The following is a 144,179-nucleotide window of genomic DNA, read 5'->3' as shown; positions in this document are numbered from 1 at the left end:
AACCTCTACCAGAATGATGGAAAGAGAAAAGTATGGTGAAGTCGTGGTACAGCTCATGATCCAAAGCATACCACATCATCTGTAAAACACGGCGGAGGCAGTGTGATGGCGCGGGCATGAATGGCTGCCAGTGGCACTGGGTCACTAGTGTTTATTGATGATGTGACACAAGACAGAAGCAGCCGAATGAATTCTGAGGTATTCAGAGCCGCCATACTGTGTGCTCAGATCCAGCCAAATGCAGCCAAACTGATTGGTCGTTGTTTCATACTACAGATGGACAATGACCCAAAACATAAAGCCAAAGCAACCCAGGAGTTTATTAAAGCAAAGAAGTTGAATATTCTTGAATGGCCAAGTCAGTCACCTGATCTCAACCCATTGAGCAGCATTTCACTTGTTAAAGACTAAACTTCAGACAGAGAGACCCACAAACAAACAGCAACTGAAAACCACCGCAGTGAAGGCCGGGCGGAGCATCAAAAAGGAGGAAACACAGCGTCTGGTGATGTCCATGAGTTCAAGACTTCAGGCAGTCATTGCCCACAAAGGGTTTTCAACCAAGTACTAAAAATGAACATTTTATTTAAAATTATTTAATCTGTCCAATTACTTTTGGTCCCTTTAAAAACAGGGTGGCACATGTTAAGGAGCTGAAACTCCGAAACCCTTCATCCAATTTTAATGTGGATACCCTCAAATGAAAGCTGAAAACCTGAACTTCAATTGCATCTGAATTGTTTTGTTTAAAATTCATTGTGGTGATGTCTATAACCAAAATTAGAAAAATGTTGTCTCTGTCCAAATATATATGGACTTAACTGTAGAAGAGGATTCTTTACTGTTAGGGCAGTGAGAATCTGGAATTGCTTGCCTGAGGAGGTGGTGATGGCGAACTCAGTCGAGGGGTTCAAGAGAGGCTTGGATGTCTTCCTGGAGCAGAACAATATTGTATCATAAAATTATTAGGTTCTGTAGAAGGACGTAGATCTGGGGATTTATTATGATGGAATATAGGCTGAACTGGATGGACAAATGTCTTTTTTCGGCCTTACTAACTATGTTATTATTATTATTATTATTATTATTTATTTATATAGCACCATTGATTCCATGGTGCTGTACATGAGAAGGGGTTACATACAAGTTACAAATATCACATACAGTAAACAAACTAACAATGACGGACTGATACAGAGGGGCGAGGACCCTGCCCTTGCGGGCTTACATTCTACAGGATTATGGGGAAGGAGACAGTAGGTTGAGGGTTGCAGGAGCTCCGGTGTACACACATACATACATAAACACTTGATTAAAGATTATGGTTCTGTGTTTTCTTCCCCGTATTCATGCATGTGGGGTGACACCATATTTTTGGTGCACCTTTTGACTGGATTTGAACAGCTCTGTTATTGATGAAACTATTTTGAGATCGGTTTTGTACTGTTTATTATGATTATTATGAATTACTGTATATACTCGAGTATAAGCAAAGATTTTCAGTCAGTGCCCCTCTCGGCTTATACTCGAGTCATGGTCAGCGGGTGAGGGGGAGCGACGACGGTCACATACTCACCTGCTCCTGGCGCGGTCCCTGCAGCTTCTTCCTTTGTTCAGCGGTCAGGTGGTACCGCTCACTAAAGTAATGACTATGGACTCCACTCCCATAGGGGTGGAACCGCATATTCATTCCTGTAATGAGCGGTACCAGTGACCGCTGAACAGAGAAAGAAGCTGCCGCGCCCGGAGACCATCTGTCCAGGAGAAGCTGCCAGGGACTGAGCAGGTGAGTATTTCATATTCACCTTCCCTCGTTCCACCGCCGCTCCGTCTTCCGCGTCCTCTGCACTGACTGTTCAGGTCAGAGGGCGCGATGACGTATTAGTGTGCACGCCGCCCTCTGCCTGAACAGTCACTGCGGAGAGACGGGACTCTGAGGAGCAGCAACAAGAGGTGAGTATGTAATTTATTTGTTTTTTTTCTTATTGCAGCAGCAGCAATACATGTGGCACATAGTAATATGGAGCATATATGGGGCCATAATGTACTTTATGGAGCATTATATGTGGCACATTGTTATACGGAGCATCTTATGGGGCAATAATGAACTGTATGGAGCATTATATGTGGCACATTGTTATATGGAGCAGCTTATGGGGCTGTAATGAACTGTATGGAGCATTATATGTGGCACATTGTTATATGGAGCATCTTATGGGGCTATAATGAACTGTATGGAGCATTATATGTGGCACATTTTTATATGGAGCATCTTATGGGGCCATACTCAGCATTTGTGCAGCATTATATGGGGCGTATTTTGTATGGAGCATCTTATGGGGCCCATCATGAACTATATGGAGCTTTATATGGGGTGTATTTTGTATGGAGCATCTTATGGGGCCCATCATGAACTGTATGGAGCATTATATGGGGCTCCTGATTTAATATGGATATCCAAAAACACTTAACCTACTGATGTCTCAATTAATTTTACTTTTATTTGTATCTATTTTTATTTTTGACATTTACCGGTAACTGCTGCATTTTCCACCCTAGGCTTATACTCGAGTCATTAAGTTTTCCCAGTTTTTTGTTGGTAAATTAGGGGGGGTCGGCTAATACTCGGGTTGGCTTATACTCGAGTATATACGGTAACTAGTCCTTAAAAATATACCTTTTTAATCATTAATCTTTTTCGGTATATATGCTCCATGTTTCTATGTTCTAATACTAATTGGGAGCTCAATAGGGCTATAGCCCACATTAGTCCTAGTAGACAACCTTAGGACTATTCCTGTACAATATGGTTTCTTATCAGAGATTTTGTATCTTAAATCCTATCAATGCAGATCTTTATCAGATGTACCTGGCTAGCTTTGTCCAAGAACCAGGACATGTTCACCTTGCTCTCAGTCAGCTGGGAAAGCGGAGCAGAGTGGGTTGTGTTGGACCCTGGAAGAGACAAAACCTGAATCTCTCTGAAAGGAGTCTGCACAGTCAGTGTGCCTCAAACAGCAAGTATCAGTGGTTGCCATGGACAAGGAGTTTTTTTTTTTATTTTTTTTACCGAAATGGGACTAGCTCAGTAATGTATGAGTAGCCAGGGTCAGTATTGTTTAGTTAGCACCTGGACAAGCCTAGGGATTTTGTGTTTATGGTTATGCTTTCGGCGCTGTGCAACCTGTGGAAATAAACGTTACATTGTTTTAAACAACCCAGTGCCTGTGTGAACGCTGCCTACTGCAGAGCATGAATAACGCGTGCTCCTCATAATGACTCAGAACTGATACTCAGATCAACATGGTTTGCAGTAGGGTAAATCTGTCCTTAGCATGAACGTAATACACTTGTCTCGTGAGCAGGACTACATATCTGTTGCCATAGGTGGTAACTTTTCTGTGGTTTATACCCTATAATTCTACCAACTCATTTTTGAAATTGAGACTATGGAGCATGGGCAAAGGGAAAAAAAACAAGTGCCTATCCCCCAAATCCTAATTATTTCCAAAGTGTGATGTACTGGCATGCACTACTAATTCATGCTATCAAATTTAAGTTCTTCAGTTAAAAACTGAACTTACTTCGGGATGTCTTGGATCTTGTGCGGATACCTTCTTGCATGTCAAATATTTCATCTCCTTTCACTTTGATATCTTGAAGTCTCTTGTCATCCATGTTAATGCCATACTGAAGAATTTTGCAAAGAGCCACTGAGCTGACTTTGCCTTCGACTGAGTTCGCCATCACCACCTCCTCAGGCAAGCAATTCCAGATTCTCACTGCCCTAACAGTAAAGAATCCTCTTCTATGTTGGTGGAAAAACCTTCTCTCCTCCAGACGCAAAGAATGCCCCCTTGTGCCCGTCACCTTCCTTGGTATAAACAGATCCTCAGCGAGATATTTGTATTGTCCCCTTATATACTTATACATGGTTATTAGATCGCCCCTCAGTCGTCTTTTTTCTAGACTAAATAATCCTAATTTCGCTAATCTATCTGGGTATTGTAGTTCTCCCATCCCCTTTATTAATTTTGTTGCCCTCCTTTGTACTCTCTCTAGTTCCATTATATCCTTCCTGAGAACCGCTGCCCAAAACTGGACACAGTACTCCATGTGCGGTCTAACTAGGGATTTGTACAGAGGCAGTATAATGCTCTCATCATGTGTATCCAGACCTCTTTTAATGCACCCCATGATCCTGTTTGCCTTGGCAGCTGCTGCCTGGCACTGGCTGCTCCAGGTAAGTTTATCATTAACTAGGATCCCCAAGTCCTTCTCCCTGTCAGATTTACCCAGTGGTTTCCCGTTCAGTGTGTAATGGTGACATTGATTCCTTCTTCCCATGTGTATAACCTTACATTTATCATTGTTAAACCTCATCTGCCACCTTTCAGCCCAATTTTCCAACTTATCCAGATCCATCTGTAGCAGAATACTATCTTCTCTTGTATTAACTGCTTTACATAGTTTTGTATCATCTGCAAATATCGATATTTTACTGTGTAAACCTTCTACCAGATCAAATGATAGCGGTGGCTACAAAAAGTGTTCAAAACAAGAAAATATCAAAACTTTAAATTATTATTTAGATTTTATACCATAAAACTTTTTTGTTTAAAAATGAAAAAATAAAATATAAATACATACATACATATATACACACACTAGATGGTGGCCCGATTCTAACGCATTGAGTATTCTAGAATATGTATGTATGTATACAGCAGCCACATAGTATCAGTGGCGGATTATAATGAGGTTAATCTGGGCGGCAGCCCAGGGCCCAGTGGCCCCGTCTCATCTGCTCACCGGGCCCCTACCGGCGCTGCGGAAGTTTAACGCTATTGACGTGTGGGCGCGTGCCTGCACGTCAATAGTTAACAGCCGCCAGTCAACTGGAGGCTGGCAGCTGACGTCAGCCGCAGCGCGCACGTCGCCGGCATCTGATGTCATTGTCAGTCACCGGCGAGTGCGGGCTGCTGGAGGAAGCATCGCCGAAGGAGCGCGGACAGATGGGGAGATCATATGGGGCAGGATGGGGAGATCATATGGGGCAGGATGGATACTCCTGAGGGCAGGATGGGAGAACATATGGCTGGAGCCAGGAATGAGATACACAGGGCCAGGATGGGGAATATTTTTACCATGGGGCTAATTAAGGGATATTATTACTGCAGTGATGTATTTATTTTGTTTTTTGAGGACACTGTTTTAAATGGGGGGTGGTCCTGTTACTGTGTAGAGTGACACTATGTTGCCTCTTTTTCTTCATGTGGTGTAATGTAGAAGTTGGGAAAAATTAAGTAATGTGTTCTGCAAGCGAAGCTCGAGATAACTGTGTTATTTCCTGCAGAAACGAGTCCTGGCTGGAAGAAATGATGGCGGTCTGTGCTGGATGAAAGATGAAGGACTTCACCTAGAGACGTCACTGGTGAGTCAGTGTTACCTATACACTATACTATATACAGGGGTCCTGTGTACAATGTCACCAGTGATCACTGTATTACCTATACACTATATACAGAGTTCCTGTGCATAATGTCACCGGTGATCACTGTATTACCTCTACACAGACACTGCATACTAAGTACAGATCTCCTGTGAATACTGGCGCTTATGGTGATAGTATTGTGTTTTTTGTTTTTTTTTTTCTTCCTAACTGAAGGGTAAATTGACTAGATCAATGGATGTTTGACAGGTATAGTTTCACACAGCAACTATTTTTCTGGAATAATCTGGTTCAGGTATATGATGACCCCGTCACATGACCGGGGGGCCCAGTGTCTAAACAGCCCGGGGCACTGGCTACCCTTAATCCACCGCTGCATAGCATATAGCACAGCCACGTAGTATATAGGAGCCACGTAGTATATAACACAGCCCACTTAGTATATAGCACAGCCACTTAGTATATAGCGCAGCCACTTAGTATATAACACTGCCCACGTAGAATATAGCACAGCCCACATAATATATAACACAGCCCACGCAGTATATAACACAGCCCACATGGTATATAGCAGTGTGGGCACCATATCCCCGTTAAAAATAAAAAAATTAGAATAAAAAAATTGTTATATACGCACCTTCCGGCGGCCCCCAGATCCAGGCGAGGCGTTTAGCGATGCTCCTCGCGAACCATTGGTCCCAAGAATGCATTGCGGTCTCGTGACATGATGACGTAGCGGTCTCGTGAGAGCGCTACGTCATCATCTCGCGAGAGCGCAATGCATGGCCCGGAACGTATGGAGGGGGCACTGAGTGCAGGGGAGTAGGGAGCGGCCATTTCGCCAATCAGCAACTTGGGATTTCCGTGACAGACAGACAGACAGAAAGACGGAAGTGACCCTTAGACAAATATATATATTTTTTTATTTGTTTTTATTCTGTTTTCCACCCAACTCCTCGACCTTTTTTTCACTTAAACGGATGTAATTCAAAGGACAAAAAAGCAATTTTTCAAATGGGTTCCATTCAAAGTTTTGCACGCTTTACCTCCTATAGCTTCAGGTTGTCATTGAGCTCACTACGAGGAGTCTGACTCCAGTCTGTCATTTTCTGAGCTCCTCAGCTGATGTATGACCACAGACCACAGCAGAGCTAGACGTGCTTGGAAACAAAGCTTGTAAAAAGGGGTTAACATTTTTAATGAAACATATGCAAAAATGATTTTTTTTTTTTTTGCCCCAAACACAGTGGGGGCAGAGGGTGCAGTCTCCCTGGGCCCTGCGCTCGGAGGGGCCCACCCGGAGCTACTGATCTAGCTAAGCTCAGCGGTAGAGCAGGGAGACATCGTTCCCACGCACCACCGCTCCCTGTGCTGTAGACCGCTGGTTGCTTTAAGCCTCAGTTTATAGAAGAGCAGGTGAGGCGCCAGCATGAGCACAGGACATCAGGGATGCCCCGGGACTCTGGTGTCCTGTGCGTGTGATGGTGCCTCACCTGCTCTTCTATAAACTGAGGCTTAAAGCAACCAGCAGTCTACAGCACAGGGAGCGGTGGTGCATGGGAACAATGTCTCCCTGCTCTACCGCTGACAGCACTGTGCGGGGTAACTAATAGCAAGTAAAGGCTAAATATACAGCTGCGGGCTGATATTAATAGCCTGGGAAGCTCCATGGGTATTAACCCCTTCCCAGGCTATAAACATCGGACCCCAGTCGCTGGCTTTCCCTCTGGTGCAGAAAGTTGTGCGGGAGCCCACGCCATTTTTGCATTTTATTTTTAAATTAAACAGATATTGCGTTTAGGTCTGGGGGTCACACTTGTAACAAACATGCACGAGTCTCTCGCCTCGATACCCGACACTGCCGCCGACACTCGGGACCGGCGTGTGAGGCTGCATGTATTTCTATGAGCTCATGGTCAGTATTGGGGTATCAGCAGGATGGTCACATTGTGCAGGTTGGGAATATATTGGGACGGTGCAGGAAACAACCCCTTCAAGTATATAGCTAAACTGGTCATGTGATTTGATGGGATGACTGACAGCGCTCTGTGCAGCTCCAGGGCAGGAGAGTGGTCTGTGGATCTGATGAATAGCTAGAATTCAGACACAGGAGATTACCACAGAATAATGGCGCAGACAGGGGAAGAGAGCAGTGCTGCAGCACCACCATGTGGTCAAAGGAGGTCTTGCAATTGAGAAAAAAAAAAATCTAAAAATCACAAGATTTTGGAAGACCCATAGGTTGCATTACTCCGCTAAGAGGTCTAGTAATCAGCCCCTCAGTAGTGCAGCACAGTGCTCCAAGACTGAACACTGGCTCTATAGAAGTCCGATAGAGTCCATGAGAGCAGATGAGCTCTAGTTAAAGGGGCTGCCCAACTTGGAAGCAATGCACGTATTCGGGGTTAAGGGTTTTTTTTGTTTGTTTTGTTTTTTTTTTAATTGGGTTGCATTAAAAATTTAGCACACAGTTTTGTTTTGTTTTTTTTATTTTATTTTACAGGCTCTTTTCCTGCACAGTTCACTTTAATGTGGTCATAAATCAGATATAGAAGAAAAAAAAATTAAACTCCCTATCATGCTGGCATAGTGGACTCACTGATGGATTCTCAGCAAGCTCATTCTTCACACCGGGCAAGACAGAGGCTATAAAAATGGCGCAAACTTCTTACTGAAACCCAAAAAAAGTGGACAACTCCATTAACTGCAGTTCCAAGAACAACCACCAGAAGGCACTTTTCTTTTCCAAGTAGTATATATAGAAAAAGTGAGTATCACATAAAAATAATACATTCCATACAAGGCTGAATACGAGTTTATCTATATAATACTAGGAGAAAAAAAAATGACATTACTTCCAAAAAAAATAAATAAATAATGATATCTAGTGGTCACTTCTGGAACTGCAGTTGAACAGCTCTTCAAGTAATGGTAGCAGCTAGAGTTGAGCGACCTTGACCTTTTTAGAGTCGAGCCGGGTTTTGCGAAACCCGACTATGTCCAAAGTCGGGTCGAGTGAAATCGGCCGATTATGACGTAAAGTCGGGATCGACCGAAACACGAAACCCAATGCAAGTCAATGGGGCAGCATAGTCGGCAGTGAGTGGGGGCCAGGAAAACACCTAGAGTGGCCATTTTAATGTCAAAACCATCCATTCTTCTTAATGAAGCTTGTCAAGCGTAATTTACCTTATAATAATTGGAAGGCATTTGAAATTGGGGGTCATTTGGCTAAAGTTGTGGGGGGTAGGGCTGGTTCAAGTAATTAGTGGGCCCAGGAAATCTGGACCACGTCACGGCAGTGGAGCAGGGAGAGGTAAGTATTTCAACTTTGCAAGTGCTGTGAACCTGAGCAAGCAGGGGGGGCCCACTCGTTGGCATTGGCACTGGCACAGGGCCCCTCAAAGTACAGCGGTGTGTTTGCACGGCGGGGGCGCCTCCCACCGGCAGCAACACTTTTGCGTACTATGAGAGGCCCTGTGCCAGTGACGTCGCCAACTAGTATTCCTCCCCCCACCTGATGAAGGAACCTGCACTTTCATCTGCACCTTCCTCTTTGTCCCCGTGTAAGGTGGTATGGTATGCGGGAAGAGCAACCTGACTTTCAGCAGGGTCACAATGTTGTTGTGTAGCGTGCACGGGGAATGTTGCGTTATGGGTCAATGTACCAGCAGACTCATCTATCACTGGCTGGGCAATGGGCACGATGAAGTGGAAACACAGATATAGGCCCAAAGAAGAAAGTGGGCTAAATGCAGTTCAAAATTGGTAACACAGGAATAACCAGGGGGCATTGCAGTGGAGGACAACTGGAATGAGAGGCTGACACAGAGAGTAGGGCCAAATCAGTAAGTAGTCGAAATGCAGTTCAAAATTGGCAACCGTAGTAAACAGGCGGCACAGCTTTGTTCAGTGGAGGAGAACAGCAAGGAGTGGCAGACACCGATAGTAGGCCCCAAACCAACTAGTACGCCAAATGCAGTTGTTCCATTTAACCACAATTTAATGAGAGCCTGAAGATAGAAGCTCAGGAAAGGCAACCTGGGGAACACCTTGGAGTGTAACACACCATCTCTCTCCACCCCATACCCATTTTGTATGGCCTAATGCAGTGTACTTTTCTACAACTACTAAACGAGAGTCGGAAGACCGAAGCAATGGCAAGGAAACCTGGGGAACACCTTAGAGTGTAACACACCCTCTCTCTACACCCCATACCCAATTTGAAGGCCTAATGCAGTGTAGTTTCCAAGAACTACTAAACGAGAGCCGGAAGATCGAAGCTCAGGAAAGGCAACCTGGGGAACACCTTGGAGTGTAACACACCCTCTCGCTACACCCCATACCCAATTTGAAGGCCTAATGCAGCGTAGTTTCCAACAACTACTAAACGAGAGCCGGAAGATCGAAGCTCAGGAAAGGCAACCTGGGGAACACCTTGGAGTGTAACAAACCCTCTCTCTACACCCCATACCCAATTTGTAGGCCTAATGCAGCGTAGTTTCCGACAACTACTAAACGAGAGCATGAAGATCGAAGCTCAGGAAAGGCAACCTGGGGAACACCTTGGAGTGTAACACACCCTCTCTCTACACCCCATACCCAATTTGTAGGCCTAATGCAGCGTAGTTTCCGACAACTACTAAACGAGAGCCGGAATATCGAAGCTCAGGAAAGGCAACCTGGGGAACACCTTGGAGTGTAACACACCCTCTCTCTACGCCCCATACCCAATTTGTAGGCCTAATGCAGCGTAGTTTCCGACAACTACTAAACGAGAGCCGGAATATCGAAGCTCAGGAAAGGCAACCTGGGGAACACCTTGGAGTGTAACACACCCTCTCTCTACACCCCATACCCAATTTGAAGGCCTAATGCAGTGTAGTTTCCAAGAACTACTAAACGAGAGCCGGAAGATCGAAGCTCAGGAAAGGCAACCTGGGGAACACCTTGGAGTGTAACACACCCTCTCGCTACACCCCATACCCAATTTGAAGGCCTAATGCAGCGTAGTTTCCAACAACTACTAAACGAGAGCCGGAAGATCGAAGCTCAGGAAAGGCAACCTGGGGAACACCTTGGAGTGGAACACACCATCTCTCTACACCCCATACCCAATTTGAAGGCCTAATGCAGAGTAGTTTCCAAGAACTACTAAACGAGAGCCGGAAGATCGAAGCTCAGGAAAGGCAACCTGGGGAACACCTTGGAGTGTAACACAACGTCTCTCTACACGACGGAAGGGCTGATTCTTAGGAAGGAAGGCTGTTGGAAATAAGCATTGCGCGTCCGAGGGTGATTATATTCTTATTAGGTATATACTCACCCTCGGACGCGCCCTGCTTCTTTATTTGGAATGAATGTTTATTTGCAATGTGGTGTTGACTTTCTCTATTATTTTGGTAATTAATGATTTTATTATTTTCATTATTTTGCATCTTCTCGGCAATAATATAAAGAAGACGCGACAGGACAACACTCGGTGGATGCCATATGTGTGTTTTCAATTTAAAAAAACTTTCAGTTAACTACTTGCAGGAGAAAGTAATTGTAGCTGGTGGCCATTTTTAGTACTGTACCAGATTAGAGTTGTGTGTTTGTTTTTAATGTTAAAATGTCTGCATTTGATATCTCACCAGTATTTTCTTTTTTATAAGCAAAATACTTATTTTTATATTTTCTGATGTTGGTTCCAGGGGTACACGGCCAGCAGTGCCCTGGTCAGTGTAGTAGTAGTTGAAAGAATGGACCGCAGACAGGCATCGAAGGCCTAAAATAATAACACATGGCTGTAGGCAATTTTAAATTGGTTCCAGGGGTACACGGACAGCAGTGGTGTGGTCAGTGGAGGCCTAGTGGAAGGAGTGACCGCAGACAGGCATCGAAGGCCTAAAATAATAACACATGGCTGTAGGCAATTTTAAATTGGTTCCAGGGGTACACGGGCAGCAGTGACCTGGTCAGTGTAGTAGTAGTTGAAAGAATGGACCGCAGACAGGCATCGAAGGCCTAAAATAAAAAAATTGGGCTGGCTGTAGGCAATTTTAAATTGGTTCCAGGGGTACACGGGCAGCAGTGGTGTGGTCAGTGGAGGCCTAGTGGAAGGAGTGACCGCAGACAGGCATCGAAGGCCTAAAATAATAACACATGGCTGTAGGCAATTTTAAATTGGTTCCAGGGGTACACGGGCAGCAGTGACCTGGTCAGTGTAGTAGTAGTTGAAAAAATGGACCGCAGACAGGCATCGAATGCCTAAAATAATAACACATGGCTGTAGGCAATTTTAAATTGGTTACAGGGGTACACGGACAGCAGTGACCTGGTCAGTGTAGTAGTAGTTGAAAGAATGGACCGCAGACAGGCATCGAAGGCCTAAAATAAAAAAATTGGGCTGGCTGTAGGCAATTTTAAATTGGTTCCAGGGGTACACGGACAGCAGTGGTGTGGTCAGTGGAGGCCTAGTGGAAGGAGTGACCGCAGACAGGCATCGAAGGCCTAAAATAATAACACATGGCTGTAGGCAATTTTAAATTGGTTCCAGGGGTACACGGGCAGCAGTGACCTGGTCAGTGTAGTAGTAGTTGAAAAAATGGACCGCAGACAGGCATCGAATGCCTAAAATAATAACACATGGCTGTAGGCAATTTTAAATTGGTTACAGGGGTACACGGACAGCAGTGACCTGGTCAGTGTAGTAGTAGTTGAAAGAATGGACCGCAGACAGGCATCGAAGGCCTAAAATAAAAAAATTGGGCTGGCTGTAGGCAATTTTAAATTGGTTCCAGGGGTACACGGACAGCAGTGGTGTGGTCAGTGGAGGCCTAGTGGAAGGAGTGACCGCAGACAGGCATCGAAGGCCTAAAATAATAACACATGGCTGTAGGCAATTTTAAATTGGTTCCAGGGGTACACGGACAGCAGTGGTGTGGTCAGTGGAGGCCTAGTGGAAGGAGTGACCGCAGACAGGCATCGAAGGCCTAAAATAATAACACATGGCTGTAGGCAATTTTAAATTGGTTCCAGGGGTACACGGACAGCAGTGACCTGGTCAGTGTAGTAGTAGTTGAAAGAATGGACCGCAGACAGGCATCGAAGGCCTAAAATAAAAAAATTGGGCTGGCTGTAGGCAATTTTAAATTGGTTCCAGGGGTACACGGGCAGCAGTGGTGTGGTCAGTGGAGGCCTAGTGGAAGGAGTGACCGCAGACAGGCATCGAAGGCCTAAAATAATAACACATGGCTGTAGGCAATTTTAAATTGGTTCCAGGGGTACACGGACAGCAGTGGTGTGGTCAGTGGAGGCCTAGTGGAAGGAGTGACCGCAGACAGGCATCGAAGGCCTAAAATAATAACACATGGCTGTAGGCAATTTTAAATTGGTTCCAGGGGTACACGGACAGCAGTGACCTGGTCAGTGTAGTAGTAGTTGAAAGAATGGACCGCAGACAGGCATCGAAGGCCTAAAATAAAAAAATTGGGCTGGCTGTAGGCAATTTTAAATTGGTTCCAGGGGTACACGGACAGCAGTGGTGTGGTCAGTGGAGGCCTAGTGGAAGGAGTGACCGCAGACAGGCATCGAAGGCCTAAAATAATAACACATGGCTGTAGGCAATTTTAAATTGGTTCCAGGGGTACACGGACAGCAGTGGTGTGGTCAGTGGAGGCCTAGTGGAAGGAGTGACCGCAGACAGGCATCGAAGGCCTAAAATAATAACACATGGCTGTAGGCAATTTTAAATTGGTTCCAGGGGTACACGGACAGCAGTGGTGTGGTCAGTGGAGGCCTAGTGGAAGGAGTGACCGCAGACAGGCATCGAAGGCCTAAAATAATAACACATGGCTGTAGGCAATTTTAAATTGGTTCCAGGGGTACACGGACAGCAGTGGTGTGGTCAGTGGAGGCCTAGTGGAAGGAGTGACCGCAGACAGGCATCGAAGGCCTAAAATAATAACACATGGCTGTAGGCAATTTTAAATTGGTTCCAGGGGTACACGGGCAGCAGTGGTCTGGTCAGTGGAAGTCTAGTGGAAGGAGTGACCGCAGACAGGCTTCCAAGGCCTAACATAACAAACTTGGGCTGGCTGTAGGCACTTTTAAATTGGTTCCAGGGGTACACGGGCAGCAGTGGTCTGGTCAGTGGAAGTCTAGTGGAAGGAGTGACCGCAGACAGGCTTCCAAGGCCTAACATAACAAACTTGGGCTGGCTGTAGGCACTTTTAAATTGGTTCCAGGGGTACACGGGCAGCAGTGGTCTGGTCAGTGGAAGTCTAGTGGAAGGAGTGACCGCAGACAGGCTTCCAAGGCCTAACATAACAAACTTGGGCTGGCTGTAGGCACTTTTAAATTGGTTCCAGGGGTACACGGGCAGCAGTGGTCTGGTCAGTGGAAGTCTAGTGGAAGGAGTGACCGCAGACAGGCTTCGAAGGCCTAACATAACAAAATTGGGCTGGCTGTAGGCACTTTAAATTGGTTCCAGGGGTACATGGGCAGCAGTGTATGGTCAGTGGAAGTCTAGTGGAAGGAGTGACGGCAGACAGTCTTCGAAGGCCTAACATAACAAAATTGGGCTGACTGTAGGCACTTTTAAATTGGTTCCAGGGTAACACGGCCAGCAGTGGCCTGGTCAGTGTAGTAGTTGTAGAAAGAAGGGACCGCAGACAGGCTTCGAAGGCCTAACATAACAAAAATGTCAAAACAATGGTATTGTCAGTGCCAGGCATTGAAGGATGTCAGCGGCTAGACTACACATTGGTGAAGCTGTGAGAGATAATTTTGCTAGTGGTAGAGCACTGTTTGAGCTGGGGGGGGGAACTGTCTTGTGGCCGGCGGTACAGGCACAGGGCCCCTCATATTACAACGGTGTGTCTGACGTTGGGTGCGCACCACCACCGCCAGAGACACTTTATTGTACTATGAGGGACCCAGTGGCAGTGCCGTCGACCAAAAGCGCCCACACCCACCTCTTCAGACAAACAGCACTCTCAAGGGTCCAAGCGCAAAGTGGCGATAGCACGGCCCCGTGTGGGGAGTTTGGCCATTTCGTGAGGTGGAAACATGTCGTATGCTGGACAATCAGGTGAAGAAAATTACGAGATTGGAAAAGTCATTCAGAATAGTCCACAGGCAAGACCTTTTCATAGGAAAGCTAGGTGTCAGCCGGGCAGGGTGGGGCAAAAGATTTTGAAATCCAGTTGTGGTTCATTTTAATGAAGGTTAGATCATCTACATTTTGGGTAGCCAGACGAGTCCTTTTTTCTGTTAGTATTGAACCTGCAGCACTGAATACTCTTTCTGATAGGACACTAGCTGCCGGGCAAGCAAGCTCCTGCAATGCATATTCTGCCAATTCTGGCCAGGTGTCTAATTTGGATGCCCAGTAATCAAATGGGAATGACGGTTGAGGGAGAACGTCGATAAGGGATGAAAAATAGTTTGTAACCATACTGGACAAATGTTGTCTCCTGTCACTTTGAATTGATGCTGCAGTACCTGTCCTGTCTGCGGTCATAGAAAAATCACTCCACAACCTGGTCAGAAAACCCCTCTGTCCAACGCCACTTCTGATTTCTGCCCCTCTAACACCTCTGGTCTGCTGGCCCCTGGAGCTCGTGTGAGAACGATCACGGGCGCTGTGTGCAGGGAATGCCAGAAGCAAACGGTCAACAAGAGTTGATTGTTTTGTTGCTAATATTAGTTCCAAGTTCTCATGTGGCATAATATTTTGCAATTTGCCTTTATAGCGAGGATCAAGGAGGCAGGCCAACCAGTAATCGTCATCGTTCATCATTTTTGTAATGCGTGTGTCCCTTTTGAGGATACGCAAGGCATAATCCGCCATGTGGGCCAAAGTTCCCGTTGTCAAATCTGCGGTTGTGCTTGGTTGAGGGGCAGTTGCAGGCAAATCTACGTCACTTGTGTCCCTCAAAAAACCAGAACCCGGCCTTGCCACGCCACCAATTTCCCGTGCCCCCGGGAAAGCTTCCTCATTAAAAATATACTCATCCCCATCATCCTCCTCATCCTCCACCTCCTCTTCGCCCGGTACCTCGTCATGTACACTGCCCTGACCAGACAATCGCTGACTGTCATCAAGGCTTTCCTCTTCCTCTGGTGCAGACGCCTGATCCTTTATGTGCGTCAAACTTTGCATCAGCAGACGCATTAGGGGGATGCTCATGCTTATTATGGCGTTGTCTGCACTAACCAGCCGTGTGCATTCCTCAAAACACTGAAGGACTTGACACATGTCTTGAATCTTCGACCACTGCACACCTGACAACTCCATGTCTGCCATCCTACTGCCTGCCCGTGTATGTGTATCCTCCCACAAAAACATAACAGCCCGCCTCTGTTCGCACAGTCTCTGAAGCATGTGCAGTGTTGAGTTCCACCTTGTTGCAACGTCTATGATTAGGCGATGCTGGGGAAGGTTCAAAGAACGCTGATAGGTCTGCATACGGCTGGAGTGTACAGGCGAACGGCGGATATGTGCGCAAAGTCCACGCACTTTGAGGAGCAGGTCGGATAACCCCGGATAACTTTTCAGGAAGCACTGCACCACCAGGTTTAAGGTGTGAGCCAGGCAAGGAATGTGTTTCAGTTGGGAAAGGGAGATGGCAGCCATGAAATTCCTTCCGTTATCACTCACTACCTTGCCTGCCTCAAGATCTACAGTGCCCAGCCACGACTGCGTTTCTTGCTGCAAGAACTCGGACAGAACTTCCGCGGTGTGTCTATTGTCGCCCAAACACTTCATAGCCAATACAGCCTGCTGACGTATGCCAGTAGCTGCCCCATAATGGGAGACCTGGTGTGCAACAGTGGCAGGTGCGGATGGAGTGTTTGTGCGACTGCGGTCTGTGGACGAGCTCTTGCTTCTGCAGGAGGACGAGGAGGAGGAGGAGGAGGGGGTGCGAACGGCTACAGACAACTGTTTACTAGACCGTGGGCTAGGCAGAACTGTCCCAAACTTGCTGTCCCCTGTGGACCCTGAATCCACCACATTTACCCAGTGTGCCGTGATGGACACGTAACGTCCCTGGCCATGCCTACTGGTCCATGCATCTGTTGTCAGGTGCACCTTTGTGCTCACAGATTGCCTGAGTGCATGGACGATGCGCTCTTTAACATGCTGGTGGAGGGCTGGGATGGCTTTTCTGGAAAAAAAGTGTCGACTGGGTAGCTCGTAGCGTGGTACAGCGTAGTCCATCAGGTCTTTGAAAGCTTCGCTTTCAACTAACCGGTAGGGCATCATCTCTAACGAGATTAGTCTAGCTATGTGGGCGTTCAAACCCTGTGTACGCGGATGCGAGGCTAAGTATTTCCTTTTTCTAACCATAGTCTCATGTAGGGTGAGCTGGACTGGAGAGCTGGAGATCGTGGAACTAGCGGGGGTGCCGGTGGACATGGCAGACTGAGAGACGGTGGGAGATGGTATTGTTGCCGCCGGTGCCCTAGATGCAGTGTTTCCTACTACGAAACTGGTGATTCCCTGACCCTGACTGCTTTGGCCTGGCAAAGATACCTGCACAGATACAGCAGGTGGTGCGCTAAATGGTGGTCCTACACTGCCGGAAGGGATGTTGCGTTGATGACTAGCTTCATTGGCCGAGGGTGCAACAACCTTAAGGGACGTTTGGTAGTTAGTCCAAGCTTTCAAATGCATGGTGGTTAAATGTCTATGCATGCAACTAGTATTGAGACTTTTCAGATTCTGACCTCTGCTTAAGGAAGTAGAACATTTTTGACAGATGACTTTGCGCTGATCAATTGGATGTTGTTTAAAAAAATGCCAGACTGCACTCTTTCTAGCATCGGATACCTTTTCAGGCATTGCAGACTGAGCTTTAACCGGATGGCCACGCTGTCCTCCACCAGGTTTTGGCTTTGCCACGCGTTTTGGGCAAGATACGGGCCCGGCAGATGGAACCTGTGGCGATGTTGATGCCTGCTGCGGCCCCTCCTCCTCCTCTGCTTCAGAACTGCTGCCGCCTGCACCCTGTTCCCCCAATGGCTGCCAATCGGGGTCAAGAACTGGGTCATCTAATAACTCTTCTTGTACCTCCTGCGCAACTTCGTCTGTGTCACCGTGTCGTTCGGTGGTATAGCGTTCGTGATGGGGCAACATAGTCTCATCAGGGTCTGATTCTTGATCAGCACCCTGCGAGGGCAATGTTGTGGTCTGAGTCAAAGGACCAGCATAGTAGTCTGGCTGTGGCTGTGCGTCAGTGCACTCCATGTCAGATTCAATTTGTAATGGGCATGGACTGTTAACTGCTTCACTTTCTAAGCCAGGGACGGTATGTGTAAAGAGCTCCATGGAGTAACCCGTTGTGTCGCCTGCTGCATTCTTCTCTGTTGTTGTTTTTGCTGAAGAGGACAAGGAAGTGACTTGTCCCTGACCGTGAACATCCACTAACGACGCGCTGCTTTTACTTTTACCAGTTTCACGAGATGAGGCAAAAGAGCTAGAGGCTGAGTCAGCAAGATAAGCCAAAACTTGCTCTTGCTGCTCCGGCTTTAAAAGCGGTTTTCCTAATCCCAGAAAAGGGAGCGTTCGAGGCCTTGTGTAGCCGGACGACGAACCTGGCTCCACAGCTCCAGACTTAGGTGCAATATTTTTTCCCCCACGACCACCTGATGCTCCACCACTACCACTACCCTCATTACCAGCTGACAATGAACGCCCCCGGCCACGACCTCTTCCACTAGACTTCCTCATTGTTTTAAAAACGTAACCAAACTAACGTTATTTGTTGCAGTCACACAACTTACACGGTGAGCTATAACTTCAGTATGATTTAGCTACCCCTTTACAGGTTGGTGAGACCACAGCGAAAATCAGGCCCAATGTTACACACTCTTTTTTTGGTGGCTGCAAATTAGAGAGATGCCCCACACGCAGGACTGTCACTGAAGCACAAATGTTAATATTAATGTCACACTATTATTTTTTTTTTATTTTTATTTTTTTCAGGAACACTTTAGAAACCCCCCAAAAAAAAAAAAATAGATTTTTGCAGGGAGAATTTAGAAAACAAATGTAACAAACTATATGCTTTCTATGGGCCACTGAGTGAGAGATGACGCACACAGGAATCAGGAGTGGCACACAAGCCCAGAGGCCAATATTTTTCTACCAATGATTGATGGAGTTATTTTCTCTGGTAGATTTTGGAACCCAAATCAAGGAAAAAAAATGTAGGCTTTCTATGGACCACAATTGGAGAGAGAGAGAGAGAGAGATGGCACACCCAGGAGTCAAGACTGGCACACAAGCAGAAAGGCCAATATTAATCTCCCACTGTTTTTTTTTTGTTTTTGTTTTTTTTTTTTTTTTTCAGGGAGACTTTAGAAAAAAAAATAATAAAAAAAATATGATTTTATCAGGAAGAATTTAGAAACCAAATAAAATAAAATGATTTTTTCAGGGAGAATTTATAAAACAAATAAAAACAAAAATAGGCGTTCTATGGCCCACTGACTGAGAGATGACGCACACAGGAGTCAGGAGTGGCACACAAACCCAGAGGCCAATATTTTTCTACCAATGATTGATGTAGTTATTTTCTCTGGTAGATTTTAGAACCCAAATCAAGGAAAAAAAATATAGGCTTTCTATGGACCACAATTGGAGAGAGAGAGAGAGAGAGAGAGAGAGAGAGAGAGAGAGAGAGAGAGAGAGAGAGAGATGGCACACCCAGGAGTCAAGACTGGCACACAAGCAGAAAGGCCAATATTAATCTCCCACTGTTTTTTTTGGTTGTTTTTTTTTTTTTTTTTTTTCAGGGAGACTTTAGAAAAAAAAATAATAAAAAAAATATGATTTTATCAGGAAGAATTTAGAAACCAAATAAAATAAAATGATTTTTTCAGGGAGAATTTATAAAACAAATAAAACCAAAAATAGGCGTTCTATGGCCCACTGACTGAGAGATGACGCACCCAGGAGTCAAGACTGGCACACAAGCAGAAAGGCCAATATTAATCTCCCACTGTTTTTTTTGGTTGTTTTTTTTTTTTTTTTTTCAGGGAGACTTTAGAAAAAAAAATAATAAAAAAAATATGATTTTATCAGGAAGAATTTAGAAACCAAATAAAATAAAATGATTTTTTCAGGGAGAATTTAGAAAACAAATAAAACCAAAAATATGCGTTCTATGGCCCACTGACTGAGAGAGAGAGAGAGATGTAACGCTTAGTACTGGCACACAAGCCCAAAGGGCAATATTAATCTCCCTTTTTTTTTCCAGGGAGAATTTCTGAAACCCAAAAAAAAAATAAAATAGGCTTTCTATGGCCCACTATTTGTGAGAGAGATGGGACGCTCAGGACTGGCACAGATGGCACGCTCAGGACTGGCACAGAAGCCCAGAGGCCAATATTAATCTCCCTTTTTTTCTGGGAGAATTTATAAAACCAAAAAAATATTTAAATAGGCTTTCTATGGCCCACTATTTGTGAGAGAGATGGCACGCTCAGGACTGGCACAGATGGCACGCTCACAACTGGCACACAAGCCCAGAGGCCAATATTAATCTCCCTTTTTTCAGGGAAAATTGATAAAACAAAAAAAAAAATTAAATAGGCTTTCTATGGCCCACTATTTGTGAGAGAGATGGCACGCTCAGGGCTGGCTGGCACAGATGGCACGCTCAGGACTGGCACACAAGCCCAGAGGCCAATATTAATCTCCCTTTTTTTCTGGGAGAATTTATAAAACCAAAAAAATATTTAAATAGGCTTTCTATGGCCCACTATTTGTGAGAGAGATGGCACGCTCAGGACTGGCACAGATGGCACGCTCACAACTGGCACACAAGCCCAGAGGCCAATATTAATCTCCCTTTTTTCAGGGAAAATTGATAAAACAAAAAAAAAAATTAAATAGGCTTTCTATGGCCCACTATTTGTGAGAGAGATGGCACGCTCAGGGCTGGCTGGCACAGATGGCACGCTCAGGACTGGCACACAAGCCCAGAGGCCAATATTAATCTCCCTTTTTTTCTGGGAGAATTTATAAAACCAAAAAAATATTTAAATAGGCTTTCTATGGCCCACTATTTGTGAGAGAGATGGCACGCTCAGGACTGGCACAGATGGCACGCTCACAACTGGCACACAAGCCCAGAGGCCAATATTAATCTCCCTTTTTTCAGGGAAAATTTATAAAACAAAAAAAAAAATTAAATAGGCTTTCTATGGCCCACTATTTGTGAGAGAGATGGCACGCTCAGGGCTGGCACAGATGGCACGCTCAGGACTGGCACACAAGCCCAGAGGCCAATATTAATCTCCCTTTTTTTCAGGGAGAATTTATAAAACCAAAAAAAAAAATAAATAGGCTTTCTATGGCCCACTATTTGTGAGAGAGATGGCACACTCAGGACTGGCACACAAGCCCAAAGGCCAATATTAATCTCCCACTGTATTTTTATCAGGGAGAATTTATACACCCCACAAAAAAAAATACAGAAAAATGAAAAGGCTTTCTATGGCCCACTATGTGAGAGAGATGGCACACACAGGGATGGCACTCTAGCAGAAATGCCAAATTGCCAATCTTAATCTCCCACCAAAAAAAAAAAAAAAAAAAAAAAAACAGGGAATGTCCTACAATTACTATCTCCCTGCCTGCAGTAATCTCAGCCAGGTATGGCAGGCAGCTACTATCTCCCTGCCTGCAGTAATCTCAGCCAGGTATGGCAGGCAGCAATAAGGAGTGGACTGATGCACAAATGAAATAAAAAGTGTGGACAAACAAAAAAGATAGCTGTGCAGAAAGGAAGGAACAAGAGGATTTGTGCTTTGAAAAAAGCAGTTGGTTTGCACAGCGGCGTACACACAGCAATGCAGCTATCAGGGAGCCTTCTAGGGCAGCCCAATGAGCTACAGCGCTGAGGGGAAAAAAAAAAAAAAAAAAACTTCCACTGTCCCTGCACACCGAGGGTGGTGTTGGACAGTGCAAATCGCTGCAGCACAAGCGGTTTTGTGGTTAATGGACCCTGCCTAACGCTATCCCTGCTTCTGACAAAGCGGCAGCAACCTCTCCCTAAGCTCAGATCAGCAGCAGTAAGATGGCGGTCGGCGGGAACGCCTCTTTATAGCCCCTGTGACGTCGCAGACAGCAAGCCAATCACTGCAATGCCCTTCTCTAAGATGGTGGGGACCAGGACCTATGTCATCACGCTGCCCACACTCTGCGTTTACCTTCATTGGCTGAGAAATGGCGCTTTTCGCGTCATTGAAACGCGACTTTGGCGCGAAAGTCGCGTACCGCATGGCCGACCCCGCACAGGGGTCGGATCGGGTTTCATGAAACCCCGACTTAGCCAAAAGTCGGCGACTTTTGAAAATGTTCGACCCGTTTCGCTCAACCCTAGTAGCAGCCAATACGTGCTGAATTAGGGTACGAAAAAAAAAAATCTGAATTTTTGGATTATAAAATATCAAAATAAAGTGAATTTTCATACAAGAAAAATATAATAAAATGTGTTTATTCCTGATGGGGGGCTGTGACCCCCCACATTTGGTCATTTAGTTACAGAGCACAAGTGAGCGGGAAGACGATCCGGACCTTCCCTCGGCCCACATTAAAAAAAAAAAAAAAAAATCATTGAAATAAAGTGACGATTTAGCAGGGACCCCCATGTGTCTCACCTCCCTTACTGAGGGCTCCGCAGGAAGCGGGCGTGCGTAGGAATATTCCTTCCCCCCAGAGACAATGATGAGGGCTGGTACCTGCCATGAAGATATTGCCCGTACTGTGGTGCATAGCCGCAGACGGCGGCCCAGGACTATGCTGCTCCGCTACCATTGGTGTGATACCGTCTACCTCGGCACTAGGCCGTCTTCCTCTACTAGCCCTGCGCCATCCTGATGGTCTGCATTATCATACAAGTCCAGCAGGGGGCACACCGGGGCTCTGAACTAACCCTGGGCTGGCAGTATTGGACTCCGTGACGATGCGAGCCATTACTGGCGGGCCGAGGGGCAGGATAGCATCGCCTGACAAAGACAAGGAACTAGACTATGGTGGTATAACGCATCCGCCCTGCTGGGGGCAGTAATCATCAGCGCACAAAATAAACAGTATCTGGAGCCCCATGTAAAGGGCCTCCCCCGCACATCTCACTGGAGGGCCGGGGTCCAGGCGTTAAAGGGGTTCTCCACTTTTCTGTAAAGTTCCGCTACTCTCCGCCATAGGCGACACCTCTAACCCGTCCCGAGCCGCTCGTACGGCCGAGGCTTCGTCACCACTCCCTAATGATGGCGCTCACCTGCACCGACACATTGCAGCGAGGCCAGCAGCCGTGTAAGCAGGACCAGGGTCCAAGCCACAGAAAGAAAAAAGGCGTCCGATAAGAAAAAGCCATTTTGGAATGTGCAAAAGTTAAAAAAAAAGACTAAAAAACTACATCAGGACGGGAGACGTCCCATTGTTGAAATTCATTATTCTAACTCCTCTAAAGGGAGCGACGTTGAAATAAAAAAAAAAAAAAAAAAAGGTTTATAAAAAATAAATTATTAGTTCTGGTCGTCGTCTGGCCGGGTCGCCAGGGGTCGGTTACAGAGGCCGTCGCTGAGGCCCCGCGTCACATACAGTCTGAGGTTTAGGGCACGGGCAGAAACCCCTCGCCGCTGCCCACCTGTCCGAGCTCCGGGGCGCCGCAGTCACATTCTTCCACAAGGACCACCTCTTCCCACGACAGGCGCCCACCGCGACAGCGCAGCGGGACCGTGATACGCCTGGAACGGGTGGGAGCGCACGACGTGCAGGGCCGAGACAGTCCGGAGGGCAAACCGGGGACGTAAAACGAATTGCACTGACCGAAGCAAAATTTATTGGGAAGCTTCAGAGGAGCACAACCTTTCCTGAAGACGTTCTGGGGAAAAAAAAAAAAAAAAGAAAAAAAATATATTAAGAAAAATGTAATATAAAAAATATAATTTTTTAATTATATAATTACTCTAAGAATAAGATTGTAATATACGGTAGATATATAACTTTTCCTTTTACTCATTTCATTAAAGGGAATATATATATATATTTTATAGATTTTTTTGCTCCCGATAATGAAATAAGAAAAAATTATACATCTATATCACAATCTTATTCTTAAAGAAATATATATATTTAATAAGATTATTAATATTTAATACATTTTTATCTATAATATTTATATACTAAAATTATAAAAATAAGATTACATAATGGTATTAAAATTTTATTAAATACTACATTTTATAATTAATATTCTTCATATTTATTATAATATTAATATGAAAAATAATATGTTTCTCATTAATCTTACTTAAATAATAAAATCGCATTTTCGGATGCCTTTTAGAGGATCACAGGAGGCCTGATTGTGTCTATGGCGCCAAACGAACGGCATTTGCATAGACCACTGGGATCGGCTCAAAACACCAACACTTGTGCTGGGACTTGTGGTCGTAATATAGATTCTTACATAAAGGAGTCTAAAATATTAGGCAAGTGCATAGTTGGCAATTCCCTAATTTTGCAGCTTTTGTGCCCAGCAATTACAATAATAGGGCACAGTAAATCCCCCATGTGGGGGATGGGTTCCACATTTCCCATCTGGATTGTGGCATGGAAATGTGCCGCTTGTTACAGCAGCAGCAAAATGGAGGAGATTCTGATAAATCTCGGTTATGTGCTGTGAAAAAAATAAAAAAAATCAGCGCAGAAATCGAGCTGCTGCGGGTAAATCCACAGCGGACCCGTAGGGGACCAGAGAATAACAGCCTCTTACCTGTATGAAGGGCAGAGCGTTGCAGCTGGATCTTTTCAGGGCATCTCGCCCGATCGGTAGCACAGTGTCAGGACGAGACGCGGGCCTCTCCCTCCGGATGGCGCTCTCCCAAACCACTTTCCTTTGGAGGGCTCCTTCGTCCATGTGGTCTTTTAGAGGAACTCTGGCCATTGCTTGGAAGGAATCCGTTTTGCTCCTTCTGTTTTCGAAGAGGAGCCTTTGTCCTTCTCCGACCGCCCTTCTATCAGACGTCTTCTGCCTTCGTCCATGATTGGGTTCCACACTGATGAAGGCCGATCCTTCATCCTCGAGGAAAGGAGCCGAGTTCACCGAGGAGGCAGCCACAATAATAAGGAGCAGGAGCATTTTCTTCAGTAGGTGTAACACTGTAAAGTCTGAGGGATCAGTCCCCTGTCGTCAGTCTTGGAGGGTCTCAGGAGACCCCAGAGTCATACGCTGATTTACCTTCTCAATCACTTCGCCACTGCCTTATATACACAATGGGGGGGGAGAAAGACTGAAAATTAGGAAATGTGGTTGGAGATCTCTTCCACGCTCATCACACCTGTCCGAACAAAGAAAAAACAAAATTTGGTTGGAGTCAAGTTGGTTTCGCCAGTTCAGACATGTTTGAGTTTCATAGACGACAGGTGATGGGGCGTCTGGTGGTAAAACTTGTGCACAGGTCAGGTCGACACTGCAGCCATTCATCATTTATGGCCAGAGGTCCACCATTGTATAGTCTTTACATCATCCATTGTCACATACATTGCCCCAAAACAGATAGGAACGGGGCAACATATGAAAACCGGGGCAATGGTGTTAATGGGGTAGTCTACTTTGCACAAACCCTAAAAATAAGCTGGGACCACCAGTGATCATCCCTCGTCTGTAGGAGGATCTAGTAAAGAGTGTTCAATTTACTTGTAGCGCCCCCGCAGGGGAAATAATGAGTTAGAAGGTATCCAGCGAAATAAATGAACAATATAGGAGGTCCTTCAGAAACTTTGCAGATGTCTCCTGTGGTGGGCAACGAGTTACATTCTGTAATGGGATTTATGAAAAGGCATTTTCTACACCCACAGACACAAACATGTTGGCTGAAGGAGGAGCACGTTGCCAGACCTATCCATCGGCTGACGGAGGAGCACGTGGCCAGACCTGTCCAACGGCTGACGGGAGGAGCACGTGGCCAAACCTGTCCATCGGCTGACGGAGGAGCACGTGGCCAGACCTGTCCAACGGCTGACGGGAGGAGCACGTTGCCAGACCTGTCCATCGGCTGACAAAGGAGCACGTGGCCAGACCTGTCCATCGGCTGAAGGAGGAGCACGTTGCCAGACCTGTCCATCGGCTGACAAAGGAGCACGTGGTCAGACCTGTCCATCGGCTGAAGGAGGAGCACGTTGCCAGACCTATCCATCGGCTGACGGAGGAGCAGGTGGCCAGACCTGTCCAACGGCTGACGGGAGGAGCACGTGGCCAAACCTGTCCATCGGCTGACGAAGGAGCACGTGGCCAGACCTGTCCATCGGCTGAAGGAGCACGTGGCCAGACCTGTCCATCGGCTGACAAAGGAGCACGTGGTCAGACCTGTCCATCGGCTGACGGAGGAGCACATGGCCAGACCTGTCCATCGGCTGACAAAGGAGCACGTGGTCAGACCTGTCCATAGGCTGACGGAGGAGCACATGGCCAGACCTGTCCATCGGCTGACAAAGGAGCACGTGGTCAGACCTGTCCATCGGCTGACGGAGGAGCACATGGCCAGACCTGTCCATCGGCTGACAAAGGAGCACGTGGTCAGACCTGTCCATAGGCTGACGGAGGAGCACGTGGCCAGACCTGTCCAACGGCTGACGGAGGAGCACGTGGCCAGACCTGTCAATCGGCTGACGGAGAAGCACGTGGCCAGACCTGTCCATCGACTGATGGAGGAGCACGTGGCCAGACCTGTCCAACGGCTGACGGAGGAGCACGTGGCCAGACCTGTCCAACGGCTGACGAGGAGCACGTGGCCAGACCTGTCCAACGGCTGACGGAGGAGCACATGGCCAAACCTGTCCATCGGCTGACGGAGGAGCACGTGGCCAGACCTGTCCATCGGCTGACGGAGGAGCACGTGGCCAGACCTGTCCATCAGCCTCCTCTTAGGTTATACAAAGTGTTTCTGTGGCCAAAACCATATTGAGTGTCCCGATCCACCACCCTACTCTCGGACAGCAGATGTCAGGGCGAAAGACAGATTGGGTAAGTCACGCTTCAACATGCCAAATTTTCTAATGTTGTCTGGCAGCACGTTTCACCCTACTCCCCAGAGATTTGTTGAGCAAGTATGTTTGGAAATTTTTTGAACTCCCATAGAAATGAATAGAGCGTTGTGGATACACGTCCTCCGCTTTACTGACAGAGTCCAGGGATGGATATTCGTCCCACCACATCTATCGTGATGGTCCATAAATATGAAGAAATGGGAATAACCCTAGTGTTTATGGCATCCTAACTTTGAGTTAAAAAAAGTAAAATTAAAATTAAAATAAAATTGAAAGTTTACAGGGCCACCAAATAATCTGCAATTTCTGATGATCCAGCATCTAGCATGTTAGCAGCGAGTCTCATTAATCCACTGAATAAAGGGCAGCGCCCTGTCCCCATCAGACGAGGACAATAGACCTCTCCAGAGCAGCGCTCATCCCAATCTCAAACCCATTGCGATGCTCGGTAACTCGTTATGTGGAGCCGATAATCGGCCCCATTACATATTAGCCACTTCCATTACCTGCCGGTGTCTGGAGAGGCGACGGCGCACTCACATTTGAATATCAATGGGATACACGAGCGATTCACAATAATTTATGCAAATTAATTCTCCCCTGAGACACCCAACGATTTACTGTATACAATGGCTGCGTATAAGCCTGTTGGGGATCATTCACATCATGCAGTTGCTGGGAGTGCTTTCCAATCCCATACATGACACGGCTATCTAACCCCTTTGGAACTACACAGAGACTTCAGGAAATCAAACAATAATCATTTTTATTTCTACAGCGCCAACATATTCCACAGCACTTAACATTACATAGGGGACTTGTACAGACATCACAGAGTAGCAACACAGATACCTGGAGGAGCGGGGGTCTATGAGGAAACAGGGAGGGACACGAAAGGTAAAAATAAAGGACGTGTTGTGAAACTGAATACTCGGAATTAGCCGGATTGCCTGGGTTAGAGCATTCCAGAAAACTGGTGCAGCACGAGAGAAGTCTTGGAGAAAGGAGTGGAAGTTTCTAATTATTGCGGATGTTAATCTTAGGACATTACTGGAACGGGGAGCATGGATAGGGTGATAGAGAGACCAGAGAGGAGATGTAGGGCGGTGCAGAACCGTGGAGCGCTTTGTGGGTGAGAGATAAGTCTATATCGGCCTCTGATGGGTAACCAGTGCAATGACTGGCACAGGGTAGAGGGATCGTTGTAACGGCTGGCGAGGAATATAATCCCGGCTGCTGCATTCAGGATGGATTAGAAAGGGGAGAGTTTAGTAAGAGGGAGACGGATCAGTAGAGAGTTACAATAATCCAGACGAAAACGAATAAGAGCAACAGTAAGTTATTGCAGAGTCAAAAGGTAAGAAACGGACGAATTCTAGAGATGTTTTTGAGGTGTAAATGACATGAGCGGGCGAGTGATTGGATGAGGGGAGTGAAGGAGGGATAGGAATCAAATAACACCAATACAGCGGGCATGTTACTGGGGAGTAGTGGTGGAACCACACACGGAAATGGCAAAATCGGGCATAGGTAGGTTAGTGGAGGGAGGAACCACAAGGAGATCAGTTTCAGATAGAGGGAGGACATGATGTTAGAGACAGCGGAGAGACAATCACTGGTGTTTTCTAAAAAGGTCGGCGTGATAAGAGAAGAAGTGTATAATTGGGTGTCATCAGCATCGAGATGGTACTGGAAACCAAATCTACTGATTGTTTGTCCAATAGGGGCAGTATACAAAGAGAAGAGGAGGGGGCCTAGGACTGATCCTTGAGGAACCCCTACAGTAAGGGGAAGGTGAGAGGAGGAGGAACCAGCAAAACATACAGTGAAGGATCGGTCAGAGAGATAGGAGGAGAACCAGGAGAGAACGGTGTCCTTGAGGCCGATGGAGCGGAGCATAGTGAGAAGGAGCTGGTGATCCACAGTGTCGAATGCTGTGGAGAGATCCAGGAGAATCAGCATGGAGTAGTGACCATTAGATTTAGCTGTTAGTAGGTCATTAGAGACTTTAGTGAGGGCAGTTTCAGTAGAGTGTAAAGAGCGGAAGCCAGATTGAAGAGGGTCGAGAAGAGAGTTATCTGAGAGATAGCGGGTAAGATGGGAGTGGACCAGGCGCTCGAGGAGTTTAGAGATGAAGGGAAGATTAGAGAGAGGACATACAAGCGAAAGACAGCAGCAGTGGTCTGTTTCCTAGGCAACGAACTGTAAGCAAAAGAAATCGTTAATATCTCAAAAGTGGCAGCAAATTGTAATAAGCTGCAAAAGTGCGTATTTTTACAAACACTAACACAAAATATTAATTCCCATAAATGCATGTACTGGAGATAAAAAAAAAAAAAAAAAATCATCTTGCAAATGCATTTCATTCTAAATGTTGCAGTTTTACTTGTGAACCTTTACACTCAACTTTGATGTGGTCTGTGGCTCTCCTCAGATCTTCATAGCCGGCTCACTGACTGATTCTCAGTTAACTCACGTTGCCTCCAGCAGTACTTGGTACAATGAAGAGCCTATAGAAGGCAAACGGTGCTACATTTTTAATGACATGTAATTGCAAAAATTATATTTAGCCAAAAATACAAGCACTTAAGAATTTAAAAAATAAAAAATAAATAAAAATAGTCCCAAAAGGAGAACAACTCCTTTAAAAAAGCGATTTTTTTTTTTTACCTTTCCCAGAGTTTAAAGATGCTAAATAGAGGAGCTATAGTGACCTCAAAATTGTACCCCAGTATAGAGCTGCCGTTCTGACAGTCTCCACGAGTGGTCAGTGACCGACTGTTGTGGCCGCCGACTGTGGGGGTCACTCCAGTAACCTCCGGACTGAGTGGAGACCCTCAGAGCGGCATCACTGGAGCGGTGCAAGGGGTGCGTTATCAGACAACGCGGCTCATCATGGCAATGGTTGTGACTGTGCCCGACACTGAATGGCAGCAGCGGGCACAGCGCAGTCTTCAGACACTGCTCCACACATAGGTTCTGTCCGAAGTGGCTGATCAGCTCCTGAGGCATGAATTCGGCTGAGCTGCAATACCACACACAACCTGCGCACGGGAGAGGCGCTGTTTTGGCTCTTTTTTTCCTTCTATAACCCCAACTTTAAAGGCTTTTTGATGTAGAATACTCTTCCTCAGCCACAATCTACAGGGGGTCCTAAAAGCCCGAGTCCTCAGCGGCTAGCCGACCACTGGGGTGGCATAGTCATCACTGCACCCCATACGATTCGGAGGTAGACATATAGACACGGCCCCATTATGCTCCGTGCCTGTTTTTGTTAAGAGAACAACCAATCACGGTGCAGCTTTCATTTCATATTCTGCTTCTGAAGAATAAAAGAAGCCTTGTGATTGGTTGCTAGGGGCAACTTGTTTTAGATGTGACATCAATCTGCCCAGATGTATTATCGGCCTTATGGAGGATTCGTGATATACGGGGCGAGACCCCCCGGGATACAGGACGAAACTGTCACCTACGTGTGTGGGGCTGTGTATACAGGGCCGGGTGTAAAGAGGACGCACACCTGTGTCTGAGCCCTGGTGTCACTCAGCTGTCGCCATCACTGCACCCATACAGGGAGATCCCACAGCGTCACATCTGATGGTCTGGAAAAGCCGATCGTCCAGAATCACCTCCTGCCATAGCAAGGAGTGTGCGTGGCAGCCATGGGCCCGCCGACGCCATCTTAGCACTTTTATTAATTGGTGATCAGGGATTTTACTAAATACTATAGCACTGTACATACTATAGCACTGTACATACTGCAGATAGCACTGGCACAAATCCCCTGAGGGAGGCCAATGAAAAAAAAAACATTTAATACAAATGATATATATATATATATACATACACACACACACATATACATACATACATACCTCCTTAGATGAACCCATTAATTTTTATTTTGGTTTTTAATTTCTTTACTTCTGAATTGGTAGGAGAAAGGTGATTTTAATATACACAAGTACACTTACAGCACCCCCTTTTCCTCAAATTTAAAAAAAAGAAAGAAAATAATAAATATAATAATTTTTATTTATATAGCGCCAACATATTCCGCAGCACTTTACAGTTAAGCGGGGACATGTACAGACAATAAATTCAGTATAAGTTAAGACAATTTAACCCCTTCAAGTCGCGGCCCTTTTTCATTTTTGCGTGTTCGTTTTTCGCTCCCCTCCTTCCCAGAGCCATAACTTTTTTATTTTTCCGTCAATTTGGCCATGTGAGGGCTTATTTTTTGCGGGACAAGTTGTACTTTTGAACGACACCATTGGTTTTACCATGTCTTTTACTAGAAAACGGGAAAAAAATTCCAAGTGCGGTGAAAATGCAAAAAAAGTGCAATCCCACACTTGTTTTTTGTTTGGCTTTTTTGCTAGGTGCACTAAATGCTAAAACTAACCTGCCATTATGATTCTCCAGGTCATTACGAGTTCATAGACACCTAACATGTCTAGATTATTTTTTATCTAAGTGGTGAAAAAAAATTCCAAACTTTGCTAAAAAAAAAAAAAAAAAAAAGTGCCATTTTCCGATACCCGTAGCGTCTCCATTTTTCGTGATCTGGGGTCGGGTGAGGGCTTATTTTTTGCGTGCCGAGCTGATGTTTTTAATGATACCATTTTTGCGCAGATACATTCTTTTGATCGCCCGTTATTGCATTTTAACCCCTTTCTGACATCGGACGTACTATCCCGTCCATGTGGGGTGGGCCCCTATGACCATGGACGGGATAGCACGTCCAGCGCGATCGGCGGCGCTCACGGGGGGAGCGCCGCCGATCGCGGCCGGGTGTCAGCTGCCTATTGCAGCTGACATCCGGCACTATGTGCCAGGAGCGGTCACGGACCGCCCCCGGCACATTAACCCCTGGCACACCGCGATCAAAGATGATCGCGATGTGCCGGCGGTGCAGGGAAGCACCGCGCAGGGAGGGGGCTCCCTGCGGGCTTCCCTGAGCCCCCCGCAGCAACGCGATGTGATCGCGTTGCTGCGAGGGTCTTACCTCCCTCCCTCCCTGCTCGAGCCCCGGATCCAAGATGGCCGCGGATCCAGGTCCTGCAGGGAGGGAGGTGGCTTCACAGAGCCTGCTCAGAGCAGGCACTGTGAAGGCTGCAGCGCTGCATGTCAGATTAGTGATCTGACAGAGTGCTGTGCAAACTGTCAGATCACTGATCTGTGATGTCCCCCCCTGGGACAAAGTAAAAAAAAAAATTTTCAAATGTGTAAAAAAAAATAAAAAAAAATAATGAAAAAAAAATATATATATATTATTCCCATAAATACATTTCTTTATCTAAACAAAAAAAAATAAATAAAAGTACACATATTTAGTATCGCCGCGTCCGTAACGGACCGACCTATAACACTGGCCCACTAGTTAACCCCTTCAGTAAACACCGTAAGAAAAAAAAAAAAACGAGGCAAAAAACGCTTTATTATCATACCGCCGAACAAAAAGTGGAATAACACGCGATCAAAAAAACAGATATAAATAACCATGGTACCGCTGAAAACGTCATCTTGTCCCGCAAAAAACGAGCCGCCATACAGCATCATCAGCAAAAAAATAAAAAAGTTATAGTCCTGAGAATAAAGCGATGCCAAAATAATTATTTTTTCTATAAAATAGTTATCGTATAAAAGCGCCAAAACATAAAAAAATGATATAAATGAGGTGTCGCTGTAATCGTACTGACCCGAAGAATAAAACTGCTTCATCAATTTTACCAAACGCGGAACGGTATAAACGCCTCCCCCAAAAGAAATTCATGAATAGCTGGTTTTTGGTCATTCTGCCTCACAAAAATCGGAATAAAAAGCGATCAAAAAATGTCACGTGCCCGAAAATGTTACCAATAAAAACGTCAACTCGTCCCGCAAAAAACAAGACCTCACATGACTCTGTGGACCAAAATATAGAAAAATTATAGCTCTCAAAATGTGGTAACGCAAAAAATATTTTTTGCAATAAAAAGCGTCTTTCAGTGTGTGACGGCTGCCAATCATAAAAATCCGCTAAAAAACCCGCTATAAAAGTAAATCAAACCCCCCTTCATTACCCCCTTAGTTAGGGAAAAATTAAAAAAATGTATTTATTTCCATTTTCCCATTAGGGCTAGGGTTAGGGTTAGGGCTAGGGTTAGGGTTAGGGCTAGGGTTAGGGCTAGGGCTACAGTTTGGGTTGGGGCTAAAGTTAGGGTTGGGGCTAAAGTTACGGTTAGGGTTTAGATTACATTTACGGTTGGGAATAGGGTTGGGATTAGGGTTAGGGGTGTGTCAGGGTTAGGGGTGTGGTTAGAGTTACTGTTGGGATTAGGGTTAGGGATGTGTTTGGATTAGGGTTTCAGTTATAATTGGGGGGTTTCCACTGTTTAGGCACATCAGGGGCTCTCCAAACGCGACATGGCGTCCGATCTCAATTCCAGCCAATTCTGCGTTGAAAAAGTAAAACAGTGCTTCTTCCCTTCCGAGCTCTCCCGTGTGCCCAAACAGGGGTTTACCCCAACATATGGGGTATCAGCGTACTCAGGACAAATAGGACAACAACTTTTGAGGTCGAATTTCTCCTCTTACCCTCGGGAAAATACAAAACTGGGGGCTAAAAAATAATTTTGGGGGGAAAGATTTTTTTTTTTTTAATTTTCACGGCTCTGCGTTACAAACTGTAGTGAAACACTTGGGGGTTCAAAGCTATCACAACACATCTAGATGAGTTCCTTAGGGGGTCTAGTTTCCAAAATGGTGTCACTTGTGGGAGGTTTCTACTGTTTAGGTACATTAGGGGCTCTGCAAATGCAATGTGACACCTGCAGACCATTCCATCTAAGTCCTCATTCCAAATGGAGCTCCTTCCCTTCTGAGCCCTCCCATGCGCCCAAACAGTGGTTCCCCCCCACATATGGGGTATCAGCGCACTCAGGACAAATTGGACAACAAATTGTGGGGTCGAATTTCTCCTGTTACCCTCAGGAAAATACAAAACTGGGGGCTAAAAAATAATTTTTGTGGGAAAAAAATTTTATTTTTACGGCTCTCCATTATAAACTTCTGTGAAGCCCTTGGTGGGTCAAAGCGCTCAGCACACATCTAGATAAGTTCCTTAGGGGGTCTACTTTCCAAACTGGTGTCACTTGTGGGGGGTTTCAATGTTTAGGCACATCAGTGGCTCTTCAAACGCAACATGGCGTCCCATCTCAATTCCTGTCAATTTTGCATTGAAAAGTCAAACGGCGCTCCTTCCCTTCAGAGCTCTCCCATCCGCCCAAACAGTGGTTTACCCCCACATATGGGCTATCAGCGTACTCAGGACAAATTGTACAACAACTTTTGGGGTCCAATTTCTTCTCTTACCCTTGGGAAAATAAAAAATTGGGGGCAGAAAGATAATTTGTGTGAAAAAATATGATTTTTTATTTTTACGGTTCTACATTATAAACTTCTGTGAAGCACTTGGTGGGTCAAAGTGCTCACCACACCTCTAGATAAGTTCCTTAGGGGGTCTACTTTCCAAAATGGTGTCACTTGTGGGGGGTTTCAATGTTTAGCCACATCAGGGGCTCTCCAAACGAAACATGGCGTCCCATCTCAATTCCTGTCAATTTTGCATTGAAAAGTCAAATGGCACTCCTTCGCTTCCGAGCTCTGCCATGCGCCCAAACAGTGGTTTACCCCCACATGTGGGGTATTGGCATACTCAGGACAAATTGTACAACAATGTTTGGGGTCCATTTTCTCCTGTTACCCTTGGTAAAATAAAACAAATTGGAGCTGAATTACATTTTTTGTGAAAAAAAGTTAAATGTTCATTTTTATTTAAACATTCAAAAAATTCCTGTGAAGCACCAGAAGGGTTAATAAACTTCTTGAATATGGTTTTGAGCACCTTGAGGGGTGCAGTTTTTAGAATGGTGTCACACTTGGGTATTTTCTATCATATAGACCCCTCAAAATGACTTCAAATGAGATGTGGTCCCTAAAATAAAATGGTGTTGTAGAAATGAGAAATTGCTGGTCAACTTTTAACCCTTATAACTCCCTAACAAAAAAAAATGTTGGTTCCAAAATTGTGCTGATGTAAAGTAGACATGTGGGAAATGTTACTTATTAAGTATTTTGTGTGACATATCTCTGTGATTTAACTGCATAAAAATTCAAAGTTGGAAAATTGCAAAATTTTCATAATTTTCGCCAAATTTCCGTTTTTTTCACAAATAAACACAGGTACTATCAAATAATTTTTACCATTGTCATGAAGTACAATATGTCACGAGAAAACATTGTCAGAATCACCAGGATCCGTTGAAGCGTTCCAGAGTTATAACCTCATAAAGGGACAGTGGTCAGAATTGTAAAAATTGGCCCGGTCATTAACGTGCAAACCACCCTGGCGTTTCGGATTTTTTTCTCGCTACGCCATTTAGCGATCAGGTTAATGCTTTTTTTTTAATTGATAGATCGGGCGATTCTGAACACGGCGATACCAAATACGTGTAGGTTTTTTTTTTTATTATTGTTTTATTTAGGATGGGGCGAAAGGGGGGTGATTTAAACTTTTATATTTTTTATATTTTTTTCATATTTTTAAAAACATTTTTTTTTTACTTGTGCCATGCTTCAATAGCCTCCATGGGAGGCTAGAAGCTGGCATAGCCTGATCGGCTCTGCTACATAGCAGCGATCATCAGATCGCTGCTATGTAGCAGAAATGCAGGTGTGCTGTGAGCGCCGACCACAGGGGGGCGCTCACAGCAGACCTGCATCAGTAACCATAGAGGTCTCAAGGACCTCTATTGTTACCGTCCTGATGCATCGCCGACCCCCGATCATGTGACGGGGTCGGCGATGACGTCATATCCGGCCGCCCGGCCGGATGCGGTAGTTAAATGCCGCTGTCTGTGTTTGACAGCGGCATTTAACAGGTTAATAGCGGGGGGTGAATAGCGATTTCACCCGCCGCTATTGCGCGCACATGTCAGCTGTACAAAACAGCTGACATGTCGCGACTTTGATGTGGGCTCACCGCCGGAGCCCACATCAAAGGGGGATTCACGGCATGCGCAGTAGATGTACGGCGCATGTCGTGAAGGGGTTAATCAGTGACATTAGGGGTGAGGTCCCTGCTCGAAAGCTTACAATCTACAAGGAAATGGGGGGGACACAATAGGTGAAAAGTGCTTGTTATTTCAGGTCTGGCAATTATAATAAATAGGGATTTTCATAAAAAGCTGCATGATGCGGTCATCAGTCCATGTGTTTAAGTGCAATAGTCAAGTATCAAGTGCAGTTATCGTGTGCATGGAGGGTGTAGAGACAGATGAATAGTAGGGTGCAGATTCACATGCAGATAATATTTGGAGGGAGGGAACAGGGCAAAGTTAGTTTGCTGAGTAGTTGATGTGGTAGGCTTGTTTGAAGAGATGGGTTTTCAAAGCGCACTTGAATAGGTCGGGGCTAGGTATCTGTCTGATCGTCTGGGGAAGTGCATTCCAGAGAGCTGGCGCAGCACGAGAGAAGTCTTGGAGACGGAGATGCGAGGTTCAGATTACGGGGGATGTTAGTCTTAGGTCATTTGTAGAATGGAGGGCACGTGTAGGGCGATAGACGGAGATGAGAGAGGAGATATAAGGCAGTGCAGAACTGTGGAGAGCTTTGTGGGTGAGAGAGATGAGTTTATACTGGACCCTGTAGTGAATGGGTAGCCAGTGTAATGACTTGCACAAGATGGAGGCATCGGTGAAGCGGCTGGATAGAAATATGAGCCTGGCTGCCGCATTCAAGATGGATTGGAGAGGAGAAAGTTTGGAAAGAGGGAGAGCGATCAGAAGAGAGTTGCAGTAGTCCAGACGGGAATGAATGAGAGCGACAGTAAGAGTCTTAGCAGTTTCAAAAGGTGAGAAAAGGTCGGATTCTGGAGATGTTTTTAAGATGCAGGTGACAGGAGCAAGTGAGTGATCGGATATAGGGAGTAAAGGAAAGTTCGGTGTTGAATATGACCCCAAGACAGCGGACATGCTGCTTGGGAGTTATGGTTGAACCCTCCAGGGTAATTTCGATGTTGGGTAGAGTGAGGTTAGTAGAAGGGAGAAACACAAGAAGTTCAGTTTTGGAGAGATTTAGTTTCAGATAGAGGGAGGACATGATGTTAGAGACAGCAGACAGACAATCCTTGGTATTTTGAATTAGGGTAGGGGTGATGTCAGGAGAAGAAGTGTATAATTGGGTGTCGTCAGCATAGAGATGGTACTGGAACCCAAATCTGCTGATTGTTTGTCCAATAGGGGCAGTGTATAGAGAGAAGAGGAGGGGGCCCAGGACTGAGCCCTGCGGAACCCCAATAGTAAGGGGACGAGGAGAGGAAGAGGAGCCGGCAAAAGATACAGTGAAGGAGCCGTCAGAGAGGTAGGAGGAGAACCAGGAATGAACCAGAAAATGAATAAAACTAAAAATAAATCTGGTTTGGTAGCAGGACATAAAATTAACTTAACTTGAAGGGCAAACACCGTGAAAAAAAAAAAAAGTTATAATTACTCTCTGGTTTTGTTTCCGCTCACATAGAAATTAAAAAACAACAAAAAACACATGATTATCACATTGTATTTACTCCAAAAGAATATCCAAAACTTCACTTCAGCGGGGAAAAAAAACAACAACAAAAAACACACAACTCTCACACAGATTTATGTATGGGAAAATAAAATCAGAAGAAAAAAAAAAAAAGTCACCATTTTCCCCTTACCACTTAAATGATACAAGTCTGATGTATACTTACCTGAAGAATGACACTATCAGGTCATTTTGACAAAAAAAAAATTATATTTTATATATATATATATATATATATATATATATATATATATATATATATATATATATATATATATATATATATTATTATTATACTATATAATTGTCTAAGGGTCACTTCCGTCTTTCTGTCTGTCTGTCACGGATATTCATTGGTCGCGGCCTCTGTCTGTCATGGAATCCAAGTCGCTGATTGGTCACGGCCAATCAGCGACGGGCGCAGTCCGGCGGCAACATGGCCGCTCCTTCCTCCCCGCAGTCAGTGCCCGCTCCGTACTCTCCTCCAGTCAGCGCTCACACAGGGTTAATGGCAGCGCTAATGGACCGTGTTATGCCGCGGTGTAACTCACACAATTAACGCTGCTATTAACCCTGTGTGACCAACTTTTTTTTTACTATTGATGCTGCCTATGCAGCCTCAATAGGAAAAGGATTTAATGTTAAAAATAATAAAAAAAAATAAAAAAATCATCATATACTCACCTTCCGGCCCCTTTCCCGCTCCTCGCGACGCTCCGGTGACCGCTCCATGCAAGCCGCAGGTTCCAGTGGCAATGATGGTATGCGACAAGGACCTGCCATGACGTCACGGTCATGTGACTGCGACATCACAGGTCCTCCGCTCATACCAACCCTGGGACCGGAAGCTGCTGCGTGCACCGCACACAGGGCCAGGACTACAAGGGCTCCTTCGGAAGGTGAGTATATGTTTATTTTTTATTTTAACTTTTTTTTAACCTGTTACATACGTGTCTGGCCAATATACTACGTGGACATGCATATTCTAGAATACCCGATGCGTCAGAATCGGGCCACCATCTAGTATATATATATTTTTTTTACATAACGGCTTATTCCCACGTCAGTATTTTTCATCAGTATTTATAAGCCAAAACCAGGCGTGGAACAATCAGAGGAAGAGTATAGTAGAAACACGTCACCACTTCTGTATCTCTCACCCACTCCTGGTTTTGGCTTATAAGGACTGATGTAAAATCCTGACCCAATACTGACCGTGTGAACGCGGGCCAATTGAGATATTGACACTCCTGTTTCTGACATAGAAATACTGACGTGTGAATAAAGCCTTTTACAGTAAAATGAATGGTGTCCTTGAAAGCTGCAGCTCTTCCGCCGATAGGAATTTGATGGGCGGGTGTCGGCATCCTCCGTCCTGGCATCTCCCCCGCTCCACCACAGTTTCTTCAGAGTCTGCATTGCAGAAAACATTTTTGCAGCTTTTTCTGGCAAAACACTTTGATGACAAAAAGGCAAAAAAAAAAAAAAAAAGCACAGAAATGAACGGTTAAAAGGGAGGGCTCCTTTTTTTTTAGAAAACCCATCTCCCGGTTACAGTGTGTTATAAATACAAAAATTTTCTTACCCACCATCCCCAGGTCCAGCACAAAGCCTCCGTCATTCGCAGGGTCTGGCATTGTCAGCAGCGCTCACGTCAGGTCAGCGGCTCTGAGAGGGGCGCTCCATTTACACGCTCTTTGATTGGCTGCAGCGCTGTTAACGTGACATCTGCACTGTGGACAATACAGGACACTGGGAGACAGGGAAAACCACGCTGGACCGGGGGAGGGTAAACAGAGCTCTTTTAGATCACAACAAAATATATATTAATAGCAGTTTCAGTGCAATATAGACCAGTGACCCCTCACCACACAACATATGTGTGTAACACTAATTGCTTACAATAATACAGCTATAAAGCAATGTAATTCCCCTTTTTTGGCCTTTTCCACTCTCCCCCGTGCAGCACAGCCTCCCACACCTGCAGCATAGCCTCCTTATCGCCCCTGACACAGTAGCAGCCCCTCCATGGCTTGTTATAAGTAATTAGCGCTCTAATTAGAGCTAATGAGACAGGCATCTCCGCGGACGCCCCCTGTCAGCGGTCTGTGCAGGCATTATCGCCGCCGGCTATGGAAGGACCCACGTAGACGCAGCGCGGTCTCCGGACTTCCGGCCCCTTCTGAGGTCAGAGTGCGGGTGTTCAAAGATGGCGCTGCCCATGCAGAGGTGTTGGGCCGGGCTGCGGGCACTGACCTTACCCTGGCCGGCGGCGGGTTACCATGCCAGGCCGAGGATTTGGGGGCTAGGGGGCATCTATAAGCCTGACCCTAATGACCCAGAGACCAAGCCCTGGCATAAAGGGCCGCAGTATGAGGCCAAGCTGTACGGCCGCCATGGCAGCGCCTCTGGGGTGAAGCCTGAGAGTCTGTGGCCGAGTCCCGAGCAGCTCCGGGCTGTGGAGGAGGAGGAGAAGGAATGGTGCCCGAGCCTGAGGGAGATGCAGGAGCGGCTGGAGGCCAAAGACCGGGAGCTGGCGCGGCAGGAGAAGGAGAGGTCAGGGCTGGTCGCCATAGCAACCCCGAACCACAAGGCCCAGCGCGCCCTGTATCATTACCAGAGTGCACCACACATGGCTGAGCACCAGGTGGCGCTGTTGTAGGCGGTGTATGAGCAGCCATGTGATGGGGCATATACTGCAGCGCCACCTAGTGCTCACTGCTGTAATCCGGCATCTGATAATCCAGACCGGCCCATATAGCAGGCATGTATTCTCATCCGTATAGGGGAGCGATTACTGGCCCGACTGCCGACCTCGCAGCCAGGACTGATGGACGGGCCAGGAATCGATGCAGTAATGTGAAGTCCTTCCCTTAAAGGGGATGTGCAGGCCCCTCATGGTACCTGCGGGTCAGATCGGACCGCAGTGAGAGGAGCGGCAATCCTCGCTGTTAACAACCGCCAGCGTTATTTATGGCGCTCATTGTTGTCCTTGTGCTCCATTAGGGCGTAGTGACACCCTATAGGAGAGAGAATTGAGGCGGCTTCATATTATAGGGACGCCTGAATGGCCGACGTGTAACATTACACTCACCTCCTGCCGTTTGGGATGTCACAAGCAGGGGGTCCCACCAGCCCTGTCCCCTCACGGATCACCCATGACTTCCTTGTGTGTCTATCTAACACGTCTTTGTTTCTTTAAGGGCTCGGCTGATAGCGGCCAACATGGCAAAAATGCCCAAGATGGTGGAGGAGTGGCGCAGGGCAAAGAAGGAAGCAAAGCAGAAAGAACGAGACGAGAAAGCCCGTAAGCAACGTCTGTTGGCCCTCGCCCGTGAGAAGTTTGGCATCCAAGTAGATTTCCGTAGTGCTAAGTTCCAGGAGATGGTGAAGGACCTGGAGAAGGAGGACAAAAAGAAAATGAAGGCTGTGAAGAAGAAGCAAAGGGAAGAAGAGAGGGCAGCAATGGCAGAGCTTTTAAGTACAGTCACTTCAGGTGCTCAGCCGGCTCCTCCGGTGTCCGATACCTCGGGGTGATGCCGGATTACGGACGGGGTGGCGTTCCTCGGTTCTCTGGTCACACGGGAGCGTGCATGGGACTATTATGTAGACACATGACTGATGAGCACAGGCGGTCGCGCTCCTGCTGTCAGCGCCACATCGTTACAACCTTTCTGTATATAACCACGATTTGTAATAAAGCAAGCACTTAGAATGTGTCTATACGTCCACTGACTGTTGGCTCGGGGGAGGGGGCGACAATTTTCGTATTTGTGTTCAGCCTGTGAGTCCTGGCCCATCTGCCGTCTAATGAGCCAAACTAATCGCCCCAAAAATCAGTGATTTCACCAATGTTTCGCGATGACATATCATCCAGGCGGGGTTGTAGCAGCAGGATATAACAGGGACTAGATCAAACCTGGGCGTGCCCCGTGTGTTGCTCCCAAGTGTAATACTGCCTTGGTAATACCCCAAAAAGAATATACAGCCCTCGCTACACGTCTTCCTCTGATAGAGGATTTCTCACCCCATTTACCTCCACAGTTAATTGACTCCCCTGATGAACTCTCTACAGAGGAAGAAACGTGTAGGGAGGGCTAGAATCGAGTGGTTTAAGGGGAAACGTAAATGTTTTGGAGCGGCCGAGTCACAGCCCGGACCTTAATCCAGTGGAGAATCTGTGGTCAGACTTGAAGATCTCTGTCCACCAGAGGAAACATCTAACCTGAAGGATCCGGAGCAGTTTTGCCTTGTCGAATGGGTAGAACTCCCAGTGGCCAGATGTGGAAAGCTCAGAGAGACTTATCCACAGTGACTTGCAGCTGGAATTTCCACCAAAGGAGGCTCTACAAAGTACCGACTTTAGGGGGGTGAATTGTTATCCTCACTGAAATTTTCAGTGATTTTGTTCTATTTGTTGTTTGCTTCACAATAAAAATAAAACCAAATGTTCACAGCTGTAGGCAAGTTCTATGTATGAACTGATACAAACCCCCAAAATAAAAAAAGGGGAATTTCAGGTTGTGATGTAGCAAAACACCAACAATTCCAAAGGGGTGAATACTTTTGCAAGCGACTGCTATGTATAGAAGAAATCATAATCTCTTATGAATGCTGACATTCAGAGGAAGATAGTAATGACAGACATGGGGGTCTTCAGCTGACTCCCAGCTGTCATGACAACCCTTCGGCGCCCTGCAATAACGTGATGGGTGCCGATGGGCGGGGTGAATGATGTGCTTCCAGTCAGCGAGTGTTAAATTCCGCTGTCAAAGATTGACAATGAGATTTAACTGGTTAACAGCCGCAGGTGGAGCACAGATCCTCCAGCGGCTGTTAAATCAACCATCATGTGCGAGTCCGCATCACAGGCAGGAACACGACCTTTGAAGTAAATGTATGTCAGAGGTCTTGAAAGGGCTAAAGTATGTTTTGTCCGAAACTGTTGCAGCCTCAAACATGCCTGGCAGATTTCATGCAGCTACATCTGGCACATGTTGCCCAATCCACGAGCCGCATCTATCCTCCCTTTCACAGCTGATTGAAAGTACTCAATGATATAGATGACCGATCCCAAAGATAGATTTGTCCATTACTTTATGACCTATCAGAGGCTTTGGACGTCTTTAACATGAGAAAATGATTTATATACAGTACAGACCAAAAGTTTGGACACACCTTCTCATTTAAAGATTTTTCTGTATTTTCATGACTATGAAAATTGTACATTCACACTGAAGGCATCAAAACTATGAAGTAACACATGTGGAATTATATACTTAACAAAAAAGTGTGAAACAACTGAAAATATGTCTTATATTCTAGGTTCTTCAAAGTAGCCACCTTTTGCTTTGATGACTGCTTTGCACACTCTTGGCATTCTCTTGATGAGCTTCAAGAGGTAGTCACCGGGAATGGTCTTCCAACAATCTTGAAGGAGTTCCCAGAGATGCTTAGCACTTGTTGGCCCTTTTGCCTTCACTGTGCGGTCCAGCTCACCCCAAACCATCTCGATTGGGTTCAGGTCTGGTGACTGTGGAGGCCAGGTCATCTGACGTAGCACCCCATCACTCTCCTTCTTGGTCAAATAACCCTTACACAGTCAGGAGGTGTGTTTGGGGTCATTGTCTTGTTGAAAAATAAATGATGGTCCAACTAAACGCAAACCAGATGGAATAGCATGCCGCTGCAAGATGCTGTGGTAGCCATGCTGGTTCAGTATTCCTTCAATTTTGAATAAATCCCCAACAGTGTCACCAGCAAAGCACCCCCACACCATCACACCTCCTTCTCCGCCATGCTTCAAGGTGGGAACCAGGCATGTAGAGTCCATCCGTTCACCTTTTCTGCGTCGCACAAAGACACGGTGGTTGGAAACAAACATCTCAAATTTGGACTCATCAGAGCAAAGCACAGATTTCCACTGGTCTAATGTCCATTCCTTGTGTTCTTTAGCCCAAACAAGTCTCTTCTGCTTGTTGCCTGTCCTTAGCAGTGGTTTCCTAGCAGCTATTTTACCATGAAGGCCTGCTGCACAAAGTCTCCTCTTAACAGTTGTTGTAGAGATGTGTCTGCTGCTAGAACTCTGTGTGGCATTGACCTGGTCCCTAATCTGAGCTGCTGTTAACCCGCGATTTCGGAGGCTGGTGACTCGGACAAACTTATCCTCAGAAGCAGAGGTGACTCTTGGTCTTCCTCTCCTGGGGCGGTCCTCATGTGAGCCAGTTTCTTTGCAGCCCTTGATGGTTTTGCCACTGCACTTGGGGACAATTTCAAAGTTTTCCCAATTTTTCGGACTGACTGACCTTCATTTCTTAAAGTAATGAGGGCCACTCGTTTTTCTTTTCTTACCTGCTTTTTTCTTGCCATAATACAAATTCTAACAGTCTATTCAGTAGGACTATCGGCTGTGTATCCACCAGACTTCTGCACAACACAACTGATGGTCCCAACCCCATTTATGAGGCAAGAAATCCCACTTATTAAACCTGACAGGGCACACCTGTGAAGTGAAAACCATTCCCGGTGACTACCTCTTGACGCTCATCAAGAGTGTGCAAAGCAGTCATCAAAGCAAAAGGTGGCTACTTTGAAGAACCTGGAATATAAGACATAATTTCAGTTGTTTCACGCTTTTTTGCGAAGAAAATAATTACACGTGTGTTAATTCATAGTTTTGATGCCTTCAGTGTGAATGTACAATTTTCATAGTCAAGAAAATACAGAAAAATCTTTAAATGAGAAGGTGTGTCCAAACTTTTGATCTGTACTTATGTTGGGGCAATTTTCAAGCTCCAGCCCCGTTCCCGTGAGCTTTCGCTGTTGCTGATTTTCTACACGTTACTTTCCAATGTGTTTTTGACTCTACAGTTTTTGTTTCTTTTCTGTGTCATTCTTTAAATAAAGCTGCTGTTTTTGATACTTTCTGCTATTTAGTTTGAAAAAACTTTGTGACCGTTGTGTTTTTTTTTACATAATGCAATTCTATGGGAAAATCCTCAAATAAAGCTCTACGTACCTTAAAAAGAAAGTGAGATGTTGCTGATCTAAAAAAATGCAGCCACCACAGGCCAGTCTCTGAAGTGTCAAAAAAATAAGCTCAGTGGGCATGCAACTTCTATAAATCCCACCCACTTTGCTGGAACTGTAAGGCCTTGTGGGAGTGTTTCTCCCTGTAATACAGGCTGAATGCGAGCGCGGTGTGTATCTATGATGCAGAGGTCTTCATGACTGAATACATCACAGCTTCTATCCTGCACTTATTTCATCTTCATGTACTTACCTCCATTATTGCAGCCCATTTTGTCTGCCTTCCCTGAGGTACTTTCACTCCTGTCCACGGTGTGGAAATCTGTGTACACCCCCTTCTCCCTCCTGAAACATCTATCGCTCGGAAAGGGAGGCGCAGGAGCTCGGATGGATATGTGACATTTTTGCAGATCACTTGATAAATGTCACGCCGTATACAGCGATAAAGGCAGGACGGGGTACTGGGACCCGCACCTGTCTCTGCCACTATAATGGGGCCCTGACTTTCCCCTATCTCAGGGGTACCAATGATGGTTAGGAGGCCTGAGCCGCCAGCGTATCCCTGTCTCCTGTGCAGGCCCTATCAATGGCCCCCTCGTCCCCCAAAAGAGGTGGACTGCACTAGTGTATAAATACAACAATAAACGGTATACAGACAAGGTAACTAAAAGTCTCAAACTCACCAAATGCTCACACAACCACAGAGGTAACACATAGAAGGAAAGAGAAGGAAAAAACTAGGAAAGAAAACAGGTTTAACATGCAATCAAAACAGCAGACACCAATCTCTCTGTAAATAAACCTCCAAGCTCCTAATACACCACGCTCCTTCAACCTCCAAGCCACGCAGCTGAACTGATCACTGACAATAGCTGAAGTCAGGACTGGGTCTATATAGAGGATCAGATAACAAAATCACAGCTGAGAGACCCAGCTCACAGCAACTCGGCAACAATATTAACTCCTGCACTGCTGGCACAAAGCAGCCAGGTCAGAATACAGGAGAAGAGCTTCTGTTCACTGTGTGTGAACGAGGCCCAGAGCGCTGTGGTTCTCTTGAACCTTTCTGTCGCGGTAGCCCCGTGACAGTACCCCCCCTTCGACGAGGGACCTCCGGAACCTCAGGACCAGGTTTCTCAGTATGAAATGCCCGAACCAACCTAAGCGCATGGACATCGGCAGCTGGTACCCACGTCCTCTCCTCAGGACCGTACCCTCTCCAGTGTACCAGATATTGTAGACACGGACAAACTAAACGAGAATCCATAACCCTGGAAATCTGGAACTTGAGATTTCCATCAACAAGGACCGGAGATGGAGGTGAAGAGGACGGATTGGATGACACCACAACCTTCTTGAGTAAGGAGCGATGAAAAACATTATGGATCTTAAATGACTGCGGCCGAAAAGCAACTGAATTCACGACGGCCATAATCCTATAAGGGCCAATGAACCTAGGGCCCAATTTCCACGAAGGAACTCTCAGCTTAATATTTTTAGAGGAGAACCAAACCCAATCACCCACAAGGTCTGGACCTTCCACACGTCTCTGATCAGCCGCATTCTTATACCTGGAACCCATCCTCTTTAATTTATCAAGAACCCCTTGCCATACGGATGTGATGGACGAAGAAAACCTCTCCTCTTCAGGCACCCCAGAGGAATCCTTCCTATTAAAAGAACTGAATTGAGGATGAAAACCATATGCTCCGAAAAACAGGGACTTACCAGTGGACCCATGAGTACGGTTGTTAATAGCAAACTCTGCCAACGGTAAGTATTTAACCCAGTCCTCCTGATTTTCAGAAATGAAATACCTGAGATAAGTTTCAAGATTTTGATTTACACGTTCTGTTTGACCATTAGATTGAGGATGAAAAGCTGAAGAAAATGACAAATGAATCCCCAACCGGCTGCAAAAAGCCCTCCAAAACTTAGAAATAAACTGCACCCCACGGTCTGAGACAATATCTGAAGGAACACCATGCAATCTCACAACCTCCATGATAAAGATCTGTGCCAGAGTCTTGGCATTAGGTAACGCGGGAAGAGCAATAAAATGTGACATTTTGCTAAATCTGTCAACTACGACTAAAATAATTGTATTACCCTCAGAAACCGGTAAGTCAGTGATGAAGTCTATTGACAAATGGGTCCAAGGTCTATTGGGAATCTCCAGAGGTTGGAGAGACCCAGACGGGCGAGTACGAGGCGTCTTGGAACGCGTGCACACACTGCAGGCAGCGACATATTCCTGTACATCATGATTTACCCCAGACCACCAAAAACGCCAAGTCAGAAGGTCCGAGGTAACCTTACTTCCAGGGTGCCGGCCAGAACCGAATCATGATGTTCATTGATGACCCTAAGACGAAGATTAGCAGGAACGTACAGTTTACCTAAAGGACAGGCTGCTGGGGCGTTCCCCTGCGCCTCTAACACCTCTCGCTCAAGTTCCAAATTAATTGCGGCGACAATTACACCCTTCTGCAGTATAGGGCCTGGCTCACAGTTATCCCCACCCCCTGGAAAACAACGGGATAACGCATCGGCCTTGACATTCTTGCTTCCCGGCCTATACGTAATGTAGAAATTTAACCTGGCGAAGAACAGAGACCACCTAGCTTGCCTAGGTGTGAGACGCTTCGTAGATTCTAAATACAACAGATTTTTGTGATCACCATGACTAGGTGAAATGCTCCCTCCACAAAATGGCGCCATTCTTCAAATGCCCATTTAATTGCCAACAGCTCCCTGTTACCAATATCATAATTCCTCTCAGTAGGAGATAATTTTTTCAAGAAAAATGCACATGGACGCCATTTACTCGGAGAAATCCCCTGAGACAATACAGCTCCCACTCCTATCTCAGAGGCATCCACCTCTACCACAAATGGCTGCGTGATGTCAGGCTCTATTAGTATGGGTGCAGTAGAAAAACACTTCTTCAAAGTCTCAAAAGCCTGGCAGGCCGCATTGGACCAGGCAGAGAAGTCTGTGCCTCTCTTGGTCATATCTGTTAAAGGTTTGGCTACTACTGAAGTCTTTAATAAATTTGCAATAGTAGTTTGCAAAACCTAAAAACCTCTGTAAGGCCTTAAGGTCCTCAGGATGATCCCTCTCCAGGACCGTCTTGACCTTAGCCGGATCCATACGAAATCCTGTGGAGGATAAGAAATAACCCAAGAATGGAATCTCTTTGACTGAGAACATGCATTTCTCAAGTTTGGCAAATAGTTTATTGTCCCTGAGTACCTGAAGGACCTGCAATACATGAAGCTGATGGGACTCGAGGTCAGGGGAATAAATTAAGATGTCATCGAGATATACCACCACAAACCTACCTATCAGATGACTAAGTATATAATTGACAAAGCGTTGGAACTCCACAGGAGCACCACACAACCCAAAAGGCATGACAAGGTTCTCGTAATGTCCATCTGGAGTATTAAACGCCGTTTTCCATTCATCCCCCTCCTTCATCCGAATGAGATTATATACCCCCCTGAGGTCTAATTTGGAGAACCACTTAGCCCCCACGATTTGATTAAAGAGGTCTGGAATAAGAGGGAGCGGGAAAGAATCCCGGACCGTAATTTGATTCAATTTACGGAAGTCTAAGCATGGGCGTAAACCCCGTCCTTCTTTACAAAGAAGAACCTGGCAGCAATGGGTGATGACGAGGGTCTGATGTGACCCTTGGCCAGACTCTCCGTAATATAGTCCTTCATGGCCTTTCTCTCTGGGGCAGAGATGTTGTATAGCCTACTCTTAGGCAGTTTAGCACCAGGAATGAGACGTATGGCGCAATCATAAGGATGGTGTGGAGGTAGCTCTTGACTCCCCTCCTCAGAGAATACATGCTCAAAATCTGAGATGAACTCTGGCAGAACCTGAGAACTCAACCCGGCCAACCGAGTGCCCAGGCAATGTTCCTGGCAAAACTCACTCCACCTAGTAATCTCCCGAGTCTGCCAGTCTAACACCGGGTTGTATAATGTGAGCCATGGTAAACCGAGTACTACAGGCGACGGCAATCCCCCCAACACATAACAATCTATTGACTCAGAGTGCAAAGCCTCTACTTGTAGGCTCACCCCACGGACGATCTGAGTGAAAGTCCCCTGGCTCAAAGGTGCAGAGTCAATAGCGATTATAGGTATGGGTCTAGACAACTCTTGAGTCTTAAAGGGACTCTGTCTCCTGAATTTGGAGGGAACAATTTTCAGCCATAGAGGCGGGGTTTTCGGGTGTTTGATTCACCCTTTCCTTACCTGCTGGCTGCATGCTGGCTGCAATATTGGATTGAAGTTCATTCTCTGTCCTCTTTAGTATACGCCTGCGCAAGGCAAGATTGCAGCGGTTCTGGCCGGGCATGTACGGAGTGGGCGAGGACTCGCTCTGCATAATTCCTGCCCTCCCCCTTTGTCTCCACTCACTGGCTGGCCGTGGCCCGCTGCCGCTAATTTAGTCCCCAGCTTTTGGGCGCAGTAGGCTTCCTCATGGCGACTCCGCCCCCTTTGTAGCACTTCTGGCCGGGCCTGTACGGAGTGGGCAGGGACTCGCTCTGCATACTTCCTGGCCTCCCTTGCCCTTTTGTCTCCGCCCACTGGCTGCCCACAACCAATGAATATCCACGACCGAAAGAAAGACGGAAGTCACCCTTAGACAATTATATAGTAGACTGCAGTCATGGCCAAAAGTATTGACCCCCCTGCAATTCTGTCAGATAATACTCATTTTCTTCCTGAAAATGATTGCAAACACAAATTATTTGGTATTATTATCAATTAATTTGTCTTAAATGAAGAAAGCACAAAAAGAGTTGTCCTAAAGCCAAATTGGATATAATTCCACACCAAACATAAAAAAGGGGGTGGACAAAAGTATTGGCACTGCTCGAAAAATCATGTGATGATTCTCTAATTAGTGTAATTAACAGCACCTGTAACTTACCTGTGGCACCTAGCAGGTGTTGGCAATAACTAAATCACACTTGCAGTCAGTTGACATGGATTAAAGTTGACTCAACCTCTGTCCTTGTGTCCTTGTGTGTACCACATTGGGCATAGAGAAAAGAAAGAAGACCAAAGAACTGTCTGAGGGCTTGAGAAACCAAGTTGTGAGGAAGCATGAGCAATCTCAAGGCTGCAAGTCCATCTCCAAAGACCTGAATGTTCCTGTGTCTACCGTGCGCAGTGTCATCAAGAAGTGTAAAGCCCATGGCACTGTGGCTAACCTCCCTAGATGTGGACGGAAAAGAAAAATTGACAAGAGATTTCAACGCAAGATTGTGCGGATGTTGGATAAAGAACCTTGACTAACATCCAAACAAGTTCAAGCTGCCCTGCAGTCCGAGGGTACAACAGTGTCAACCCGTACTATCCGTCGGCGTCTGAATGAAAAGGGACTGTATGGTAGGAGACCCAGGAAGACCCCACTTCTTACCCCGAGACATAAAAAAGCCAGGCTGGAGTTTGCCAAAACTTACCTGAAAAAGCCTAAAACGTTTTGGAAGAATGTCTGGTCAGATGAGACAAAATTAGAGCTTTTTGGGCAAAGGCATCAACATAGAGTTTACAGGAGAAAAAAAAAAGAGGCATTCAAAAGAAAAGAACACGGTCCCTACAGTCAAACATGGCAGAGGTTCCCTGATGTTTTGGGGTTGCTTTGCTGCCTCTGGCACTGGACTGCTTGACCGTGTGCATGGCATTATGAAGTCTGAAGACTACCAACAAATTTTGCAGCATAATGTAGGGCCCAGTGTGAGAAAGCTGGGTCTCCCTCAGAGGTCATGGGTCTTCCAGCAGGACAATGACCCAAAACACACTTCAAAAAGCACTAGAAAATGGTTTGAGAGAAAGCACTGGAGACTTCTAAGGTGGCCAACAATGAGTCCAGACCTGAATCCCATAGAACACCTGTGGAGAGATCTAAAAATGGCAGTTTGGAGAAGGCAGCCTTCAAATATCAGGGACCTGGAGCAGTTTGCCAAAGAAGAATGGTCTAAAATTCCAGCAGAGCATTGTAAGAAACTCATTGATGGTTACCGGAAGTGGTTGGTCGCAGTTATTTTGGCTAAAGGTTGTGCAACCAAGTATTAGGCTGAGGGTGCCAATACGTTTGTCTGGCCCATTTTTGGAGTTTTGTGTGAAATGATCAAATGTTTTGCTTTTTGCTTCATTCTCTTTTGTGTTTTTTTCATTTAAGACAAATTAAATGAAGATAATAATACCAAATAATTTGTGATTGCAATCATTTTCAGGAAGAAAATGAGTATTATCTGACAGAACTGCAGGGGTGTCAATACTTTTGGCCATGACTGCTGATGGTGGCCCGATTCTAACGCATCGGATATTCCAGAATATGCATGTCCACGTAGTATATTGCCCAGCGACGTAGTATACAGCACAGAGCCACGTAGTATATTGTCCAGTCACGTAGTATATAACACTGCCCACACAGTATATAACAGTGGCCACGTAATATCTAGCACAGCCCACGGAGTATATCACACAGCCCACATAGTATATAACACTGCCTATGTAGTATATAGCAGCCACGCGGTATCTAACAGCCTACGTAGTATACAGCAGTGTGGGCACCATATCCCTGTTAAAAAAAAAAGTAATTAAAATAAAAATTAGTTATATACTCACCCCTAGGATCCACCGAAGCTCCGGCGATATGTGCGCGGCTGCCGCCATCTTCCGTTCCCAGGATGCATTGCGAAGTTACCCACATGACTTAGCGGTCTCACAATGCATCGCTGGGAACGGAAGATGGCGGCAGGTGCGAGCGGCTCGGCGGACTACGGACAGTGAGTATAGCAGGTTTTTTTTTTGTTTTTTTTTATATTTTTAACATAACACTTTTTTACTATTGTTGCCGCATAAGCAGCATCAATAGTAAAAAGTTGGGGACACACAGGGTTAATAGCGGCGGCAACGGAGTGCGTTACCCGCCACATAACGCGGTCTGGTACTGCCGGCATTAACCCTATGTGAGCGGTGACCGGAGGGGAGTATGCGGGCGCCGGGCACTGACTGCAGGGAGTAAGGAGCGGCCATTTTCTTCCAGACTGTGCCCGTCGCTGATTGGTCGTGGTCAAAGTTCCTCACCAACAAAGTACAGTATGCTGCCACCAGTTCCTCGTTCGATACAAGCCCCATCCGACAGCAGGCTTATATCGGGTCAGAAACCAACCCGAGTAGTGTATAACAACCAGCTGAGCGTGAGGATTCGTGAATCGAGCTGAAAGTGCAATCCAAGATTAATTTTACATTCAATCGACGAAAGGCACACTAGAAAAATATATATATATATGAACAGCACAGCTTTAAAACTTATCTGCGGGTGCAAAGCCTTTAGGGAGCCTGTCCACCGGCTATCCTCAGTCCATAGATTCAAACAGAAAATAGGCAGCACTCCATAATCTTGGATATCTTGTGCAGTTTATTCAGACCCACATGTCTTAATAGCAACGTTTCGGCTCAGACTGAGCCTTTCTGCCTATTTTCTGTTTGAATATATATATATATATATATATATATATATATATATATATATATATATATATATATATATATATATATATATATATATATATATATACATATATACATACACATACATACCGTATATACTCGAGTATAAGCCAAGATTTTCAGCCCAAATTTTTGGGCTGAAAGTGCCCCTCTCGGCTTATACTCGAGTCACGGTAGCGGTGGGGTCAGCGGGTGAGGGGGAGAGGGCGCTGAGGCATACTTACCTAGTCCCAGCGATCCTGACGCTCCCCCTGCCGTCCCACGGTCTTGGTGCTGCAGTTCTTCCTCTATCAGCGGTCACGTGGGACCGCTCATTAGAGAAATGAATAGGCGGCTCCACCTCCCATAGGGGTGGAGCCGCCTATTCATTTCTCTAATCAGCGGTAACGGTGACCGCTGATAGAGGAAGAGGCTGCGGCACCGAAGACAGCTGTACGGGTGAAGGAGCCGGACGTCGGGACCAGGTAAGTATGTAATATTCACCTGTCCGCGTTCCAGCCGCCGCTCCATCTTCCCGGCGTCTCTGCGCTCTGACTGTTCAGGTCAGAGGGCGCGATGACGCACATAGTGTGCGCGGCGCCCTCTGCCTGATCAGTCAGAGCGGAGACGCCGGGACCGGACGCTGGGAGCTGCAAGCAAGAGAGGTATGTGTTTTTTTTTTTTACTGCAGCAGCAGCAGCAGCAGCGACAATGGCAGAGCTTTCTATGGGGCAATATGAATGGTGCAAGAGCACTATATGGGGCAGAGCTTTCTATGGGGCAATATGAATGGTGCAAGAGCACTATATGGGGCAGAGCTTTCTATGGGGCAATATGAATGGTGCAAGAGCACTATATGGGGCAGAGCTTTCTATGGGGCAATATGAACGGTGCAAGAGCACTATATGGGGCAGAGCTTTCTATGGGGCAATATGATCGGTGCAAGAGCACTATATGGGGCAGAGCTTTCTATGGGGCAATATGAACGGTGCAAGAGCACTATATGGGGCAGAGCTATAGGGCAATAATGAACGGTGCAGAGCACTATATGGGGCACAGCTATAGGGCAATAATGAACGGTGCAGAGCACTATATGGGGCACAGCTATAGGGCAATAATGAACGGTGCAGAGCACTATATGGGGCACAGCTATAGGGCAATAATGAACGGTGCAGAGCACTATATGGGGCACAGCTATAGGGCAATAATGAATGGCGCAGAGCACTATATGGGGCAGAGCTATAGGGCAATAATGAACGGCGCAGAGCACTATATGGCACAGCTATGGGGAAATAATGATCTATTTTTATTATTAAAATTCACCGGTAGCTGCTGCATTTCCACCCTAGGCTTATACTGGAGTCAATAAGTTCTCCCCGTTTTTTTGTGGCAAAATTAGGGGGGTCAGCTTATACTCGAGTATATATATATATATATATACATATACATATACAGTGGGGCAAAAAAGTATTTAGTCAGTCAGCAATAGTGCAAGTTCCACCACTTAAAAAGATGAGAGGCGTCTAATTTACATCGTAGGTAGACCTCAACTATGGGAGACAAACTGAGAAAAAAAAATCCAGAAAATCACATTGTCTGTTTTTTTAACATTTTATTTGCATATTATGGTGGAAAATAAGTATTTAGTCAGAAACAAACAATCAAGATTTCTGGCTCTCACAGACCTGTAACTTCTTCTTTAAGAGTCTCCTCTTTCCTCCACTCATTACCTGTAGTAATGGCACCTGTTTAAACTTGTTATCAGTATAAAAAGACACCTGTGCACACCCTCAAACAGTCTGACTCCAAACTCCACTATGGTGAAGACCAAAGAGCTGTCAAAGGACACCAGAAACAAAATTGTAGCCCTGCACCAGGCTGGGAAGACTGAATCTGCAATAGCCAACCAGCTTGGAGTGAAGAAATCAACAGTGGGAGCAATAATTAGAAAATGGAAGACATACAAGACCACTGATAATCTCCCTCGATCTGGGGCTCCACGCAAAATCCCACCCCGTGGGGTCAGAATGATCACAAGAACGGTGAGCAAAAATCCCAGAACCACGCGGGGGGACCTAGTGAATGAACTGCAGAGAGCTGGGACCAATGTAACAAGGCCTACCATAAGTAACACACTACGCCACCATGGACTCAGATCCTGCAGTGCCAGACGTGTCCCACTGCTTAAGCCAGTACATGTCCGGGCCCGTCTGAAGTTTGCTAGAGAGCATTTGGATGATCCAGAGGAGTTTTGGGAGAATGTCCTATGGTCTGATGAAACCAAACTGGAACTGTTTGGTAGAAACACAACTTGTCGTGTTTGGAGGGAAAAGAATACTGAGTTGCATCCATCAAACACCATACCTACTGTAAAACATGGTGGTGGAAACATCATGCTTTGGGGCTGTTTCTCTGCAAAGGGGCTAGGACGACTGATTCCGGGTACATGAAAGAATGAATGGGGCCATGTATCGTGAGATTTTGAGTGCAAACCTCCTTCCATCAGCAAGGGCATTGAAGATGAAACGTGGCTGGGTCTTTCAACATGACAATGATCCAAAGCACACCGCCAGGGCAACGAAGGAGTGGCTTCGTAAGAAGCATTTCGAGGTCCTGGAGTGGCCTAGCCAATCTCCAGATCTCAACCCTATAGAAAACCTTTGGAGGGAGTTGAAAGTCCGTGTTGCCAAGCGAAAAGCCAAAAACATCACTGCTCTAGAGGAGATCTGCATGGAGGAATGGGCCAACATACCAATAACAGTGTGTGGCAACCTTGTGAAGACTTACAGAAAACGTTTGACCTCTGTCATTGCCAACAAAGGATATATTACAAAGTATTGAGATGAAATTTTGTTTCTGACCAAATACTTATTTTCCACCATAATATGCAAATAAAATGTTAAAAAAACAGACAATGTGATTTTCTGGATTTTTTTTCTCAGTTTGTCTCCCATAGTTGAGGCCTACCTATGATGTAAATTACAGACGCCTCTCATCTTTTTAAGTGGTGGAACTTGCACTATTGCTGACTGACTAAATACTTTTTTGCCCCACTGTATATACACACACACACACAGAATAATATACAAGTCTACAGTCAGGAGTGTAGTACAAGGGTAGGTTACAGATTGATTCCAATTACCGTGTGATGCAGCATGTGACCACAGGGAGGCGCTGATGGATCACAGGTCCAATTCTTTGTTATGTGATTCCCTGTCCGCATCTGCTAACAGGCCTCCTGCCAGTAGAAAAACTGAGTCCAAAATGAGGAGCAGCCTCTTATCCCCTAGGCTGCCCCCTCCCACACGCTACACCCACCCCTGGGCTTGTGCAGCTTTTCTACTCCCATATCTGAGTGCATGGTTTTCGGTCCAGAACCGTGGATGTCCATAACTTTCCGCCGTAAGCGCTAAATAAGACGGCGGCGCCGCCGCTGGGTTCTGCTGGATTTTATCTGTGCAGGAAGCTGTGGTGCGTGTCAAACAAAGAAAGCCAGTTTACTGGTAACTGCACAAGAATTCACACCACTGTGATAATTGCTGGGGACACAGGGTCTATCCCCCCCCCAGAGAGCTTCAAAGGCTTATCTGACCAGCTAAATATAAAAATATTGGTGTGGGGGAATGCCAAAGGTGGGGGCTGAGTTTAGAGCAAGTATTCCTGGGCCAAGCTGCATCTGATAGATCCCATTCTACCAGATCTCACAAAGATGATTTAAAAAGCTACATTCATGAAACAAATGAACAATAAAAAAAAAAAACAGCCTTCATTAGAGTCAGTTTGTCTGAAGGCCGAGACAGTGACATCAGTGCTGATTGGGAGCCAGGGTCACATGTCACAACATCGCATCACAGCCCCAGGGAGAGCGCCGGCACAGGAGGTGAGTATAGGCTTTATTTTATTATTATTTATTAATTATTTATTTTATTTTGTAGCTCTTCCCACCTGACTCACCCTGTGGTGGGAGGAGCATCCTGCATATCTAGCTCCTCCTACCTAACTCACCCTGTGGTGGGAGGAGCAGCCTGCATATCTAGCTCCTCCCACCTGACTCACGCTGTGGTGGGAGGAGCAGACTCCATGTCACATAGTTTAGTCCTAGACACCCTGTGGATGGTCAGAATTTGCTCACTTACCGCTATAAGATGAACACCGGACAAAATGTTATAACAACTATACAATTTATTACATTCACAGCCTGTATTCTGCAGGCGCTGCGGTCACTGGGCCTCATAAAAGTACACGACAGCCAATCAGAGTCTGTGTCATTTCTCCAGCAAAGGTGAGAGAATGAATAGTAAGCTCTGATTGGCTGTGGCAGAGGGCACACTTTGGGGTAAGGCGCCCTCTGTTTTTTTTTTTAAGGCTCCTGCAGGATTAGTCTTCACTAAGTTTATTATCAGCGTTTTCACACCAATTAATGAATATAAAACATGTAACAGACAGTTCTTCAGTCACATGGGGCAGATTGTGGGCGCTGGCGACCATATTGCATCTGTGGCATCCGGCAGAGAGTGCAGCAGTCAGGAGACGCTGGCGCCATCTGTGCTGTTCTCCTCCGAGTCCGGGGCCTTCAGCTTCGAGAGGGCAGCGTGGACCCTGAACAGGGTGCGCGACTCCATGGAGTAATTCTTGTAATTGTTTCTATGGAAAAAATGGAAAAAACAAACACAAAAGGAAAACCAGGATTAGGGAAAGGACCATGAAATCTTGAAGTCTGACGTGAGGATGTCCTTCATAAATGTTCACAAAGCTCAGCACTTGTCAGGAACATGAGGTATTTGATTGTGTATTATCACGCACACTGAGCTCTGCTAAGTCCCTTAAAGCTGAGCCGACACACGCTGCGGGCCATTCCGACCCCCCCCCCCCCTTCTCTTCTGCCTGCTGGGAAGTGTGTAATTCAGAACCCTCACTAATTTATGGCTGTAGCTGCAGATAGCAGTCTCTGTGAAGGCTGCTCATTTCATCCCTCTCACCTAAGACTAGTTGGAACTGGTGTAAAGCCTTGAGTTTCTTTGTTCGATTAAAGTTATATATCGCGGCACCGATTTGGGCTAGAAAGATAAGAATTATATATTCCGGATGTCCATCGGTAGATCTAGCACCCACTGAAAGCGCGAGCATCTAAACGCAACGAGTGCAAAGTGCGGATTTCTCAGTAAACGGTTCAAGTAATTGCTCCGTATTTACACTTAAAAGAACGCCCCGACTTGGGGAACATCATGAGCATGGTGTCATACTTATGCGAGGATCACACAGCAAGTTCTGCATAAAAATAGTTAATATAGCTCTAAGCAAAGAGGAGGTTTCAGCTTCTAAGTGATGTCACCACAAGGGGAGTGCCTGGGTTTTGGGCTAAGGATATCTTAGTGATTCAGCATTCCAGCAGTGTCTTTGTGTCCACGATGTAGCTGATAGATAGATGGGTCATGCATTTTGTTGTGTGGATCCTACAAAGCCCACAAGCCAGCCATGATGATATGAAATGATCTGAACGCTTTGTAAGTGTTATTCAATTTTAATCCCATTTTATTTGTTATGTACACATGATTTTGTCTTCTTTATAGAATATTTTTATACTTTCTAAACATTGCCTACCTTTTCATGGAGTAAAATATATAATTTGCTAGCTTGTCTCTCTGTGCTCTATAGACAAAACTGTCGCTAAAGTGAATTACGCTGATTTGTGTTGGCTCCGGACCCGTTAACCTTTGGTTGAATCGGAGCTGGTGGCAGCATACTTTGTTCTGTGCAATTGGGAATCTTTGTAGCGATGGCAGCGTTGATTATTATTGTTCCCGCCTGTGTGGAAGTAGTTATAACGCCCTCGCTGCAGCGTGCCCAATCGCCAGTACATAGCAGGCAGCATTTCTGGTGACTAATTACCCTAGGTGCAGTACCTGATCTGACCTGAGGGTAAAGGGGGCGCCAGAGAGCTGCAAGTTCCAAACCGGAAGTGAGATATAGATAAATCCCCTTCAGAAGGAACCAGGGGCGACCAAACAACTCCGGTTCATGAAAAATTGGTGTGAGTAGCAAGGACGATAAAAGGTATCCTCCCAGGGATCCCTGAGATATTGGTGTGAACCGTGACAGCGCTTCATCAGGAGCTGCAGGCGGAAATAACTGTATAAAGGGGCAGCTCCCTACACAGCGAGCGCAATAACATAACAGCAATGGGGGCCAGATACAGAGCTACATACTTAGCACGTCGTAGGAATGGGATGGCGTCTTCTCCTCTGCGCTGCTGCATGTAAAGGAGACTCAGCTCCAGCAAGGAGTTGGGGACTAAATGGTGATCATACTTAATCTTCTTCTCACTGCGGAGAAAGAATCAAGATTATTATTAGTTTGTGTACAAGAGTATAACTACTATAATACTGCTCCTACGAATAAGAATATAACTACTATAATACTGCTCCTACGAATAAGAATATAACTACTATAATACTGCCCACTATGTACAAGAATATAACTACTATAATACTGCCCCCTATGTACAAGAATATAACTACTATAATACTGCCCTATGTACAAGAATATAACTACTATAATACTGCCCTATGTACAAGAATATAACTACTATAATACTGCTCCTACGAATAAGAATATAACTACTATAATACTGCTCCTACGAATAAGAATATAACTACTATAATACTGCCCACTATGTACAAGAATATAACTACTATAATACTGCCCTATGTACGTACAACAATATAACTACTATAATACTGCCCCCTATGTACAAGAATATAACTACTATAATACTGCCCTATGTACAACAATATAACTACCATAATACTGCTCCTATGAATAAGAATATAACTACTATAATACTGCCCCTATGTACAAGAATATAACTACTATAATACTGCTCCTATGTACAAGAATATAACTACTATAATACTGCCCCTATGTACAAGAATATAACTACTATAATACTGCTCCTATGTACAAGAATATAACTACTATAATACTGCTCCTATGTACAAGAATATAACTACTATAATACTGCCCCTATGTACAAGAATATAACTACTATAATACTGCTCCTATGTACAAGAATATAACTACTATAATACTACCCCTATGTATAAGAATATAACTACTATAATACTGCCCCCTATGTACAAGAATATAACTACTATAATACTGCCCCCTATGTACAAGAATATAACTACTATAATACTGCCCCCTATGTACAAGAATATAACTACTATAATACTGCCCCCTATGTACAAGAATATAACTACTATAATACTGCCCCCTATGTACAAGAATATAACTACTATAATACTGCCCCCTATGTACAAGAATATAACTACTATAATACTGCTCCTATGTACAAGAATATAACTACTATAATACTGCCCCTATGTACAAGAATATAACTACTATAATACTGCACCTATGTACAAGAATATAACTACTATAATACTGCCCCCTATGTACAAGAATATAACTACTATAATACTGCCCCCTATGTACAAGAATATAACTACTATAATACTGCCCCCTATGTAGAAGAATATAACTACTATAATACTGCCCCCTATGTACAAGAATATAACTACTATAATACTGCACCTATGTACAAGAATATAACTACTATAATACTGCCCCCTATGTACAAGAATATAACTACTATAATACTGCCCCCTATGTACAAGAATATAACTACTATAATACTGCTCCCTATGTACAAGAATATAACTACTATAATACTGCCCCCTATGTACAAGAATATAACTACTATAATACTGCTCCTATGTACAAGAATATAACTACTATAATACTGCCCCTATGTACAAGAATATAACTACTATAATACTGCCCCCTATGTACAAGAATATAACTACTATAATACTGCACCTATGTACAGGAATATAACTACTATAATACTGCCCCTATGTACAAGAATATAACTACTATAATACTGCCCCCTATGTACAAGAATATAACTACTATAATACTGCTCCCTATGTACAAGAATATAACTACTATAATACTGCCCCCTATGTACAAGAATATAACTACTATAATACTGCTCCTATGTACAAGAATATAACTACTATAATACTGCCCCTATGTACAAGAATATAACTACTATAATACTGCCCCCTATGTACAAGAATATAACTACTATAATACTGCTTCTATGTACAAGAATATAACTACTATAATACTGCCCCTATGTACAAGAATATAACTACTATAATACTGCCCCCTATGTACAAGAATATAACTACTATAATACTGCTCCTATGTACAAGAATATAACTACTATAATACTGCCCCTATGTACAAGAATATAACTACTATAATACTGCTCCTATGTACAAGAATATAACTACTATAATACTACCCCTATGTATAAGAATATAACTACTATAATACTGCCCCCTATGTACAAGAATATAACTACTATAATACTGCTCCTATGTACAAGAATATAACTACTATAATACTGCCCCTATGTACAAGAATATAACTACTATAATACTGCCCCTATGTACAAGAATATAACTGCTATAATACTGCTCCTACGTATAAGAATATCACTAGTAAAATCATCTCAGTATCACAGGAGATCACTATCCTGTCTGTGGCTGCAGCAGGAGCCTCTCCCCTCTACACCCCTTTTTTCCTGGCAGGATTTATAGGCGGTCGTATTCCCTGTGCACTACTATAATTCACTTCTACGTGTAGTTCTCCAGGAATTATTCACCTCTGGTAGATGTCGGTGAAGCACTGCTCCGCTTGCGTCAGCTTTCCCCGATGCTTCAGACATAAACCTTTCAGAAGTAATATGGAGCAGCGGTCGTCGTCCTGGTAGTCGTTGGCTGTAACGGGAAGACACGGAGTCATCTAGGATGTTGGGTCCTGATGCAGCTCACGGTTTGGCGGCGCGGCACTACAGCTGGCACATTACTCACCTGGCCCCTGTAGCAGGCGGTTCTCTGCCGCACAGATTGTAGTCAAGGCGTCTTCTGTCAGCTGGACGTCTTTACCGATCACGGAGAAGCCATTCCACAAGTACATCATCTCCTGGAGGACAGAAGAAAGCACAGGTCGCCAACGCTTAAAGGGACACACACAACATTCGTTACCACTTCCCTTTCCCAGGACGTACTGGTATGTCATGGAGAGGATACATTGGTATTGGGCTCTGGCGCCGAGCTCATGGTGGGTGCCGGCTGTGTTATACAGTTGGCACCTGCAGCGATCAGAGCCAGGTCCAATCGCTGCAGTCTGACTATTCGAACGCTGCTGTCAATCTATGTCCGACCTCGGTGGGGTCTCCTTTCTGGCGCCCATCGCCCCGTCTCTCCCACAGAGCGGTGGCGATCACAGGAGGCCTATGGGTTGCCATGTTGCCGCCACTTTGGTGCCCATGTGAAGCGCAGCCACAGGCTGGACTTCATTGAGGATTGTTATTTATTACATCTTTCTAGAATTCTGAAACGCTGCGCTATATCGTGCTAACAATCACAGATCAAATCCCGTAAGCACAAAAAAAAAAAGTTTAGAACAAAAAAATAAAAACTTTTAGTTCTCTCTCTTCTCCCACCTCTTTGCCCCTCGCCCCCAAATTCAAGAATACGAAAAGTAAACATTTGGTACTGCCGAGTCAGGAAAAGTCCGATCTATCGAAACGTAAAATGAACCTACAAAGAACCGCATTACAAAAAAAATCCAAAAATACCAAAATTCCTTTTTCATAACATTATATGGTGAAATGAATGGAGTCCACTAATACTATAACTGTAAAAAAATAAAAAATAAATCAAACATTAACAGTTATGGCTCTTGGAAGAAGGAAAAAGAAAAAAAAAAAAAAAAAGAAAGGGACGGATCTTTTATTCTCAATTAATTGGTAAAATATGTGTTCAGAGGAGACAGATCTACAAAATTTCTATCAGGAGATGACAGCTGGTGCTCATAAAATTCCATGGAGGGAAGGAGCTAGAGACCAACACAGCCCGCCAAAGGAGAGGGGAGGAGCTAGACAGAGACCGCCAGAGGAGAGGGGAAGAGCTAGAGACAGACACAACCCACCAGAAAGGGGAGGAACTAGACAGAAAGCCCACCAGAGGAGAGGGGAGGAGATAGAGACAGACAGCCCACCAGAGAGGGTAGGAGCTAGACAGTCAGGGGAGAGGGGAGGAACCAGACACAGTCAGGGGAGGAGCTAGACCCAGCCAGACAGAAGAGGGGATGAGCTAGACAGAGACCGCCAGAGGAGAGGGGAGGAGCTAGACAGACAGCCCGCCAGAGGAGAGGGGAGGAGCTAGAGACAGACAACCCGCCAGAGAGGGGAGGAGCTAGACAGAGCCCGCCAGAGAGGGGAGGAGCTAGAGACAGACAGCCCACCAGAGAGGGTAGGAGCTAGACAGACAGCCTGCCAGAGGAGAGGGGAGGAGCCAGACACAGCCATACAGAGGAGAGGAGCTATAGACAGACAGCCCACCAGAGAGGAGAGGAGCTAGACAGACAGCCAGAGGAGAGGGGAAGGAACCAGACACAGTCAGGAGAGAGGGGAGGAACTAGACCCAGCCAGAGGAGAGGAGCAAGACACAGCCAGACAGAGGAGGAGGAGGAGCTAGACGCAGCCAGACAGGAGAGGGGAGGGGCTAGACGCAGCCAGACAGGAGAGGGGAGGAGCTAGACGCAGCCAGACAGGAGAGGGGAGGAGCTAGACGCAGCCAGACAGGAGAGGGGAGGAGCTAGACGCAGCCAGACAGGAGAGGGGAGGCGCTAGACACAGCCAGACAGGAGTGGGGAGGAGCTAGACACAGCCAGACAGGAGAGGGGAGGAGCTAGACACAGCCAGACAGGAGAGGGGAGGAGCTAGACACAGCCAGACAGGAGAGGGGAGGAGCTAGACACAGCCAGACAGGAGAGGGGAGGAGCTAGACAGCCAGACAGGAGAGGGGAGGAGCTAGACGCAGCCATACAGAGGAGAGGGGAGGAGCTAGACACAGCCAGACAGGAGAGGGGAGGAGCTAGACGCAGCCATACAGAGGAGAGGGGAGGAGCTAGACCCAGACAGAAGAGAGGGGAGGAGCTAGATGCAGCCAGACAGAGAGGGGAGGAGATAGACGCAGCCATACAGAGAGGGGAGGAGCTAGACCCAGCCAGAGAGAAGGAGAGGGAAGCACCTAGACCCAGCCAGACGAGAGGGGAGGATCCAGACACAGTCAGAGGAGAGGAGCCAGACAGTCAGAGGAGTGGGGAGGAGCCAGAGACAGACAACCCGCCAGAGAGGGGAGGAGCTAGACAGAGCCCGCCAGAGAGGGGAGGAGCTAGACAGACAGCCTGCCAGAGGAGAGGGGAGGAGCCAGACACAGTCAGGGGAGAGGGGAGGAACCAGACATAGTCAGGGGAGAGGGGAGGAGCTAGACGCAGCCAGACAGGAGGGGAGGAGCTAGACACAGCCATACAGAGGAGAGGAGCTATAGACAGACAGCCCACCAGAGAGGAGAGGAGCTAGACAGACAGCCAGAGGAGAGGGGAAGGAACCAGACACAGTCAGGGGAGAGGGGAGGAACTAGACCCAGCCAGAGGAGAGGAGCAAGACACAGCCAGACAGAGGAGGAGGAGGAGCTAGACGCAGCCAGACAGGAGAGGGGAGGAGCTAGACGCAGCCAGACAGGAGAGGGGAGGAGCTAGACACAGCCAGACAGGAGAGGGGAGGAGCTAGACGCAGCCAGACAGGAGAGGGGAGGCGCTAGACACAGCCAGACAGGAGTGGGGAGGAGCTAGACACAGCCAGACAGGAGTGGGGAGGAGCTAGACACAGCCAGACAGGAGAGGGGAGGAGCTAGACACAGCCAGACAGGAGAGGGGAGGAGCTAGACACAGCCAGACAGGAGAGGGGAGGAGCTAGACAGCCAGACAGGAGAGGGGAGGAGCTAGACGCAGCCATACAGAGGAGAGGGGAGGAGCTAGACACAGCCAGACAGGAGAGGGGAGGAGCTAGACGCAGCCATACAGAGGAGAGGGGAGGAGCTAGACCCAGACAGAAGAGAGGGGAGGAGCTAGATGCAGCCAGACAGAGAGGGGAGGAGATAGACGCAGCCATACAGAGAGGGGAGGAGCTAGACCCAGCCAGAGAGAAGGAGAGGGAAGCACCTAGACCCAGCCAGACGAGAGGGGAGGATCCAGACACAGTCAGAGGAGAGGAGCCAGACAGTCAGAGGAGTGGGGAGGAGCCAGACACAGATATTCCGCTGCATGTTCACCTTAACGGTTACAGTTCTGGACAGAACTTTGAGCACCAACGGTCATCTCTCATCTCAGTGATGGGAAGGTCTCATCACTGAATACAACTTTTCTTTCACCCAGGATTTAACAGTGATTGATCGGTCCAGAAGGAGAAAGAAGCAGATTTCTCTGATAAAATATATTACATTCTTCTACTTTCACCATTTATAAAAAAATATATATATTAACACGGCGGTTACTTTGGAACACCAGGTCTATCGTGGTCGGATTTTGATCCCATTTTCCTTGTGCTGCTCCCCCTGAGTTTTCCTTTTATTTTTTAAATCCGTCATAAGGTTTCAGAGATATGGGCCTTTTTAGTTACTACTACTTTTCAGGATCTTCGCAGGGGGCGTGGCTCACATGGTGATTATGCAAATAAGCCTAAAGATACACCCCCGAGGAACCAGGTAAGCCACACCCCCTTAGTGGACAACATGAAAAATTTGCATAATTGTCTCATCATTTAGGGCCCCAATATCTCTGGAAAAGTACGAAAGAGGAAAAACTGCCCACTTTTGACTTGGTGATGGGTATTGATTAAGGGTTTAAAAAAAATATATATCTTTGTGGGCGAGCTGTCAGTGCCGACAAGTGTTGGAGTATGTGGCACAAGGACGCCCGTCCTGGCTACTTGTGAGAGGAAGGTGGTGGATCATCAGAGACGCAGCCCATTGGTCCTGCTCCGCACGATACCAGCATTGTGTATGAAGGGGGCTGGCTGATTACTTTAACAGCTAAGCCAGCCCCCTTTCGCATTTCTTATTGAGGGAAAGCAATATTCCTAAACATATCACTGACATCGGGACTAATCACAATAGCGATGTACCCACCAGAGCAGGAACCGGTAGGCAGACAGGATCCTTGGCCTGGTACCTCCTTGCCTTCCGGATCACGTACTTTTCAGTGGGGGGAGATTTTCCAGCTATTTTCTGTTTTAATGAAGGCACAAGTCTGCGGATGACAGAAGGTGAGCGGTTACTGGCTCCTCACATGTCTCTGGAGAAAGGGGGCGCTAGAGAGTCCGTACCGGAACAACTCCACCTCACTCTCATCGAAAGGCCGAGGCTCATCAGGAGGGAGCATGCTGAGAAAGGCCGCCTTCATGTACATGTACATGGCCTGGGGGAAGCAGAGAAGACCACGTCATCAGTGTCCTGAGAACAGACTAGTGAGCGCAGCTCTGGAGTATAATACAGGATCAGTAATGTGATGTATGTACACAGTGACTGCACCAGCAGAATAGTGAGTGCAGCTCTGGAGTATAATACAGGATGTAACTCAGGATCAGTAATGTAATGTATGTACACAGTGACTCCACCAGCAGAATAGTGAGTGCAGCTCTGGGGTATAATACAGGATGTAACTCACGATCAGTAATGTAATGTATGTACACAGTGACTGCACCAGCATAATAGTGAGTGCAGCTCTGGGGTATAATACAGGATGTAACTCACGATCAGTAATGTAATGTATGTACACAGTGACTCCACCAGCAGAATAGTGAGTGCAGCTCTGGGGTATAATACAGGATGTAACTCACGATCAGTAATGTAATGTATGTACACAGTGACTGCACCAGCATAATAGTGAGTGCAGCTCTGGAGTATAATGCAGGATGTAACTCAGGATCAGTAATGTAATGTATGTACACAGTGATTGCACCAGCAGAATAGTGAGTGCAGCTCTGGGGTATAATACAGGATGTAACTCAGGATCAGTAATGTAATGTATGTACACAGTGACTGCACCAGCAGAATAGTGAGTGCAGCTCTGGAGTATAATACAGGATGTAGCTCAGGATCAGTAATGTAATGTATGTACACAGACTGCACCAGCAGAATAGTGAGCGCAGCTCTGGAGTATAATACAGGATGTAACTCAGGATCAGTAATGTAATGTATGTACACAGTGACTGCACCAGCAGAATAGTGAGCGCAGCTCTGGAGTATAATACAGGGTGTAACTCAGGATCAGTAATGTAATGTATGTACACAGGGACTGCACCAGCAGAATAGTGAGCGCAGCTCTGGAGTATAATACAGGATGTAACTCAGGATCAGTAATGTAACGTATGTACACAGTGACTGCACCAGCAGAATAGTGAGCGCAGCTCTGGAGTATAATACAGGATGTAACTCAGGATCAGTAATGTAATGTATGTACACAGTGACTGCACCAGCAGAATAGTGAGTGCAGCTCTGGGGTATAATACAGGATGTAACTCAGGATCAGTAATGTAATGTATGTACACAGTGAATGCACCAGCAGAATAGTGAGCGCAGCTCTGGAGTATAATACAGGATGTAACTCAGGATCAGTAATGTATGTACACAGTGACTGCACCAGCAGAATAGTGAGTGCAGCTCTGGAGTATAATACAGGATGTAGCTCAGGATCAGTAATGTAATGTATGTACACAGTGACTGCACCAGCAGAATAGTGAGTTCAGCTCTGGAGTATAATACAGGATGTAGCTCAGGATCAGTAATGTAATGTATGTACACAGTGAGTGCACCAGCAGAATAGTGAGTTCAGCTCTGGAGTATAATACAGGATGTAACTCAGGATTAGTAATGTAATGTATGTACACAGTGACTGCACCAGCAGAATAGTGAGTGCAGCTCTGGGGTATAATACAGGATGTAACTCAGGATCAGTAATGTAATGTATGTACACAGTGAATGCACCAGCAGAATAGTGAGCGCAGCTCTGGAGTATAATACAGGATGTAACTCAGGATCAGTAATGTATGTACACAGTGACTGCACCAGCAGAATAGTGAGTGCAGCTCTGGGGTATAATACAGGATGTAGCTCAGGATCAGTAATGTAATGTATGTACACAGTGACTGCACCAGCAGAATAGTGAGTGCAGCTCTGGGGTATAATACAGGATGTAGCTCAGGATCAGTAATGTAATGTATGTACACAGTGAATGCACCAGCAGAATAGTGAGCGCAGCTCTGGAGTATAATACAGGATGTAACTCAGGATCAGTAATGTATGTACACAGTGACTGCACCAGCAGAATAGTGAGTGCAGCTCTGGGGTATAATACAGGATGTAGCTCAGGATCAGTAATGTAATGTATGTACACAGTGACTGCACCAGCAGAATAGTGAGTGCAGCTCTGGGGTATAATACAGGATGTAGCTCAGGATCAGTAATGTAATGTATGTACACAGTGACTGCACCAGCAGAATAGTGAGTTCAGCTCTGGAGTATAATACAGGATGTAGCTCAGGATCAGTAATGTAATGTATGTACACAGTGAGTGCACCAGCAGAATAGTGAGTTCAGCTCTGGAGTATAATACAGGATGTAACTCAGGATTAGTAATGTAATGTATGTACACAGTGACTGCACCAGCAGAATAGTGAGTGCAGCTCTGGGGTATAATACAGGATGTAGCTCAGGATCAGTAATGTAATGTATGTACACAGTGACTGCACCAGCAGAATAGTGAGTGCAGCTCTGGAGTATAATACAGGATGTAGCTCAGGATCACTACAGGATAAGTCCTGATTTTCTACCAGTATCTACTTATAGACATTGGCAGTTGCTCCCTTACAGTTGAGCAGCGGAAGGGAAGAGTTATATAAGCGGCAGGTGAAACAGAGGGGTGAGGATTAGAGGACGGGTCTGCGGCACCTTTGACCACCGGTTTTCTTTGCTCAGCAGATCGGCATAGAAGTACGCCATCTTCCACATCCCCTTGTAGGCGAAGCACCACATCAGCTCCCAGTAACACATGTGGTGGAACTGCTTCCAGGACTGCTGGGCCGAGCACCCGGCCTCATACCAGTGGATGGCCTGGGACGGGGCGAGAAGGAGAGAAGGAACGCTGGTGTGAGCCGGACTCATAAGCTGCAGTGAAGTCGAGGTTTCCCCTCCGGGTCTCACCTGATCAATGTTGCCTTTAATTTCCTCAATCCTTCCGGCGAAAAAAAGAAAGATGGCGCTCTGCGATGGAAGAGACGATGCCTTGGTTAATAGTCTAGTACTACAGCCTATGATAATGGTAGGATACACCGTACATCGTTACACAAGGATTGTGCAGTCCCATGTAAGAGCCAGTTGTCATACAATAACTGAACACTCAGAGCTGCTGCATCGCTGCGCTGTCCTAACGACTCAACACGGGAACAGCAGATACCGACTTTAATAGCCACTTTCTTTTGGAATTATTGCAGTTTCTATACTGACCACTAGATGTCAGTACACACATTTGTCACCAGGTCAAAAGATTTCAGGTTTTGCTCACATTTGATTCCCACTGATCCATTGACTTTTCCCGTTTTTATTTGTTTGCTTTTTTTTTTTTCTTTCTGTCATAATTCCAGAGATAGGCGCCTTTTTCTTTAATGATAGTTTTTCCGGCATTTACAATGGGGCGTGGCTCACAGGGTGATGAATGGAGCAATCTAAAGACCCACCCCCGAGGATCTGAGCCACACCCCCTTGAAAAGACCATATAAAATCAGCTCTAAACAAAAAGACCCCTACTCCGAAAGCAAATGGGGGATATAGGAGGAAAAAAAAACAGCACATCCTGGGGATTAACAGGAATAAAATAAGAGGAAACACTGGCCTCAGAGAACCTTTTACCACTTTACAAGGTTATTGTGAAGGTAGGGGGAAGGAGGTGAGCTGTGACATCACCTATTGTGAATGGTGGATCCTGTGTTATCTACTGTATATAGAGGTGATATCAGTCATTGTACAGGAGGAGGAGGTGAGCTGGGATATCACCTATTGTGAATGGTGGATCCTGTGTTATCTACTGTATATAGAGGTGTTATCAGTCATTGTACAGGAGGAGGAGGTGAGCTGTGATATCACCTATTGTGAATGGTGGATCCTGTGTTATCTACTGTATATAGAGGTGTTATCAGTCATTGTACAGGAGGAGGAGGTGAGCTGTGACATCACCTATTGTGAATGGTGGATCCTGTGTTATCTACTGTATATAGAGGTGATATCAGTCATTGTACAGGAGGAGGAGGTGAGCTGTGACATCACCTATTGTGAATGGTGGATCCTGTGCCATCTACTGTATATAGAGGTGTTATCAGTCATTGTACAGGAGGAGGAGGTGAGCTGTGACATCACCTATTGTGAATGGTGGATCCTGTGCCATCTACTGTATATAGAGGTGTTATCAGTCATTGTTATCCTGACAGTGATCATAATGAGACTAATGAAAAGTCTTTTGCAAAGATCAGGAAGGGTGAACCTAGTATTAGGTTTGGCTGCGTACTTAGTGGCCATTTCTGTATAAAAAGCCCCTGTGGCCACAGCTCAGGAATATCAATGGAGTATCTATAGGGGTGTAGAGGATGAGGTCACAAAGCCCCAAGGTCCTAAGACCTCCTGCCAGGAGACAGTGGCACCATACATGATAAGTGTAGGTTTGGAGCTGGCACTGATCCTCCAGAAGCTGAAGGACATCATGTAAGAGCTGGTGAGGACTTTATAGGTAGGACAGTGTCATATTTCTCACGATTCCTCCTCAGAACATCCGTCCTCACCTTAGGATATCGGCTGAGATACGGCTGAAGAAGGGAATCTGCTTCTCTGACGTCTTCCTCGCCGATTCCTATAAGACATGAGGAAGACCCCTAAGACGGTGCACACCACGTTCTTGGAGTGCAAATGGTGAGAGACATTCAGCTGATATCTACAGAAGATCTCCGGACTGTGAGGTGGGCTTCTTCTGGGTGCCACCTCGTACAGCCTAGTCCAAAATGGCTGTTTATGGGCTTTCATTGGCTACCCCACCCAAGCTGTGGTCACACTGGTCTCCTTTCCATCAGCCTTACACCTGTACCCACCTTACAAGGTCCACCAATTGGGGAAAGTGATCGCCAACCTGAGATTTCCCATCATTTCATTTAACTAACAATTTGGGGACAGTTTACGGCCTAAAAGTATTTTAAGGAGGCCAATTGTAAGGTCTACATTAATTTGGGGGTTCGGTCTATAGTCCACAGTTAATCTGGGAGCTCTATAACTAACTGGGGGGGAGGTGGGGCAAGCCTGGTTCTACAACTAACAAGGGGGCCCAAGCCTGGTTCTACAACTAACAAGGGGGCCCAAGCCTGGCTCTACAACTAACAAGGGGGCCCAAGCCTGGCTCTACAACTAACTGGGGGGGAGGGGGAGCAAGCCTGGTTCTACAACTAACCAGGGGGCCCAAGCCTGGTTCTACAACTAACCAGGGGGCCCAAGCCTGGTTCTACAACTAACAAGGGGGCCCAAGCCTGGTTCTACAACTAACCAGGGGGCCCAAGCCTGGCTCTACAACTAACCAGGGGGCCCAAGCCTGGTTCTACAACTAACAAGGGGGCCCAAGCCTGGTTCTACAACTAACAAGGGGGCCCAAGCCTGGCTCTACAACTAACAAGGGGGCCCAAGCCTGGCTCTACAACTAACCAGGGGCCCAAGCCTGGCTCTACAACTAACCAGGGGGCCCAAGCCTGGCTCTACAACTAACCAGGGGGCCCAAGCCTGGTTCTACAACTAACAAGGGGGCCCAAGCCTGGCTCTACAACTAACAAGGGGGCCCAAGCCTGGCTCTACAACTAACAAGGGGGCCCAAGCCTGGCTCTACAACTAACAAGGGGGCCCAAGCCTGGCTCTACAACTAACAAGGGGGCCCAAGCCTGGCTCTACAACTAACAAGGGGGCCCAAGCCTGGCTCTACAACTAACAAGGGGGCCCAAGCCTGGCTCTACAACTAACAAGGGGGCCCAAGCCTGGCTCTACAACTAACCAGGGGGCATAAGCCTGGCTCTACAACTAACGGGGGGAGAGGGTGTTGCCTGGCTCTACAACTAACAGGGGTGAAACCCTTTCTCTACAACTAACCGTTGGGGGGGGGGCATTCCTGGCTCTACAACTGACCGGGGGGGGGGTGCATGCTTGGCTCTACAACTAACGGGGGAAAAGGGGGGGCAAGCCTGGCTCTACAACTAACGGGGGAAAAGGTGGGGCAAGCCTGGCTCTACAACTTACCCGGGGGAGGGGGGGGGGGGGGGAGGATTGCGAGCCTGGCTCTAAAATTAACCAGAAGACCACATACCCGGAAGCTGCAAGGAGGAGACTCACCCAAGATGAAGCTCAGGAAGGTGTAGTAACACAGCAGGAGCATGGTGCAGAGCAGGGAGCGCAGGTTAGAAGACGTGGCCCCTTCTTGGAGCTGGGACAGGCCGTATTCCTGAGGGGTGATTGATTATTCAAGGTAAGACCACCGTAGACACTGCAGACCTCATGTGGCCACAATGTCTGTTGCCATTAGCCCAGTTCCCCCTCCATTACAGCCCTATAACATTATATAGAGACCTTATCTCCAGAGAAGCCGGCAAACTCCAGAATCTTCAGAATCCGGGGAGGGAAAAGGGACAACGTCTAAGGGGAAAGAGGTAAGTCAGTGATGGCGGCTCCTGTACACGACTACGGCTTCCCAGGCGCACCCATTATGCACAACCTGGATTACACTGCAGAGCTGCATTCACCATCATCCAAGCTTCAGAGCTGAAATCTCCCTACCTGTCCTGCTTGTTCAGAGTCTGTACAGACCTTGTCTTCACTCTCAGAAGATATCTCTTGGTCTACATAATAGGGGCAAATCTACCAGTTAGGCCGGGATCACACATGCGAGAAACACGTCCGTGTCTCGCATGTGAAATCCAAGCTCTGGCGTCGGCACGTGGGAGCGGAGCGTGCGGCTCCATGTGTTGCTATGCGGCCGCACACTCCGATCCACAGTGTCGGCGCCAGAGCTTGGATTTCACATGCGAGACACGGACGTGTTTCTCGCATGTGTGATCCCGGCCTTAGACGAGTTGCTGACACAAGCCTGCTGACTGTTTCCTACAACAAATAGCTTAATTGTGAATACAGCTCTGGAGTAAAATAGGATGTATAGAGTGTTAGTGCTTCTGTAAAAGGGTTGTCCAAGTTTGGGATGAAAGTCTGCAACCACTCTATGACTGGAGACTTCTGAGTAATGGCATCGTGCGGCGAGCACACTGTCAGGATTCTCCAGTATTGGCGGTGAGAGCGGGTGGTCACGTGACTGGGTATGCGATGTGCTCGTCCCGTCTCCGTGCACTTTTACTGACAGAGGACTAGTCTGCACATGACCGTAAAGATTAAAACTCACTGCCTTCGACCACACCGGAGAATCCGGACAGCGTGCGCACCACACACACTGTCAGGATCCAGAAGCCTGTAATCACAGAGCGTGACTGCAGACTCATCCCAAGCATGGACGACCCCTTGAAGTTGGGTCACCTATCAAATAGCCCAATATGAGCACAGTGCGTGCACCCACCCATCCCCCCTCTCACCCCAAATGTCAATTATACGTACGATAAAAACATCCATTTACCTGCGGATAAAGCTCCTCTAGCAGCAAAAGAAGAAGGAAAAGGACAATGAAGACCACAAATCCCACACAACCCGACTGACGGCACGGCGAGTGATCACACCGTTTCCAGATTATTGGACGCCTACCGCATATACCGCAGGGACAGCACTCACCAAATTAAAAGCGCCGATACCCAACGAAATTCCGCCCTGGAGGTGAGCGTGAGACTCTCCTTTTCGGAAACCGTTGGACTGTATGAAGTTATTAAGTTCTCTGGAAATAAAACATAAAAATATATATTGTAAATAAGGATGTCAGAGAATGCTGGGAGTTATAGTTCTGCAGAAGGCGAAGGCTGCTAGTATGTCACCTGGACTGATTCATGTCATTCTCACACAGATCTCACCTGTAGATGACGTAACTGCTCCGAACCTTCATCCCACCCTTTATAAAATTGATCATGTTCTCATCCTGCATAAAGAAAAAGAGTTATAGCAGATGTATTCCTGTACACAGGAGCAGTATTATAGCAGTTATATTATTATATATAGGGGCAGTATTATAGTAGTTATATTCTTGTACATAGGGGCAGTATTATAGCAGTTATATTATTATATATAGGGGCAGTATTATAGTAGTTATATTCTTGTACATAGGGGCAGTATTATAGTAGTTATATTCTTGTACATAGGGGTAGTATTATAGTAGTTATATTCTTGTATATAGGAGCAGTATTATAGTAGTTATATTCTTGTACATAGGGGGCAGTATTATAGTAGTTATATTCTTGTACATAGGGGCAGTATTATAGTAGTTATATTCTTGTACATAGGGGCAGTATTATAGTAGTTATATTCTTGTACATAGGGGTAGTATTATAGTAGTTATATTCTTGTATATAGGGGCAGTATTATAGTAGTTATATTCTTGTACATAGGGGGTAGTATTATAGTAGTTATATTCTTAAACATAGGAGGCAGTATTATAGTAGTTATATTCTTGTACATAGGAGCAGTATTATAGTAGTTATATTCTTGTACATAGGGGCAGTATTATAGTAGTTATATTCTTGTACATAGGGGCAGTATTATAGTAGTTATATTCTTGTTCATGGGAGCAGTATTATAGTAGTTATATTCTTGTACATAGGGGGCAGTATTATAGCAGTTACATTCTTGTACATAGGGATCGTATTATAGTAGTTATATTCTTGTATATAGGGGCAGTATTATAGTAGTTATATTCTTGTACATAGGGGGTAGTATTATAGTAGTTATATTCTTGTACATAGGAGCAGTATTATAGTAGTTATATTCTTGTACATAGGGGCAGTATTATAGTAGTTATATTCTTGTACATAGAAGGCAGTATTATAGTAGTTATATTCTTGTACATAGGGGCAGTATTATAGTAGTTATATTCTTGTACATAGGGGCAGTATTATAGTAGTTATATTCTTGTTCATGGGAGCAGTATTATAGTAGTTATATTCTTGTACATAGGGGGCAGTATTATAGCAGTTATATTCTTGTACATAGGGATCGTATTATAGTAGTTACATTCTTGTACATAGGGATCGTATTATAGTAGTTATATTCTTGTACATAGGGGCAGTATTATAGTAGTTAAATTCCAGTACATAGGAGCAGTATTATAGTAGTTATATTCTTGTACATAGGAGCAGTATTATAGTAGTTATATTCTTGTACATAGGAGCAGTATTATAGTAGTTATATTCTTGTACATAGGAGCAGTATTATAGTAGTTATATTCTTGTATATAGGGGGCAGTATTATAGTAGTTATATTCTTGTACATAGGGGGCAGTATTATAGTAGTTATATTCTTGTACATAGAAGGCAGTATTATAGTAGTTATATTCTTGTTCATGGGAGCAGTACTATAGCAGTTATATTCTTGTACATAGGGGGCAGTATTATAGCAGTTACATTCTTGTACATAGGGATCGTATTATAGTAGTTATATTCTTGTACATAGGGATCGTATTATAGTAGTTACATTCTTGTACATAGGGATCGTATTATAGTAGTTATATTCTTGTACATAGGGGCAGTATTATAGTAGTTAAATTCCAGTACATAGGAGCAGTATTATAGTAGTTATATTCTTGTACATAGGAGCAGTATTATAGTAGTTATATTCTTGTACATAGGAGCAGTATTATAGTAGTTATATTCTTGTACATAGGAGCAGTATTATAGTAGTTATATTCTTGTATATAGGGGGCAGTATTATAGTAGTTATATTCTTGTACATAGGGGGCAGTATTATAGTAGTTATATTCTTGTACATAGAAGGCAGTATTATAGTAGTTATATTCTTGTTCATGGGAGCAGTACTATAGCAGTTATATTCTTGTACATAGGGGGCAGTATTATAGCAGTTACATTCTTGTACATAGGGATCGTATTATAGTAGTTATATTCTTGTACATAGGGGCAGTATTATAGTAGTTATATTCTTGTATATAGGGGCAGTATTATAGCAGTTATATTCTTGTACATAGGGGGTAGTATTATAGTAGTTATATTCTTAAACATAGGAGGCAGTATTATAGTAGTTATATTCTTGTACATAGGAGCAGTATTATAGTAGTTATATTCTTGTACATAGGGGCAGTATTATAGTAGTTATATTCTTGTACATAGAAGGCAGTATTATAGTAGTTATATTCTTGTACATAGGGGCAGTATTATAGTAGTTATATTCTTGTACATAGGGGCAGTATTATAGTAGTTATATTCTTGTTCATGGGAGCAGTATTATAGTAGTTATATTCTTGTACATAGGGGGCAGTATTATAGCAGTTATATTCTTGTACATAGGGGCAGTATTATAGTAGTTAAATTCCAGTACATAGGAGCAGTATTATAGTAGTTATATTCTTGTACATAGGAGCAGTATTATAGTAGTTATATTCTTGTACGTAGGTATTTTCTTTATTAGGAGTCAGGACGTCATCAGATACCTACTTCTGTGCTTTTTATGTCAAGAGTTTACATTCAGGACTCTGATGATGTACAACAGTCCTGGGTTGGTCTAGCTGTGAGGCTTTGCAGTTTATTAGGTACCTGCAAGAAGATCAGAGCCGCCCGTTGTAGCAAACACTCAGCGAAGCAAACCTCTGCATGTGCCTCAACTGCAATGAGAAAGACACCAGTGTGACAGCTCCGCAGCCATAACTATCAGGTTACACAGACATAGTAACATAGTAACATAGTAACATAGTTAGTAAGGCCGAAAAAAGACATTGGTCCATCCAGTTCAGCCTATATTCCATCATAATAAATCCCCAGATCTACGTCCTTCTACAGAACCTAATAATTGTATGATACAATATTGTTCTGCTCCAGGAAGACATCCAGGCCTCTCTTGAACCCCTCGACTGAGTTCGCCATCACCACCTCCTCAGGCAAGCAATTCCAGATTCTCACTGCCCTAACAGTAAAGAATCCTCTTCTATGTTGGTGGAAAAACCTTCTCTCCTCCAGACGCAAAGAATGCCCCCTTGTGCCCGTCACCTTCCTTGGTATAAACAGATCCTCAGCGAGATATTTGTATTGTCCCCTTATATACTTATACATGGTTATTAGATCGCCCCTCAGTCGTCTTTTTTCTAGACTAAATAATCCTAATTTCGCTAATCTATCTGGGTATTGTAGTTCTCCCATCCCCTTTATTAATTTTGTTGCCCTCCTTTGTACTCTCTCTAGTTCCATTATATCCTTCCTGAGCACCGGTGCCCAAAACTGGACACAGTACTCCATGTGCGGTCTAACTAGGGATTTGTACAGAGGCAGTATAATGCTCTCATCATGTGTATCCAGACCTCTTTTAATGCACCCCATGATCCTGTTTGCCTTGGCAGCTGCTGCCTGGCACTGGCTGCTCCAGGTAAGTTTATCATTAACTAGGATCCCCAAGTCCTTCTCCCTGTCAGATTTACCCAGTGGTTTCCCGTTCAGTGTGTAATGGTGATATTGATTCCTTCTTCCCATGTGTATAACCTTACATTTATCATTGTTAAACCTCATCTGCCACCTTTCAGCCCAAGTTTCCAACTTATCCAGATCCATCTGTAGCAGAATACTATCTTCACTTGTATTAACTGCTTTACATAGTTTTGTATCATCTGCAAATATCGATATTTTACTGTGTAAACCTTCTACCAGATCATTAATGAATATGTTGAAGAGAACAGGTCCCAATACTGACCCCTGCGGTACCCCACTGGTCACAGCGACCCAGTTAGAGACTATACCATTTATAACCACCCTCTGCTTTCTATCACTAAGCCAGTTACTAACCCATTTACACACATTTTCCCCCAGACCAAGCATTCTCATTTTGTGTACCAACCTCTTGTGCGGCACGGTATCAAACGCTTTGGAAAAATCGAGATATACCACGTCCAATGACTGACCGTGGTCCAGTCTATAGCTTACCTCTTCATAAAAACTGATTAGATTGGTTTGACAGGAGCGATTTCTCATAAACCCATGCTGATATGGAGTTAAACAGTTATTCTCATTGAGATAATCCAGAATAACATCCCTCAGAAACCCTTCAAATATTTTACCAACAATAGAGGTTAGACTTACTGGCCTATAATTTCCAGGTTCACTTTTAGAGCCCTTTTTGAATATTGGCACCACATTTGCTATGCGCCAGTCCTGCGGAACAGACCCTGTCGCTATAGAGTCACTAAAAATAAGAAATAATGGTTTATCTATTACATTACTTAGTTCTCTTAGTACTCGTGGGTGTATGCCATCCGGACCTGGAGATTTATCTATTTTAATCTTATTTAGCCGGTTTCGCACCTCTTCTTGGGTTAGATTGGTGACCCTTAATATAGGGTTTTCATTGTTTCTTGGGATTTCACCTAGCATTTCATTTTCCACCGTGAATACCGTGGAGAAGAAGGTGTTTAATATGTTAGCTTTTTCCTCGTCATCTACAACCATTCTTTCCTCACTATTTTTTAAGGGGCCTACATTTTCAGTTTTTATTCTTTTACTATTGATATAGTTGAAGAACAGTTTGGGATTAGTTTTACTCTCCTTAGCAATGTGCTTCTCTGTTTCCTTTTTGGCAGCTTTAATTATTTTTTTAGATAAAGTATTTTTCTCCCTATAGTTTTTTAGAGCTTCAATGGTGCCATCCTGCTTTAGTAGTGCAAATGCTTTCTTTTTACTGTTAATTGCCTGTCTTACTTCTTTGTTTAGCCACATTGGGTTTTTCCTATTTCTAGTCCTTTTATTCCCACAAGGTATAAACCGCTTACACTGCCTATTTAGGATGTTCTTAAACATTTCCCATTTATTATCTGTATTCTCATTTCTGAGGATATTGTCCCAGTCTACCAGATTAAGGGCATCTCTAAGCTGTTCAAACTTTGCCTTCCTAAAGTTCAATGTTTTTGTGACTCCCTGACAAGTCCCCCTAGTGAAAGACAGGTGAAACTGCACAATATTGTGGTCGCTATTTCCTAAATGCCCAACCACCTGCAGATTTGTTATTCTGTCAGGTCTATTAGATAGTATTAGGTCTAAAAGTGCTGCTCCTCTGGTTGGATTCTGCACCAATTGTGAAAGATAATTTTTCTTGGTTATTAGCAGAAACCTGTTGCCTTTATGGGTTTCACAGGTTTCTGTTTCCCAGTTAATATCCGGGTAGTTAAAGTCCCCCATAACCAGGACCTCATTATGGGTTGCAGCTTCATCTATCTGCTTTAGAAGTAGACTTTCCATGCTTTCTGTTATATTTGGGGGTTTGTAACAGACCCCAATGAGAATTTTGTTACCATTTTTCCCTCCATGAATTTCAACCCATATGGACTCGACATCCTCATTCCCTTCGCTAATATCCTCCCTTAAAGTGGACTTTAGACAAGACTTTACATAGAGACAAACCCCTCCTCCTCTCCGATTTTTACGATCCTTTCTAAACAGACTGTAACCCTGTAAGTTAACTGCCCAGTCATAGCTTTCATCTAACCATGTCTCGGTTATTCCCACTATGTCAAAGTTACCTGTAGATATTTCTGCTTCTAGTTCTTCCATCTTGTTTGTCAGGCTTCTGGCGTTTGCGAGCATGCAGTTTAGAGGATTTTGTTTTGTTCCAATCTCCTCACTGTGGATTGTTTTAGAAATGTTCTTACCTCCCTTCTGAGTATGTTTTCCTGGGTCGTCTTTGTTCGAGTCTAATGTTTTTCTTCCCGTCCCCTCTTCTTCTAGTTTAACGCCCTCCTGATGAGTGTAGCGAGTCTTCTGGCGAATGTGTGTTTCCCAGGTTTGTTGAGGTGTAGTCCGTCTCTGGCGAGGAGTCCATCATACCAGTAATTCACACCGTGGTCCAGGAATCCAAATCCTTGTTGTCTGCACCATCGTCTTAGCCAGTTGTTTGCATCAAGGATCCTGTTCCATCTCCTGGTGCCATGCCCGTCTACTGGAAGGATAGAAGAAAAAACTACCTGTGCATCCAGTTCCTTTACTTTCTTCCCCAACTCTTCAAAGTCCTTGCAGATTGTCGGTAGGTCCTTCCTTGCCGTGTCATTGGTGCCAACATGTATCAGAAGAAATGGGTGGACGTCCTTGGAGCTGAAGAGCTTTGGTATCCTATCGGTCACATCCTTGATCATCGCACCTGGAAGGCAGCATACTTCTCTTGCGGTTATGTCCGGTCTGCAGATGGCTGCTTCTGTGCCTCTCAGTAGTGAGTCTCCCACCACCACCACTCTTCGTTGCTTCTTGGCTGTGCTTTTTGCTGTCACTTGTTGCTGTGTGCCCTTTTCTTTTTTGCTTGCTGGTATTGCTTCATTCTTAGGTGTGCCATCTTCATCCTCTACAAAGATTTGATATTGGTTCTTCAGTTGTGTGGTTGGTGATTTCTCCATGGTCTTCTTGCTTCTTTTGGTCACATGCTTCCACTCATCTGCTTTTGGAGGTTCTCTGACACTTTTTGCACCTTCTGTGACCAGTAGACGATGCTATACACTACTGCAGCCCTGTTAGTCCTGGTCAATGAGCTTAAGTGCATGTTCCCAGGCAGAGATCTGAAGACCCTCAAAACCCTGAAAACACTGCAGAAATGTTTGCCATGATGGTTTAACTTTAAAAGTCACAAAAATTTGGAGGGAGGGGGGAAATTATGTAAAATAATGTGATTGCATAGGTTTGAACACCCTTTCATAATAATTGGGGAGGTGGCTGTGTTCAGAATTAGCCAATCACATTTACCCTCATGTTACACAGCAATAAGGGCACGGCCGCTATTATTCACAGGGATTCTGATTAAACCCAAATGAAGTTTTGTTGTTCTAGGAGGATTTTCCTGACATTTTCTTAGCAGCATTTTACAGCAGAAGCCACAACAGCTGACAACACAGCAAAGGGACATCATTGCTGAAAGTTATCAGTCAGGTGAAGGGTACAAAAAAAAAAATGTCCAAGATTAGATCCATCAAGAAAAACCGTAAAAAATGTCATCAATAAGTGGCAATGACCTCACTTAGAACTGGACGTCCCTCAAAAATTATTGACAAGAAGAAAATTGGTCCAGGAGGCTGCCAAGAGGCCTACAGTAACATTAAAGGAGCTGCATAGATTTCTGGCAATTACTGGTTGTGTACTGTATGTGACAATCTCCTGTATTCTTCATTTGTTTGGACTGTGGCGAGACGGAAGCCTTCTCTTACCAAAAAAAAAAAAAAAAAAAAACACAACAACACACACACACACAAACATGCAAGCCCACTATGTTTTACCAAAGTCTGACAAAAAGCATTTGGGAAAAATGTGTTATGTCTGATGACACCAAGGTTAATTTTTTGGGAATATTTCCATTAAGAAATGTTTGGCATAAAGATAACCCTGCACATCACCAAAAGACCACCATCCCCACAGTGAAGCACAGTGGAGGCAGCATTGTGCTTTGGGACTATTTATCGGCAACTGAAGCTAGCCTCCTACCCAAAGTAACAATGCTGTCAGTGTAGGGGTGTACAGATTGATGCAACCACACTATTTTACTTCCTTATTTTTATTTTTTGTACTGATTATGGGCAACATTGTTGGAAAAAAAAGTCATGAAATCATTCTTCTTGGTATGATAGGTTTACATAACAAAAACCCAACATTGTAACAGGTGTGTGTATACTTTTTATATCTACTGTATGGAAATAGTGGTATGGCTCTATTGGCACTGGATAGTATAAGTCTGTAATGAAATATGTATAGGTTTGGATGTATGACTGGCAGTAATTACCATCTGTTCTAAGCTGCAGGTCTCACAGGGGTCACAGCATATGTTTTCCTGAGAAGGCAATCTCGCCAGGGGGCTTTACTGAGAACCACAAAGTGGAAACGTTTCACACCTTATGGCTCTTTTGAAGAGATATGCCAATTACAGCCTGACACTATCTATCTGTGAGAAAGGTTACACAAAGAGTTTCAGAGAAAAATTATGTATTCATCGGTAAAATAGAAATGGTCCTGTCACAAACCAGCAATTAGAATATTAACATGAGATGCTGGTCTAGCAATCTGATCTCTAGAGTAAGACTATAAATTAGGCCTACACACAAAGAAATATATTCACATGTGGGGGCAGCCTGGAAAGCTGATGTGAGCCATTCCATATTTCTCCCTCCCTCAGGGACAGAGTATTATCGATATGTCTGTAAGTTTTCTACCTTTATTTAATCACTGTTTTTGCATATTTGCATGTCACTTTTTATTTCCATTTTTATATCCTTTTTATTGTAAGCACTGTACCTTTTATACTAAAGCTTAAAACTTTAATAAGTCTAAACCTTGTATGCTCTAAAGAATCCATAGCCTTAGAGTGTGTGCTCCTGGTGATTGGCAGACAGTAGTAGTAATATTTCCGGGACTCATCGCCCGTATGTTCGGTGAGTGGTGGCAGCGTGTATGAGCGGGGGTGTGGACCGTGTTGGGGTGTGAATTATGCTCCCATTACAGCATGGGACAGAGGTTGAATGCTGGACTGAAAGAGAGGAGATAGATTAACCCTTGCAGGTGCAATCCCAAGTCACGCGCTGAGAAGCGGGTACGTGACAAAGTCTTATGCAGATACGGCTGGAAGTGCACTGGGGGCGTCAGTTCTTCCAAAAGCCTTGTCACGCACCAAGTAATTTTCCAGCCCGATTTGCATACGGCTTCCACACTAGATGTCTCATAACTGACACATCGGAGTGCTACAAAAAATATATATACATTTTTATTGAGGGAGAAGCACCCACACAGACATACCATTACTTCTATATGTAAAAAACATACTGATATTTTCCACTTTGCGTTAACCTAACCTTATAGTCACCATTTCAAAGCAAATTAAAACCAGTGAATGTTATTTAGCGTGCATGGCGGCATTTCACTGCCGTATTATTATACCTACTTATATAGCGTCATCATATTCCGCAACGTTTTACAGACAATCACTGTCCCCATTGGGGCTCACAATCTAAACTCCTCATCAGTGTGTGGACCCAACAGCGAGGCCCTTTCCCTGCACCCGACAGCGAGGCCCTTTCCCTGCCCCCGACAGCGAGGCCCTATCCCCGCACCCGACAGCGAGGCCCTTTCCTTGCACCCGACAGCGAGGCCTTTCCCTTGCACCCGACAGCGAGGCCCTTTCCTTGCACCCGACAGCGAGGCCCTTTCCCTGCACCCAACAGCGAGGCCCTTTCCCTGCACCCGACAGCGAGGCCCTTTCCCTGCACCCGACAGCGAGGCCCTTTCCCTGCACCCGACAGCGAGGCCCTTTCCCTGCACCCGACAGCGAGGCCCTTTCCTTGCACCCGACAGCGAGGCCCTTTCCTTGCACCCGACAGCGAGGCCCTTTCCCTGCACCCGACAGCGAGGCCCTTTCCTTGCACCCGACAGCGAGGCCCTTTCCTTGCACCCGACAGCGAGGCCCTTTCCTTGCACCCGACAGCGAGGCCCTTTCCCTGCACCCGACAGCGAGGCCCTTTCCCTGCACCCGACAGCGAGGCCCTTTCCTTGCACCCGACAGCGAGGCCCTTTCCTTGCACCCGACAGCGAGGCCTTTCCCTTGCACCCGACAGCGAGGCCTTTCCCTTGCACCCGACAGCGAGGCCCTTTCCTTGCACCCGACAGCGAGGCCCTTTCCCTGCACCCGACAGCGAGGCCCTTTCCTTGCACCCGACAGCGAGGCCCTTTCCCTGCACCCGACAGCAAGGCCCTTTCCTTGCACCCGACAGCAAGGCCCTTTCCTTGCACCCGACAGCGAGGCCTTTCCCTTGCACCCGACAGCGAGGCCTTTCCCTTGCACCCGACAGCGAGGCCCTTTCCTTGCACCCGACAGCGAGGCCCTTTCCCTGCATCCGACAGCGAGGCCCTTTCCCTGCACCCGACAGCGAGGCCCTTTCCTTGCACCCGACAGCGAGGCCCTTTCCCTGCACCCGACAGCGAGGCCCTTTCCCTGCACCCAACAGCGAGGCCCTTTCCTTGCACCCGACAGCCAGGCCCTTTCCCTGCACCCGACAGCCAGGCCCTTTCCCTGCACCCGACAGCGAGGCCCTTTCCCTGCACCCTACAACGAGGTCCTTTCCTTGCACCCGACAGCGAGGCCCTTTCTTTGCACCCGACAACGAGGTCTTTTTGTACCCACTGCAGTGGCTTCACCATCTCCAAGTCTGCTATGATGGCCTGACTATAGCAGCGTCTGCCACAGGTGATGGCGTACCCCACACTGGCCTTCCTATAAGGCTACGTTCAGACTAGCGTTGTGCGCCGATGCGTCGGCGACGCAACACGCACGCAAAAACGTGGCAAAACGCACGCAAAAACGCTGCGTTTTGCGACGCGTGCGTCATTTTTTGCCGAAAATCGGACGCAAGAAAAATGCAACTTGTTGCGTTTTCTTGGTCCGACGCTTGCGGCAAAAAAGACGCATGTGTCGCAAAACGCAACAAACAAAAACGCATGCGTCCCCCATGTTAAACATAGGGGCGCATGACGCGTGCGTCACCGCTGCGTCGCCTGACGCTAACCCGACGCACACTAGCACAACGCTAGTCTGAACGTAGCCTTACAGTGTCACCCACAGTGGACTCCCCTCTGCCGTCAGTGAGTGGAAGTGATTTTTTCTAAATCCAGAGGCTGCAAGCATGTACAGTCCTTATCCTCCTCACTGCTGAGGGTTTGCTACAATTGAACCCAGTCTAGACAATACTTACTGATCAGTAATGGTAATCTCACCTTCTGTAAACATTTCCGATCCGGATTTGTTAATGAGGGAAGTTTTCTTCCGAAACCTGAAGAAACAACATGAAATCAGGTGGATCTTATGGTGGCAGAGAGGGTGCGAGTGCGATGCGGTCTGGAGAGCATTACGGGGAGGTCTACAACACAGCTTTAGGAGTCATTAGGGCGGAGTCACAATGGAAGATTGATTTTACACCCAATCACTTCTTATAAATTATTCTAAAGCATTTCCGGTAATTAAAACATTTCTTTAATTCTTCACATTTTCTGTCCATTTTTTTTCTCTTTCCGTAAACTTGATCTCTCCCAGAAACCAGGAAATGTTACCTCTGGCAGATGTCTTGCGCCTGTTTCATCACTTGTCCAGCATTGCTGATGTCATCGGGTTCAAATGTCATCATGGCCTGCATTTCCAGGATGGTGCCATATACAAGGCTGTGGTACATGCTGTCTCTAGCCCTGAGATCAAAGACAGACAAGATTTCAATTACTAGCTAGTGATGAGCGAGCGTCCGGAGATAAGGTGCTAACCGAGTGACCTCGGCGTGATCAAAAAAGATGTTTGACAGCCACAACACATGCAAAGATTGCGAGTTTCCAGATGCTTTTGCCCGGTTTATCATTTGCAACTGTTCAAAAAGTCTCAAAATTTGTCACAAATCTACTTTAGCCCTCACACTCCACCCCCGGAGTGATTTTTGCATAATTTTGCAAAACTTTTTTTTTTTTTTTTTTTACTAACTCATGAAATAGGATTAAAGACATTGATGATTTTTTTTAACTTTGCTCAAAATTCATAAACAGAATACACCAAAAAAAAAAAAAAAAAAAAAAATACTACAAGACAAGAAAACAGAAAAATCAAAAAGTGAATTAAAAAAAGTCGCAATTGGTGAATCAGGGCCATGCTCTTGTTATCTTTTGGCAAGCTTTAGGTTTTTATATATATACTAGATTGTGGCCCGATTCTAACGCATCGGGTATTCTAGAATATGCATGTCCCCGTAGTGTATGGACAATGATGATTCCAGAATTCGCGGCAGACTGTGCCCGTCGCTGATTGGTCGAGGCAACCTTTATGACATCATCGTCGCTGTGCCCGTTGCTGATTTGTCAAAGCCTGGCGGCCTCGACCAATCAGAGACGCGGGATATCTACGTCCTTTATGACATCATCGTCGCTGTGCCCGTTGCTGATTGGTCGAGGCCTGGCGGCCTCGACCAATCAGAGACGCGGGATTTCTACGTCGATGCTGTGCCGGTCTCTGATTGGTCGAGGCCTGGCAGCCTCGACCAATCAGAGAGCCGGGATTTCCAGGACAGACAGACAGACACAGATAGACAGATAGACGGAAAAACCCTTAGACAATTATATATATAGATGTTTTTATATCTCTATCAGTTTAGTAAAACTATTATTTCATTTTGCCATAGTGTGTGAAGGCAGCGATAGGATGTATGGAAAAACAAACAAACAAACAAAAAAAAAAATGGATGCCAAGGAGGGAGACACTCGAGTTGGCCAACCTTTTTCTTTCGGGCTAATACAGATCCGGACTATCGGCGCCTATTGGATGAGAAGGTTTGTTAGGTTTTGTTTAATTCCGGACCCAAAACAGCAGGATGGAAAACTCTGGCAAATTTTTCACCGGAATATCTTCAATGTATATGTGCCAATACAAAAAAACTGTACACAGGTTTGAACCTTTGTAAGCAAGTACTATTGTCAAAAAGGATCTGTTACTTGCTCAAAACAATTGGATTAATTACCTAGTAAAAAGTATATGAGCTCCCCTGATTCAGCCCCACTTTTCAGCTTTGTACTGCGTCACTCCATTACCGAGATATTCACATTTGATGCTTTTTGAGTTCAGTATGTGAAATCTCTCCTTGCAGCCCAACTAGGAGTTTCATCAGAGTCTTCTCTTTGGCGATATGCTTCCACGCCCCTGTCAAAGAAGCTGCCAATCACAGATCAGCTGCTGAGCTGTGATTGGCAGCATCTAGCAAAGAAGGGAAAAATCACACGCCCCCAGAGAAGACTGAAGAATTCCCAGTTGGTCTGCAAGTGACGATTTCACATATTGGGTTCCAAAAGAAATAAATGAATATCTTCGCAATGGAGCGACGCATCATAAAATGGAAAAAAAAAGCAACAATCAGGGGAGCTCAGGGATTTTTACAAGATATTTAACTCTTCTGAGCAAGTGACAGGTCTTTAAAATATAAATATAAGAAAAATGATGGTAAAGAAATTAATGTCTTTTTAGAATTAGATCCAGGAGATTTATAGATCAGTAGGCTCAGGCGGATTCAGATTACCGTAGCTAAAAAGAAGAAGATGTTTGTGTTACCGCAGCATGTAATTAAGTGTAAGGAGAGAAGATCGCAAATGTTTACAGTTTCTAGCAGAGTGGAGAGTAGATAGCCGCCTGGCAAACAATGGAGCCACCGACAGCTATCTTACCCGACTCCTCTATACCCCACAGGACAAGTTGTGCCTGAAGAATTGCCAGGTCACTTTCTTTTAACCTCTTGGCATCTTTGGAAACCTGAAGCAGTTAAGAGAGACTCAAAAGACTGAGTATAGGAGCAGTAGGTGGTTTTCACATTGCAGATCATTAGTGCTTTTTCAGGTGGGCAACCACGATGAAGCCCCTGAAACAGATGTCATGTAAAAATAACACTAGAGTACAAAAGGATTGGCAGTCCAAAAATCTGACAAGCTGGATCCTTATCTTCCCCAACATCATTGGCCGGGGGCCACCATAAAGATTACACTGTCTGTCCGATCCGTGAATGGGGGGGGGGGGGGGAGGAGGGACTTAATAGAAACTCTACAGAAAGGTGGAATAGAGTGTAAAGCCCCCCATAGAGAAATGTTGGCCGCATCAGTTGATATCAGTCAATGTCAGTATGAGTGGTACATACATGCCTATAATTATGGATGATGGGTGATGAGGTCTGTCTGTGTGAGTGTTAAAGGGACTATCACCTGAATTTGGAGGGAACAATTTTCAGCCATATGGGCGAGGTTTTTGGGTGTTTGATTCACCCTTTCCTTACCCGCTGGCTGCATGCTGGCTGCAATATTGGATTGAAGTTCATTCTCTGTCCTCCATAGTACACGCCTGCGCAAGGCAAGATTGCACTGTGCAGGCGTGTACTACGGAGGACAGAGAATGAACTTCAATCCAATATTGCAGCCAGCGGGTAAGGAAAGGGTGAATCAAACACCCGAAAACCCGGCCCCTATGGCTGAAAATTGTTCCCTCCAAATTCAGGTGACAGAGTCCCTTTAAGTGAAACGTACCACAACTACACTATCTTAATATTTGAATGAGGCCTTCCAGGTTTTGCTTTCAAGGGTCTATGGATGACCCTGCTTATAATTTTTTCTGGCTTTGCACTGTGTGCAGAGCCTTTATGAGTGTAGGAGTACCCTTATTGTCGGATTTAGCAGTATGCGTGTAGTGACTGATAACCAGTAATCTTACCTCGTTATGTTTGGTATTGTGCTTGCAAAAATTATGTTTGTGATGAGTTTTCCTCCGGAATTCAAGACAATGGACCTAAAGATGATGGTTATTTACTTTATCACAAATGTTTAACTCAGACTGATTATTTGTAGGAGTGAGAAAAAAAAAAAAAAAAAAGGACTTTGCCTGATGTGACATCACTGTATATGGTACAACTTAACTACGGAGCTGACAATTCGGAACAAAAAAACGAAACAAAACGGAAACTTCGACAATGACTTGTGTTTGACTATGGAGGATGTAAGGATGTAGATACATTAGTGATTTCTTGATTTTGGTCAGGAAACTCCAATTTGAAGTTGGAAATCGGATGCTCCTCATTATGCTCTAAAGGTCTCTTCAGAATAATAAATGTAAGGAGAAAAAAAAAAATAATAATAGTACTCCCCTCACCAATCAGCTGTCCCACTGCATCAGCACCCATCCATTTGGTCCTAAGCTCAGTTTTCATTATGTGATGCCCTCTTCTGGCATCTTCACTCCCAACATTGTAGTGATGTCCGAGGCCAACTCCACACATCATGACGTCACCACGCGAGTTGCTGACTATACCTCGGGTGCGAGTATCACAATGATAGAGGCCTACTCTGCACCAGAAAACCCGGCAGAGTGAAGGTGTCGGAAAACTAAGTCGTTGGATTTTGGTTCAGATATGGAATGTTTCAGCAATGAAAAGCATCAAGGATTTCAAATACACTGCTCAAAAAAATAAAGGGAACACTCAAATAACACATCCTAGATCTGAATGAATTAAATATTATCATTGAATACCTTGTTCTGTACAAAGTTGGATGTGCTGACAACAAAATCACACAGAAATCATCAATGGAAATCAAATTTATTAACCAATGGAGGTCTGGATTTGGACCGATACTCAAAATCAAAGTGGAAAATAAAATTACAGGCTCATCCAACTTCAGTGGAGATGCCTCAAAACAAGGAAATGATGCTCAGTTGTGTGTGTGTGTGTGTGTGTGTGTGTGTGTGTGTGTGTGTGTGTGTGTGTGTGTGTGTGTGTGTGTGTGTGTGTGTGTGTGTGTGTGTGTGTGTGTGTGTGTGTGTGTGTCCTCCACGTGCCTGTATGACCTCCCTACAATGCCTGGGCATGCTCCTGCTGAGGCGGCGGACGGTCTCCTGAGGGATCTCCTCCCAGACCTGGACTAAAGCATCCGCCAACTCCTGGACAGTCTGTGGTGAAGTGTGATGTTGGTGGATGGAGTGAGACATGATGTCCCAGATGTGTTCTATCGGATTCAGGTCTGGGGAATGGGCGGGCCAGTCCATAGCTTCAATGCCTTCATCTTGCAGGAACTGCTGACACACTCCAGCCACATGGCATTGTCCTGCATTAGGAGGAACCCAGGGCCAACCGCAAAAGCATATGGTCTCACAAGGGGTCTGAGGATCTCATCCTGGCACCTAATGGCAGTCAGGCTACCTCTGGCGAGCACATGGAGGGCTGTGCGGCCCTCCAAAGAAATGCCACCCCACACTATTACTGACCCACTGCGAAACCGGTCACTGAAGGATGAAGGATGTTGCAGGCAGCAGATCACTCTCCACGGCATCTCCAGACTCTGTCACGTCTGTCACATGTGCTCAGTGTGAACCTGCTTTCATCTGTGAAGAGCACAATGCGACAGAGGCAAATTTGCCAATCCTGGTGTTCTGTGGCAAATGCCAAGCGTCCTGCACGGTGTTGGGCTGTGAGCACAACCCCCATCTGTGGACATCGGGCACTCAGACCATCCTCATGGAGTTGGTTTCTAACCATTCGTGAAGATACATGCACATTTGTGGCCTGCTGGAGGTCATTTTGCAGGGCTCTGGCAGTGCTCCTCCTGTTCCTCCTTGCACAAAGACTGAGGTAGCGGTCCTGCTGCTGGGTTCTTGCCCTCCTATGGTCCCTTCCATGTCTCCTGTTAGCACTACGCTGACAGCAAACCTTTTTGCCACAGCTCGCATTGATGTGCCATCCTGGATGAGCTGCACTACCTGAGCCACTTGTGTGGGTTGTAGAGTCCATCTCATGCTACCACGAGTGTGAAAGCACAACCAACATTCAAAAGTGACCAAAACATCAGCCAGAAAGCATTGATACTGAGATGTGGTATGTGGTCTCCACCTGCAGAACCACTCCTTTATTGAGGGGGTCTTCATAATTTCCATCTGTTGTCTATTCCAGTTGCAAAACAGCAGGTGAAATTGATTGTCAATCAGTGTTGCTTCCTAAGTGGACAGTTTGATTCCACAGAAGTTTGATTCACTTGGAGTCATATTCTGTTGTTTTTAGTGTTACCATTATTTTTTTTGAGCAGCGTATATTCCCAAAGAAAACCACAGTAACAGATTGAAAAAGAGGTTGCCACAACCAATTTATTTAACCCCAATTAATTCTTAATTTTCACTAGAGTAACAGGAGAAAATGGACCCCAAACTTTTTTGTGCAATACATAGAGTGTGAAAATGCCCCATGTGTGGTTGAAAACTACTTTTGACAAACAGTGCACAGCTCAGAAGGGAAGAGGCGCCATATTGGAGCTCAGATGTTGCTGGAATGGTTTGAGGGTACCATGTCACCTTGGAAGAGCCTCTGAGGTGCCAGAACAGCAGAACCCCCCATAAGTGACCCCATTTTACAAACTACACCCCTCAATGAATTCATCTAGGGGTGCAGTGATCATATTGACACCACAGGTGTGTCACAGAATTTTATACCATTGTCAATTAAGAAAAATAATAATATTTTTACCCCCAAAATGTTGTTTTAGCCCCATATTTAACATTTTCACACTGGGAAGTGGGTAAAAATGGCACCAAAATTTGTCCCACAATTTATGCCGAATGTAGAAATACATGTGGCTATACAGTACTTTTTAGCCATACGGAAAGACCCGGGAAGGAAGAAGCTCTATTCGCCTCCTGGAGTGCAGATTTTGCTAGAATAATTTGCGGAAGTCATATACAGAGCCCTTAAGTGCTAGAAGAGCAGAATCCCCCCATAAGCGACCCCATTTAGTTAATTATACCCCTTTGGGAATTTATCTACAGGTTTAGTGACGATTTGACTCCATGGGTGTTTTCCAGAAACAGGCAGCATCGGATTCTGCTGAGTGAAAATTGCAAACTCCTACTGTAGTGACCAGTAGGCTGTAGTCGCCAGTACAGGGTAGCCACCAGTAGGCTGTAGCCACCAGTAGGCTGTAGCCACCAGTAGGCTGTAGCCACCAGTAGGCTGTAGCCACCAGTAGGCTGTAGCCACCAGTAGGCTGTAGCCACCAGTAGGCTGTAGCCACCAGTAGGCTGTAGCCACCAGTAGGCTGTAGCCACCAGTAGGCTGTAGCCACCAGTAGGCTGTAGCCACCAGTACATGATTCTGAAGTAATTAGGCGGGCTTAATGTGATTTAAGCACATGCAGGCTCAGAAGGGAAGTGGGCATTTGGATTTGGGAGCGCAAAATATTTATTATTTTCTTACATTGTCCCAGGATGAGACATCAACTGTCTAGTGACAGATCGCAGATCTGATAATCTGCAATGCTTCTGCACTGCTGATCATTAGATCGGCATCTTTCACACTGGGAGGAGGCTTGTCAGCTCCTGAACTGAGCAGGAGCTTACAGGCCACCGCGGCCATCTTTCGACCCTCAGATGTGTGCACAGATGTATCTAATGCCTTAAATATTTTTTGTACCCTTCTCCTGACTGATACCTTTGCTGTGTTGTCAGCTGTTTATGGACATTACTGTATTATGCAACTAATATGAGTGTAAAAGTGATTGGCTAATTCTCAGCACAACCTCATCCTCAATAAGGGGGTGCTTATACTTTCAGGGCCTGGTTATTTTATAGTTTTGTTATTTTAGTTCAGCCACCACAACAAACCCATTTCAGTTTGTTTCTTAATAGATTTGGGATAATATTCAAGTTGTAAAAAAATTGTGAAATGATCTTGGTATGATTTTTTTTGTTTTTACATGACAAACTTTAAAAAGGGGTGTGTAGACTTCATATTCGCTGTAGATGAAGTTTTACAGTTTTCAGCCATTTTTCAAGTACTGTGACACTTTGGCTGTCCCCTTGAGTGAAAGCTACAAAACTTACCGGGGGTTACCGTATATACTCATGTATAAGCAGAGTTTTTAGCACATTTTTTGTGTGCTGAAAACTCCTCCCTCGGCTTATACACGAGACATTGTCCCAGAAGCTGGCAGGGGAGGGGAAGCAGCGCAGAAGCGGGTCACAGGAGGCAGGAGCCGGCGGTTGCAACTATGCACGCTGCTAAAAAGAAATGAATATTCACTACATTGGCAATAAATATTCATTTCTCTTATATCGCGCACAGTTACAGCCGCCAGCTTTCAGCAGCTGTAAAAAAATAAACAAAAAACAAGAAAACGCCTACTTACCTTCCCTGTGCGCCCTCGCAGCATCTTGTTCCGGTTTCCAACAGCCAAGCGATCACGTGCCCCCGGGTGAGTGGAGCGAAGTGAATATTCATTACCTTAATGAGCGGGGACAAGTGAACACTCGGCCGCAGGAGCTGCTTGAAGCCGAAACAAAATGCTGCAAGGGCGCGCAAGGAAGGTAAGTGGGAGGTTTTTTTTTTTTTTATTTACACATTTCTCATAGGGGTCATGCATTCAATGATAGGCATGAAGAGCCATGCCTACCAGGGCAGGGATAAGGAGCCATGCCTACCAGGGCAGGGATAAGGAGCCATGCCTACCAGGGCAGGGATAAGGAGCCATGCCTACCAGGGCAGGGATAAGGAGCCATGCCTACCAGGGCAGGGATGAGAAGCCATGCCTACCAGGACAGGGATGAGGAGCCATGCCTACCAGGACAGGGATGAGGAGCAATGCCTACCAGGACAGGGATGAGGAGCAATACATACCAGGATAGGGATAAGGAGCCATGCAGACAAGGATAGGGATGAGGAGCCATACATACCAGGGCAGGGATAAGGAGCCATGCATACCAGGGCAGGGATGAGGAGCCATGCCTACCAGGGCAGGGATGAGGAGCCATGCCTACCAGGACAGGGATGAGGAGCCATGCCTACCAGGATAGGGATGAGGAGCCATGCATACCGGGGCAGGGATGAAGAGCTATGCATACCAGGATGGAGATGAGGAGCCATACATACTAGGACAGGGATGAGGGGACAATGCTCACCAGGACAGGGGATGAGGAGCCATGCATACCAGGACAGGGATGAGGAGCCAAGCACACCAGGACGGGGATGAGGAGCCATGCATACCAGGACAGGGATGAGGAGCCAAGCACACCAGGACGGGGATGAGGAGCCATGCATACCAGGACGTGGATGAGGAGCAATGCATACGAGGACGTGGATGAGGAGCCATGCAGACCAGGATAGGGATGGGGAGCCATGCATACCAGGACAGGGATGAGGAGCCATGCATACCAGGACAGGGATGAGGAGCCATGCATACCAGGACGGGGATGAGGAGCCATGCACACCAGGACAGGGATGAGGAACCATGCACACCAGGATAGGGATGAGAAGCCATGCACACCAGGACGGGGATGAGGAGCCATGCATACCAGGACGTGGATGAAGGGACAATGCATACCAGGACAGGGAGGAGGAGCCATGCACACCAGGACAGGGATGAGGAACCATGCACACCAGGATAGGGATGAGGAGCCATGCACACCAGGATGGGGATGAGGAGCCATGCACACCAGGATGGGGATGAGGAGCCATGCACACCAGGATGGGGATGAGGAGCCATGCACACCAGGATGGGGATGAGGAGCCATGCACACCAGGATGGGGATGAGGAGCCATGCACACCAGGATGGGGATGAGGAGCCATGCACACCAGGATGGGGATGAGGGAACAATGCATAACCGGTTTATACTTACATCAATAAGTTATCCCAGTTTTTCGTGGCAAAATTCGGCGTCTTGGCTTATACTCGGGTCGACTTACACACAAGTATATACGGTAATTTAGGCTTGTGCACCCACATGATAGAGCCAAAATACCAGTGTATATTGTTATAGAAAAGGTAAATATAAAACAATATAGAAAAGGGAGGAAAAAACATCAAACATGTATAAATATAAGATCAAAAGTAGAAGAATACTTGATTTAAACAATATTTCGATTACACATTCCCTTAAGATCTCGGGAGATCTCTCACCTTGGTTGTAGGAGCTCCAAGCTTTCATTGAAGCCGTTGTTCAGAAATAGGTTCAGAGCGGCCATACAATCGCTGAGGTCCCGGGAAAGGTCCATGTTAGACCTGAAAAAACCAATCACATACTGAAGCCTAACCTTAAAGGGGAACTCTGCCAAAAACTAAAATATCCAGGATCTTATACTCCGCAAAAGATTACCTACATAAAATAGGCAAACGCAAACATAGGAACGAGATCCTCCACCGAGCCTCAAAGAAACCAAAATCAGTACCGGGAAGAGGAGCTAAGACTGACAGATTACGCCCCACGTATTCATTGCCTGCTCAGGGAACATCGGAACGTAAAAGGGAAAACTTTCAGAACGGCTGAGAAAATAAAGAGTATTGTAGATAAAGGTATTATGTTCTCAGACAAAGCTATAACCACCCTCTACCTCACTGCACTCCAGCATTAGCACTGCGGAGGGAGCCACCCTGCGGGATGTTTACTGATGGCGGAGAGAAAGCTCGGAACTGTAATCATTAATGAAAAGTCATTACATCGTCAATCCATGCCAGAGAGAAGAAATGAACGAACCGGGGGAACAGGGTAATAAGAGGATCAGGAGCCGGGTTACTGTAATAAGAGGTTACAGGGGTAATAAGAGGATCAGGAGCCGGGTTACTGTAATAAGAGGTTACAGGGTAATAAGAGGATCAGGAGCCGGGTTACTGTAATAAGAGGTTACAGGGGTAATAAGAGGATCAGGAGCCGGGTTACTGTAATAAGAGGTTACAGGGGTAATAAGAGGATCAGGAGCCGGGTTACTGTAATAAGAGGTTACAGGGGTAATAAGAGGATCAGGAGCCGGGTTACTGTAATAAGAGGTTACAGGGTAATAAGAGGATCAGGAGCCGGGTTACTGTAATAAGAGGTTACAGGGTAATAAGAGGATCAGGAGCCGGGTTACTGTAATAAGAGGTTACAGGGTAATAAGAGGATCAGGAGCCGGGTTACTGTAATAAGAGGTTACAGGGGTAATAAGAGGATCAGGAGCCGGGTTACTGTAATAAGAGGTTACAGGGTAATAAGAGGATCAGGAGCCGGGTTACTGTAATAAGAGGTTACAGGGTAATAAGAGGATCGGGAGCCGGGTTACTGTAATAAGAGGTTACAGGGGTAATAAGAGGATCAGGAGTCGGGTTACTGTAATAAGAGGTTACAGGGTAATAAGAGGATCAGGAGCCGGGTTACTGTAATAAGAGGTTACAGGGTAATAAGAGGATCAGGAGCCGGGTTACTGTAATAAGAGGTTACAGGGTAATAAGAGGATCAGTAGCCGGGTTACTGTAATAAGAGGTTACAGGGTAATAAGAGGATCAGGAGCCGGGTTACTGTAATAAGAGGTTACAGGGTAATAAGAGGATCAGGAGCCGGGTTACTGTAATAAGAGGTTACAGGGGTAATAAGAGGATCAGGAGCCGGGTTACTGTAATAAGAGGTTACAGGGTAATAAGAGGATCAGGAGCCGGGTTACTGTAATAAGAGGTTACAGGGTAATAAGAGGATCAGGAGCCGGGTTACTGTAATAAGAGGTTACAGGGTAATAAGAGGATCAGGAGCCGGGTTACTGTAATAAGAGGTTACAGGGTAATAAGAGGATGAGGAGCCGGGTTACTGTAATAAGAGGTTACAGGGGTAATAAGAGGATCAGGAGCCGGGTTACTGTAATAAGAGGTTACAGGGGTAATAAGAGGATCAGGAGCCGGGTTACTGTAATAAGAGGTTACAGGGTAATAAGAGGATCAGGAGCCGGGTTACTGTAATAAGAGGTTACAGGGGTAATAAGAGGATCAGGAGCCGGGTTACTGTAATAAGAGGTTACAGGGTAATAACAGGATCAGGAGCCGGGTTACTGTAATAAGAGGTTACAGGGGTAATAAGAGGATCAGGAGCCGGGTTACTGTAATAAGAGGTTACAGGGTAATAAGAGGATCAGGAGCCGGGTTACTGTAATAAGAGGTTACAGGGTAATAAGAGGATCAGGAGCCGGGTTACTGTAATAAGAGGTTACAGGGTAATAAGAGAATCAGGAGCCGGGTTACTGTAATAAGAGGTTACAGGGTAATAAGAGGATCAGGAGCCGGGTTACTGTAATAAGAGGTTACAGGGTAATAAGAGGATCAGGAGCCGGGTAACTGTAATAAGAGGTTACAGGGTAATAAGAGGCTCAGGAGCCGGGTTACTGTAATAAGAGGTTACAGGGTAATAAGAGGATCAGGAGCCGGGTTACTGTAATAAGAGGTTACAGGGGTAATAAGAGGATCAGGAGCCGGGTTACTGTAATAAGAGGCTACAGGGTAATAAGAGGATCAGGAGCCGGGTTACTGTAATAAGAGGGTACAGGGGTAATAAGAGGATCATGAGCCGGGTTACTGTAATAAGAGTTTACAGGGGTAATAAGAGGATCAGGAGCCGGGTCACTGTAATAAGAGTTTACAGGGGTAATAAGAGGATCAGGAGCCGGGTTACAGTAATAAGAGGTTACAGGGTAATAAGAGGATCAGGAGCCGGGGTGTTGTATATTGGGGGTCCTGTATAGTGGGGGTCTCACTACTCCCGGTTAATGACTCGCAGCCTTTCCGACCATGTGTGACCGAGGTGTAATAACAGTGCAGGGTGTGTACACTTCTACATGGGAAGGGCGGGTTGGGATCTGGGGGACGGTGTGCGGCAGATGAACAATGAGGTGAGGTTTAGGAGGATAGAAGGGTGATCACAGCTGGTGGTCACATCCCGGGGGCTGCAGGGTACGGGTCCTCCCGGGGGGCTGCTCTGCAGGGTGACGGGTCCTCCCGGGGGGCTGCTCTGCAGGGTGACGGGTCCTCCCGGGGGGCTGCTCTGCAGGGTGACGGGTCCTCCCGGGGGGCTGCTCTGCAGGGTGACGGGTCCTCCCGGGGGGCTGCTCTGCAGGGTGACGGGTCCTCCCGGGGGGCTGCTCTGCAGGGTGACGGGTCCTCCCGGGGGGCTGCTCTGCAGGGTGACGGGTCCTCCCGGGGGGCTGCTCTGCAGGGTGACGGGTCCTCCCGGGGGGCTGCTCTGCAGGGTGACGGGTCCTCCCGGGGGGCTGCTCTGCAGGGTGACGGGTCCTCCCGGGGGGCTGCTCTGCAGGGTGACGGGTCCTCCCGGGGGGCTGCTCTGCAGGGTGACGGGTCCTCCCGGGGGGCTGCTCTGCAGGGTGACGGGTCCTCCCGGGGGGCTGCTCTGCAGGGTGACGGGTCCTCCCGTGGGGGCTGCAGGGTGACGGGTCCTCCCGTGGGGGCTGCAGGGTGACGGGTCCTCCCGGGGGGCTGCTCTGCAGGGTGACGGGTCCTCCCGGGGGGCTGCTCTGCAGGGTGACGGGTCCTCCCGGGGGGCTGCTCTGCAGGGTGACGGGTCCTCCCGGGGGGCTGCTCTGCAGGGTGACGGGTCCTCCCGGGGGGCTGCTCTGCAGGGTGACGGGTCCTCCCGGGGGGCTGCTCTGCAGGGTGACGGGTCCTCCCGGGGGGCTGCTCTGCAGGGTGACGGGTCCTCCCGTGGGGGCTGCAGGGTGACGGGTCCTCCCGTGGGGGCTGCAGGGTGACGGGTCCTCCCGGGGGGCTGCTCTGCAGGGTGACGGGTCCTCCCGGGGGGCTGCTCTGCAGGGTGACGGGTCCTCCCGGGGGGCTGCTCTGCAGGGTGACGGGTCCTCCCGGGGGGCTGCTCTGCAGGGTGACGGGTCCTCCCGGGGGGCTGCTCTGCAGGGTGACGGGTCCTCCCGGGGGGCTGCTCTGCAGGGTGACGGGTCCTCCCGGGGGGCTGCTCTGCAGGGTGACGGGTCCTCCCGGGGGGCTGCTCTGCAGGGTGACGGGTCCTCCCGGGGGGCTGCTCTGCAGGGTGACGGGTCCTCCCGGGGGGCTGCTCTGCAGGGTGACGGGTCCTCCCGGGGGGCTGCTCTGCAGGGTGACGGGTCCTCCCGGGGGGCTGCTCTGCAGGGTGACGGGTCCTCCCGGGGGGCTGCTCTGCAGGGTGACGGGTCCTCCCGGGGGGCTGCTCTGCAGGGTGACGGGTCCTCCCGGGGGGCTGCTCTGCAGGGTGACGGGTCCTCCCGGGGGGCTGCTCTGCAGGGTGACGGGTCCTCCCGGGGGGCTGCTCTGCAGGGTGACGGGTCCTCCCGTGGGGGCTGCAGGGTGACGGGTCCTCCCGGGGGGCTGCTCTGCAGGGTGACGGGTCCTCCCGTGGGGGCTGCAGGGTGACGGGTCCTCCCGGGGGGCTGCTCTGCAGGGTGACGGGTCCTCCCGTGGGGGCTGCAGGGTGACGGGTCCTCCCGGGGGGCTGCTCTGCAGGGACCCTGGTGTCAATGATTAGCTCATGGGGTTTTGTTCAAAATGGAAAACCCCTTTAAGAAGAATCAAAGCAAACGAGAGAAAATAGAGACATCAGGTGCCAATGACGGGTTCTGTGCTGCCGGCTGCTGTCACTCCGGGTCTACAGGCGGTATAACAGGGGAGCCAGATGCCTCTGCCCGGGCTGTGACTCCCAATATCACCGCTGTGTAGGGAGCTGCCGCTCCGCAGGGATGTCGGGCTCCCTCCCGGTATCTCCCGCCCCATCCCGTACACCGACCTGTCCGCAGCCTCCTGCTCCCGGCTCCTGCTGCGGCACCGATCATAAACCCCGCCCACACACACCTGTGCAGGAGGAAAAGTTCTTAGCCACGCCCACTTTGCAGAACACGCCCACTTTGCAGAACGCACCCTAAGAACACGCCCACTGACACGTTTCCGCATGTGGTCACGCCCACATCAATTGCTAGGAAACGTGTAGAGTGTGTGTCCGTGTTCCGCCACCGTCACGTGATCACATGTCTGCCCTGTACAATCCGCGACCAATGTGGTCGGACGACAAACTGGAGCAGATTATTATCCGCAGATTGTAGGTCCCAGTATCGCTGTGCGCGGACATCACTGCTGTGCACGGCTACAGGGGGCATCTCTGCCCCATCCATCAGCAATGTTCACGACTTGTCACAGCGTCTCAGTGGGAGTTCGGTGTGGTCAATATTATCATAGAATTATTTATATTAATTGTATCAGTATTGAACAGAATGAAGACTACTGACAGCCCCTATATACAGTATGAGCCCCACATAGCCTCCTATATACAGTATGAGCCCCACATAGCCTCCTATATACAGTATGAGCCCCACATAGCCTCCTATATACAGTATGAGCCCCACATAGCCTCCTATATACAGTATGAGCCCCACATAGCCTCCTATATACAGTATGAACCCCCACCTAGCCTCCTATATACAGTATGAGCCCCACATAGCCCCCTATATACAGTATGAACCCCCAAATAGCCTCCTATATACAGTATGAGCCCCACATAGCCCCTATATACAGTATGAGCCCCACATAGCCCCCTATATACAGTATGAACCCCCAAATAGCCTCCTATATACAGTATGAGCCCCACATAGCCCCTATATACAGTATGAGCCCCACCTAGCCCCCTATATACAGTATAAGCCCCACATAGCCCCTATATACAGTATGAGCCCCACCTAGCCCACTATATACAGTATAAGCCCCACATAGCCCCCTATATACAGTATGAGCCACACCTAGCCCCCTATATACAGTATGAGCCCCACATAGCCCCCTATATACAGTATGAGCCCCACATAGCCTCCTATATACAGTATGAGCCCCACATAGCCCCCTATATACAGTATGAGCCCCACATAGCCTCCTATATACAGTATGAACCCCCACCTAGCCTCCTATATACAGTATGAGCCCCACATAGCCCCCTATATACAGTATGAACCCCCACCTAGCCTCCTATATACAGTATGAGCCCCACATAGCCCCTATATACAGTATGAGCCCCACCTAGCCCCCTATATACAGTATAAGCCCCACCTAGCCCCTATATACAGTATGAGCCCCACCTAGCCCCCTATATACAGTATAAGCCCCACATAGCCCCCTATATACAGTATGAGCCACACCTAGCCCCCTATATACAGTATGAGCCCCACATAGCCCCCTATATACAGTATGAGCCCCACCTAGCCCCCTATATACAGTATGGAGCCCCACCTAGCCCCCTAAATACAGTATGAGCCCCACCTACCCCCTATATACAGTATGAACCCCCACATAGCCCCTATATACAGTATGAGCCCCACCTAGCCCCCTATATACAGTATAAGCCCCACCTAGCCCCCTATATACAGTATGAGCCCCCACATAGCCCCCTATATACAGTATGAACCCCACCTAGCCCCCTATATACAGCATGGAGCCCCACCTAGCCCCCTATATACAGTATGAACCCCCACCTAGCCCCTTATATACAGTATGAGCCCCACATAGCCCCCTATATACAGTATGAACCCCCACCTAGCCCCCTATATACAGTATGAGCCCCACCTAGCCCCATATATACCCTATAAGCCACACCTAGCCCCCTATATACAGTATGAGCCCCACCTAGCCCTCTATATACAGTATGAGCCCCCACCTAGCCCCCTATATACAGTATGAGCCCCACATAGCCCCCATATACAGTATGAGCCCCACATAGCCTCCTATATACAGTATGAACCCCACATAGCCCCCTATATACAGTATGAACCCCCACCTAGCCCCCTATATACAGTATGAGCCCCACCTAGCCCCATATATACCATATAAGCCACACCTAGCCCCCTATATACAGTATGAGCCCCACCTAGCCCCTTATATACAGTATGAGCCCCCACCTAGCCCCCTATATACAGTATGAGCCCCACATAGCCCCCATATACAGTATGAGCCCCACCTAGCCTCCTATATACAGTATGAGCCCCACATAGCCCCCTATATACAGTATGAACCCCCCTAGCCTTTTATATACAGTATGAGCCCCACCTACCCCCTATATACAGTATGAACCCCCACCTAGCCCTGTTATGACCTGGTGGTTAAGAGGCCACACTGATATGACCTGGTGGCTAAAACGCAACATGGGACGAGCTCTGAGAAGGTGGTATCTCTACTGACCGCAGTCCCTAATCCTAACAACAACACTAGAAATAGCCGTGGGATGTTCCTGACTCTCCCTAGACACCTCTTCACAGCCTTAGAAATAACTACCCCTAAAGAAGGAAATAGAAAGCTATCTTGCCTCAGAGAAACCCCCAAAAGGAAAGACAGCCCCCCACAAATATTGACTGTGAATGGAGAGGGAAATGACGTACAAAGAAATGAAATCAGAATTCAGCAAAGGAGGCCAATACTAAACTTGATAGACAGAGAGAAAAGGATACTGTGTGGTCAGTATAAAAACTACAAAATCCACGCAGAGTTTACAAAAATGAACTCCACACCGACTCACGGTGTGGAGGGGCAAATCTGCTTTCCCAGAGCTTCCAGCTAGCCTGAATAAGACATAGTGACAAGCTGGACAAAAAGAGACATATTTGCAAAGCAATAGAGTCCAAACAAATGGACAAACAAAACTAGCAAAAACTTATCTTTTGCAGACAAGGACAGGCCAAATGAGAAATCCAAGGAGAGAACCAAATCCAACCAAGAACATTGACAGCAGGCATGAACTAAAGCCCAGAGCAGGTTTAAATAACAAACCCAGGCAAGGCGATTAGTGAAGGCAGCTGCTACAGCTACCTAAAGGAGCAGCAATACCACTCGAAACCACCAGAGGGAGCCCAAGGGCAGAACTCACAAAAATACCATTAGCAACCACAGGAGGGAGCTCCAGAACGGAATTCACAACAGTACCCCCCCATTGAGGAGGGGTCACCGAACCCTCACCAGAGCTCCCAGGCCGATCAGGACGAGCCAAATGGAAAGCACGAACCAAATCGGCAGCATGAACATCGGAGGCAACAACCCAAGAATTATCCTCCTGGCCATAACCCTTCCACTTGACCAGATACTGAAGCTTCCGTCTCGAAAAACGAGAATCCAAAATCTTCTCCACCACATATTCCAATTCCCCCTCAACCAACACCGGAGCAGGAGGATCAACGGAGGGAACCATACGTACCACATATCTCCGCAACAAGGATCTATGGAACACATTATGAATGGAAAAGGAAGCTGGAAGGGCCAAACGAAAAGACACAGGATTGATAATTTCAGAAATCTTATAAGGCCCAATAAAGCGAGGCTTGAACTTAGGGGAAGAAACCTTCATAGGAACATGACGAGAAGACAACCAGACCAAATCACCAACACGAAGCCGGGGACCAACACACCGACGACGGTTAGCGAAACGTTGAGCCTTTTCCTGAGACAACGTCAAATTGTCCACCACATGAGTCCAAATTTGCTGCAACCTGTCCACCACGGAATCCACACCAGGACAGTCAGAACGCTCAAGCTGCCCTGAAGAAAAACGAGGATGAAACCCAAAGTTACAAAAGAAAGGCGAAACCAAGGTAGCCGAACTAGCCCGATTATTAAGGGCAAACGGCAAAAAGGTCACCCAATCATCCTGATCAGCAGACACGAAGCATCTCAAATAGGTTTCCAAGGTCTGATTGGTTCGCTCCGTTTGGCCATTTGTCTGAGGATGGAATGCTGAAGAAAAAGACAAATCAATGCCCATTCTAGCACAAAAGAACCGCCAAAACCTAGAAACGAACTGGGAACCTCTGTCAGACACAATATTCTCCGGAATACCATGCAAACGAACCACATGCTGAATAAATAATGGAACCAAATCAGAAGAGGAAGGCAACTTAGGCAACGGCACCAAATGGACCATCTTAGAAAAAAGCAACCCGCTGGCACGGGAACAGCAAGGCTTAGCCTGAGTACAGGTCCCACAGGACTGCACAAACGAACGCACATCCCGCGACAAGGAAGGCCACCAAAAGGACCTAGCCACCAAATCTCTGGTACCGAAAATCCCAGGGTGACCAGCCAACACCGAACAATGAACCTCAGAAATTACCCTACTAGTCCATCTATCAGGAACAAACAGTTTCCCCACAGGACAGCGGTCAGGTTTATCAGCCTGAAACTCCTGAAGTACCCACCGCAAATTAGGGGAGATGGCAGAAAGAATCACCCCCTCCTTGAGGATCCCAGCCGGCTCAAGAACTGCCGGAGAATCAGGCAAAAAACTCCTAGAAAGGGCATCAGCCTTCACATTCTTAGATCCCGGAATATACGAGACCACAAAATCAAAACGTGAGAAAAACAGAGACCACCGAGCCTGTCTAGGATTCAACCGCTTAGCAGACTCGAGGTAAATCAGATTCTTGTGATCAGTCAAGACCACCACGCGATGCTTGGCTCCCTCAAGCCAATGTCGCCACTCCTCAAATGCCCACTTCATAGCCAGCAACTCCCGATTGCCGACATCATAATTACGCTCAGCAGGCGAAAACTTTCTGGAGAAGAAAGCACATCGTTTCATCAAAGAGCCATCAGAATTTCTCTGACACAAAACGGCCCCTGCCCCAATCTCAGAAGCATCAACCTCAACCTGAAAAGGGAGAGAAACATCTGGCTGACGCAACACAGGGTCAGAAGTAAAACGACGTTTAAGCTCCTGAAAGGCAACAGTGTTATGAAAGGCAATTCACAATCACAATGGACATGGAGGTCAGAGCACACACAGTGATCTGACAATAACCCAAAATAACAGAACGAGCTCTGAGATGTGGGAACTCTGCAGACCGCAATCCCTGATCCTCTCCAAACACAACTAGAGGCAGCCGTGGATTGCGCCTAACGCTCCCTATGCAACTCGGCACAGCCTGAGAAACTAACTAGCCTGAAGATAGAAAAATAAGCCTACCTTGCCTCAGAGAAATACCCCAAAGGAAAAGGCAGCCCCCCACATATAATGACTGTGAGTAAGATGAAAAGACAAACGTAGGGATGAAATAGATTCAGCAAAGTGAGGCCCGATATTCTAGACAGAACGAGGATAGGAAAGATAACTTTGCGGTCTACACAAAACCCTAAAGAAAACCACGCAAAGGGGGCAAAAAGACCCTCCGTACCGAACTAACGGCACGGAGGTACACCCTTTGCGTCCCAGAGCTTCCAGCAAAACAAATAGACAAGCTGGACAGAAAAAACAGCAACAAATAGCAAAGAAGCACTTAGCTATGCAGAGCAGCAGGCCACAGGAATGATCCAGAGAAACACAAGTCCAACAATGGAACATTGACAGGAAGCATGAATCAAAGCATTAGGTGGGGTTAAGTAGAGAAGCACCTAACGACCTCACCAGATCACCTGAGGGAGGAAACTCAGAAGCAGCAGTACCAGTTTCCTCCACAAACGGAAGCTCCCAGAGAGAATCAGCCGAAGTACCACTTGTGACCACAGGAGGGAGCTCTGCCACAGAATTCACAACTAACAGCCGCAGAGGACCAATTCACCACATCAGCGCCTTTCTTCGTCAAATCGGTCAGAGGCTTCACCACACTAGAAAAATTAGCAATAAAGCGGCGATAAAAATTGGCAAAGCCCAAAAATTTCTGAAGGCTCTTTACAGATGTAGGTTGAGTCCAATCATGAATGGCCTGGACTTTAACAGGGTCCATTTCAATAGCCGAGGGGGAAAAAATGAAACCCAAAAAAGAAACCTTCTGAACTCCAAAGAGGCACTTAGACCCCTTCACAAACAACGCATTAGCACGAAGGACCTGAAATACCATCCTAACCTGCTTCACATGAGACTCCCAATCATCGGAGAAAACCAAAATATCATCCAAATACACAATCATGAATTTATCCAGATAATTCCGGAAGATATCATGCATAAAGGACTGAAATACCGATGGAGCATTAGAGAGCCCGAATGGCATCACAAGATATTCAAAATGGCCTTTGGGCGTATTAAATGCTGTTTTCCATTCATCACCTTGTTTAATACGCACGAGATTATACGCCCCTCGAAGGTCGATTTTAGTAAACCAACTGGCACCCTTAATCCGAGCAAATAAATCAGAAAGTAAAGGTAAAGGGTACTGGAATTTGACAGTGATCTTATTGAGAAGGCGATAATCTATACAGGGTCTCAAGGAGCCATCCTTCTTGGCAACAAAAAAAAATCCCGCTCCCAATGTTGACGAAGACGGGCGAATATGCCCCTTCTCCAAGGATTCCTTTACATAACTCCGCATAGCGGCATGCTCTGGCACAGACAGATTGAAAAGTCGGCCCTTAGGGAACTTACAGCCAGGAATCAAATTAATGGCACAATCACAGTCCCTACGAGGAGGTAGGGCACTGGACTTGGGCTCATCAAATACATCCTGGAAATCCGACAAAAACTCAGGAACTTCAGAAGAAGGGGACGAGGAAATGGACATAAAAGGAATATCACTATGTATCCCCTGACAACCCCAACCAGTTACAGACATAGATCTCCAATCCAGCACTGGGTTATGTACCTGTAACCATGGAAAACCCAGCACAACAACATCATGCAAATTATGCAACACCAAAAAGCGAATATTTTTCCTGATGTGCTGGAGCCATGTCCATGGTTAACTGAGTCCAGTACTGAGGTTTATTCTTGGCCAATGGCGTAGCATCAATCCCCCTTAAGGGAATAGGGCTCTGCAAAGGCTCTAAGGAAAAACCACAGCGCTTGGCAAATTCTAAGTCCATTAAGTTCAGGGCAGCGCCAGAATCCACAAATGCCATAACAGAGAAGGACGACAATGAGCAAATCAGGGTCACAGACAAGAGAAATTTAGTCTGCACAGTACTAATGGTAACAGACCCAGGAACCCTCCTAGTACGCTTAGGGCAATCAGAAATTGCATGAGCTGAATCACCACAGTAAAAACACAGGCCATTCTGACGTCTGAATTTCTGCCTTTCTGCTCTAGTCAAAATCCTATCACACTGCATAGGCTCAGGACTTTGCTCAGAGGACACTGCCATATGGTGCACCGCCTTGCGCTCACGCAAGCGCCGATCAATCTGAATGGCTAGAGACATAGATTCGCTCAAACCGGCAGGCGCAGGAAAGCCCACCATTACATCTTTAAGGGTTTCAGAAAGACCTTTTCTGAAAATAGCAGCCAGAGCCTCTTCATTCCATTTAGTGAGCACAGACCATTTTCTAAATTTCTGGCAGTATAACTCTGCCGCTTCTTGACCCTGACACAAGGCCAACAGTGTTTTCTCAGCATGCTCTACAGAGTTAGGTTCGTCATACAATAATCCGAGTGCTTTAAAAAATGCATCTACATTCAATAATGCCGGATCCCCTGTTTCAAGAGCAAATGCCCAGTCTTGAGGATCACCACGCAGCAAGGATATGATGATTCTTACTTACTGAATGGGATCACCAGAAGAACGGGGTTTCAAAGCAAAAAACAATTTGCAGCTATTTTTAAAGTTCAAAAACTTGGATCTGTCCCCAAAAAACAAATCAGGAGTAGGAATTCTAGGCTCTAGAGCCGTGGTCTGGACAATATAATCTTGGATACTCTGGACTCTTGCAGCAAGTTGATCCACACGAGAAAACAAACCCTGAACATCCATACCAGAGCATATATCTTGCACCACCCAGATATCAAGAGGAAAAAAAAGACAGAACAGAGCACAGAAAAAAAAATGGTTCAGAACTCGTTTTTTTTCCTTCTTTTGAGATGCATTTAATTCATTTGTGGCCTGCTGTACTGTTATGACCTGGTGGTTAAGAGGCCACACTGATATGACCTGGTGGCTAAAACGCAACATGGGACGAGCTCTGAGAAGGTGGTATCTCTACTGACCGCAGTCCCTAATCCTAACAACACAACTAGAAATAGCCGTGGGATGTTCCTGACTCTCCCTAGACACCTCTTCACAGCCTAAGAAATAACTACCCCTAAAGAAGGAAATAGAAAGCTATCTTGCCTCAGAGAAACCCCCAAAAGGAAAGACAGCCCCCCACAAATATTGACTGTGAATGGAGAGGGAAATGACGTACAAAGAAATGAAATTAGAATTCAGCAAAGGAGGCCAATACTAAACTTGATAGAGAGAAAAGGATACTGTGCGGTCAGTATAAAAACTACAAAATCCACGCAGAGTTTACAAAAATGAACTCCACACCGACTCATGGTGTGGAGGGGCAAATCTGCTTTCCCAGAGCTTCCAGCTAGCCTGAATAAGACATAGTGACAAGCTGGACAAAAAGAGACATATTTGCAAAGCAATAGAGTCCAAACAAATGGACAAACAAAACTAGCAAAAACTTATCTTTTGCAGACAAGGACAGGCCAAATGAGAAATCCAAGGAGAGAACCAAATCCAACCAAGAACATTGACAGCAGGCATGAACTAAAGCCCAGAGCAGGTTTAAATAACAAACCCAGGCAAGGCGATTAGTGAAGGCAGCTGCTACAGCTACCTAAAGGAGCAGCAATACCACTCGAAACCACCAGAGGGAGCCCAAGGGCAGAACTCACAAAAATACCATTAGCAACCACAGGAGGGAGCTCCAGAACGGAATTCACAACATAGCCCCCTATATACAGTATGAGCCCCCACATAGCCCCTATATACAGTATGAGCCCCACATAGCCTCCTATACACAGTATGAACCCCCACCTAGCCCCCTATATACAGTATGAACCCCCACCTAGCCTCCTATATACAGTATGAGCCCCCACATAGCCCCTATATACAGTATGAGCCCCACCTAGCCCCCTATATACAGTATAAGCCCCACCTAGCCCCCTATATAAAGTATGAGCCCTACATAGCCCCCTATATACAGTATGAGCCCCACCTAGCCCCCTATATACAGTATGGAGCCCCACCTAGCCCCCTATATACAGTATGAGCCCCACCTACCCCCTATATACAGTATGAACCCCCATCTAGCCCCCTATATACAGTATGGAGCCCCACCTAGCCCCCTATATACAGTATGAATCCCCACCTAGCTCCCTATATACAGTATGAGCCCCACATAGCCCCCTATATACAGTATGAACCCCCACCTAGCCCCCTATATACAGTATGAGCCCCACAAAGCCCCATATATACCCTATGAGCCACACCTAGCCCCCTATATACAGTATAAGCCCCACCTAGCCCCCTATATACCATATGAGCCCCCACATAGCCCCCTATATACAGTATGAGCCCCACCTAGCCCCCTATATACAGTATGGAGCCCCACCTAGCCCCCTATATACAGTATGAACCCCCACCTAGCCCCCTATATACAGTATGAGCCCACATACATCCCCCTATCTACAGTATGAGCCCCACATAGCCCCTATATACATTATGAGCCCCACCTAGCCTCCTATATACCGTATAAGCCCCTCCCAGCCCCTTATATACAGTATGAACCCCCACCTAGCCCCCTATATACAGTATGAGCCCACAATCATCCCCCTATCTACAGTATGAGCCCCACATAGCCCCCTATATACAGTATAAGCCCCACCTAGCCCCCTATATACAGTATGAGCCCCACATAGCCTCCTATATACAGTATGAGCCCCACCTATCCCCTACAGTATGAGCCCCACCTAGCCCCTATATAGAGTATGAGCCCCACACATCCCCCTATCTACACTATGAGCCCCACCTAGCCCCTATATACAGTATGAACCCCACATAGCCCCTATATACAGTATGAGCCCCACATAGCCTTCTATATACAGTATGAGCCCCCCAATCCCCTATATACAGTATGAGCCCCACACATCCCCCTATCTACAGTATGAGCCCCACATAGCCCCCTATATACAGTATGAGCCCCACCTAGCCCCTATAAACACTATGAGCCCCACATAGCCCCTATATACAGTATGAGCCCACATAGCCTCCTATATACAGTATGAGCCCACATAGCCTCCTATCTACTATATAATTGTCTAAGGGTCACTTCCGTCTGTCTGTCTGTCAAGGATATTCATTGGTTGCGGCCTCTGTCTGTCATGGAAATCCAAGTCGCTGATTGGTCGTGGCAAAACAGCCACGACCAATCAGCGACAGGCACAGTCCGGCAGCAAAATGGCCGCTCCTTCCTCCCCGCAGTCAGTGCCCGCTCCATACTCCCCTCCAGTCAGCCCTCACACAGGGTTAATGGCAGCGTTGACCGCGCTGTAACGCACTCGGTTAACGCTGTAATTAACCCTGTGTGACCAACTTTTTACTATTCATGCTGCCTATGCAGCATCAATAGTAAAAAGATCTAATGTTAAAAATAATAAAAATAATAAAAAATCGTTATATACTCACCATCCGTCGGCCCCCCGGATCAGGAACAGGCCTTTCCCGCTCCTCGCGACGCCCCGGTGACCGCTCCATGCATTGCGATCTCGTGAGATGATGACGTAACGGTCTCGCGAGACCGCTACGTCATCATCTCGTGAGAACGCAATGCACTCATGAGACCGGAGCGCGCGAGGAGCGTCGGTAAACGCTTCGCTTGGATCCAGGGGCCAACGGAGGGTGAGTATATAACTATTTTTTATTTGAATTCTTTTTTTTAACAGGGATATGGTGCCCACATTGCTATATACTGCGTGGGCTGTGCAATATATTACGTTGGCTGTGTTATATACTACGTGGGCTGGGCAATATACTATGTGGGCTGTGCAATATACTGCATGGGCTGTGCTATATACTAGGCGGGCTGTGCAATATACTGCACGGGCTGTGCAATATACTGCACGGGCTGTGCAATGTACTGCGTGGGCTGTGCAATGTACTGCGCGGGCTGTGCAATATAGTACGCGGGCTGTGCAATATAGTACGTGGGCTGTGCAATGTACTACGCAGGCTGTGCAATGTACTACGCAGGCTGTGCAATATACTACGCGGGCTGTGCAATATACTACGCGGGCTGTGCAATATACTGCGTGGGTAGTGCAATATACTCTGTGGGCTGTGCTATATACTCTGTGGGCTGTGCTATATACTCCGTGGGCTGTGCTATATACTACATGGCTGTTTTATATACTACGTGGCTGTGCAATATACTACGTGGCTGTGCTATTTACTACGTGAGCTGTTATATACTACGTGGCTGTGCTTTATACTACGTGGCCGGCCGTGAACAATCAGCGACAGGCTCAGTCCAGCCGCGAATTGGCGCGGGATTTGAACCACGCTTTGCTAATTGGTCGCGGCCGGCCGAATCCTGTGTATTCAGTGTATTATTCTAAAATCTTCATAAATAAACTACATACATATTATAGAACACCCGATGCGTTAGAATCGGGCTACCAGCTAGTGAATGAAAAAAAAAAAAGGTTATTCTCACCCTCCAACGTGGCGCGCTGTCCTCGGCAGTGCAAGCGCAGGTTCCGGTGCCAAGGATGCTATGCGAGAAGGACCTTCCATGACGTCACGGTCATGTGACCGCATATACAGTATAAAAGTGGCTGACAGCACTCACTTCTTTAGGGCGCTCGTTCCAAGTCCAGGGAACCCTCCTGGGTAATACATATATTCCAAGATAGAAGAACAGCGCTCCAGCCGGGTGTTATAATCCAATAAAAGAAATCTTTATTTCAGCCATGGTAAAACAGCAATGTTTCGACCGCACAACCATGCTTGAGAAAGGCCGGTTGTGTGGTCGAAACGTTGCTGTTTTACCATGGCTGAATTAAAGGTAATGTGACCGCGACGTCATCACAGGTCCTGCGCTCATACCAACCCTGGGACCGGAAGCTGCCGCGTGCACCGCACACAGGGCCAGGACTTCAAGGGGCCTTCAGAAGGTGAGTATATGTTTATTTTTTATTTTAAGTCTTTTTTAACCACGCATATAGTGCTCACATTGCTATATACTACGTGGGCTGTGTTACATACTGCGTGGGCTGCGTTATATACTACATGGCTGCTATGTACTATGTGGGCAGTGTTATATACTATGTGCCCACTGTTATATACTGCGTGGGCTGTTATATACTACATGGCTGCTATATACAGGTCCTTCTCAAAAAATTAGCATATAGTGTTAAATTTCATTATTTACCATAATGTAATGATTACAATTAAACTTTCATATATTATAGATTCCTTATCCACCAACTGAAATTTGTCAGGTCTTTTATTGTTTTAATACTGATGATTTTGGCATACAACTCCTGATAACCCAAAAAAAACTGTCTCAATAAATTAGCATATTTCACCCATCCAATCAAATAAAAGTGTTTTTTAATAACAAACAAAAAAACCAACAAATAATAATGTTGAGTTATGCACTCAATACTTGGTCGGGAATCCTTTGGCAGAAATGACTGCTTCAATGCGGCGTGGCATGGAGGCAATCAGCCTGTGACACTGCTGAGATGTTATGGAGGCCCAGGATGCTTCAATATCGGCCTTAAGCTCATCCAGAGTGTTGGGTCTTGCGTCTCTCAACTTTCTCTTCACAATATCCCACAGATTCTCTATGGGGTTCAGGTCAGGAGAGTTGGCAGGCCAATTGAGCACAGTAATACCATGGTCAGTAAACCATTTACCAGTGGTTTTGGCACTGTGAGCAGGTGCCAGGTCGTGCTGAAAAATGAAATCTTCATCTCCATAAAGCATTTCAGCCGATGGAAGCATGAAGTGCTCCAAAATCTCCTGATAGCTAGCTGCATTGACCCTGCCCTTGATGAAACACAGTGGACCAACACCAGCAGCTGACATGGCACCCCACACCATCACTGACTGTGGGTACTTGACACTGGACTTCAGGCATTTTGGCATTTCCTTCTCCCCAGTCTTCCTCCAGACTCTGGCACCTTGATTTCCGAATGACATGCAAAATTTGCTTTCATCAGAAAAAAGTACTTGGGACCACTTAGCAACAGTCCAGTGCTGCTTCTCTGTAGCCCAGGTCAGGCGCCTCTGCCGCTGTTTATGGTTCAAAAGTGGCTTTACCTGGGGAATGCGGCACCTGTAGCCCATTTCCTGCACACGCCTGTGCACGGTGGCTCTGGATGTTTCCACACCAGACTCAGTCCACTGCTTCCTCAGGTTCCCCAAGGTCTGGAATCGGTCCTTCTCCACAATCTTCCTCAGGGTCCGGTCTCCTCTTCTCATTGTACAGCGTTTTCTGCCACATTGTTTCCTTCCAACAGACTTACCATTGAGGTGCCTTGATACAGCACTCTGGGAACAGCCTATTTGTTGAGAAATTTCTTTCTGGGTCTTACCCTCTTGCTTGAGGGTGTCAATGATGGCCTTCTTGACATCTGTCAGGTCGCTAGTCTTACCCATGATGGGGGTTTTGAGTAATGAACCAGGCAGTGAGTTTATAAAAGCCTCAGGTATCTTTTGCATGTGTTTAGAGTTAATTAGTTGATTCAGAAGATTAGGGTAATAGGTCGTTTAGAGAACCTTTCTTGATATGCTAATTTATTGAGACAGGTTTTTTGGGTTATCAGGAGTTGTATGCCAAAATCATCAGTATTAAAACAATAAAAGACCTGACAAATTTCAGTTGGTGGATAATGAATCTATAATATATGAAAGTTTAATTGTAATCATTACATTATGGTAAATATTGAAATTTAACACTATATGCTAATTTTTTGAGAAGGACCTGTACTACGTGGGCAGTGTTATATACTATGTGGGCAATGTTATATACTGCGTGGGCTGTGTTATATACTGTTTGGGCTGTGTTATATACTACATGGCCACTGTTATATACTGCGTGGCCTGTATTAACGCATCGGGTATTCAAGAATATGTCATGGCCTGTGCTATATACATACATATTCTAGAATACCCGATGCGTTAGAATCGGGCCACCATCTAGTGTACAGTATAAGCCCCACATAGCCCCTATATACAGTATAAGCCCCACCTAGCCCCTATATAGAGTATGAGCCCCACATAGCCCCCTATATACAGTATTAGCCCGCACATAGCCTCCTATATACAGTATGAGCCCCCATATAGCCTCCTATATACAGTATGAGCCCCCATATAGCCTCCTATATACAGTATGAGCCCCCATATAGCCTCCTATATACAGTATGAGCCCCATATAGCCTCCTATATACAGTATGAGCCCCCATATAGCCTCCTATATACAGTATGAGCCCCCATATAGCCTCTTATATACAGTATAAGCCCCACATAGCCCCTATATACAGTATAAGCCCCACCTAGACCCTATATAGAGTATGAGCCCCACATAGCTTCCTATATACAGTATTAGCCAGCACATAGCCTCCTATATACAGTATGAGCCCCCATATAGCCTCCTATATACAGTATGAGCCCCCATATAGCCTCCTATATACAGTATGAGCCCCCATATAGCCTCCTATATACAGTATGAGCCCCACATAGCCTCCTATATACAGTATGAGCCCCCATATAGCCTCCTATATACAGTATGAGCCCCCATATAGCCTCCTATCTACAGTATGAGCTGCACATAGCCTCCTATATACAGTATGAGATACTATATAGCCCCCTATATAGAGTATAAACCCTCATATAGGCTCCTATATACAGTATGAGCGCACATAGCCTCCTATATATGGTTTTAGCCCACAGACTGCCCCTATATACAGCTTTTAACATAGAAAAGAAGGAAATTATAAACAAAGCACTACCATAGAGATGTGTGTAGTGTGAAACACTATTCAAGCAGACAAAATATAAGATGCAAAAGGAAACTACAGGCGCTTCTCACAAAATTAGAATATCATCAAAAAGTTAATTTATTTCATTTCTTGAATACAAAAAGTGAAACTCATATTATATACTGTAGATTCATTACAGAGTGATCTATTTCATTTTGTTTACTTCTGTTAATGTTGATGATTATCAACATTAACATTGGCTTACAGCCAATGAAAACCCAAAAGTCATTATCTCAGTAAATTAGAATAATTAACAAAAACACCTGCAAAGGCTTCCTAAGCATTTATAAAGGTTCCTTAGTCTGTGTCAGTAGCTCCACAATCATGGGGAAGACTGCTGACCTGACAGATGTCCAGAAGGCGTCACTGACACATTCCACAAGGAGGGGAAGCCACAGAAGGTCATTGCTAAAGAAGCCGGCTGTTCACAGAGCGCTGGATCCAAGTATATTAATGGAAAGTGGAAGGGAAAAGTGTGGTAGAAAAAAGGTGCACAAGCAACCGGGATCACCGCAGCCTGGGTAGGATTGTTAAGAAAAGGCCATTCAAAAATGTGGTGGAGATTCACAAGGAGTGGACTGCTGCTGGAGTCATCACAAGAGCCACCACATACAGACGTATCCAGGACATGAGCTACAAGTGTCACATTCCTTGTGTCAGGCCACTCATGACCAATAGACAACGCCAGAAGCGTCTTACCTGGGCCAAGGAGAAAAAGAACTGGACTGTTGTCAGTGGTCCAAGGTGCTGTTTTCAGATGAAAGTAAATTTTGCATTTCATTTGGAAATCAAGTTCCCAGAGTCTGGAGGAAGAGTGGAGAGGCCACAATCCAAGCTGCTGGAGGTCTAGTGTGAAGTCTCCACAATCAGTGATGTTTGGGGAGCCATGTCATCTGCTGGTGTAGGTCCGTTGGGTTTTATCAAGACCAAAATCAGCACAGCCATCTACCAGGAAATTTTAGAGCACTTCATGCTTCCTTCTGCTGACAAGCTTTTTGGAGATGGAAATTTAATTCTCCAGCAGGACTTGGCCCCTGTCCACACTGCCAAAAGTACCAATACCTGGTTTACAAACAACAGTATCACTGTGCTTGATTGGCAGCAAACTCGCCTGACCTTAACCCCATAGAGAATCTATGGAGTATTGTCAAGAGGAAGATGAGAGACACCAGACCCAACAATGCAGATGAGCTGAAGGCTGTTATCAAAGCAACCTGGGCTTCCATAACCCCTCAGCAGTGCCACAGGCTGATCGCCTCCATGCCACGCCGCATTGATGCAGTAATTGATTCAAAAGGAGCCCCGATCAAGTACTGAGTGCATTTACTGATCATACATTTCAGTAGGCCCACATTTCGGATTTTAAATTCATTTTTCAAGCTGGTGTTATAAAGTATTCTAATTTACTGAGATAATGACTTTTGGGTTTTCATTGGCTGTAAGCCATAATCATCAACATTAACAGAAATAAACACGTGAAATAGATCACTCTGTAATGACTATATCTAATATATGAGTTTCACTTTTTGTATTGAAGAACTGAAATAAATTCACTTTTTGATGATATTCTAATTTTGTGAGAAGCACCTGTACTTGAAAAAGAAAATAAATCAACAAATATATTCAAACAATAACATCATTTTAATTAGGACACCAATATTTGACGAGACTGATTAAAAAACACAAAACTACAAGACATAATAAAAATAAACAACAACTAAAAAGTGGAGGCAGCAACAGCATAAACAGCAGTACGTACTTCTAGTAGCCGAAAAATATGGTATATTTATAAAGTGCACGGTAGAGTTTTGCTCAAACACCCACAACTATAGTAAATATACATAAATATAAAGTGCAGTGCGCAATCGATTTACCGTAATTAACTACATATAACATCGACAGCAAGAGCCCCTATATACACTTTGAGCCCCCTATATACATTGTGAGTCCCCTATATACAGTATGAGCCCTCTAAGTACAGTGTGAGTCCCCTATATACACTTTGAGCCCCCTATATACATTGAGTCCCCTATATACAGTATGAGCCCTCTAAGTACAGTGTGAGTCCCCTATATACACTTTGAGCCCCCTACATACATTGTGAGTCCCCTATATACAGTATGAGCCCTCTAAGTACAGTGAGAGTCCCCTATATACACTTTGAGCCCCCTATATACTTTGTGAGTCCCCTATATACAGTATGAGCCCTCTAAGTACAGTGTGAGTCCCCTATATACACTTTGAGCCCCCTATATACAGTGTGAGTCCCCTATATACAGTATGAGCCCTCTAAGTACAGTGTGAGTCCCCTATATACACTTTGAGCCCCCTATATACAGTGTGAGTCCCCTATATACACTTTGAGCCCCCTATATACAGTATGAGTCCCCTACATACACTTTGAGCCCCCTATATACAGTGTGAGTCCCCTATATACACTTTGAGCCCCCTGTGTACAGTGTGAGTGCCTTATATACAGTATGAGCACTCTATATACAGTGTGAGTCCCCTATGTACACTTTGAGCCCCTATACACAGTATGGGTCCCTATATACAGAGTGAACCCTCTATATACAGTATGAGCCCCCTATATACACTTTGAGCCCTCTATATACAGTGTGAGTCCCCTATATACAGTGTGAGCTCCCCTATATACAGTGTGAGTCCCCTATATACAGTGTGAGCTCCCCTATATACAGTGTGGGTCCCTATATATGGTGTGAGCCCTCTATATACAGTATGAGCCCCCTATATAGAGTATGAGCCCTCTATATACAGTGTGAGTCCCCAATATACACTTTGAGCCCCCTATATACAGTGTGAGTCCCCTATATACACTTTGAGCCCTCTATATACAGTGTGAGTCCCCTATATACAGTATGAGCCCTCTATATACAGTGTGAGTCCCCTATATACACTTTGAGCCCCCTATATACAGTGTGAGTCCCCTATATACACTTTGAGCCCCCTATATACAGTATGAGTCCCCTACATACACTTTGAGCCCCCTATATACAGTGTGAGTCCCCTATATACACTTTGAGCCCCCTGTGTACAGTGTGAGTGCCTTATATACAGTGTGAGCCCTCTATATACAGTGTGAGTCCCCTATGTACACTTTGAGCCCCTATACACAGTATGGGTCCCTATATACAGAGTGAACCCTCTATATACAGTATGAGCCCCCTATATACACTTTGAGCCCTCTATATACAGTGTGAGTCCTCTATATACAGTGTGAGCTCCCCTATATACAGTGTGGGTCCCTATATATGGTGTGAGCCCTCTATATACAGTATGAGCCCCCTATATAGAGTATGAGCCCTCTATATACAGTGTGAGTCCCCTATATACACTTTGAGCCCCCTATATACAGTGTGAGTCCCCTATATACACTTTGAGCCCCCTATATACAGTGTGAGTCCCCTATATACACTTTGAGCCCCCTATATACAGTGTGAGTCCCCTATATACACTTTGAGCCCCCTATATACAGTGTGAGTCCCCTATATACACTTTGAGTCCCCCATATACAACGTGAGTCCCCTATATACACTTTCAGCCCCCTATATACAGTGTGAGTCCCCTACATACACTTTGAGCCCCCTAAATACAGTGTGAGTCCCCTATATACAGTGTGAGCCCCCTATATACACTTTGAGCCCCCTATATACAGTATGAGCCCCACATTGACTGCTATAGCAGGCCATACAGGGTATACAGCTCTGTACATGACGCGTATATATCTCCGGCCGCACTCAGACTCTTTCCTCTGACCGTCTTCCCATCATTGTATTTGCAGAAAACTTCTCCAACCGGATTCTCCAGGATGCAGACCCGGCCAGAACTCTCACTGCATTAACTCCTGCTTCACGTCCCGTACATTAACTCATGGCTCAGCTCAGCAAAGAAATAACAATTAGCCGCAGAAGCAACAGTCACAGCCCAGAGTACAGAGGTAACAGTCACACACCAGAGTACAGAGGTAACAGTCACATCCCAGAGTACAGAGGTAACAGTCACAGCCCAGAGTACAGAGGTAACAGTCACAGCCCAGAGTACAGAGGTAACAGTCACAGCCCAGAGTACAGAGGTAACAGTCACAGCCCAGAGTACAGAGGTAACAGTCACACCCCAGAGTACAGAGGTAGCAGTCACATCCCAGAGTATAGAGGTAGCAGTCACACCCCAGAGTGCAGAGGTAACAGTCACACCCCAGAGTACAGAGGTAACAGTCACATCCCAGAGTGCAGAGGTAACAGTCACATCCCAGAGTGCAGAGGTAACAGTCACACCCCAGAGTGCAGAGGTAACAGTCATATCCCAGAGTACAGAGGTAACAGTCACACCCCAGAGTGCAGAGGTAACAGTCACACCCCAGAGTACAGAGGTAACAGTCACATCCCAGAGTGCAGAGGTAACAGTCACACCCCAGAGTGCAGTGGTAACAGTCATATCCCAGAGTGCAGAGGTAACAGTCACATCCCAGAGTGCAGAGGTAACAGTCACACCCCAGAGTACAGAGGTAACAGTCACATCCCAGAGTGCAGAGGTAACAGTCACATCCCAGAGTGCAGAGGTAACAGTCACACCCCAGAGTGCAGTGGTAACAGTCATATCCCAGAGTGCAGAGGTAACAGTCACATCCCAGAGTGCAGAGGTAACAGTCACACCCCAGAGTACAGAGGTAACAGTCACATCCCAGAGTGCAGAGGTAACAGTCATATCCCAGAGTACAGAGGTAACAGTCACACCCCAGAGTGCAGAGGTAACAGTCACAGCCCAGAGTACAGAGGTAACAGTCACAGCCCAGAGTACAGAGGTAACAGTCACACCCCAGAGTACAGAGGTAGCAGTCACATCCCAGAGTACAGAGGTAGCAGTCACATCTCAGAGTACAGAGGTAGCAGTCACACCCCAGAGTACAGAGGTAGCAGTCACATCCCAGAGTACAGAGGTAACAGTCACATCTCAGAGTACAGAGGTAACAGTCACATCCCAGAGTACAGAGGTAACAGTCACACCCCAGAGTACAGAGGTAGCAGTCACATCCCAGAGTACAGAGGTAACAGTCACATCCCAGAGTACAGAGGTAACAGTCACATCCCAGAGTACAGAGGTAACAGTCACATCCCAGAGTACAGAGGTAACAGTCACACCCCAGAGTACAGAGGTAACAGTCACATCCCAGAGTACAGAGGTAACAGTCACACCCCAGAGTACAGAGGTAACAGTCACATCCCAGAGTACAGAGGTAACAGTCATATCCCAGAGTACAGAGGTAACAGTCACACACCAGAGTACAGAGGTAACAGTCACACCCCAGAGTACAGAGGTAACAGTCACATCCCAGAGTACAGAGGTAACAGTCACACCCCAGAGTACAGAGGTAACAGTCACATCCCAGAGTACAGAGGTAACAGTCATATCCCAGAGTACAGAGGTAACAGTCACACCCCAGAGTACAGAGGTAACAGTCACATCCCAGAGTACAGAGGTAACAGTCACATCCCAGAGTACAGAGGTAACAGTCACATCCCAGAGTACAGAGGTAACAGTCACATCCCAGAGTACAGAGGTAACAGTCACACCCCAGAGTACAGAGGTAACAGTCACATCCCAGAGTACAGAGGTAACAGTCACACCCCAGAGTACAGAGGTAACAGTCACATCCCAGAGTACAGAGGTAACAGTCATATCCCAGAGTACAGAGGTAACAGTCACACACCAGAGTACAAAGGTAACAGTCACATCCCAGAGTACAGAGGTAACAGTCACACCCCAGAGTACAGAGGTAACAGTCACACCCCAGAGTACAGAGGTAACAGTCACATCCCAGAGTACAGAGGTAACAGTCACACCCCAGAGTACAGAGGTAACAGTCACATCCCAGAGTACAGAGGTAACAGTCACACCCCAGAGTACAGAGGTAGCAGTCACATCCCAGAGTACAGAGGTAGCAGTCACACCCCAGAGTACAGAGGTAACAGTCACATCCCAGAGTACAGAGGTAACAGCCACATACCAGAGTACAGAGGTAACAGTCACATACCAGAGTACAGAGGTAACAGTCACATACCAGACTACAGAGGTAACAGTCACATCCCAGAGTACAGAGGTAACAGTCACATACCAGAGTACAGAGGTAACAGTCACATCCCAGAGTGCAGAGGTAACAGTCACATCCCAGAGTACAGAGGTAACAGCCACATACCAGAGTACAGAGGTAACAGTCACATACCAGAGTACAGAGGTAACAGTCACATACCAGACTACAGAGGTAACAGTCACATCCCAGAGTACAGAGGTAACAGTCACATACCAGAGTACAGAGGTAACAGTCACATCCCAGAGTGCAGAGGTAACAGTCACATCCCAGAGTGCAGAGGTAACAGTCACATCCCAGAATGCAGAGGTAACAGTCACATCCCAGAGTACAGAGGTAACAGTCACATCCCAGAGTACAGAGGTAACAGTCACATCCCACAGTACAGAGGTAACAGTCACATCCCAGTGTACAGAGGTAACAGTCACATCCCAGAGTGCAGAGGTAACAGTCACATCCCAGAGTACAGAGGTAACAGTCACATCCCAGAGTACAGAGGTAACAGTCACATCCCAGAATACAGAGGTAACAGTCACATCCCAGAGTACAGAGGTAACAGTCACACCCCAGAGTACAGAGGTAACAGTCACATACCAGAGTACAGAAATAACAGTCACATCCCAGTGTACAGAGGTAACAGTCACATCCCAGAGTGCAGAGGTAACAGTCACATCCCAGAGTACAGAGGTAACAGTCACATCCCAGAGTAGAGAGGTAACAGTCACATCCAAGAGTACAGAGGTAACAGTCACATCCAAGAGTACAGAGGTAACAGTCACATCCAAGAGTACAGAGGTAACAGTCACATCCCAGGGTACAGAGGTAGCAGTCACACCCCAAAGTACAGAGGTAACAGTCACACACCAGAGTACAGAGGTAACAGTCACATCCCAGAGTACAGAGGTAACAGTCACATACCAGAGTACAGAAATAACAGTCACATCCCAGAGTGCAGAGGTAACAGTCACATTCCAGAGTGCAGATGTAACAGTCACATCCCAGAGTGCAGAGGTAACAGTCACATACCAGAGTACAGAAATAACAGTCACATCCCAGAGTGCAGAGGTAACAGTCACATCCCAGAGTGCAGATGTAACAGTCACATCCCAGAGTGCAGGGGTAACAGTCACATACCAGAGTACAGAGGTAACAGTCACATCCCAGAGTACAGAGGTAACAGTCACATCCCAGAGTGCAGATGTAACAGTCACATCCCAGAGTGCAGGGGTAACAGTCACATACCAGAGTACAGAGGTAACAGTCACACCCCAGAGTACAGAGGTAACAGTCACATCCCAGAGTACAGAGGTAACAGTCACATCCCAGAGTACAGAGGTAACAGTCACATCCCAGTATACAGAGGTAACAGTCACATCCCAGAGTGCAGAGGTAACAGTCACATCCCAGAGTGCAGAGGTAACAGTCACATCCCAGAGTACAGAGGTAACAGTCACATCCCAGAGTACAGAGGTAACAGTCACATCCCAGAGTACAGAGGTAACAATCACATCCCAGAGTACAGAGGTAACAGTCACACCCCAGAGTGCAGAGGTAACAGTCACATCCCAGAGTACAGAGGTAACAGTCACACCCCAGAGTACAGAGGTAGCAGTCACATCACAGAGTACAGAGGTAACAGTCACATCCCAGAGTACAGAGGTAACAGTCACATCCCAGAGTACAGAGGTAACAGTCACATACCAGAGTACAGAGGTAACAGTCACATCCCAGAGTGCAGAAATAACAGTCACATCCCAGAGTACAGAGGTAACAGTCACACCCCAGAGTACAGAGGTAGCAGTCACATCACAGAGTACAGAGGTAACAGTCACATCCCAGTGTACAGAGGTAACAGTCACATACCAGAGTACAGAGGTAACAGTCACATCCCAGAGTGCAGAAATAACAGTCACATCCCAGAGTACAGAGGTAACAGTCACATCCCAGAGTGCAGAGGTAACAGTCACATCCCAGAGTACAGAGGTAACAGTCACATCCCAGAGTACAGATGTAAGTCACATCCCAGAGTACAGAGGTAACAGTCACATCCCAGAGTACAGAGGTAACAGTCACATCCCAGAGTACAGAGGTAACAGTCACACCCCAGAGTACAGAGGTAACAGTCACATCCCAGAGTACAGAGGTAGCAGTCACATCCCAGAGTACAGAGGTAACAGTCACACCCCAGAGTACAGAGGTAACAGTCACACCCCAGAGTACAGAGGTAACAGTCACACCCCAGAGTACAGAGGTAACAGTCACATCCCAGAGTACAGAGGTAGCAGTCACATCCCAGAGTACAGAGGTAACAGTCACATCCCAGAGTACAGAGGTAACAGTCACACCCCAGAGTACAGAGGTAACAGTCACATCCCAGAGTACAGAGGTAACAGTCACACCCCAGAGTACAGAGGTAACAGTCACATCCCAGAGTACAGAGGTAACAGTCACCTCCCAGAGTACAGATGTAAGTCACATCCCAGAGTACAGAGGTAACAGTCACATCCCAGAGTACAGAGGTAACAGTCACATCCCAGAGTACAGAGGTAGCAGTCACATCCCAGAGTACAGAGGTAACAGTCACACCCCAGAGTACAGAGGTAACAGTCACATCCCAGAGTACAGAGGTAACAGTCACACCCCAGAGTACAGCGGTAACAGTCACACCCCAGAGTACAGAGGTAAGAGTCACATCCCAGAGTACAGAGGTAACAGTCACACCCCAGAGTACAGAGGTAACAGTCACATCCCAGAGTACAGAGGTAACAGTCACATCCCAGAGTACAGAGGTAGCAGTCACACCCCAGAGTACAGAAATAACAGTCACATCCCAGAGTGCAGAGGTAACAGTCACACCCCAGAGTACAGAAATAACAGTCACATCCCAGAGTACAGAGGTAACAGTCACATCCCAGAGTACAGATGTAAGTCACATCCCAGAGTACAGAGGTAACAGTCACATCCCAGAGTACAGAGGTAACAGTCACACCCCAGAGTGCAGAAGTAACAGTCACACCCCAGAGTACAGAGGTAACAGTCACATCCCAGAGTACAGAGATAACAGTCACATCCCAGAGTACAGAAGTAACAGTCACATCCCAGGGTACAGAGGTAGCAGTCACATCCCAGAGTACAGAGGTAACAGTCACATCCCAGAGTACAGAGGTAACAGTCACATCCCAGGGTACAGAGGTAGCAGTCACATCCCAGAGTACAGAGGTAACAGTCACACCCCAGAGTGCAGAAGTAACAGTCACACCCCAGAGTACAGAGGTAACAGTCACATCCCAGAGTACAGAGGTAACAGTCACATCCCAGAGTACAGAGGTAACAGTCACATCCCAGAGTACAGAGGTAACAGTCACATCCCAGAGTACAGAGATAACAGTCACATCCCAGAGTACAGAAGTAACAGTCACATCCCAGGGTACAGAGGTAGCAGTCACATTCCAGAGTACAGAGGTAACAGTCACATCCCAGAGTACAGAGGTAACAGTCACATCCCAGAGTACAGAGGTAACAGTCACATCCCAGAGTACAGAGGTAACAGTCACACCCCAGAGTGCAGAGGTAACAGTCACATCCCAGAGTACAGAGGTAACAGTCACATCCCAGAGTACAGAGGTAACAGTCACACCCCAGAGTGCAGAGGTAACAGTCACATCCCAGAGTGCAGAGGTAGCAGTCACATAGTCAGACTGACCCTCCTATGCCCTTGGTGCCATATAAGAGCTTTAGGTTGGAGCCCAATAGTTTCCAGGTTACCCCTGTGATCACAATCAGGTCCATTTTATACATCAGTTCTTAGTGTAGTCCATATTGGCAGTGCCCCCATGTGCCATTCATAATGCTATCACTTTTCTTTCAGTCAGAGTTGAAGTCACAGGATGCCGGATAACCTCTGCACCCCTATAGCCATTGGGTGCTCCTACTTTGGATCTAGCTCAGAGCATGTGATGTGTTGTCTGAAGATGGTAATAATAATAATAATAATAATAATAATTTGTATTTATATAGCGCCAACATATTCCGCAGCGCTTTACAAATTATAGAGGGGACTTGTACAGACAATAGACATTACAGCATAACAGAAATCACAGTTCAAAACAGATACCAGGAGGAATGAGGGCCCTGCTGCTCGCAAGCTTACAAACTGTGAGGAAAAGGGGAGACACGAGAGGTGGATGGTAACAATTTCTTTAGTTACTCGGACCAGCCATAGTGTAAGGCTCGGGTGTTCATGTAAAGCTGCATGAACCAGTTAACTGCCTAAGTATGTAGCAGTACAGACACAGAGGGCTATTAACTGCATAAAGTGTATGAGAACATAATGCGAGGAACCTGGTTTATTTATTTATTTTAAATAGGCCACACAGGGATCGTTAGGTTAATGCATTGAGGCGGTAGGCCAGTCTGAACAAATGAGTTTTTAGGGCACGCTTAAAACTGTGGGGATTGGGGATTAATTGTATTAACCTAGGTAATGCATTCCAAAGAATCGGCGCAGCACGTGTAAAGTCTTGGAGACGGGAGTGGGAGGTTCTGATTATTGAGGATGCTAACCTGAGGTCATTAGCGGAGGGCACGGGTAGGGTGGTAGACTGAGACCAGAGAGGAGATGTAGGGTGGTGCTGAGCCATGGAGTGCTTTGTGGATGAGGGTAGTAGTTTTGTACTGGATTCTGGAGTGGATGGGTAACCAGTGTAATGACTGGCACAAGGTAGAGGCATCGGTGTAACGGTTGGTGAGGAATATGATCCTGGCTGCAGCATTCAGGACAGATTGGAGCGGGGAGAGTTTGGTAAGAGGGAGGCCGATTAGTAGAGAGTTACAATAGTCCAGACGAGAATGAATAAGCGAAACAGTAAGAGTTTTTGCAGAGTCGAAAGTAAGAAAAGGGCAAATTCTAGAAATGTTTTTGAGATGCAGGTAAGAAGAGTGAGCCAGTGATCGAATGTGGGGGGTGAATGAAAGCTCGGAATCAAGTATGACCCCAAGGCAGCGGGCATGTTGCTTTGGAGTAATGGTGGAACCGCACACGGAGATGGCAATGTCAGGCAAAGGTAGGTTAGTAGAGGGAGAGAACACGAGGAGTTCAGTTTTTGACAGGTTTAGTTTCAGATAGAGGGAGGACATGATGTTAGAGACAGCGGTAAGACAATCACTGGTGTTTTCTAATAAGGCAGGCGTAAGATCAGGAGAAGAAGTGTATAATTGGGTGTCATCAGCATAGAGATGGTACTGGAAACCAAATCTACTGATTGTTTGTCCAATAGGGGCAGTATACAACGAAAAGAGGAGGGGGCCTAGGACTGATCCTTGAGGAACTCCAACAGTAAGGGGAAGGTGAGAGGAGGAGGAACCAGCAAAACATACAGTGAAGGATCGGTCAGAGAGATAGGAGGAGAACCAGGAGAGAACGGTGTCCTTGAGGCCGATGGAGCGGAGCATAGTGAGGAGGAGCTGATGATCCACAGTGTCGAATGCTGCGGAGAGATCCAAGAGAATTAGCATGGAGTAGTGACCATTAGATTTAGCTGTTAGTAGATCATTAGAGACTTTAGTGAGGGCAGTTTCAGTAGAGTGTAAAGAGCGGAAGCCAGATTGAAGAGGGTCGAGAAGAGAGTTATCTGAGAGATAGCGGGTAAGACGGGAGTGGACCAGGCGTTCGAGGAGTTTAGAGATGAAGGGAAGATTAGAGACAGGTCTATAATTAGCGGCACAGTTTTGGTCGAGGGATGGTTTTTTAAGTAATGGATGTATGATGGCATGCTTAAATGAGGAGGGAAAAATACCGGAAGTGAGGGAAAGGTTGAATATTTTTGTTAGGTGAGAGGTGACAGCCGGGGAAAGGGACTGGAGGAGATGTGACGGAATAGGGTCACTGGTGCAAGTGGTCGGGCGAGAAGATGCAAGGAGCCTGCTTACTTCTTCTTCTGTAACTGCTTCAAAGTCAGAGAGTGAACTAGATGCAGTGGGGGAGGGAGGACAGTGCATGGTATGAAGAGATTGGGAGATGATTTCCTGTCGAATGTGGTCAATTTTTTCTTTGAAGTAATTGGCCAGATCGTCAGCACGGAGATCCGTGGTTGGGGCCTTCTCTCTTGGGTTGAGTAGGGACTGGAACGTGTCAAAGAGACGTTTAGGGTTATTGGACAGGGAGGTGATGAGGGTGTTGAAGTAGGTTTGTTTGGAGAGGTGAAGGGCAGAATTGTATGTCTTTAGCATGAACTTATAATGGATAAAATCTTCGGGTAGATTAGATTTTTTCACAGACGTTCTGCGCACCTGGAGCACCGCTGCAGGAAACGTGTTTGCAGCGTGTGCCACGGTTGTTGCCGTCTGTGCCGAGTTGCTTTATGTATAGGAGGAGCAGCTTCATCCAGAGCACTTTGCAGGGTTTCATTGTAATGCTTCAGAGCAGAATCAGGACATGAGATGGAGAAGATTGGGGCCAATGAGGACTGCAAGTTCTTCATAAGTTTCTGGGTGTTAATGGCCTGTATGTTTCTATAAGTGTGGAAAGTGGGGGTGACCTGAGCGGGATGGCAGTTCTTGATAGAGAATGAAAGAAGGTTGTGGTCAGAGAGTGGGAGAGGGGAGTTTGTGAAATCATCCATTGAGCAAAGCCGGGAGAAGACCAAGTCAAGGGAGTTTCCATCTTCATGTGTTGGAGAGTTAGTATGCTGCGAGAGGCCAAAAGAGGAGGATAGAGATAAAAGGTGAGAAGCAGATGAGGAGAGGGGAGAGGCAATGGGGATGTTGAAATCACCCATGATAAGGGTGGGGGTGTCACAGGAGAGAAAGTGTGGAAGCCAGGTGGCAAAGTGATCCAGGAACTGATGAGAGGGGCCGGGAGGACGATACACCACCGCCACTCGCATGGAGAAGGGGACGTAGAGTCTGACCACATGGACCTCAAAGGAAGGGAAGACCAGTGAGGGTACTTGGGGGATAACTTGGAAGGTACATTTGGGTGAAAGGAGCAGACCAACGCCTCCACCTGCTCTGTTGTCCGATCTTGGGGTATGAGAAAAATGTAGTCCACCATATGAAAGAGCAGCAGCAGCGGTGGTGTCTGACTGCTGGATCCAGGTTTCAGTAAGAGCCAGGAGATTAAGAGAATTCGAAAGGAAGAAGTCATGAATGAAGGAGAGTTTATTACACACAGAACGAGAATTCCAAAGGGCACAATTCAAAGAGACAGAAGGCATGCAGGGAATATTAATAAGGTTAGAGGGGTTTCTGAGTGTAGCAGTTGGGAGGTTTGACTGGCTATAACATGGGGGGCCGGGGTTTGGAGAGATGTCTCCAGCGACTAGGAGAAGGAGGATAGAAAGAGTGAGCAGATGGTTAAGTGATTTGTGAGAGTGTCTCTTGTGTTGGATGATGGGACTGAATGGATCTGCACTGTTAAGCAATGTGAACAGAGCATGAGTGCTATACATAGGAGAGGCAAGGACAGAGGGGCCGATATGAATGGAGTGTAGAGAGTTAATGCGAGGGCGGTGAATGTGAGTGAATGCAGCAGCCAGGATATAGATTATACAAATAAATATGGTGAATATTTGTGCTGTTTCAAGTGAATATGGATTAGATTTAGATAACCTGTCTCCTGCCCTGTCTAACTGCCATGTTATAACTGCCGAGTACTTAGAAAAAAAAGTACTTTGAATAAAAAAACACGAATAATAGTGCACGAATGCACCCCTGCACGAATGCATCCCCAAGCTAAGTCTACATTTATAGAAGGCTAGCCCTTAGATCTCCCTTTTTTTTTTTGTTTTTTTTTTTGTGAAAGCTCGTTAGCAATCAATCTAACTCAGTTGAGACAACAGGACACAATAAATGTAGTGATCAGATAAACAAATGTCCAGGTCTACATGGATCATAAACCGCTTTGAAACAGTTATGTGATCTCTCTGAGTAAGGACATGCAAAAGTCAGATTAAATATCAATAAACACAAGTAGATATAGATATGGTAGATGAAGTACCGCATGTGCCCACCAGGCAGCAGCGAGCTACCTCGTATCTGATGGCCACTCCAACCATGAGGGCTAATGCCAATTGCATGATGCCACCGTAATTGACTCCTATTGTTGTGAGGTGGTTGTCCAGACTATAAGGACGGCTCATAAACCACAATCTCCCAATGTTTACCACTGTAATTGGGAAATCCTTCTTTCGGAAGTGTGAACAGATGGACTTCCACCACACGGTGTTCTTCATTCCTAGGTTTCTTTACTGTCTGTTCTGTCCTCAGATTTGCATTATCTTACAGGATTTTCTGATCTTTGAATTCTTTTTTAATAGACGCCGATTTTTCGCATGCAGGATCAGACCTTCCTGCAGAGGGTGGCTGATTGTTCTTACAAGCATCCGATGGACTCTTGAAACATCAACCTTGTTCTGTCTGTACTCCGAGTCTTCCTTTGATGAGCCCCTCAAAGATTCTTTCATGGAAGGTGACATTTTTGGTAGCCATGTCCTACAGTTGCAGTTTTTAGGCCTTGTCCTTCATGTCTTCCTTCCTTCCTCTCCATCACGACAAGGTGACATTTATGTACAGTGTCATCCTTTCTAACCAGGACGGTTGGGCTTTCCACATCAATGAAGACATTGTATTCCCATCCTTCTGCCTACCTCCAAGTCCATCGATCTAGATCTGGTCAATCACTAGGGCCTACCTTTTGGTTACAGAAGACGGCCAGTATTGACTCTTTTTGTGATCCTTGATGGACCATGCTAAGGTTCTTCAGTCTACAACACAAACATCTTCTAATGGATCAGGTTGGTTCTTCTACAAGCCTGTAAGGTTAGTCACAGGGTGGACAACCATTAAGGCTGTTTGTCCAGGCCAACATCTGAGCTTCTATCCACACCCTCATCATAGATCCACTCTATGCCTTCTGCCAACACCTGCTTTCGGTATACCGGGGCTGGAGGGTTAGCCATTCTGCCCCATTAGGACTGCACTTTAAAGTCCCATAGTCCTGTATCCTCCAGTGCAGTTGGCAAGAACATTACAGTATTATCTATCTCATTCACTACATTGAGGGATACAGCTCCCACACTGTTCTCGTTATATGTGTCTTAAACGTCAAAAAAAAGTAAGTCTTGTTGGTTCCTGCTTATTTTATACTATGCAAGAAGCCACAAAAAAATGGTGCAAAAAATCCAGCAGATAAATAAGTTTATTAAATATAAATACAAAAAATGACAGGAATCAGACAATAGTGGGTTAATATTGCCGAAAAACTACATGGAGCGCACGGAGTCTAGCCATGGTCACCATAGCATACACTTAAACACAAGACATTAGATGGCATAAACAATACTTAAATCCCTGCATGTCCAATAGCAGTAATCGAATATCACATAGTAAATCATGGACACACAGGTAAGAGGTGTATATACTGTATAAATATATCCATACACTCAAATGCCAGGAAAAAGTGACCCAAATGAGGAACATACCAGTGATGTAGCAGAGGGGATCTGGCAATTAAATACGGTCCATCCCTATGGCCTGAACGAATGCTTTTCCTTTACTCCCTTCCTGTAGTCGGTCAACTGCTGGGTATCTATATTTTGCCGTCATCTTCATGGATATGATTTTTATTTTTTTGTATTTTAACTTTTTATTTTTTTCACCTTTTCTCTTAGTATGTTGTCGCTGTTCGGTCATGACATCCATACACAGGCTGCAATAGTACCACCGCGCCACCGGAGAGACTCATGATTATATCTGTCTTTATAGTTTTTGTTCTTTATATATTTATGTATGTATTTTTCTTTGGGTTTTTTTGAGATTTATAAACATATACCTCTGGTTGACAACCTGTGTTATGCCTTGGATGCTATTTTTGTTTATTATTGTATGTTTGTTTGTTATGTTATTTTTATGTATTTGTCCAATACGTGTATTTTGTTACCTGTTTGGCTGGTAGTTATACACTGTCATATATAAATACAGCCATAAATTCAGATATGCATATGTATTATAATAGCTTTCCAGAACGTCGATATCGAGTTGTACCTATGTACTTTTGTTTTTGAACTAAGTGGTTATGAGGTGGGTTCTATATATATTATTTGATATTATTAGTACTCCTATACTGCATGTTATTTGTTCCACTTTGTTTTATAGGTTGCACATATATATATACATATATATATATATATATATATATATATATATATATATATATATATATATATACTAGATTGTGGCCCGATTCTAACGCATCGGGTATTCTAGAATATGCATGTCCCCGTAGTATATGGACAATGATGATTCCAGAATTCGCAGCAGACTGGCGGCCTCAACCAATCAGAGACGCGGGATATCTACGTCCTTTATGACATCATCGTCGCTGTGCCCGTCGCTGATTGGTCAGGGCAACCTTTATGACATCATCGTCGCCATGGCAACCATTATGACATCATCGTCGCTGTGCCCGTTGTTGATTGGTCGAGGCCGCCAGGCCTCGACCAATCAGAGACGCGGAATGTCTACGTCCTTTATGACATCATCGTCGCTCTGCCCGTCGCTGATTGAGACGCGGGATTTCTACGTCGATACTGTGCCTGTCGCTGATTGGTCGAGGCCTGGCGGACCAATCAGAGACGTCGAATGTCTACGTCCTTTATGACATCATCGTCGCTGTGCACGTCGCTGATTGGTCGAGGCCTGGCAGCCTCGACCAATCAGAGGCGTGGGATTTCTACGTCGATACTGTGCCCGTCGCTGATTGGTCGAGGCCTAGCGGCCTCGACCAATCAGAGACGCGTGATTTCCAGGACAGACAGACAGACGGAAAAACCCTTAGACAATTATATATATAGATATATATATATATATATATTGTACCGTCTTCTTCCATCTTTCTTTTGGATATGGTGCCGTTCTGTGGGCTATTTCGTCTGTTTGCCCTCTTTCAAAATGGCCGCGACTCTATTTCCGCTTTTGCGCAAACTACACTTGTTCCCTCGCTCACTTCCGGTCCGCTGTCTCGCGCCGGATTGCATGGGCCCGTGCTTTCCGGTGCCGGGCAGTGTATCGTGCTAAGTGCGCTGAGTTGCGGATTGGCTATATCAACTTCACAGCGACTATAAATTACACGTGGGATAAGGTCATGGCACGCCCCCTGAAGGATCACTCCGAAATGCGCGTCGGGGTGGGTTGGAGCTCGCACTTCCCCTCTGTTACATCACTGGTATGTTCCTCATTTGAGTCACTTTTTCCTGGCATTTGAGTGTATGGATATATTTATATATACACCTCTTACCTGTGTGTCCATGATTTACTATGTGATATACAGTCATGGCCAAAAGTATTGACACCCCTGCAATTCTGTCAGGTAATACTCATTTTCTTCCTGAAAATGATTGCAAACACAAATTCTTTGGTATTATTATCTTCATTTAATTTATCTTAAATAAAAAAACACAAAAAGACTTGTCCTAAAGCCAAATTGGATATAATTCCACACCAAACATAAAAAGGGGGTGGACAAAAGTATTGGCACAGTTCGAAAAATCACGTGATGCTTCTCTAATTTGTGTAATTAACAGCACCTGTAACTTACCTGTGGCACCTAACAGGTGGTGGCAATAACTAAATCACACTTGCAGCCAGTTGACATGGATTAAAGTTGACTCAACCTCTGTCCTGTGTCCTTGTGTGTACCACATTGAGCATGGAGAAAAAAAAGAAGACCAAAGAACTGTCTGAGGACTTGAGAAACCAAATTGTGAGGAAGCATAAGCAATCTCAAGGCTACAAGTCCATCTCCAAAGACCTGAATGTTCCTGTGTCTACCGTCCGCAGTGTCATCAAGAAGTGTAAAGCCCATGGCACTGTGGCTAACCTCCCTAGATGTGGACGGAAAAGAAAAATTGACAAGAGATTTCAACGCAAGATTGTGCGGATGTTGGATAAAGAACCTCGACTAACATCCAAAGAAGTCCAAGCTGCCCTGCAGTCCGAGGGTACAACAGTGTCAGCCCGTACTATCCGTCGGTGTCTGAATGAAAAGGGACTGTATGGTAGGAGACCCAGGAAGACCCCACTTCTTACCCCGAGACATAAAAAAGTCTGGCTGGAGTTTGCCAAAACTTACCTGAAAAAGCCTAAAATGTTTTGGAAGAATGGTCTCTGGTCAGATGAGACAAAAGTAGAGCTTTTTTGGGCAAAGGCATCAACATAGAGTTTACAGGAGAAAAGAAGAGGCATTCTAAGAAAAGAACACGGTCCCTACAGTCAAACATGGCGGAGGTTCCCTGATGTTTTGGGGTTGCTTTGCTGCCTCTGGCACTGGACTGCTTGACCGTGTGCATGGCATTATGAAGTCTGAAGACTACCAACAAATTTTGCAGCATAATGTAGGGCCCAATGTAAGAAAGCTTGGTCTCCCTCAGAGGTCATGGGTCTTCCAGCAGGACAATGACCCAAGACACACTTCAAAAAGCACTAGAAAATGGACCAGGGACCTGGAGCAGTTTGCCAAAGAAGAATGGTCTAAAATTCCAGCAGAGCATTGTAAGAAACTCATTGATGGTTACCGGAAGTGGTTGGTCGCAGTTATTTTGGCTAAAGGTTGTGCAACCAAGTATTAGGCTGAGGGTGCCAATACTTTTGTCTGGCCCATTTTTGGAGTTTTGTGTGAAATGATCAATGTTTTGCTTAATTCTCTTTTGTGTTTTTTCATTTAAGACAAATTAAACGAAGATAATAATACCAAAGAATTTGTGTTTGCAATCATTTTCAGGAAGAAACTGAGTATTATCTGACAGAATTGCAGGGGTGTCAATACTTTTGGCCATGACTGTACGATTACTGCTATTGGACATGCAGGGATTTAAGTATTGTTTATGCCATCTAATGTCTTGTGTTTAAATGTATGCTATGGGGACCATGGCTAGACTCCGTGCGCTCCATGTAGTTTTTTGGCAATTTTAACCCACTATTGTCTGATTCCTGTCATTTTTTGTGTTTAATAAACTTATTTATGTGCTGGATTTTTTGCACCATTTTTTTGTGGTTTCTTGCTTTGTAAAGTGTTGGTGTGTTCTATACTTTTTCCATTACAGGCTCATTATACCTCCATTTACATGCTCAGTTGGATACCATGATTAGAGGGTTGTATTATTTTTGCCTGGTATGTTTTCCTTGTTTTCATTATTTTATACTATGAAAAGTTTGAGTTTTTTGGGTTGTTCAACCACTGCGTTTGGTCAAGAAAGAAGTTTAGCCCATCAAGTAGTGCCACCACTTTCACCTAGGGTTATTATTATTATACATTTTTATAGCACCATTTATTCCATGGCGCTTTACCTGTGAAAGGGGCAGACAAACAAGCACAATAAACATGAGCAAAACAGGGCACACCCAAGAACAGAAGGTGAGAGGACCCTGCCCACGAGGGCTCACAGTCTACAGGGGATGGGTGAGGATACAGTAGGAGAGGGTAGAGCTGGTCCTGCGGCAGTTAGCAGACTAAAGGTCCCTTCACACTAAGCGACGCTGCAGCGATACCGACAACGATGTCGATCGCTGCAGCGTCGCTGTTTGGTCACTGGAGAGCTGTCACACAGACAGCTCCCCAGCGACCAACGATGCCGGTAACCAGGGTAACCATCGGGTTACTAAGTGCAGGGCTGCGATGTTTACCATGGTTACCATCGTAAAAGTAAAAAAAAAACAAAAAACATTACATACTTACCTTCAACTGTCTGTCCCCGGCGCTCTGCTTCCCGCACTGACTGTGAGCACAGCGGAAAGAAAGCAGAGCGGTGACGTCACCGCTGTGCTTTCCGGCTGGCTGGCGCTGACACAGGATGCAGGAGGAGTGCAGAGAAGCAGAGCATCGGGGACAGACAGCAGAAGGCAAGTATGTAGTGTTTGTTTTTTAACTTTTACGATAGTAACCAGGGTAAACATCGGGTTACTAAGCGCAGCCCTGCACTTAGTAACCCGATGTTTACCCTGGTTACAAGTGAAGACATCACTGGATCGGCGTCACACACGCCGATTCAGCGAAGTCTGCGGGAGTCCAGCGACGAAATAAAGTTCTGGCCTTCTAGCCCCGACATCACAGCAGGATTCTGATCGCTGCTGTGTGTCAAACACAACGATATCGCTAGCCAGGACGCTGCAACGTCACGGATCGCTAGCGATATTGTTGTGAAGTTGTTTAGTGTGAAGGTACCTTAAGGCTACTTTCACACTTCCGTCGGTACGTGGCTGTCGCCATGCGTCGGCCTGACGTACGTTGTGAAATAAATGAACAACGGGGGCAGCGGATGCAGTTTTTCAGCGCAATGTCCAGGGAGGAGGGGGCGGAGTTCCAGCCGCACATGCGCGGTCGGAAATGGCGGACACGTCGCACAAAAAAAAGTTACATAAAACGTTTTTTGTGCCTATTGTCCGCCAAAACATGACGTATCCGTTGCACGGTCATACGTCGCTAATGCAAGTCGATGGAGAAAAAAAAAAACCGAATCCTGCGGGCAACTTTGCAGGATGCGTTTTTTTTCTCCAAAACGACGCATTGCGGCGTTGGCACTTTGACCAAAGTGTGAAAGTAGCCTAAGGATCACTGCAGGTTGTAGGCTTGCCGGAAGAGGTAGGTCTTCAGGTTCTTTTTGAAGGTTTCGATGGTAGGCGAGAGTCTGATATGTTGTGGTAGAGGGTTCCAGAGTAGGGGTAATACCCGAGAGAAATCTTGTATGCGATTGTGGGAAGAGGAGATAAGAGGGGAGTAGAGAAGATCTTGTGAGGATCGGAGGTTGCGTGTAGGAGAGTACAGGGAGACGAGGTCACAGATGTATGGAGGAGACAGGTTGTGGATGGCTTTGTACGTCATAGGGTTTTGAACTAGGGCTTCTGGACAATAGGAAGCCAGTGAAGGGATTGGCAGAGGGGAGAGGTCGGGGAATAACAGGGAGACAGGTGGATTAGTTGGGCAGCAGAGTGTACGATGGATTGGAGCAGTGCCTGAGTCCTAGAGAAACCCAGAGAGTAGGGTACAGCCCTGAAGGTGGCAGAAGGTCCACCTGCACTCAGAAATCATTATATTTGGAGTTGAAGATGCATAGGTGAGTATTTTTTGATCACACGCACAAGCTTATATCACTCACTATATTCAGTGGGTAAAATGCAGAGCAATAATAAAAAAAAAAATATAGCACTTTATATTGACAGTCTGCTTCAGCACTATCATACACCTTAGGCCACACGCTCAGTATTTGTAAGACAAAACCAGGAGTGAGTGAATAAAAATGCAGACGTGGTGATGTGTTTCTATTAGACTTGCTCCCTCCTGGTTTTGGTTTACAACTAATGAGGTAAAATACTGACCAAATACTGATCGCGTGAACGTGGCCTTAGCCTCCACGTGGGAGGAGGAAACATTGGGACTTCTGGGATTTGGGCAGTCCAGTTGGACAAAGACTGGGAATTTTACAGCTATTGAGATAATGCAGCAGTGTGACCCCTGAAAGGGTCAATGTTGGGCATACAGGGTTAGATGGCATTCATATGTCTGGTCTCAAATATTAGACATGAACATCCCTGAAATTCTTATAGTAGGAAGTAGTCTCCGTAAGCTTTTTTTTGTTTTTTTTTACCATTCCTAGTCTGTAGGATTGGGTGAAACAGTAAAGCACGGTACCAAGTGAATGGCGCAAGTGTCAAGGATGTGCACCTCCATTGAAGCTCCAGTCTTGGGATGTGGTTACTTTCAAAGCCACCAGAGGGAGCAGTGCTGGCATGATGCAGCATCACTTTACAGCTGCTGCGATAGTGGATTAAGCGCTGCTGCCGGTGTGTCGTGCAGCCACCTTGCTGTACTTCCCGACCTCCTCGCATTTCATTCGAGCTTCCATTATACAAATCAAATAACCCAGACGCTGGTTGGACACAATGTATTTAATTAGAAATTTGACATCTGTACATCCCAAAACAACCCATCATTCATACATTCTGGCGAAGAGCCCTGCATCAATATAAATTAGAAGCGTACAGCTTGAAGCAGGGGGGAATTCTCAGAGGGGCTCGAGGCCCATTTCACCACATCACAGGACACTGAGGGGCATGTGTTGGCAAAGTCAATTTAAACACTTGTGGTCAGATGTCAAGAGGTGGCAAGTTTAATCTCAAGAAAAAAAGAAAAAAAAAAGTCCATGACCGGACTGGTATTCAGGAGGACCAAATACCAAGCCGTGCCGACAAAGGCTAGGCTCAAAGTTGGACCAAATGCCAAGCCGTGATGAGACATGATAGCCTCGTAAGTAGACCACATGCCAAGAAGAAAGGCTCAAAGTTGGACCAAATGCTAAGCCGTGCCAACAGGACAGGCTCGTACACCTAAACAGTTGGGAACCCTGGAGCTGACCCATCACTTAATGGGCAGGACGGTTCTAGGGCCATTAAGCCAGTCCTAGCTGGGTACTAGTGCATCGTTGTGTCAGACTGGCATCACGGCACAGGAACAGCCTCCTCAGTAAAGGTGGCGGGCGCAGGGTCAGTCCAACAAGTGCGCTCAGCATATCGGGCAGAACACTGAATAGTCTGATACTGCAATGGATGACCCGGGTCTTGGAAGAGTGTATGGAATTTGGCAGCGCACGCCAGGTGCCCGGATCGGTCTACGCACAGCACAAGCCCTCAGACAGGTAAAATAAAAAAAAAGGTATAACTGGGTAAAGACTGGTTCCTATGGACCAGAAGTCATCAGAACCAGGTACTGCAGCGGTGACACTATGGAGACCGACGTAGGAGGAGCACTAGACAGAAGGGTCAGGAGAGAGGAGATGGGGGAAGGGGAGAAGATTGACAGACCGTCTTCCAAATAAAGGGTTAAAACAAAAACTGTAAAAAATATATATAAATTTAGAGTCTCATAGAGACAGAACGATCCCATTTCCCCTCTCCTATCTAAGACGTGACGCCCAGGGAAGGGGAGCGCTGGTAGGGAGGACAGAACAGAGCCTTCGTCTTTAAAGCTCATCCTTCAGGGGCGTTTCTTCCTCCTCATCATCATCGTCTTCCTCCTTCTCTTCCTCCTTTCCTTCCTCATCGTCGTCATCTTCATCATCGGCTTCCTCTTCCTGCGGCTCTTCCTCTTTCCTCTTCTTATCCTCCTCTTCCTGCTTCTTGCGTTCTTCCTCATCTTGCTGCTCCCTCATCTTTTTCTCAGCATCCTGATGAGGGGGAAGGGAGAAGGGGGGAAAAAAAAAAAAAAAAAAAAATAATCAGCAAAGAGGATATTCCTGAATATAGGATCTTCCTGAATGTAGCACCCCCCCCCCCCCCTTCCATAATAATGATCCGGATTCGTTTTCTGGTATCCAAGCTGCCCAATCCTAACTAGACCATCCACCGCACAGACCCCATGTTTTCTATGGCGGACCCCTCTAACATGCTGATCCAGGGCTACAAAGCATAGTTCCTTCAGTACACCAGTATACATTTTCAGAATCAGACCCCCATGGGTGACAAGCCGCTGTATAGTACAACCACAGGGACCATTTCTAGGCACAAACACCCCAATAGACCGCTACCCAAATACCGCCATATAATGGCCAAACCCATCATACACTATCCAAAGACTAACACCACCAACATACTGCCATATGCTGATATAATACTGCCATACAGACAATAGTTAATGCACCTGATTACGAGCCACACATGCTGTGATTTGTACCAATTTATCATCCATACTTAGAAGCGTTGGGGGGGGGGGGGGGGGGAAGGGATAAAAAAAAAAAAAAAAGTGCAAGAATTGCAACTTTTCTACCTCCGTGATGCCCCAAAATTCTCCCTTTAAAGCATTTTCACCAGTTAGAGCATGTTCAACTGGCACATGAAGAGTGGCTGCAGCACTGGAAAGTTGTAGGTTTTTTTTCTAGTCTCCTCACAGATTTTAGCTAGTAAAACATACAGCAGTTCCCAGTATAACCAGGCAGGCATTAGATTTTTTTCTGAGGGCACTTGCTTTTTCCTTCTCTATGATGTTGATCAATCGTAAGCAGGTGGGGGAAAAAAAAAAAAAAAAAAGTGAGGCGAGCAGCAGAGCCGTATCACCACAAACCCCTCTGCATTTATTTCAGTCAAAGAATAATGCCCTGATGGCTGGCAGTAACTAGAAAGGTGTATGGCAACACTGCAGCTCTAATCCCTCAGCACCGTCAAACTCTGCTTTCTTCCCCGGGTCACAGATCTCATTGCTGGCATCCGCGATTACAAGTTGGAGGAGAGCAGAGCCGTGTCATTGAAAACACATCTGCATCTATTCCAGGCATTGGGGAATAATGCTTTGATAGCCGACATGGATTCAGAGCAGTATGATACGCTGCAGCTCTCATCCAACAGCACTGTCCAGCTCTGCTCTCCTCCTACCCCAACACTGTCAATGCTGTGAGATGGGAGCTGCAGCATGTCACATACATCTCTGCATTATTCTCCGATTAGGATAGGTTCAGAAAGGCTTAATGAGTTCTGCTGACTATTTTTCCCCTGCATGATGCTGTCTTTTTGTGAAAATTGACCAATCATTCATAAGTAAAGCAAAAGCCTCTAGTTAAAAATCTTTGGGAATGCCTCCTTGGTTACATTGGATATAATTATGTAAAGTTTCTCATCTAACCTCCACAAATGAGATTAGGGGGGGATAATAAAGGCAAAAACGCCACAGAAAAAAAAATTATGTTTTGTCCAGCTCGACAGCCACTGCCACGTGGTGGCCATTTTAAGATGCTAAAACAGGAATAATGTCCTATTTACAGAGCCAACTGCCAGATAATCAGCCATCTAGGACCAGTCACTGATTTTAAAGGTTAATCCTAGAGTCCGCACACCAATGAAATGAGTATCTTCCTCACTAGAGTGTTGCCATTTTTCTCACCCCTTGTCCTGAGGGGTCCTGACCACTTGCCCAGCCCAAGCCATAGAAGCCCTAAACTCCCCAAGAGCTTGTGTTGGCGACTCCCCATCTTATGACCATTCGCCATGGCAGAGCCACATTACCTTTCTGACACCCCAGGTCTTTGCGGCGTAGTCTTCTGCGTGTTTCTCATCATCTATGATCAAGATGTTGTCAAAGATTGTTCCAGATTTCACCTGTGAGCAGATAATTCGTCAGAAGATGTTCGACGCCGGTCAGGCAAGGCGGCCATGATTATTTAGGTCTATCCTTACCTGCCACAGATCAAAGCCGATCACACTAATATCGTCGTAGGCGTACAGGTTGGGGTCTGGGGTGTATTCGGGGTTGTCGATCTCAGGGTGGACCCACTTTCCTTTGTAGTCAGGGTTGTCGATCTGACGGGGTTTCCACTCACCCTGTTGGGACAAAGATCATACAATTAGTACTAGCTGCCATGTTCGATACCTCAGTGGTCACATAGCTGCAGGTCTCTGAACCGGTTGTGAAACTAGAACTCCCAGCAGGTTGTTGACAGTTTATGGCTTGCAGCTAAACACTATGCATTATACTCCCATGATGTTCCTCCCTGTAAACGACCAACATGAGTGTTAGGATTGTACTTCTACTGCAAACCACACGGCCGACCACTGCTGCCAAGCTGATAGGCACAAAGGGTTACTAGTTCTAGGGTTACTAGTTCTAGTCAAGGACAGCAACCTACGTAGGTGCCCGAGGCACTGAGCCCACCAGTGTCCCCACAACTGTCAACGTAGCTGTATGTGCCAAGACCCCCAGATCATGCCAGCTCCTGTCCCAGGAAGGATGCTGGAGAGGTCCACCCCATGTAATAAACAAGCCATGATGCCACCCCTCATCTCACCTTGTACTCAGGGTTCTGGATCACAGGGGGCTCCCATTCTCCGTCCATCTCCTCGTCCCAATCTTCAGGTTTCACTGCATCTGGGTCGGGGATGTGCTCAGGCTTGTCCCAGTCCTACAAGGGTTGGATGAGACATGAAATCTCCACTGCCGGAAGGACACAAGTGAGGAGAAAGTTACTGAACATCGAGTCCAGCACTCACCTCTGGTTTGCTGTCCTCTGGGTCATCGATCTTGGGACGCTCGTCCCAGTCATCGGGCTTCTTGGCTTCAGGGTCCTTGATCTTCTTGGGGGGAAGGAAGTCCCAGTCGTCTTCCAAGCTGCCGGATTCTACCTTGCTGTTGTCAATCTTCACCTCGTAGGTGTTATCAGGCCGGACGATCAGCGTGTACAGATGAGTGTAAACATCATCCTGCGAGGAGAACCAGAAGACGATGGTCAGAACTCAGGAGGACGATGGTGAGGACTCACGAGGACAGCGGCATGCTGGTCGGTGTACATCCCCACCCTCATCTCCTCACCTTACAGCGGATGTCTTTGTTGATCTGCAGGTTCTTTCCTTTGTAGTTGAAGATTACGTGAACCTTCTTGGTGGGAGGACCGCAAATATCGGGACCTGAGATGAACAATTAGGAGATTAATCTGGATTAGAACAAACCCAACACCAATTCCCAGAGATCTCTGTACCACCAAGCTCCCTTGTCTGAGGAAACCAAGAATTGCCCCCACCATCATGGCCTAGTTGTCACCAACGCCCCGACTAGTAACTACAGGTTACATTGGTCATCTAGGTGTAGGATTATAACAGGACGGTGTTCTGCTCTACATCTATGGCAGGCCATCGTGGATCATTAGTAGTGCCCCCTGCTGGCAGGTCCTGGTACCCCACCTACCGAACATGATGTTGTACTCGGACTCTCCGTGCATGTCCGCCTGGTCCAGCGTGCTGGGGAAGATCTTCACGTATCCACCTCCGCAGTCAATGTTCTGCTCGTGCTTGACGGTAAACTGGACGACCAACGTCTTACCCTTATTGGAGAAGGAGTTGAATCGGGCGGACTGGGCATAGAAGCGGGCATCCTGGCTGGTCTGCAGCCCTGAACAGGGAGAAAGCAATACCATCAGCCTGGAAGAAGTCCAACATGGCGGCTGGGTGCAAGTTAACCCCCAAGGATTAGCTCTACAGCCTAGGGGCCTCCAGCTACCAAGGCATGCTGGGAGTTGTAGTTAGCTGGAAAGCCGCAGACTGCCTCCTCTGCAGCGTCACCACTCACCTTTGTCCTGTTCTGCATCTCCGTAGAACTTGCCGGCGCTAATCTTGAACTGGCCGTAGTCCGACTTGTGCTTGGACTCTACCCAGCGCTGTGTCCAGCCATCTGCAAGATACGAGGCGTCACACGAGATCATAAACGTCCCCACCGACAGGCGAGACTGTGCAGGCAGTGACTAGCCTACAGGTAACGAAGGTACTAGGGTGTACTCATACTGGAGGGGAGTGAGCATGATGGGGGTTGTAATACATGGGAAACCCTGCAGGTCACATCCTGAAGGCAGGTCTGGGCACGATGGGGGGGATTTAGTATGAGGGACAACCTGGGGGTTAGATCATGGCATGATAGGAGTTGTAGTATAAGGGAAACCATGCAAGTCACCCTGGAAGTCTGGACATGATGGAAGTTGTAGTATGACGGACACCCTACAGATCACCAAATCTGGAAGTCTGGGCATGATGGTGGTTGTAGTACAAGTGAAACCCTACAAATCACATCCTGGAAGTCTGGGCATGATGGTGGTTGTAGTACAAGTGAAACCCTACAGATCACATCCTGGAAGTCTGGGCATGATGGTGGTTGTAGTACAAGTGAAACCCTACAAATCACATCCTGGAAGTCTGGGCATGATGGTGGTTGTAGTACAAGTGAAACCCTACAGATCACATCCTGGAAGTCTGGGCTTGATGGGGGTTGTAGCATGATGGACACTAGGGATCATATACCAGAGGTTAGTTTAGTCATGATGGGGGTTGTAGTATAAGGGACACCCTGCAGATCACATCCTGAAGGTTAGACATGGCATGATAGGAGTTGTAGTATAAGGGATACACTACAACTCACCCTGGAAGTCTGGAGATGATGGGGGTTGTAGTACGACGAAGTCTGCGGAGTTCATCGCCGACCCGTCACCATCTCATCACCCGCTGACAGACCGCCATCACTGTGCACAACACGCCGGCAGCGCTGCCACTTTCAGTATGATTATGGAGGGAGGAGGGGAGACACGGCACCATCCCTCCCTCGCTGCTTCCAGAAGATTCAGTACTGCTCCATACATCTGATGGCGGTCAGGAAGGAGGACCCCGGACAATGGGGCGGACCCCCATTACTGGCTGTAGGGCGACAGTGCCCTATGCTGCATATCCCAGGCACAGCAGGTCAGGGACAGGCGGTCGCACCCAATACACCCCAGGTGTCACCCAATGAGACGCCATTATATCCATGTACCGGGAGCTGCACCCTGGGCTGGTACATTCAGTATACAGGCGCTCGCAGCTCTGGTGGTGACTAGAGCAGGAATGGACAATGGAGGGGAGATGCAATGGCGGCTGCACTGCAGATATAGGTACATTACTGACAGTGAAGGGTTAAGCCTCCAGCAGACAGTGTGTGCACACAGTAATGACATTAACAGGAGTCACACTGCTAATTACCCACTCTGCCCCCCGGGACCCAGCACCCTGTCATTTAGCAGGAAAAGGGCAAAAATAAACTACAAATCCCAGAATTCCCTGCCATACAGCTACATGGCAGAGCACGCTGGGAGTTGTAGTTCAGCGCCAATAAAGACGACGCAATGCTTTACCTCCATCAGCGAAGTCTTCAGTAAAGTGGATGGTGGGATCAGCAGCGCACAGAGCCGCCAGCAGCGGGAGGACGAGGAGAGCGACGCGGGCCATGGCGATGCCCTGAGACCTGTCAAGAGCGGCGTCTGAAACACTCTGAGCGCCCAGGGCTCGCCGGACGCGGCTCTTATATGCTGTCAGCGCTCCCGCCCCGCCTAGGCGCTTCTATTGGCTGAGCCAGTACCGGTGTCCGCAGTTCATTGGACAGCGTTTTCTGCCATTCAAGATACCCAGATGGCTAGTTTTGATTGGACCGCTGATTGACCAATAAAAAATCACCACGCAGGGGCCTCCTACTAGTCGGCTGATGATTGGCTTGAGGGTGTGGGCAAATGAAGGAAAGCTGCGGATGGGTCACATGGTACGGGGCCAGGGAGGAGCGGACCACGTGATGTCTTCCGGCCGTGTGGGCGTGGCCTGGAGTCCCGGGAATTTGATGGTCGTTACCGGAGCGCTAATTAGAAGTATGATCGTGATAGAGAAGGGATGAGAGGAGCTCCCGCCCCCGGTATTCCGCCTGTGTGCGCTCGGCTGGACGTGCCCTTTAAATCTGAGCATGCGTGCAGTGATCTCATGGATCCGTCCAATGTGACTCCACAGAGTGACCGCAGCTTTCCCATATACTGTGTGTAGCATTCCTGTTACCATCTTCAATCCCTCTGCTTGCTGTCAGTGAATAGGAACCGTCATAACACCCGGAGGGAGAGATCCTGTGTGTGTCTGCGGTGGGGTCACTGCGGTGCGCTCTGTGTCTGTGGTGGGGTCACTGCGGTGCGCTCTGTGTCTGTGGTGGGGTCACTGCGGTGCTCTGTGTCTGTGGTGGGGTCACTGCGGTGCTCTGTGTCTGTGGTGGGGTCACTGCGGTGCGCTCTGTGTCTGTGGTGGGGTCACTGCGGTGCGCTCTGTGTCTGTGGTGGGGTCACTGCGGTGCTCTGTCTCTGCGGTGGGGTCACTGCGGTGCTCTGTCTCTGCGGTGGGGTCACTGCGGTGCTCTGTGTCTGTGGTGGGGTCACTGCGGTGCGCTCTGTGTCTGCGGTGGGGTCACTGCGGTGCGCTCTGTGTCTGCGGTGGGGTCACTGCGGTGCGCTCTGTGTCTGTGATGGGGTCACTGCGGTGCTCTGTGTCTGCGGTGGGGTCACTGCGGTGCGCTTTGTGTCTGCGGTGGGGTCACTGCGGTGCACTCTGTGTCTGCGGTGGGGTCACTGCGGTGCGCTCTGTGTCTGCGGTGGGGTCACTGCGGTGCGCTCTGTGTCTGCGGTGGGGTCACTGCGGTGCGCTCTGTGTGTGCGGTGGGGTCACTGCGGTGCTCTGTGTCTGCGGTGGGGTCACTGCGGTGCGCTCTGTGTGTGCGGTGGGGTCACTGCGGTGCGCTTTGTGTCTGCGGTGGGGTCACTGCGGTGCTCTGTGTCTGCGGTGGGGTCACTGCGGTGCTCTGTGTCTGCGGTGGGGTCACTGCGGTGCGCTCTGTGTCTGTGGTGGGGTCACTGCGGTGCGCTCTGTGTGTGCGGTGGGGTCACTGTGGTGCGCTCTGTCTGCGGTGGGGTCACTGCGGTGCGCTCTGTGTCTGCGGTGGGGTCACTGCGGTGCGCCCTGTGTCTGCGGTGGGGTCACTGCGGTGTGCTCTGTGTCTGCGGTGGGGTCACTGCGGTGTGCTCTGTGTCTGCGGTGGGGTCACTGCGGTGTGCTCTGTGTCTGCGGTGGGGTCACTGCGGTGCGCTCTGTGTCTGCGGTGGGGTCACTGCGGTGCGCTCTGTGTCTGCGGTGGGGTCACTGTGGTGCGCTCTGTGTCTGCGGTGGGGTCACTGCGGTGCGCTCTGTGTCTGCGGTGGGGTCACTGCGGTGCGCCCTGTGTCTGCGGTGGGGTCACTGCGGTGTGCTCTGTGTCTGCGGTGGGGTCACTGCGGTGTGCTCTGTGTCTGCGGTGGGGTCACTGCGGTGTGCTCTGTGTCTGCGGTGGGGTCACTGCGGTGCGCTCTGTGTGTGCGGTGGGGTCACTGCGGTGCGCTCTGTGTCTGCGGTGGGGTCACTGTGGTGCGCTCTGTGTCTGCGGTGGGGTCACTGCGGTGGGGGTCACTGCGGTGCGCTCTGTGTCTGCGGTGGGGTCACTGCGGTGCGCTCTGTGTCTGCGGTGGGGTCACTGCGGTGCGCTCTGTGTCTGCGGTGGGGTCACTGCGGTGCGCTCTGTGTCTGCGGTGGGGTCACTGCAGTGCGCTCTGTGTCTGCGGTGGGGTCACTGCGGTGCGCTCTGTGTCTGCGGTGGGGTCACTGCGGTGCGCTCTGTGTCTGGTGGGGTCACTGCGGTGCACTCTGTGTCTGGCGGGGTCACTGCGGTGCACTCTGTGTCTGTGGCGGGGTCACTGCGGTGCGCTCTGTGTCTGGTGGGGTCACTGCTGTGCGCTCTGTGTCTGCGGTGGGGTCACTGCGGTGCGCTCTGTCTGGCGGGGTCACTGCGGTGC

General features: G+C 46.5%; 5 protein-coding genes across 8 annotated transcripts; 1 reads left to right on the top strand and 4 right to left on the bottom strand.

Moving 5' to 3' along the window:
* Window positions 1-23,064: 23,064 nt before the first annotated feature.
* Window positions 23,065-24,597, bottom strand: DAND5 (DAN domain BMP antagonist family member 5). Its single transcript, XM_069762487.1, has 2 exons — window positions 24,232-24,597; window positions 23,065-23,337 (listed from the first exon to the last, which is right to left on the bottom strand). Exons 1-2 carry the CDS (start codon window positions 24,595-24,597, stop codon window positions 23,065-23,067), a joined length of 639 nt encoding a protein of 212 aa, XP_069618588.1.
* A 14,686-nt stretch (window positions 24,598-39,283) lies between these two features.
* On the top strand, window positions 39,284-40,831 carry GADD45GIP1 (GADD45G interacting protein 1). Its single transcript, XM_069767169.1, has 2 exons — window positions 39,284-39,668; window positions 40,316-40,831. Exons 1-2 carry the CDS (start codon window positions 39,322-39,324, stop codon window positions 40,647-40,649), a joined length of 681 nt encoding a protein of 226 aa, XP_069623270.1. The 5' UTR covers window positions 39,284-39,321; the 3' UTR covers window positions 40,650-40,831.
* A 15,000-nt stretch (window positions 40,832-55,831) lies between these two features.
* On the bottom strand, window positions 55,832-98,004 carry LOC138677210 (tetratricopeptide repeat protein 39A-like). 4 transcript variants are annotated; one of them, XM_069767168.1, is made up of 18 exons: window positions 97,925-97,979; window positions 93,304-93,405; window positions 83,916-84,047; window positions 83,583-83,638; window positions 75,408-75,475; window positions 72,723-72,787; window positions 72,490-72,589; window positions 71,287-71,352; window positions 71,053-71,161; window positions 69,474-69,541; window positions 67,846-67,905; window positions 67,594-67,755; window positions 64,971-65,062; window positions 64,774-64,894; window positions 60,610-60,721; window positions 60,402-60,516; window positions 57,874-57,990; window positions 55,832-56,311 (listed from the first exon to the last, which is right to left on the bottom strand). In XM_069767168.1, the coding sequence occupies exons 2-18, from the start codon at window positions 93,396-93,398 to the stop codon at window positions 56,191-56,193; spliced, it is 1,659 nt and encodes a 552-aa protein (XP_069623269.1). In that variant the 5' UTR covers window positions 93,399-93,405; window positions 97,925-97,979; the 3' UTR covers window positions 55,832-56,190. The 4 variants fall into 4 exon arrangements, with proteins under 4 accessions (XP_069623269.1, XP_069623266.1, XP_069623268.1 ...); XM_069767165.1 differs by lacking the exon at window positions 97,925-97,979 and adding an exon at window positions 93,504-93,753; XM_069767167.1 differs by lacking the exons at window positions 64,774-64,894; window positions 64,971-65,062; window positions 67,594-67,755; window positions 67,846-67,905 and having other exon boundaries at window positions 97,925-98,004.
* Window positions 95,972-127,481, bottom strand: LOC138674672 (basic salivary proline-rich protein 1-like). Its single transcript, XM_069762486.1, has 3 exons — window positions 127,352-127,481; window positions 96,615-97,649; window positions 95,972-96,573 (listed from the first exon to the last, which is right to left on the bottom strand). The coding sequence occupies exons 1-3, from the start codon at window positions 127,479-127,481 to the stop codon at window positions 95,972-95,974; spliced, it is 1,767 nt and encodes a 588-aa protein (XP_069618587.1).
* Window positions 127,482-134,928: 7,447 nt separating this feature from the next.
* CALR (calreticulin) lies at window positions 134,929-141,841 on the bottom strand. The gene is made up of 9 exons (XM_069767164.1): window positions 141,684-141,841; window positions 140,099-140,200; window positions 139,718-139,921; window positions 139,346-139,440; window positions 139,027-139,236; window positions 138,825-138,938; window positions 138,217-138,360; window positions 138,046-138,138; window positions 134,929-136,217 (listed from the first exon to the last, which is right to left on the bottom strand). Exons 1-9 carry the CDS (start codon window positions 141,775-141,777, stop codon window positions 136,014-136,016), a joined length of 1,260 nt encoding a protein of 419 aa, XP_069623265.1. The 5' UTR covers window positions 141,778-141,841; the 3' UTR covers window positions 134,929-136,013.
* Window positions 141,842-144,179: the final 2,338 nt, after the last annotated feature.

Source organism: Ranitomeya imitator, chromosome 4 (genome assembly GCF_032444005.1).
Source record: "Ranitomeya imitator isolate aRanImi1 chromosome 4, aRanImi1.pri, whole genome shotgun sequence".
In the NCBI taxonomy this organism is placed as follows: Eukaryota; Metazoa; Chordata; class Amphibia; order Anura; family Dendrobatidae; genus Ranitomeya; species Ranitomeya imitator.
The sequence above is the reverse complement of the archived record's forward strand: the minus strand, read 5'-3'. Positions and strand labels throughout refer to the sequence as shown.

Coding starts and splice junctions, on each gene's coding strand:
- DAND5 (XM_069762487.1), bottom strand. CDS start 24,597: ATGCTCCTGCTCCTTATTATTGTGGCTGCCTCCTCGGTGAACTCGGCT. Junction 23,338..24,231: donor ACGCTCTGCCCTTCATACAG/GTAAGAGGCTGT, acceptor TTTTTTCCCCAG/AACGTCTTCAGGAAAGGTTG.
- GADD45GIP1 (XM_069767169.1), top strand. CDS start 39,322: ATGGCGCTGCCCATGCAGAGGTGTTGGGCCGGGCTGCGGGCACTGACC. Junction 39,669..40,315: donor GCGCGGCAGGAGAAGGAGAG/GTCAGGGCTGGT, acceptor TGTTTCTTTAAG/GGCTCGGCTGATAGCGGCCA.
- LOC138677210 (XM_069767165.1), bottom strand. CDS start 93,526: ATGTTTGCGTTTGCCTATTTTAT. Junction 75,476..83,582: donor ATCGGAAATGTTTACAGAAG/GTGAGATTACCA, acceptor TTCTCATTGCAG/TTGAGGCACATGCAGAGGTT. Junction 64,895..64,970: donor AGTGAGGTGGAGTTGTTCCG/GTACGGACTCTC, acceptor TGTCATCCGCAG/ACTTGTGCCTTCATTAAAAC.
- LOC138674672 (XM_069762486.1), bottom strand. CDS start 127,481: ATGTCACCTTCCATGAAAGAATCTTTGAGGGGCTCATCAAAGGAAGAC. Junction 97,650..127,351: donor CAGCCACCCTCTGCAGGAAG/GTCTGATCCTGC, acceptor CATTGACACCAG/GGTCCCTGCAGAGCAGCCCC. Junction 96,574..96,614: donor GCAGCCCCCCGGGAGGACCC/GTCACCCTGCAG, acceptor GTCACCCTGCAG/CCCCCACGGGAGGACCCGTC.
- CALR (XM_069767164.1), bottom strand. CDS start 141,777: ATGGCCCGCGTCGCTCTCCTCGTCCTCCCGCTGCTGGCGGCTCTGTGC. Junction 140,201..141,683: donor TGAAGACTTCGCTGATGGAG/GTAAAGCATTGC, acceptor CGTATCTTGCAG/ATGGCTGGACACAGCGCTGG. Junction 138,139..138,216: donor TCGGCTTTGATCTGTGGCAG/GTAAGGATAGAC, acceptor ATCTGCTCACAG/GTGAAATCTGGAACAATCTT.